General features: G+C 41.0%; 1 protein-coding gene across 4 annotated transcripts; it reads left to right on the top strand.

Annotated features, from left to right (window-relative positions):
- Window positions 1-29,427: 29,427 nt before the first annotated feature.
- On the top strand, window positions 29,428-106,289 carry pik3r1 (phosphoinositide-3-kinase, regulatory subunit 1 (alpha)). 4 transcript variants are annotated; one of them, XM_080189359.1, is made up of 16 exons: window positions 29,428-29,492; window positions 31,596-32,292; window positions 83,226-83,318; window positions 84,147-84,221; window positions 85,382-85,513; window positions 86,976-87,177; window positions 87,282-87,376; window positions 97,187-97,289; window positions 98,408-98,506; window positions 98,614-98,794; window positions 99,083-99,208; window positions 99,432-99,574; window positions 101,000-101,176; window positions 101,769-101,843; window positions 101,937-102,107; window positions 102,993-106,289. In XM_080189359.1, exons 2-16 carry the CDS (start codon window positions 31,962-31,964, stop codon window positions 103,180-103,182), a joined length of 2,193 nt encoding a protein of 730 aa, XP_080045485.1. In that variant the 5' UTR covers window positions 29,428-29,492; window positions 31,596-31,961; the 3' UTR covers window positions 103,183-106,289. The 4 variants fall into 4 exon arrangements, with proteins under 4 accessions (XP_080045485.1, XP_080045486.1, XP_080045488.1 ...); XM_080189360.1 differs by lacking the exons at window positions 29,428-29,492; window positions 31,596-32,292 and adding an exon at window positions 74,199-74,349; XM_080189362.1 differs by lacking the exons at window positions 29,428-29,492; window positions 31,596-32,292; window positions 83,226-83,318; ... (2 more) ...; window positions 86,976-87,177; window positions 87,282-87,376 and adding an exon at window positions 92,204-92,317.
- The last annotated feature ends 37,890 nt before the right edge of the window (window positions 106,290-144,179 follow it).

Here is a 144,179-nt window from a genome sequence, read left to right as displayed (position 1 = left end):
CATTGAATCAGGAGTTGGGCGTCTTATCAAAGTTGTACAAGACATTATTAGTAAGGCCACATTTGGAATACAGTGTTCTGTTCTGGACACCCTATTATAGAAAGGATATTCTTAAGTTAGAAAGGGTGCAGAAAATATTTACTAGGATGCTACCAGGACTTGATGGTTTGAGTTATAAGGAGAGGCTGGATAGACCGGGACTTTTTTCCCTGGTTCCTAAGGGGTGATCTCATAGGGGTACATAAAATAAAGAGGAGCATAGATAAGGTAGATAGTTAACATCTTTTCCCAAATGTAGGGGAGTCTAAAACTAGAAGGCATAGGTTTAAGTTGGGAGGGGAGAAATACAAAAGGCCCCAGAGGGGCAATTTCTTCACACAGAGGGTGGTGAGTGTCTGGAACAAGCTGCCAGAGGTAATAGTAGAGGTGGGTACAATCTTGTCTTTTAAAAAATATTTAGACAGTTACTTGAGTAAGATTGGCATAGAGGGCCAAATGCAAGCCATTGGGACTAGCTTAATGGTAAAAACTGGGTGGCATGGACAAGTTGGGCCAAAGGGCCTGTTTCCATGCTGTAAACCTCTATGACTCTATTACAGCCTCTCTAATAGAGAGAAGAAAAGTGCATCAGAAATCTCAGTTTTCCCCTTGGAAGAGCTAACAATTGAAACATGAAGTCACAAGGGATTGGAAAGGAGGATAAGTGACAGCAGAGTTTTGGCAAGGAGCTGGAAAAAATATTAGATGCAGGATTAGAAAGGCGGCAGGTAAAGCTTCATTTTCGTAATGGTGGGCCTGAAAATACGTCAAAGGTGGTTCCAGCAGTGATGCTGAAATTGTGCTTACCACTGTCCCACAAGCTAACCAGGCAAAGTATATTAAAGCCCTATGGGGGAACTTAATTTTATGGGACTGATGGACACTTGGACAACTATGGGTCCAATTCAAATGCCTATTTGTCCCACCGTGCCTGAAGCAGCCATATCCACCTGTTTCCTGGCATGAAGTCCATTCCTCAGTGACATGATTCACAAACTTCTTGCCAAGGCTGCCAAAACTGAGACTTATTCAAATAAAACTCCTCTCATCTTGCAGGGCCCAGCCCATTGCCCTGAGCTGGACTCCCCTACCCACAATTCCCCACCCTGAAATGGGACCATAATGAGACTGGCATAGCCTTGGTTAACTGGACATATTGGCCTTCGTCTAAATCAGAAGAACGTTATGTTTTAAAACATTGATGTTTGAATGTGTGGAATTCACTACCACAGAAAGTAGTTGAGGCCAAAACATTGCCTGATTTCAAGATGAAGTTAGATATAGCCCTTGGCGCTAAAGGGATCAATGAATATGGGAGTAAGCGGGGAGCAAGGTAATGAATTCGATGATCAGCCGTGATCGAAATTAATATTGGAGCAGGCTCGAAGGGCTGAATGGCCTCCTCCTGCTTCTAGTTTCTGTGACAGGCACCATTAAAATTGAACTTGCACCTTAACATTGTCTTCTTTGACTTGGGGTAAATTTTTACACTCCGCTGAAAAGCCTTAGGTGTTATTGTGCATCAAAGGTGCTTTATAAATCCAAGCTGTAATGAGTTGGTGTTGTTTTGTGATTTCACAGGACTTGCATCTGAGAAATTTGGCTAATGGAACTGCTCGACATTTTCAAAGGATATTTAAAAATTGAAAACAGAACAAACAAACGTGGAGACTTGGATTTTCTCAAGGAGTGAGAGCTTCTCCTTTGTTGTGAAAAATGGTGGAAGGGGCTGAAAATACAAAGTGCTGTCCCTGATCACAGCGCCTGCCATTTTCACAGGGTCAGCAATGGGGATGCTTCACATTTCACAAATGCACATTTTGCAGAGGCAACTGTCCATGGAAATCAGCAACTGCACCCACACATGTATAATTTTTTGACCTAGGTAAAACGTGGTATGCACAGTTAGACCTGGTAGGATCTTATCTGAACTTTGCAGAGTTTTTGAGAAGGTAGGGTACTCTTTTGGACTGTACGGTACCCATTTGGATTTGGCCATGGCACAACTTTGGGAGACGTAAGGTTCTCTTTAAGATTATTAAAAGTAGACATGAATGTGTTTAAGTGTACTTTTTGACAGAATATAACTGTTGAAATCATTAAAAAATGAACTGTCAAAGGAACCGTCAAAAGTATCTGTAAAGCACTTAAGGCATTTTAAATTCCTACTGTTAAAAAATATTTTTAAAGAAATGTCAAGTGTTAAAAAAAATTACTTCCTATTTCACTCCATCTGTTGACATAAGCTTGAAGGCTATTAGATGATGGATTTCACAACCTTCTAATATCACAGTAGGGTGCCTTCCATTTCACAGTTCAGGATTATACAGTAAATACCCCAAGATCAAACATCAAGATGAATACCTTTTGTGACTATTTGCCTTCAACTTTCAGTGCACTCTCCCCATTTCCCAGAAACACAGAGAATCTGTAGGACATACTTTGAAATGACCACAGAGAAGCAGATGGGATTGACCCTGATGTTTGCTGCTCTGATTTTTCTGCTTCACTCTGTGGGAAGTTCTTTGGCCATGTTTCAAGATTTCCGCATTGAAGTGCAATTAAAAGAAGCAATTCTGCAGGAAGAGGGATTGATCCACTGGCCTGAATCTTCCAAGTATTTGTGCTCTTTGAAGTGGATCTATGAGTTCCAATACATGTTTTTAAAAGGGAAGTTGCACTTGAGTCAAATGTTTGGTCATATAAGGGATTATGTAATTGAGGGAATGTAAACATATTGAATTTTCTTTCTATGAATGAGAGTCTTTTTTAAGATAAACTCTGCATTAGGCACTTAGGAATTTATATTACTTCATCTCAGCATGGGTCCTGAAATCTGCTTCTGGTGGTGACTGGGTAAGTTGACATGGTAGGTATGAAGGCAAAAGGTTGTGGATAGGCGATGTGGCTTGGCAGGATTTGGCACTAAGTTGGCATAGGGGCTACATAGAGCCAAGGGCTTGGTAGAGGGATGTTGGTTGGCATGAAGGGTTTGAAAGGCCATCAATTGTGGGTGGAGCAGCATGAGGTGGCATAGAGGGTATGAGGGGCAATGGAGAGCGGATAAAAGCATGAGAAGACATTTCTTGAGGTATGGGGAATGCACAATGAGGTGGGTGACAGGATGTGCAGGGTGAGGGCTACTTTTTGTTTCATTTTTTTTAAATTTCGGTGCAGTGATGGTGCACCAAGAAAACCCCAACCCACCTCCACTTACGGCAGCCATCATACTCGTCCTGGAGACATTCAGCCTGCCTCTCAGAGGGCCCCACCAGCACAGTATGAAAATTCCAACTTCCAGGTCACTTTATCTCCAGTCAGGCTTGCAGAGCCGGGGAACATCCCAACTCTGCACTCCTGTACTAGCAGGGAAAATTCAGACCAGCGGATCAATCCCTCTTCCTGCAGAATTGCTTCTTTTTAATTGCACTTCAATGCAGAAATCTTGAACCATGACCAAAGAACTTCGCGCAGAGTAAAGCAGAAAAATCAGAGCAGCAAACATCAGGGTCAATCCCATCTGCTTCTCTGTGGTCATTTCAAAGTATGTCCTACAGATGCTCTGTGTTTCTGGGAAATGGGGAGAGTGCACTGAAAGATGAAGGCAAATAGTCACAAAAAGGTATTCATCTTGATGTTTGATCTTGGGGTATTTACTGTATAATCCTGATCCAAATTCAATATATTCTTGAATTATTTACGCACTCTTGAACTGTGTACTGTCATTCTAGAATTAATTATAGTCTGCATATTTCCCAAAACTCATATCCTTCATACATGAATAGGATGCAAATAAAGGGATATGGTCCCCGGAAGAGTAAGGGGTTTCAGTTCAGTCGGACAGCATGGTCAGTGCAGGCTTGGAAGGTCAAAGGGCTATAATTTTCTTTGTTCTTTGTACTTGATTCTCCCCCCAAATTTCTTCTCTATTCTCCCGAAAGTATTGTAAATGATCATTGCTGGACTATAATTTCACCCAGCACCAGTCGATTTCCAACAATTACTAAGCACATGAGTCCTGGACAGCGAATTTCAGCAAGTTCTTTGACTGGGGCATGGGAACTCATGAATGCGACCCTATCCCTGTTAATGTTCGTTGCTGAGCAATTTCCAGCAGGGATCTTTGGAAATCAAGCCAGGCCAAGAATCCAGACTTATTTCTATACCACCACCATCACCCCTCCCCCAGACCCCTCAACCCCTAAGCCCCTCTCCTGGATACTCTGAGGCTTACTTTATGGGAAGTGTAGTTCTAGACGGGCTAAATATTCCAGACAATAAGATAATCATGTTCGGCACAGAGAGATTGGAGAGGCTCTGTGGTTGAAGCCACATTCAGTCTGTAAAATCAATTGGAGCCAGATGAAGAGAAATCTACTTCACAAATAAATAAGTTTCCAAATTCTGGGAACACAGCATCATGTTTAAGTTAATGCACCAAATGGCATCCATCCAGTGCCTTTTTATTTCTTCTTGAAATAGTTTTGTTTAAGTAGTGCCAATGGAAACAATTTTCCAAGCATCCACAGAAACTTTATGACCTTCATCCCTACTCCGTGCTTAATACTGTGAACTGTAATGGCTGCACAATTATAAAGCATTAAACAGGCATTCTATCTGGCCAAGTCTTTTTGAATTATATATGAGTTGGACTTTGAAATGATTACTAGTGACTTGTTCCAGGTTTCCAAGGCTTATTGACACTTCAGAGTATATTAATCATTAGAGGCTGAATTTTCCTGGACAAATCCAACTGAATTTGAATGGGGTAATGGTGGCAAAGGGGGAATATTGGGCAATGAATTTGTCCTCCATTTCTTGTCCCTGCAGTGACTGCTGCTGGAAGATTAGTTCAGCCCAAATGCTGAGGACCTGGTCAAATGGCTATCAGATATTGTGCAAATGAGTGAATCCCCTTTTACTTAAGATTTCAAATACCAGATAAGGATATCAGATGAAAACAGGTCTAGTATTCTGTCTAAGTGCTGCTCTCACTCATCTCAACAGCGTACCAGCCTTTTACTATCGAGTATGCTGTCTTGCTTTCTGTTTCTGTTTATTTTTTACTATCTGTGAATGCAAGGCTGATCTTTATAACGGAAGGCATGGTGTAATATCAGGATACATCCCAGACCACTTTGTCACTGTATGCCAGTATGATCACATTTAAAAAGGGAAGGGGTTGGAGCGATAGGCGTGAGAGAGGCAAGGGGAAAGGTCAAACTAACGCCAAAACAGAAATATTAGCCGCAGCTTTGAAAGAACTGTTGGGAGAATTTTGTTTTAACAAAAGGAACATAATGTTGACAGGTAGAGGTGCACATGTCCTTGTTTGAGTTCAAAGGTACTAACACATGCATTAATATTATTTCAGTTATGACATGATAAGAGAAAGCAGTGTGTCAAAGCAGACCTCAGCCTGTTTAGGATTAAATTTGAATCCACATCAGTTCACAGGAAACTACTGCCATGTGGACAGTATGGTAGCACACTGGTTAGCACTGCTGCCTCACATTACCAGGGACCTGGGTTCGATTCTGGCTTGGGTGACTGTCCGTGTGGAATTTGCACACCTTGTGTCTGTGCGGATTTCCTCCAGGTGTTCCAGTTTCTTCCCACGTGCTGGTTAGGTGCATTGGCCTAAACAGGTGCTGGAGTATGGTGACAAGGGGAATTTCACAGTAACTTCATTGCAGTGTTAATGTAAGCCTTACTTGTGACTAATAAACATACTTTAACTTTTAAAAACCATTCTAAAATTTGACAAAATTTTTTTTTGTTCATTCATGGGACATGGGCATTGTTGGCTGGCCAGCATTTATTGCCCATTCCTAGTTGCCCTTGGAGGGCAGTTGAGAGTCAACCACATTGCTATGGCTCTGGAGTAATATGTAGGCCAGACCAAGTAAGGACAGCAGATTTCCTTCCCTAAAGGAATTTAGTGAACCAGATGGGTTTTTCCTGACAATTGACAATGGTTTTATAGTCATCAGTAAACTCTTAATTCCAGATAATTTTTATTGAATTCAAATTGTACCATATGCTATGGCGGAATTTGAATCCAGGACCTCGAAACTTAGCTGAGTTTCTGGATCAATGTTCTAGCAATAATACCACTAGGTCATTGCCTCCCCATAGTAATGTATTAAAACTTGTAGCTCATACATCACAGTGCAAAGGTTAGGTGGAGCATGGGAGGTCTGACATACGGTCAGGGATCATGGAGGGAACACCAGCGGCATGAGTGGAGAGTGGGTGCCCCTTGGCGACAGCCCAACCATTCAGGAGAGAGGCTGGGATCAGGAAGAGATTTTGCAGTAGAACTGGGAGACACGGTTTCAAAGTAAGGCATCTCCCATTTAATGTGGAGATGAGGAGAAATTTCTTCTTTCAGAACATTTTGGAAATCTACCCCAGAGAGGAGTGGAAGGGGGTCATTAAATATGTTCAAGGTTCAATTACACAGAATTTTGATCTATGTGGGAGTCTAGGATAATGGGAGGCAGGCAGTAAGGTGATGTTAAGCTCACAATTAAATGATGAGCTCACAATTAACTGATGACCATCTTATTACTGGTAAACAGGTTCAGGGGCCCAAATGGCCTTTGCTGCTTCTTTTTCTTATATCCTAATGCTCTTAGGTTCAATTAATTAACCAAGAATGAATTACTTGTCTGTCTTCTGTTGATTGATGCATACCTGCATTGCTAGGATTCCACAAACATTTTAAATTCATCAGTAGGTTTCTATCACTAGAAAGGTGGTGACATAATAGGGGAGGTGATGGCATAGTGGTACAATCACTGGCTTAATAATCCAGGGACCAAGGTTCAAATCCCACCATGGCAGATGGTAAAATCTGAATTTGATAAAAATCTGGAACTTAAAAAAGTCTACTGATGACCATGTAACTATTATCAACTATTGTGAAAATCCATCTGGTTTACTCATGTCTCTTAGGGACATTACCTGATCTGGCCTATATGTGACTCCAGATCCACAGCAATGTGGTCTTAACTGCCACTCAGTTTGAGGGCAGTTATGACATCTCATTAAAGAATATTAGAAGATGACCCCTCAACAAGACTTTTTAATGTATTGTTGGTCCAGATTTCCAAATCACACTTAAGGGGCTTTTTTTTTAGTTTGATCCACCTATCATAGTACTTTCCTGGGACAGTGTTGTAGATATCCTGGTGGCATTACGTTTGGCACTGTTATTAGTCCTTTTAAACATAAATCTTAAAAGCGGAGAAAGAAATCAAGAAGCAAAATACCTAGCATTAAGCTTCTTAGATCAAATTGAATTTAATTGGAATTTGTCCCAGAACTGTTTTTTTTAAAGTTTATTTATTAGTGTCACAAGTAGGCTTACATTAACGTGGCAATGAAGTTACTAAGAAAATCCCCTAGCTGCCACACTCCGATACCTGTTTGGGTACTGAGGGAGAATTTAGCATGGCCAATGCATCTAACCAGCATGTCATTTCGACTGTGGGAAGAAACCGGAGCAACTGAAGGAAACCCGCACAGACATAGGGAGAACGTGCAAAAACTCCATACAGACGGAGAGCCAAGCCAGGAATCGAACCTGGGTCTCTGGCACTGTGATAATAACTGTGCCACCATGTTTGAAATTATTTCTGGAATGGGTCAGTTGTATAAATAAAAGTTCTTTCTTGTAGTGGGAGCAGCCAGCTGAGAACTACTGTATCAAAAATGTTTTTCAAGTATTACATTCCCACAACACAGGTAATAGAGTACCAGATGGTATTTTTAATTAAACACATTTTTTTTTTCAATTTTGGACAGTAACTAAGCTTGAGGCAGGGTTCCTTTCTGTGTATTTAATTACAATAATTAATTGAAATACAGCAGAGGCGGCCAGTGGGCAACGATTGCTTCACATAATAACCAAATGTTGTGAATTTGCCAATTAGGTAACAACAGCAGACTGCTTCCACTCTATTTTAGTGCCTGGAATGAGGCACCATTTTCAATACAGTACCCTCAGCTTTAATAGGGAGGTGGGAAGGATGCTGCAGAGGCCAAACATGCCTGAAGAATGCAGCAAGGCCAGGGACTCACAAGTCCTGCTGTCTCTACTTTCTCACAAGATTAAGGAAATTTGGCATGTCCGCTATGACTCTCACCAACCTTTACAGATGACCATTGAAAGCATTCTTCCTGGTTGTGTCACAGCTTGCTATGGCTCTTGCTCTGTCCAAGACTGCAAGAAACTACAAGGGTAGTGAATAAAGCCCAGTCCATCACTCAAACCAGCCTCCATCCATTGACACTGATTACACTTCCCGCTTCCTCGGAAATGCAGCCAGCATAATTAAAAACGCTATACGCTCCGGACATAATCTCTTCCACCTTCTTCTGTGGAGAAAAAGTTAAAAAAGTCTGAGGACATGTACCAACCAACTCAAGAATAGCTTCTTCCCTGCTGCCATTAGACTTTTGAATGGGCCTACCTTGCATTAAACTGATCTTTCTCTACACTCTAGCTAAGACTGTAACACTACATTCTGCACTCTCTCCCTTCCTTCTCTATGTATGGTATGTTGTATCTCTATAGCATATGAGAGACAATTCTTTTCACTGTATGCTAATACATGTGACAATAATAAATCAAATCAAATCAAATCAAACATAACAGTAGGATTTCATTATCATTACTTCAAAGGTGGCACAGTGGTTAGCACTGCTGCCTCCCAGCACCAGGAATCTGGGTTCAATTCTGGCCTCGGATCACTGTCCGTGTGGAGTTTGCACATTCTACCCGTGTCATAGAACATAGAACATAGAACACTACAGCACAAACAGGCCCTTCGGCCCACGAGTTGCGCCGATCACATCAACACCTACCAACCTACAGACCTATCTATAACCCTCAATCTCATTAAACCCCATATACTCATCCAGAAGTCTTTTAAAAGACCCCAGCGAGTTCGCCTCCACCACCACTGACGGCAGCCGATTCCATTCACTCACCACCCTCTGAGTGAAAAACTTACCCCTAACATCACTTCTGAACTTCCCTACTTGCACCTTAAATCTGTGTCCTCTCGTAGCAACCATTTCAACCCGGGGAAATAGCCTCTGAGAATCCACCCTATCTATTCCTCTCAACATTTTGTAAACTTCTATCAGGTCGCCTCTCAACCTTCGTCTCTCCAGGGAAAAGAGTCCCAGCTCCCTCAACCTAACTTCATAAGGCATGCCTCCCAGTCCAGGCAACATCCTTGTAAATCTCCTCTGTACCCTCTCAATAGCTTCTACATCTTTCCTATAGTGAGGCGACCAGAACTGCGCACAATACTCTAAATGAGGCCTGACAAGGGTCTTATAAAGTTGCAGCATTACCTCCCGACTCCTAAACTCAATCCCTCGATTAATGAAGGCCAGTACACCATACGCCTTCTTGACCACCTCCTCCACCTGCAAGGCCGATTTAAGAGTCCTGTGGACCCGGACCCCTAGATCCTTCTGCTCTTCAACACTACTCAGACTTCTGCCCTTGATAGTGTACTCGTTCATCCCGTTGGTTCTGCCAAAATGGACGACTACGCATTTATCCGCGTTGAAGTCCATCTGCCACTTCTCCGCCCAGTCCTGCATCCTATCTATGTCCTGCTGCAACTTTTGCCATCCTTCCAGACCATCCACAACACCACCGACCTTAGTGTCATCAGCGAACTTACTTACCCATCCCTCCACTTCCTCATCCAGGTCATTTATGAAAATGACAAACAACAAGGGTCCCAGAACAGATCCTTGAGGCACTCCCCTGGTGACTGACCTCCATTCAGAAAAAGCCCCATCCACAACCACTCTCTGCCTTCTGCAGGCAAGCCAATTCTGGATCCACAAGGCCAAAGGCCCTTGGATCCCATGCCCTCTCACCTTCTCAAGAAGTCTTGCATGGGGGACCTTATCAAACGCCTTGCTGAAGTCCATGTACACTACGTCCACGGCACTTCCTTCGTCAATGTGTTCAGTCACATTATCGAAGAACTCAACTAGGCTGTGTCCTCCCACAGTCCAAAGATTTGCATATTAGGTGGATAGGCCAATGCCAAATTCCAAGATATATAGGTTAGGGGGATTTACTGGGTTAATATGTGGGGTTGAAGTGGTGGAGGCTGCCTCGCTAAATATTTTTAAGAAGCGGGTTGATGGGTTTTTGATAAGAGAGGGGATTAAGGGTTATGGGGAGAGGGCGGGAAAGTGGAACTGAGCCACAACAGATCAGCCATGATCTTATTGAATGGCGGGGCAGGCTCGAAGGGCTAGATGGCCTACTCCTGCTCCTATTTCTTATGTTCTTATGTTCTTATGTTATAGGTAAGTCTGGATAAGAGACAGCGCAGACTTGATGGGCCAAATGGACATCTTCTGCACTGTAGGGATTCTATGATAATCAGCTTCCTGCCAATGTTAGTTATACAAGACCCATGTCATTGCTACCAGTGTAATGTTCTATGAGGAACAATGTGCCAAGGAAAGGGTACATAGAGGTAATTTGGATGTAGGAACAGAGGTATTAGGAGCAGAAATAGGCAAATTCAGCCCTTCAAGCCTGCTCCGCCATTCAAGCAAATCATGACCGATCTTTCCCTGGCCTCAAATCCACCTGTTCCCCATATCCCTTTATCGCTTTTTATTTGAAATCGACCACATTTACCATTCAGCAACCAACTACCCAATCTAACCAGGGCGCCCAATGTTGGAGTACATCTGTCTCTGCATCCTGAGCGGTTTCATTTTCAAAATAACGAAAGCTCCCAGTTTTGTTTTTGTAATGTTTGTCACGCTGGTGACTTAAGACTGACCAAAATGGAGCATTTAAACAAAAACTCATAATAAACTCCAGCATGTCACTGATAATTGGATGTTACAATAAGTTTGCATAATTCAGCGTATCATTCACAGCCACTTGCATCTTTCATGTAAGTGTCTCACTTCCCAGCCAGTCTCTCAAGTGCTGAAGCAAAAATTAATCCTTTATAAACAAATACTTCAAACAGCTGTCATGAACTGCACAAAGGGAGCAGAGACAGAGAGATAAAAGAGAATGTGATAGAGTGTGGTGTTGAGTGCTTTTTAAGAGGTTACTGTTATATTCTGCTTTAACAGAATGGAATCTGAACAGTGAGCAGTTCAGCAATGATTTCCCAGGTGATTTGTTTTTGTTGCCCTTTAGAATAAGTTGTCAACTCCATAATCTATGTAGACCTTTGTTACTAGATTACTTAGTTAATTGACAATGTAGGGTGGAATTTTCCCATCCTGTCCGCCAAGGGAATCGTTGCGGATGAGGGTACAGCGGGGGTGAGGTGGGGGGGGAAACCATCAAAGATCCTTAACCTTGGGCAGAATTTTCCTGTTTTGGGGAGGGTGCAGCTGGAACATCCCATCCATAAACTCAATCTATTAAACTGACTGGAAATTAGCAGTCCAGAAAAACCTGAATTAATATTTATATATATAATTATGGGTGTGTGTGCAGAGGAATATGTTTTGTGAAATAGTCTCATAAAAGAACAAATTAAAAATGTGAGGTTATGCGTTTGGGAAGCAAAAACAAGAAGGCAGATTATTACCTAAATGGCTGTAAATTGAAATCGGGGAGTGTGCAGCAGGACTTAGGTGTCCTTGTGTACCAAGACTTGTGTGTCCTTGTGCACCAAGACTTGTGTGTCCTTGTGCACCAAGACTTGTGTGTCCTTGTGCACCAATCACTGAAGGTAAGCATGCAGGTGGAGCAGGCAGTAAAGAAGGCAAGCGATATGTTGGCTTTCATTATGAGAGGTTTTGGGATGTGTTGTTGCAATTATATAGGGCCTTGGTGAGGCCACACCTAAAATATTGTGTGCAATTTTGGTCTCCTTTTCTTGAGGGAGTGCAACGCAGGTTTACCAGGTTGATTTTGGGGATGGGGAGAGATTGACTAGGTTAGAATTGTTTTCTCTGGAATTCAGATGAATGCGGGAGGACCTCATAGAGACTTGTAAAATTCTAACAGGTCTAGACAGGGTAGACGCAGGGAGGATGTTCCCAATGGTGGGGGAGTCCAGAATCAGGGGTCACAGTCTGTGGATTGAGGGTAGACCATTTAGGATGGAGATGAGGAGACATTTCTTCACCCAAAGAGTGGTGAGCCTGTGGAATTCATTACCACAGGAAGTAGTTGATGTCAAAACATTGAATGTATTCATGAGGCAGCTAGATATAGCATTTAGGGTGAATGGGATCAAAGGTTATGGGGAGAAAGCATGATGAGGCTACTGAGTTGGACGATCAGTCATGACCGTAATGAATGGCGGAGCAGGCTTGAAGCGTCAAATGGCCTCTCCCTGCTCCTATCTTCTATGTTCCTATGTTTTTAAATGAGAGACAGCTTGGTTAGTTATTCAAGACTCAAGTCATTGCTACCAGTGTATGGACTGACTGTGCCATTAACACTCATTGCACACCCTCAAATAATGTCACAGAAATCCATATGGATTTGAAGATGAGAAGGTTCCGTCTTGTATTGGAGAGCCGTGAGCTATTTGGAACATTCAGCTGTCTCCTTGTATTCTCAGCTCCCCATTTTAGCACCAAAACTTCTTAGCTATCAAAAGTGTCTTAACTCCCCCGCAAAGTAAGTTATAGCAAAAGCCATCTGCATCCACCTCTGTAACATCATTCGCCTCTGCCCCGCCTCAGTTTCTCAGTTGCTGAAACCCTTAATCATGCCTCTGTTATCTTTACGCTTAATTATTCCAATGTTCATCCAACTTGCACAGGCTTCCTTGTACCCTGTGAGGGCTGTAATTCACCAGCCATTCATGCCGGCTGGATTCTCCGGTCCCACGGCAGGGAACCCCTGCCCATGCGTTTCCTGCCTGCCTGGGGTGACATCAGTGGGAATTCCCAACAACAGTGGCGGGATCTCGCCACTAACAAACTACCTGCCACCTCCCACTGGTGGGAAACGCGCAGCTGGGAGGCCAGAGAATCTCACCCACACTCTTTCAAAACATTTGCTGGCTGTGCCCTAACTAAAAGCAGGTCCTGTCCACCAACCACTCCTGTGCTTGCTGACCTACATTGCCTATCAATTAGATAATGCCGCAATCTTAAAATTTTCATCCTTGTTATCATATCCTTCCTTATTATCACTCCATCACTTGTAATTGTGCTTTAGCAGCCTAAGCCCCAAATGCTGGAAGACCCTTCCTACATTTTCCTTTAATGTGCCCCGTGAAGCCACCTTGACCAAACTTTTTGTCACCTGTCCTCATATATCCTTTGTCTCTCTCAGTGTCAAATATTGCTTTATAATGTTCCCATAATGCTGCTTTATGTGCTTAACTGCAATAAGGGCACTCTTACAGCAGTTATCAATCTTTTCAAAGATCCCTCCATCTAATTTATAATGCCCATTATATGAAAGCTCTGTATGTAAAGACTGTTTTAATAAAACACACTTTGAAGCAACTCACAGTTATCAGTGTGGTAAGTATTCTTGCTTCTCACCACAGTCTGTCTATTCTTGGTGTGATGTTTAACAATGAAACTCATAAATCACTCTTCACTTCCAGAGGGATCTAGGCAAGCTTGTATTTTGAAACCCTTTTTTTCAAGTTCATATATTTTTTAGAACTCCCTTCTCTTGAACAAGTCTAAACTCCTGTGTTTAAGAGGGATAGGAGCCCCAGCTCTGGGCATTTATTTGTTCATAATTGCAACTGAGGATCCTCTAAAATGGCCAAAATGGGGTTGCCCATTGCTTTTTGGCCTAGCATTGGGACCACCACTGCTCCGACAAAATTCTACCCTGTAAATGAAAGTCTTCTTCTGGGGTTATGTAAATGCGAGTTGTTAGTTCAAACTTTCTAAGGAAATGACTCTCCCAATGGCTCAGTGAGCTTTTCAATTGAGCAGCTGAACCCTACAGACCCCAAGTTCAAGCTGCCGATCGGGACACAATCAAGTCACGTTCCCTGGAGGGATTCTATAAGTTGTCTCGGTGCTTGTGTTGGGGAAGTGAAAGTCAACTCGGGTTACATCTGTCACAAAACATTTTCACTTAGGATGAATTTATGATTGGGAAAGTAAACTGCTGAAACTCACTCTCAAGATTCACACATCGTTATTAGACGATGTACAACTGGGCAACTGTGTGATGTTAGTGTTCCTTTAAGAAAGCTTTTTTAAAAAAACATGATTCCTGCAGCTCACAATTTCAGTTGTTTCTTAGTTCACAGTTTCTATGCTGTCATTGTTGCTGGTTTGATTGGAAATGTCCTTTTATTCCTACTTAAGTGGCTTAAATGGGGTTGTTTGTGTTTACTCTGGGATTAGTTTTACGATCCTGCTTTGTTAGGAGGACAGTCATGTGTTTTTGGACAGTTTCCTTTCGGGGAGTTTAAGGTTTGAATTTGTGTTTGGCTGAAGTCAGTGTTGGGTTTTAATGGGGATAGCAAGCTGAACAGAAGTCTCTCTCTCTCTCTCTGTCTCCCTGTTTCATTTGGAAATTCTGCTGGTGATCTTAAAGCAAGGGTTTGCCTTCTTGAAGGAAAGAATCTGCTTTTAGTAGATTGCCTAAAGTCCCTGATGTTCTGGGAAGCTGTTCTGACTTCAACCTGTTCTGTTGAATCAAGACTGAAAGTTTACAATTCTCCAAACAAAGGACTCAATTTCCAGTATACGTGAGCATCAGTCACCATGTTAAACTTATGAAAAGTATCCTTTATCTATGGGAATGGGTTGATTGGAACATTGTGAAAATCTTTGTTAAGGGTTATACATTATCATGATTTTTTTTGTCTGTAATTGAGAAACGTTCTTGCTAATTTTCTTACCATACATATTAGTTATATTCTTAAGTAAACTTTGTTTAAAAGAAGCTCCCTAGTGGGTCACTTGAATCATACATGAAGTGAAACATATCATGCTTATCCTAGCCAAATTCAGGATGCAAAACTTATGATCCAGATGGGCTCCATAGAACGCTTCGCAGTTTGTGACCTGAACCATAACAACTGGTTCTCGTGGAAATGTTCCAGGAAAGAATTCAGAGGAGCTATAATGGGGAGAAAATTGGTGGCATGATCGCACTTGGCTGAGGTAAGTCTAGGAAGGGTTGACTATCCAAGTTCCTGCCATCTATAATCTGAGAGAGCCAGGAAAGGGAGAGAACTTGAAGGAAAAAGGTCAATGTGAAAAAAACTTTCACCGAGTTCAATAAGCTGCATGCAACCTGCTAAACCAATGCGGGACAATGATGTTGCTGTGATTTAAAAGTTTATTAAAAATTCAGCAAATATTTGCCTGCCTTGTGATTACAAATGAAACAAAAAAGTTGCCTTCAGGGCAAATTGAGTTTTGGAATGATAATACATGATAATGACAAGTTAGTTACTTAGTTTTAATTTTTAAACTTATGTGAAAGGTAAGGTTACAACAGGCAGAATGACAAATGATTCCAACAAAGGTAGGTATTGCTGACTGAATAGAAATCTGTTTCATAGTGCCAAACTAAAAAAGAAAATCATGTATAAGACCATTGTACCAAGTTAACACCTGAATATTTTAGAATCCTGGCCAATAATTGTTTGCAAATTAAAGTAAAAAAGTTTATTTATTAGTCACAAGTAAGGCTTACATTAACACCACAATGAAGTTACTATGAAATTACCCTATTCACCACACTCTGGGGACTGCAATGCACTCAACCAGCATGTCTTTCGGACTGTGGGAAGAAACCAGAGCACCTTGAGGAAAGCCACGCAGACATGGGGAGAATGTGCAAACTCTACACGGACAGTGACTCAAGCCAGGAATCAAACCTGGGTCCCTGGCATTGTGAGGCAGCAGTGCTAACCCCTGTGCCACTATGCTGCCTGAAATATTTTAAATATCAATCTTTTCCCTTGATATTGGTCAAGTATTGGAAATAACAAGTCATAAAATTGCTCCAGTTAGCCAAAGAATCACACCAGTTCAATACATAGAATTGTAATCATGGCTTGGTCTTTGTACTAAAATTTAAAAATTACTCTGCCTTTGTTAATCCAGTAAGTATAATATTAACAGAATACTTGATACTGTTTGTTTAAATACATTCATGGGATATGGGTGTCACTAGCTGGGTGATCAACAATGTTGCAATCAACAATGATTTAATGGTCATCATTCAACTTTAATTCTAGATTTCTTTTGTTAAATTCAAATTTTGCCATCTGCTGTGGTGGGATTTGGACCCAGATCTCCAGAGCTTTACTTTGGCCTCTGAATTATCAGTCCAGCTACGTTACCACTCTACCATCACCTCCTCCAATTAGTCTGCCAATTTGGATATGCGTATTTTGGTTGTGCCGGAGGCTCAGGTGCCTAAATAGTCAGTTCCAAATGCCCTCCAATAATGGGCCTCAGACTTCACTCCTATGAATCTGGTGAACCACACAGAACTGCTGCTGAAACATCCAACTGCTGCTTGTACAGCTGAGTGTGTGTACAGCAGGTGGTTGGACTGAAGAAATTGGTGCCCGGATTGGGAGAATCAGCACCGAGGAAGGGCATGGTGATCTTTTGATGTGGGATCTGATAGGAACTCTCCTGCTCTTCTCTGTATCACATTCAGATAAGTAATGGGGGCCTTCCTGCTAATTAGCATTCAGTTGTGCTGTGCAAACTCAGCATATGGCGTGTGAAACACTGCAACATTCAAAAATAGGAAATATTTAAGACATCCCAGACTGTAATTTTATTAGATTATGTGATCTTTGAACTGTGTTTTGATCAGTGCATCCACTTATCCAATGGTGGCATAGTAGTAATGTTACTGGAATAGTATTGCAGAGGCCCAGGCTAATGTCGATGTAGGTTCAAATCCCACCAGGCAGCTAGTGGAACTTGAGTTCAAATTAACAAAAATCTGGAATCGAACCTCCAGTGGGATACTGCAGTCGGTCATGCCAGCAAGATTCTCTGGTCCTGCCGCAAGTCTTTACCTGTAAAGACTCACATTCCAACCATTATCTTGTAAATTGAGTCTGTGTCTATGTATGCCCTATTTGTGAACCCAACTCTTCACTCACCTGAAGAAGCAGTGCTCTGAAATCTTGTGCTTCCAAATAAATCTGTTGGACTTTATCCTGGTGTTGTGAGACTTCTTACTGTGTCCACCCCAGTCCTACGCTGACATCTCCAATTTTGCTGTGCTGAACAGGGATTTGGCTGAGCACCAAGTTCTCTGTCCTCGCTGGCAGTAGTGGCAGGCAGAGTGAACGGCTAGAGAATTCGTGCTCTAGCCTCAGTGATGCTCTAGTCTCAAAACATGAAACTTTTACAACATCATTGTTGTAAAAACCCCCTCCTGATTCATTAATGTCCTTTAGGGAAGAAAATTTGCCATCTTTACCTGGCCTGGCCTACATGTGACACCAGAGCCACAGCAATGTGGTTGACCCATAACTGTCCTCTGATATAGCCTAGCAAGTCACTCAATTCAAGAGGGAATTGGGATGGGCAGCAAATGCCAGCATTGTCAGCAACACCCACATCCTATGAAAGAATAAAGAAAATTGCAGGTGACAAACTCCTATATGGAAATATGTATGTGTTCTCAGTCTGACATTTGTGGGCTGGTTTGCATCTGAAAATCAGGCTGCTTTGCTGAGCTATTAATTCCTGCTTTCCTTGTGACATTTATGCTGATTTGGAAATACAGTTTTCCTTGATTTATATCAACTGGTGCTAACTAGTTATGGCAGAACACAAAAAGTTTGTCAGTTGTACAAAAGCAAAATAGCTGCAGATTATGGAAATCTGAAATGAGGACAAACTGGAAAAACTCTGCAGGTCAGGCAGCATCTGTAGAGAGAAACAGTGGGTGAATAATCTTCAATCAGAACTCAGAATAATGAAGATTATGTAGTCGTTTGTGGTTTACTTTTCTTTATAAAGTCATAGAGATTTACAGCATGGATTCAGGCCCTTCAACCCAACTTGTCCATGCCGCCTGGTTTTTACCACTAAGCTAAGCCCATTTGGCCACATATCCCTCTATACCCATTTTACCCATGTAATTGTCTAAATGCTTTTTAAAAGACAAAATTGTACCCACCTTTACTTCTGCCTCTGGCAGCTCGTTCCGCTCTCAACCTTTGAGTGAAAAAATTGCTGCACCTCTGGACCCTTTTGTATCACTTTATACCTACGTCCTCTAGTTTCACACTCCCTTACCTTTGGGAAAATGTGTTATCTACCTTATCTTTGCCCCTCATTATTTTAGAGAACTCTCTAAGATCATCCCTAAACATTTAGCTGTATAGTTTTATTCTTTCATGTAATGTGGACATTGCTAGCAAGGTCAGCATTTATTGCTTATCACTAATTGCCCTTGAGATGGTGATGATGAGCCACTTTGTTAAACCACTGCAGTCCATCTGGTGTAGGTGCACCTACAGTGCTATTAACAAGAGATCTCCAAGGTTCTGACCCAGTGGCAGTAAAGGAGCATCAGTACAGTTGCAAGTCAGGATGGTCTATGTCTTAGAAGAGATTGTGGTGTTCCCATGCGTCTGCTGTTTATGACTGGGTGATCACTCACAGGTTTGGAAGATGGTGTTGAAGGAGCCTTGATGAAATACATCTTGCATGCAGTACGCACTGCTGCCACGCTGTTACAGTGGTGAAGGGAGTAAGGTGGTAGATGATGTGTCCATCAAGCTGCTTTGTCCTGCATTGTGTTAGGCTTATAGAGTGTTGTTGGAGTGGCATTCCTCCAGCCAAGTTGAACATATCCGATCACACTCCTGGCTTCTGACTTGTAGATGGTGGATAGTATTTGGGAAGTCAGAAGATGAATTAACTGCCATTAAATCAATTCAGTTGACCCCAATGCCCAGAGGAAAAACAAGGCTGATACCAAGAGTAACATCATAGATCATGAGCAAGATTAGAGAGATTTAGGGTGGAATTTTCTGGCTGTGCTTGCCACAGAATCAGAAACCTTGCCCAAGGTCAACAGATCTTTGCATGATCTGCTAAAATTCCCGTGGCGGCAGGACAGGAAAATTCTCCCCTTAAGCTATATGGTCCAGAAACAGTGGTTAAATCAGGAAATGTATTTATATGTTTATTAACAATCTTGAGTATGATATACATTTTTAGTCCATTAATGTTACATCAATACTTTATACTCAGCATTTATGTTGGAAACATTACATGGTGACATTTATAATCAGATAGTTACATGTAAATATTTAAGGAACTGCTGTAATTGGAAAAACATGGGTAAGCATCTTGCCATCCAGTTTATTGGTCAATGAAATCACTCAAAGTGCAGAATTGTCCACATACAGAATGTCTTTGCTTATTCGATGTTGATTTTTTTTAAACAATTTAAACATAAATAGGAAAAATTCTCTGCTTATCACCTGTGTTTTGTTAATAGTTACAAAATATAAGCATCCTAATTACTGACACATGCGAGGTAGAGACAGGGACAGAGAAGGAGAGAGACACATACACAGACATAGAAATCCATTTCCTGGAAACTGCCACAACAAACCAACATTAGAAAAATTGGAAAAACTTGGAAAAACTTGAATCAAACAGATTTGAAATGGTGACCACGATTCTCACATTGCGGCCCACAACTTTTCTGTTGGGTCACAGTGGGAGACTTGCATCTGTAGCCTTGAACAGGGATTTGCGCATGCACCAGGAATGCACGCGCATTTCCCAGAGCCGGAGAACAGTCGCCAGCCAGACCACGCTGGAAACTGATGGGAAGGCAAGTAATTAAATCTGTTTTTAATATATTTTAAATATGCATTTCAGGTCACAATCGAATCTCCCACACCGCCAGGAGTACTTCATTCTGACAGGGTTCAGACTTGCTCCTCATATTCAGAGAACTAGCAGGAGACCGGGCTGGAATGAAGGGGGAGCAATCGAGGCCCCCAGGGGGTTGGGCAGTGTGGGGATGCCCTCGAGGCATAGGCACCCTTACTGTGCCAACCTATGTCCCTGGCACTGCCCAAGGGGTAAAGTGCCCAAGCCTAGGGGGCACCTTGACACTGCCCACCAGGCATCAGGTAGTGCCAATAGGGCGAGGCCTAATGTGTGATTGGTGAGGGTGGGGGGTCCTGCTGCCACTTTGGGATGGTGGGAGGGCAGCGATTGGGCAGGTTGGGGAGGGGGAGTGGTCTGCTGGTGGGGGCTACCTCCGGAGGGGTCTGGCCCTGGAAGGGGTTGACTTGGGCGGGGGGGGGGGACTGCTGGGGTGAGGAGGGGGGTTAGGAGATCACCACTGCTGGGGGGTGGGGCCTGGCCATCAAGATACTTCGGGGCAGAGGGGTCAGGACTGGCCTGGGAATTGTTGTGGGGGCCGTGTTCACGCCGTGGGAGTGGCTGGAGGGGCAGCACTGTGGGGATCACAGGCTGGCCAGCAAACGGAAGGTTGACAGTTTGGGGCCACTGCACACGCGCAGAGCTCCAAAATTGTCAAACTCCAGCACAAATAGGCCCTACCCCATAGGTTTTTAATGAGATTCCCAATTGACAGCTCTTCAGTGCACAGAATGCAGAGATTCAGGTGACAAGATGAATTGTCAGAATGGGATTTAGAACAGTTTTCCCACCAATTCAGCACTTTTGGGAGAATCACCCTGTTAACTCTGTTTCTCTCTCCACAGATGCTGCAGACTTGCTGAGTTTTTCCAGCATTTTCTGTTTTTATTTCAGACTTCCAGTATCCGCAGTATTTTGCTTTTATTTTGGTACTTTCACAGACTTAATTGGAAGTTTAGATACTGATGCTGTTAGATCAGGGTTGTCCAACCACTTCCCATCTCTCACTGTTCTCCACTGCTGACAGACATACATACATCAAGCCAAACCCCACACTGAAGCAGCCAAGTCTTCACCAAATAAGGCTCCAGTGACGTAACTCCACTGCACCCCACAACTGGTGACAAACTAAAGGATCCCACCCATGTAATCAAAACCCAGTAGTCCCATTGCAGTGTCAGCAAACTCTAGGATTATCACCATTGACAATGCAGCAATCATACCAAAACACAGGACTTCCTCAGTACAGCCTCCTTCTTTAATCAATTCTACTATTAATTCAGAAACTCAGCTGATATTCTGGGTTCAAATCCCGCCATGGCAGATGGTGGAATTTGAGTTCAATAAAAAATATCTGATATTAAGAATCTACTGATGAACATGAAACCATTGTCGGGAAAGCCCCTCTGGTTCACTAATGTCTTTTACGGAAGGAAATCTGCCATCCTTACCTGGTCTGTCTGACATGTGACTCCAGAGTCACAGCAATGTGGTTAACTTTCAACTGCCCTCTAAAATGACCTAGCAATCCACTCAGTTCAGGGGTAACTAGGGATGGGCAATAAACGCTGGCCAGCCAGCGATGCCTATGTCCCATAAATGATTAAAGGATACAATTTGTAAAGATTGTGTACTATCTTGCAGTACATTCTGTTTTAAAACTGGTAAAAAAAATCAAAACTAAAAACACAGATGTTAGCACTGCTGTCTTACAGCACCAGGGACACGGGTTCAATTCCAGCCTTGGGTTAGAATTCTCCCTGTGTCTGCGCGGGTTTCCTCCAGGTGTTCTGATTTCCTCCCACAGTCCAATGGTGCGCAGGTTAAGTGGACTGGCCATGCTAACATGCTCCTTAGTGTCAGAGATTTAGCAGGATAAACACAGGGATAGGATGGGATTGTTATTGGTGCAGGCATAATGGGCTAAATGGCCTCCTGCACTATAGAGATTCTATTCTATTCAGAACAGAATATAAAATTCTTTATATTTGTAAAAAAAAATTATAGCTTTCGCAGAATAATTGAAAGTCATGGAATTCATTTCCCAAAGCATCAAAAACAAATCCCAGGCAACCACTTAACAGAAAATGGAATTTAACTAATACCATCACCACAATTAAGTTGTTTTTGATTTAATCCCCATGCATATTATAAACACCTCTATTGTTCTCAATCAGCATTTACTCCAATTTAGAATAAGCAATGCCATTGGAGATCTGCTAGGAATGAATTGAATGACATAGAATCCCTATAGTACAGGAGGCCATTTGGCCCATTGCATCTGTACCAACCAAAATCCCACCTAGGCCCTATTCCCACAACCCTCATTTATATTGCCAATCCCTCTAAATTAGGGTCTATCTGGCATGGCCAATCAAGCTAATTTGCACATCTTTGTATGTAAATACGTTAAACATAGTGTATTGCTTCAAAGTCCAGAGATAAAGTAAAACCATTGGTCATAACTGTGAATGAATGAGAATACATTTAGAACAGCTGTACTTTATGACAAACATTGAGAATGTTGCTAAGTGAGATGTTCATATGGCTGGGGAAGCAGTTATGGTTCAAAGTTGACGTTACTAATCCCTTCAATGGCCTCAGCTGATGCAGTGCTGATGATTGTGATGCCAACAGCATGGATATCTCAAGGCAGCAGTTCAGTGTGTGGTAAATGGTGGGACTTGGTTGGATGCAGTCACAACTTGAGCAGTTTTTTGTTCCACTTGTGAAGTAAGTGGTCACATCTTCCCTGGTCCATCCTCAAATGGTGGAAGATTATCCTGAGTTTCCATGCAAAATTGAAACCTGAGATTTCATCACTTGGATCAGCTACCAGGGGTGAAACATTCTGTTCCAGAGACTATGTCTGCTTGTGGGAGTGAAGGTCAGAGAATAGGGTGATTTTGTTTTTATTCTTTTGGGGGACATGGGCATCACTTGCCGGCCAACATTTATTGCCCATCCCTAGTTGCCCTAAGAGGGCACTTGAGCATCAACCATATTATTGTGGTTCTGGAGTCGCATGTAGGCTGGGTAAGGAATGCAGATTTCCTTCCCTAAAGGACGTTTGTGAACCAGATTGTTTTTTCTAACAATCAACAATGGTCATCAGTAGATTCTTAATTCCAGATATTTTTTATTACATTCAAATTCCACCATCTGCCGTGGTGGATTTGAATCCAGGTTTCCAGAGCATTAGCTGAGTTTCTGGATTAATAGTCTAGTGATAATACTAGACAATTAATCCACTGGTGACTATTAATGCACTGGCTATTGCCTCACCAACATGCTGAACATGTGAGATATTGTGCTGTTCAGCTTATTAAATATGCAGCGGGGAGGAGAATGTCAAATCTCATGGTAGGATGTATATGGAATGGCCCACCTCATCTGTGCACCATTTTAAACAGCCCCCAGGCAACTGTTCATTCTACCCCATATTCCCCAACTATGCCTCAATCTCATCCCTCCCGATTCCCAACCTTGGCACAGCAGGTATGACAGGCAGCGGATATCCCTTAGTGACGGTATGAAAGAAAGGCCAGAGTAGCAGCCACTGACCTGAAAGTGCAGGAAGATGTTCACCGTGCTAGATACACACCACTTCTGTCCATTCGTAAGACAGGACAGTTTAAATTCCTGTTGGCAGGGCACTAAATTTGGAGGGTGTGTTGGATTTTCCATGAACATTCTCAAGGCTAATTACTATAAATACTAGCCACTGACATATCCCAGGAATTAATTTTTTCAAAAATCATGAGATGCAGATGTGGTTCCCCACATAGATCCATGGGAAATTTGATGCACCTTTAAAGCTGCCATTAAAGTTAGGAGAACAAGGTTCCAAACAAATTTCCTGATTTTGGACCTCCCATCAAATCTCCCCCGTCCCAGACACTGAGATTCTGGCTGCTGGAGGACAATTTCAGCCCTGGCTGCATTTGGTGATGTCTGCAGTCAATCAGGAGCTGTGCCATCAAGAGCTGGGTCTGTTATCAGTATTTTGTATTTGTTCATTTGTTACTCATTCCTAATTGCCCTTGAATTGAGTGGCTCACGAGATCATTTCAGCGGGCATTTGAGAGTCAACTACATTATAGTGGATTTGGAGTCACATGTAGGCCAGAGAAGGGAAGGATAGCAGATATTCTTCCCTCGAGGGCATTTGTAAACCAGATGGGCTTTTGCAATAAACAACAAGGCTTCATGGTCATCATTAGACTTTTAATTCCAGGTTTGTTTCAAATTCAGATGTCAACATCTGCCATGATGCGATTCAAACCTGGTTCCCCAGAGCATCACCTTGGGTCTCTGGATTACTTGTCCAGTGACAATACCACTGCGTCACTGTGGAGTGTGCTGGGGCTGTGTGATTCTAGGTGGGTGTATGGGTTTTTCTTTTGAGGTCCTGTGTCAGTGGGAGCGTTCCATTAGTTGGCAATGGTGCTCTTTTGGAGAGGATGCTGGATAGCAGGAGGTTCTTTGTGAGCTAGCAAAGGAAGCCATTCCAACTTTAGAACATAAGAATGTAAGGACTTAAGAACTAGGAGCAGGAGTAGGCCATTTGGCCTCTTGAGCCTGCCCACCATTAATTAAGACCATGGCCAATCTTTTTGCGGACTCAGTTCCACTTACCCACCCACTCACCATTACCCTTGATTCCTTAGTTCAAAAATGTATCTATTCTTGCCTTAAAAATATTTAGTGAGGCAGCCTCAATTGCTTCTCTGGGCAGGTAATTCCACAAATTTATAATCCTTTGGGTGAAGATGTACCTAAGTTCAGTCTTAAATTTGCTCCTCCTTATTTTGACGCCATGCCCTCTAGTTCTAGTTTCACCTTCTAGTGGGAGAAACTTCCCTGTTTCTACCTTATCGATTCCCTTCAGAATCTTATGTGTTTCTATAAGATCTCCTCTCATTCTTCTGAATTTCAATGTGTATAGTCCCAGTAACTTGTCTCAATGTCCCGGACGTAATCTTCATGACTTCCCAGATCTGGGTGTCTACCACATTTGTATGGCGGCTCCTGAGTAGGTTTGATCTGTTGGGTAGATCAGGGTGAGTGAAGCAATGTGATAGTCTGTGGTTTCACTGCCCCAGTTGAGACCCGTCAGTTTCTGGAATTTGGCAGCAACCTTCATGCGGTCCACTTGTTAAAGCAAGTGTTCTCATTGGAAAATCTGTAAATTAATGCAGTCAAAGAGCAACCGAACCCTAGCCAAACAGTTAAAAAAAACAATTTGGCTAAGTAATTGAACCAAAAGATGCAGATTGCTTAAAGTGCAAATTATTTGCCATGGTAGAAAAATGAATGTAAGCAAGTAATTGTATTTAAACGGTGGCTTATTACTTCCTCAGGATGTCTCACAGTCAATTGTTTACTTTTGAAGGGCAGTCATTATTGTTAAGTAAATCATTTACATACAAAATGTCCCTCGGGCAGCGAATGAATGAATCACCAGATATTCTATTTCTGGTGGAATCGGTTCATGGAAAAATGTTGATCAGGGCTCTAAGAGACCATTTTGCAGGAGTGGTGCTGGATGTATGAACATCCATTGAAGTTAGCAGAGACGGCCCTGGAATGTAACACACAAATGAGCTTTGATGAGCCTGATGGAGTGATCTCAGTGTTAATTTTTTTCTGCAGTTAATACATCTTGTGTGCTGTATGTACCCAATAAATAGAAATAAAGACAATTTTATGCACTTTGAAATGCAGTTGCTCAGAAAAAACATTATGAATTGACTGGAAAAAGAATGTCTGGAGTTGAATCCTAGAAGCTCACTTCTTCTAGTCCAATATTAGAATTTTAAACAGCGGGCAGTATGGGTATGAAGTGAACTGAGTGACAGGAAACAGAAGATTAACGTTTATTTACTAGTGTCACAAGTAAGCTTACTTACACTGCAATGAAGTTACTGTGAAAGTTCCCTAGTCACCAGACTCTGGCACCTATTCAGGAAAACTGAGAGAGAATGTAGCATGGCCAATAAACCTAACCTTTCAGATTATGGAAGCACCTGGAGGAAAACGCAGACACAGAATGTTCAAACTCCGCATAGGCAGTGAAGCAAGCCGAGAATTGAATCCAGGTCCCTGGCACTGTGAGGTAGCAGTGCTAGCCACTGTGTCACCGTGCCATCAGAAAGTAATGGCAAATGGTTGTCTTTCAAACTGGGGAAAGATACATAATGGGGCTCTTTGGGGTCGATACTAGGACTATTGCTTTTCCTGATTTATATTAAAGGTGGACTTAGGTGGACAAGGCACAAAATCAAAATTTGTAGATAACTCAGAACTTAGAAGTACTGTGAACTGCAAGGAGGATAATGATAGACTTCAAGAGGACATAGGCTGATAGAAACATAGAAACTAGAAGTAGGAGTAGGCCATTCAGCCCTTTGAGCCTGCTCTGCCATTCTTTTTGATCGTGGCTGATCATCGAATTCAATATCCTGATTCCCCCCTCCTTCCTCTCATATCCCTTGATCCATTTAGCCCCAAGAGATAAATCTAAGTTCTTCCTGGAATCAGACATTTTTGGCCTCAACTACATTCTGTGGTAGTGAATTCCACATATTCACCACCCTCTGGGTGAAGAAATTTCTCCTCACCTCAGTTCTAAAAGGTTTACTCCTTATCCTTAAACTATGAGCCTTTATTCTGGACTCCCCCACCATTGGGAACATTCTTTTGAATCTACCCTGCCTAACCCTGTTAGAATTTTGTAATTTTCTTTGCGATCTCCTCTCAGTTTTCCAAACTCCAGTGAATATAATCCTAAATGACTTAGTCTCTCTTCATATGACAGACCTGCTATTCCAGGAATCAGCCTGGTAATTCCCTCTACAGTAACGGCATGCTTTCTCAGATAAGGACAACAAAACTGCACAAATAGGGCCTCACCAATGCCCTATACAATTGCGGCAAAACATCCTTATCCCAATACTCAAATCCTCTCGCTATGAAGGCTTACCATTTGCCTTCTTTATTGCCTGCTCTACCTGTGCACTTACGTTCAACAATTGATGCAGGAGGACTCCATGGTCTCGTTGGTTAGCCACCTCTCAATTTACTCCTGTTCAAGTAATAATTGGTCTTCCTAATATTGCTACCAATATGGATAACCTCCCATTGATGGAATAGACTGACATATAGCAGATGAAATTTTATGGAGACATGTAAATTGACAACCTTTAGTGGGAAGAATAGGAAAAAACAGTAGGAAAAGAAAGATACAATTATACAGGGTGTGTGGGAGCAGCAGGTGTTAGGATATATGTGCACAAATCATTGAAATTATCAGGACAGGTGAAGAAAGTAACTCATAAAGGTTACGAGATCCTGGGCTTTCTAAATGGAGTATAAAGCAAATTAAAGTGAACCTCGATTAAACACTGATTTGGTTTTCAACTGGTTTATTGTATCAATTCTGGAGACCACACTTTAGGAAGATGTGAAATCAGAAGAGAGGGTGCAGAGAATATTTACAGGCAGGATTCCAGAGATTAGGGGCTTCTATTACTTGGGTAGATAGATAAATCTGGGCTTGTTTTCCTTTGAGAAAATAATTTTAAAAGGAGATTTGATAGAGATGTTCAAAATCATGACTGGATCAGACAGATTAGATTGAGAAAATTTGTTCCTCTTTTGTGGAAACATTGGGAACCAGATTTAAAATGATTGACAAGAGAAGCAGAGGCTACATGAAGTTTTTTTTTAAAAGAGTGGCTAGAATCTGAAAAGCACTGTGTGAAAGAGTGATGAAGGGCAGCACCGTGGCTAGGACCACTGCCTCACAGTACCAGGGACCAAAGTTTAATTCCCAGCTTGGGTCACTGTCTGCGCAGAGTCTGCACGTTCTCCCCATGTCTCCGTGGGTTTCCTCCAGGTGCTCTGGTTTCCTCCCAAAGACGTGCTGGTTAGGTGGATTGGCCATGCTAAATTCTCCCTCCTTTTACGCCGGAGTGTGGCAACTAGGGGGACTTTCACAGTAACTTCATTGTAGTGTTAATGTAAGACTACTTGTGACACTAATAAATAAACTTAGGAATTTGGATAATTATCTGAAGAGGAAAGAATTACAAGAGAATGAGACTTACTTAGTTGAGTTGCTCTTGCAGAAAACTGCCATAGGCATGACAGAACAAATTTCATCCAGAGGCCATTCTATGATCCTACTGTGGAAGATTTGCAAACCAATGGCCAGCAATTGAAGCCAAATGGCAAAAGAACCAAAGGCAACATGGGGAGAATCCTTATTATGCAGCAACTAATTCGGACCTGCAGAATGCTAGGCCTGGGAGTGTGGTGGAGGTTTAATGGCAACTTTCCAAGGGAACTAGATAAGTACTTGAACAGGAAATTTGATTTATTATTGTTACATGTATTGAGATAGTGAAAAGTATTGTTTCTTGTGTGAAAGGACAAAGCATACCATTCATAGAATACATAGGGAAGAAAGGAAGGAGAGGGTACAGAAAGGCTATGGGGAGAGGGCAGTGGAGTGGGACTCACTTCAGGTGGCTGGGACTGATGAAGGAACAACGTGTTTGCTACAAATAAACTTGTTGGACTTTAAGCTGGTGTTGTGAGATTTCTTCCTGCTACAGAGGGCCAGTATAACTACAAGTGGCTGGACAGTCTTATTCTGTGGTTCAATCGTCCTGGCAAGTCAATCCATAAAAGCTTCCATTCTGCTTTACACTTGAAAAAAAAATTTCCTCAAAGCACAAGGCTTCCCTTAACATTCTTTCAGAACTACTCCTGGGGCTGGCACCTTCTTTTTGAAATGTTTTGGAACGTTCTGCCACCATAAAGGCACTGTAGAAATCTCTAATGTGGTTGCCAAAGGGCAGACCCACAGAGCTTGAGAGCTCTCCACCAAACTGAAAGAGGCCCCTAAAGAAATCAGCGGGGGGGGGGGGGGGGGAAGGGAGGGAGGTTGGAGAAATTAAAATTAATTAAATTAAAATTATAATGACTGGCACAATACAAATATGTTTGGTTGATATTGCAGTGACTGCGTTTGGAAGTGTGTGTTTGTGGGGTTTAAGGGGTAGGGGGTGAAGTAATGCGTTCTTCCATGTTGAGAGTGGTGAGCGGCCGCTTCTGGCTTGGTGCTGAGGCGCCTGTTTGTGATCAGAATTCCCCACTCACCTGACGAAGGGGCAGCCAGCGCCCCGAGAGCTAGTGGCGTTTGCTACCAAATAAACCTGTCGGGACTTTAACCTGGTATTGTGAGCCCTCTCACAGTATTTACCCCTCTCCAACGCCGGCATCTCCACATCACGGCGCTGTGAGAAAGGGAGGAGCGGAGGGGGTGATTGACAGGCCGCCATGGCGACGGACGGGACCAATGGGCAGGCGGCAGAGGCGGAAGGGGAGGCGTGTCCCTGGGAACAATACTGGATCTTGAGGCTGGGGTGGAACGGCAGGAGGCCATTCGCCAGTGTGGAGCCGAGGGCGCGAGGAGCAGCGGGGGAGGGGGCGGTTAAGTGGAGCCGAGGAGTCGGGGGAGGGGGGCGCCTGGCGCGAGAGGGGGAGGGAAGCGCGAGCTGCTATCTTGGCCGCGTGAACATCAGGTAAACGGGCGGTTGGTTCAGATGAAACGGGGCCGCGGAGCCGGGGACGGGGGGGGTGTTTAGACAGTGCGGCTCGAGCCGATCGCTCACGGATAGCAGGGATCGGAGCAGCTCATTCACAGAGCACCCCCCCCCCCCCCCCGCTTCCTTCAACTCTTCCCATCCCCCCCCTGCCGCTTCCTTCAACTCTTCCCATTCCCCCGCCCGCTCGCTTCCTTCAACTGTTCCTATTCCCCCACCCGCCGTCCGCGAGTTCCAAGCGCGGCCTGGACCCGCACCCTGTCTTCTCTTGTCAGACCCCGGCCTGTGTCTGAAAGGGCTGAGCTAGGCTTTCTGGAGCTGCTTCTCACAGTCAGTATGTCGGGGGGGGGGCAACTTCTTAATTTTTTTTCGCTGGGGGGCGGTGGGGAGAAGGTTAGTCATTAACATTCCTGGGCATTCAAAGCGAGCAGAAAGTTATACATTTAATAAAATGTTGTGAGGTGCGCAGTGTTTCCCCCCGGTTTATTGTCCAGCATTGAGGGAGAGAAAACCGGCCTGGAACCAGCGTTTGCTTCAATGCACATTCTGATGGGGCGGTCGTGTTGCATTGCATAAAGATTTGCTATTTTGGGGAAAGATTTATAACGGAAAAGGAAAACCCGAAAGCCTTTCCGCGAACATAAGCTGACCACGTATTGACATTAATGCAGTCCATATGGATTGTTATGCGGCGCTTCAATTTACTGTACGTTTTTGACCTGAAAGCCGCTTTATTTGCTTTATTTTTTAACGAATTTGTATTTTTCCCAAGTAATATGTATGGACGCAATGTAGTGTCCACCCAGGGATTTTTTTCATTGGTGGTGATCGTTATGTTTTGGGCATGAAGACTGGAATTTGAAATTTCCTTTTTTAAAAAAAACTTAATATACCCAGTTCCAGTTAATTGACTTTGGGTTTTGCACTGCTGCTTCATCGCCCTTTTTACACTCCATTGTAAAATGATCAAACTCCATTTTGCTATTTTGAAATTGTTGATTTTTTTATTTTATGAAAAATTATTTTTCGGGGGGCTGGGTGGGGGGGAAGAACTTTTGGCCAGATTTGATGAGTTCTCCCTGAGAAATGTATAATGTACAGAATTTTTAAACTTCAGTTTGAGAGTAATCAAATCCACATGCTGTAGTGTTCTGGGAGACATTTGCTTTTCTTGCTAAACATCCATTTCCAGATTGCAGTTGTTCTCAATTCATTTCAAAAGGATTTCACAGTGGTAACACTTATTTTCATTGCAAAATAGATATTCTCACCAGTTTATCGTTCACCTCAGTAAACAAAGATCAGTAGTTTGAATTTGATTGCATCGTTCTGATCTGACAATGGTGGATTATTAATCCTAGGACACCTCCAGCTCCCATCTATCGTGCTGTATTGGATTCGCATTATTCTTTCAGTTTAATGCATAGATTGTCACAACTAAGTCATTCCTTTCGCTCGCAGGCTGACCTTGTTCTCGTTTGTTTCCTGTTTGCATGAACGATCACACTGTGCTATTCTGCCAAAGTGGCACTTCTTTTAAACTTGGTGTTTTTCAAGGTAGTGTCAAATTTCTGTCTGGCAAGTCAAGAGGTGTGCACAATTCCCATCTAACTGCTTTTTCCTAGGATTTTTAAATTCAGTGTATCAAAAAGTGCACTTTCTATGTGGAGTAATAATGTTCCTTGCAGAACAATAGTTTGGGGACAGATTTGCCACCAAGATTTTACACAATGTCTTAAAAATATAATCTTTAGAATTACTTCAGACTTGGTGGTAACATGAGGCCAATGCCAAGTAATTTTGCAATGGTTTCAGCTGGTTCCTGTTGCAGTCTATTAACACTTGCCTTTTTTCTGCATGCCAGTTTGTTCCCTTTTTTTGTTTAGCCGGTCAAGCTTGGAAGTGCCACTTGTATAAAGCAAGACCTTCATACTAAACTGGTTTCTGAGGTTGAGTTGTAATGTTTCTGATACATATACATGTGGACATGGGGCATGCAAGTAAGTTGTTGTCAGATTGTTTTGTCAGAAATGTTGATTTTGCATTGCATTTTTTAAAAATACAACTTTCTCTCTCATTTAGGTTGAGACTGCTCACAGGCTAATGTAGTTTGCTGTTGATTGATGGATATTTTTTGGCCGAAGCACCAGAAAGATACGACAAGTTACTCAGCTGTGGAATCTTGCTTTTTTAGAATGTGCTGACGCAATCAAGAAGAAATCAGGAGTACTTTTTTTCTTATTTCTGAAGTGACATTGCATATTTTGAAGGAAATGGTACACAATTTTTCAGATGTTCTTTGACTAAGCAAGCACTGTCCAAAATTAGCAATATCAGCTTTATCGTGCAAAAAGTTCATCTGAAGTTTTAAAAATTTCTTGCCTGCTGAGTGGCTAAAAGACAAAAGTTTTTCTACTTGTATGTTTTACATCCATAACAACAGAGAAAATGAGTGCTGATGGATATCAGTATAGAGCTCTATATGAGTACAAAAAGGAACGAGAAGAAGACATTGATTTGCATGCTGGTGATATACTGATTGTCACTAAGAATACCTTGTTAGCCATGGGTTTCAGCGAGGGAGATGAGGCAAGACCAGATGAGATTGGCTGGCTCACTGGCTTAAATGAAACAACACAGGAAAGTGGAGATTTCCCAGGAACGTATGTCGAGTTTCATGGTTTCAGGAAAATTTCACCACCAACACCCAAGCCTAGACCTCCGAGACCACTGCCTGTGGCGCCAAATCCATCAAGACCAGAAGATTCTGACCAGCAAGGTCAGTCCTTTCAGTTACACATCCAGGAATAATGAAGGAACTGGGTGGTATAGTGTGTATCAGTTAAGAACAATGATTTTAGAAGTAACTATTGCTTAGTTTCTTGTACTTACCAAATTTTTAAAAAACCTGGAGAAATAGAAATTGATTACTTGGGTTATTAGAGTTATAAAAGCTGGCTGGTTCATATATATCTTGAACGCTATTTCTGCTTGCAGAATATTTGTACATTAATCTCTAGCACGTGGAAAATGCTCATTGTTGCTATTTTAGGTCTGTGGACTGGGGAAAAGAAACAGTTAACGGAATATTGCTTGTGTAGATTTATTTTTCAATATTCTTTGCTCCTCCTCCCCTGAAGGTGGTGAGTTTTGGTTATGGTGCAGTTACGTAAGTATCAATAGGTTTCTTTGACCCAACTCAAGTTTCATAATCATGGGTTCCATATGTGAATTTTAGCTTTCTTGACAGCCATGCATGTGAGGTGGATCTCACTCAGAACTGGAGCACGTTCATTGACTTTTTTTCTTTTTCCATCCATCTCGTATCAATCATATAGTAAAATCAATTTAGTGCAATGGTTGAGATCAGCTAACTAAGTCATTGACTAGGTTCACTTACTACACATACAGAATTGATGAATATATTTCCATACAGTAGGCATTTGTGTAAATGAAGTGAATTGCAGTAGCAAAAAACTACTGTTTAAAAAAAAAAGTTATTACATCTGGCGCTCGCTCCCTTCTCTCAATTCTCCAAATTGAGAGAAATTTGGATTTTCTCTCAATTTTTTGTTGTGTTTTGACTTTTTGCTTGCAATAGAAGATGACCGCTTCTTCAATTGCAATAGCCATTGTGTGTCCTGAAGTTATGATATGCTATGTAGTTGCAGTTTTGTTAATTATTCCTAGTCTCTCCAAAAAAACAGTAAATTCATTAACACAGTTTTTTAAGATGCTAAGACAGAAGAATACAAAGATACAAATTGTATTCAGAACAGCTATTCAATTTCATTATATAGAAACAGGCCATTTGGCCCAGCCAGTCCATGGTGGCATTTATGCTCCATTTGAGCCTCCTCCCATCTTTCCTCATTGGGTGGCATGGCCAGGGACCCACGTTCAATTCCCAGCTTGGGTCACTGCTTGTGTGGAGTTTGCACGTGTCCTCGTGGTGCTCTGGTTTCCTCCCACGTTCTGAAAGACATGTTGGTCAGGTGCATTGACCCGAACAGATGCTGGACTGTGGGGACTAGGGAATTTCACAATAACTTCATTGCATTGTTAATGTAATCACAGTGTAGTCACAAGTCTTACTTGTGACTAATAAACTTCAGAATAAATTATCTTTAAATCCACCATCATAATCTATTCCCATCTCCCTCATCCTTGACTAGCTACCCCTTAAACACACTTGCTTAAGCCTTTCCCTGTCATTAGCAAATTCCATTTTCTTGCTACTGTATGACTGAAAAACTGTCTGAATTTTCTTTTGCATTTCACTCTGACTATTTTATTTTGATGACTTCTAGCTGTGCTCCTCCCCACAAGAGAAAATATTCTCTCTCTCTACTCAAACAGCTGTAAAACTATGACAGGTTTGACAATCAGGTTATCATCTTTATGTAATATAGTGACCAGAACTGCACACAGTACTGTCTTAATTCCAGTGTAACCAAGGTTTGATGAAGATTTACACAAATGCCTATTGTATGGAATTATATTCCTCAATTCTGTATGTGTAGTAAGTGAACCTAGTCAATGACTTAGCTGATTTCAACCATTGCACTAATTGATTTTACTTCCCTACCTTGCTTTAATTGTGAAGTTTGAAAGGAATTGGCTTTGAAATGTTTGAAGTTTTAGCAAATGTCCAAATTTATCTTGGACTGCCAGAGTTATTAATTGTTGTTATCTCATTTCAGTGAGTCATTTTGAGTATTTGACTTTTGACATGGCCATAACACTGCGTCTGGGCCAAATGTTAACATTTGATCTCCTAGTTAACCCAACTCTGGCACTCGGCATTAAGATTACTGTGTGGATGTGGATTCAATGAAATTGAGCATTAGGATGGTAGAGGCTCAAGGGAAAGCTGTTGAAAGTCAAACTGATTGCAGTCTGCCAGTTAATTAGGAATAAAAACGTCAACTTATAAATATGGTGCCTTTAACGTAATGAATTGTCCCAAGGCACTTCACGGGGCATCATGAAATAAACATGACACTGAGCTATTAGTAATGAGGTCAGGTGACCAAACATTGGTCGAACAAGTAGGTTTTAAGGAGTGCCTTCAAGGAGCATAGAGAGATGTATAAATGCAGGGAGAGTATTCCAGAGCTTGGAGACTATGCAATTAAAATTGGGATGGTCAAGAGGCCAGAATTTGGGTGTAGCTTCCCCAAGGGTTGTAGCACTGGAAGAGATTAGAGGGAGGAGCAAAATCATGTTGGGGATTTGAAGACACTGTTTTAAGAATTTTAAAATCGACATCAAGCAAAGCTTTGGATGATCTCCATTTTACAGAAAGTGAAATGCGGAAGACTAGCCGAGAGCACATAGGAGTAGTCCAGTCTAGGGGTAACAAAGACATGGATGTGGGCTTCTGAATGAGTTGGAATGGACAAAATCAGTGGTGTCATGTGGGTGGAAACAGGTGGTCACAGTAATGTGCAAATCTGAGGTTGAAAGCTTATCTCAAGATCAACTGTGACACCAAACTTATGAACAAACTTTCTTCTTCTTAGAATATTGCAAGTGAGAGAAATGGCATTGGTAGCTAGGGAATGGAGTTTGGAGCCAGGACCAGAAACAGTGTATTCAATCTTCCCAATATTTAGATGAAGCATAATATATTGTTCCAATGTGATAATTGAGAGTCTCTCTACATTACTATTTGGTTTGAACTGTGCTTCCCTGTTGCTATTAAACATAAGACGTGTTTATCAGTTTTAATTTGATTAATCAGTTTTATTCCTACAGTTTAAAATTCTAGCCTTGGTTCTGCACTACTGAAGAGTGTTTCAAATCTGGGCTAGTCTTCTAGAATCAGTGTCTCCTAATAGCTGAGCATTCCTTTGGGATTTTGCAATTCTATCCCATTCTGCAATCTCATTTGCACAGACTACTTTATAAACGATGAATTGGTGAGAAAGAGTATGTTGAGGATAGGCATTAGAAAGGGAAAAATAATCTGTTCCTATAATGAATGCACTGCTTATGGGGATGGGTGGAAGTTATCTACATTGATAAAAATGTTTTCCAGTCTTCTCCCTGCAACTTGGATCTAGTGTTTTTGTTAACTTCTCTTTGTGACATGGCTCTTGAGATTGAGATTTTAGTTTATTGCAATAAAATGCATCCCTGCATGATCCATGACTTTGCAAAGTTCTGAAGCTAAGGTTAGAGAGTGTTGTTCAAAATGAGAGTTTCCTAATGAGTAGGATGTGCCTTGGGTTTGATATGTTATTATCTAACTGTTAAGCTGTAATATGCAGCCAAGCTGGAATATTTGGCAAAGCAGTTGAATTTTTAGTTTTGCTATGACAGGAAAAACTGCGTGCATTGCACTTCAATTACAGAAGTGCTCTCTTATTTAAATAAAACTCGATCTTGATCCTTGAAATTTTGGGGCATTTATCTTACAGCACATCTTGTTTAAACATGCATCAGCTTGGTTCTTGAGATCTAAGTTTTGGGCTAAAGGTGTCCTACATCCATGATCCCCAAGTATATTTGTATTTTTGACTTTCTTTCCTCTTTCCCCTGTGTTTCTATCCTAATATGAAGTCACTGTGCTAGTTTATAAATGGAACATATATTTTGGGTACATTTCATGGATTTTCCTCATCTTTCTGATTAGTATTGGCTAACTTTTTCTCCTGTTCTTATCTGTAATTTTTTATGGGGCTTGCAAATGGGCAAGTAAATAGCTGGCTCCTAGATTGTGAGCAAGGGCTGGAAAGACTGTTGGTGAGAGAACCAAGGGACGAATGATGCATAGTGAGAGGGGTAGCAAACAAAGGGAGTTTGGGAGGAAAATGTCAATTGGGAGGGTTGGAAAGTGGTAAAAAGAATGGACCAAAGGATTGGGAGAGTGACAAGTGGAATGTCAATTGGAAGTTGAGCAATATTGCCATTTGGTTCAAGGTGACCAATACATTTTTTTTAATGTAGTAGTCATAGGTCAGGAATGTGCCACATCTTTGCTTTCTTAGAGGTAAGCAATTTTTTTTCATGTAGTACACCCCCTTTTTAAAAAGCTGTAGCTGTACAAAATGAAGAATGAGGTCATATTTTACAATTGTGTGCATTTATATAGCATCTTTCCCATATAATATGTCCTCGGGCATTTTGCCGGAACATATAAGGCTAAAGTTTGTGCTAAGCCATGTAAGGCAATATTAGGAAAAATAGCCAGAAGCTTGGTCTCAGGTAGGTTTTAGAACGAGGCTTATTGGTGTGAAGAGATTTAGGGAAGGAAATTACAAAATTTTAGGACTTTTACAGCTGAATTCATGGCCATCAATGGTAGAGCAGTAAAATTGGGGATGCTCAAAAGCCAGAAATACAAGATATGGGCTGGAGGAGGGTGAGGTCACGGAGGGATTTGAAAACAATGAAAATTTTAAAATGGAGATATGTGACCAGGAGCTGTTGAAGGCCAGTAAGTACAAGAGTAATGGATGAATGTGTCTTAGTCCAAGTTAAAACACCAGCAGAATTTTGAATAAGTTCAACTTTACAGTGGATGGAATCTAGAAGACTGATGAGGAGTGTGTTGGTAACAACGGCAAGGTTGACAGTTCCACCAGCAGATGAGCTGAGGCAGGGAAGCAGCTGGGTGGTGTTAGAGGTGGGTATAAGTGGTCTGTGTGATAGAGACCTCATCTTGGGGGAAGTACAACTCCAATGTTATGACCAGTTTGGTTTGGATTCAGTGGAGTGGCCAGAGTACAGAATTGGCAGTAAATACCAAAGACAATGGCTTTAACCTTTCCAATATTTTTTGGAGGAAATACTTGCTTATCCATTTCTGGATGTTGGACAAGTAGCCTTGAGAAGTGGTGGTGAGGTGTCATCAGTACACAGGCGAAAACCAACTTTTTTGAATGACATCAGTGGGGAGCAGATAGGTGAAATTTACAGTAATTTTTCCCCTTGCTGGTTGTACCCAGTTTGGGGTAAGGAACATGAAAATTTGATTTATTATTGTCACATGTATTAATGCACAGTGAAAAGTATTGTTTCTTGCACGCTATACAGACAAAACACACCATTCACAGAGAAAGAAACAAGAGTGTGTAGAATGTAGGGTTACAGTCACAGCTAGGGTGTAGAGAAAGATCAACTTAATGCAAGATAAGTCTAGTCAAAAGTCTGACAGCAGCAGCGAAAAAGCTGTTCTTGAGTTGGTTGATATGTGACCTCAGACTTTTGTATCTTCTTCCTGAAGGAAGAAGTGAAAGAGAGAATGTGCAAGATGTGTGGCATCCTTAATTGTGCTGGCTGCTTTGCTGAGGCAGCGAGAAGTGTAAACAGAGTCAGTGGATGGGAGGCTGGTTTGCATGATGAATTGGGCTACATTCACAACCTTTTGTAGTTCCTTGTGGTCTTTGATAGAGCAGGAACCGTACCAAGCTGTGATACAACCAGAAACAATGCTTTCTACGGTGCATCTGTAAAAGTTGGTGAAAGCCACAGCTGACATGCCAAATATCCTTAGTCTTCTGAGAAAGTAGAGATGTTGGTGGGCTTTCTTAACTATAGTGTTGGCATGGGGGAGCCAGGACAATTTGTTGGTGATCTGGACACCTAAAAACTTGAAGCTCTCAACCCTTTCTACATTGTCCCCATTGATGTAGACAGGAACACATTCTCCTTTACGCTTCCAGAAGTCTATGACAACCTCCTTTGTTTTGTTGACATTGAGGGAGAAATTATTGTTACTGCACCGTTCAACAGATTAATGTTTTAAAGTTAATTTTTTTGGTACTTTTATTCCAACCAAAAAACCCAATTCAAATTAAATCCAATTCATGATCCCATGTGAAAAATGAACAAGATCCAAACTGAGACATTGCACCTCATCCTTGGCTTAATCTCTTGCTTCATCTAAGCCAAAAGGCCACGATAGCTTTGAAAAAAAATTGCATCAGGCCCGGTTTAACTTTATTGGCTATTCTGATCCTTTACTCCACCCTAACCTAAACAAACCATCATCACAGAGGTCCGTACTCCCGACGTGCAATGGGCTAGCCTCGTCACAGTTTCCGCTCTGTCAGGTTGCTTCCAAGAAATCCTTCTCCCCTCAGGTGATCAGTGGCAATTACATGCCTTAAAATTAGTCATCACTGGTTAAAGGTAGCAAAGAGCTAGAATTCCTTCAAACAAGGCTGGATTTAACCACAACATTAGAATATTGGATCTCTATAACTGAAATACGTTTTCTTCCAAAAACCAGTTTGGCCTGTCTCGATCAAATTGTCTGCAAGGGATAATGATTATGACATGACTTCCTGCAGGCTTGGGTTGCTATTTTGAATAGATTAACCCTTCAATTGCATGAACAACCTGTGTATTGGAGTCAGGTGACCAAGTAAAATAAGATGTTTTTATGTTTGAATGGTAGTAATTAGCCCCTAGGTTTGTACAGTTCAGTTATTTAATTACCTTCTAATTTCAATAGTCAAAATGCTAGAAAGCCAATAATTGCTGGAGTAACTTACATATTCCTTTCAAATGAACAATGTTACAGAAATGTTCTTGCAAGTCATAGTATGGTTGCCCAGAAATACCATTAATTGTGGCAAATCCAAATTATCTGTCTTTGAAGACCATTTGGTTTTTATTCCCTACTTTAACCCATCTTGCAAGGGATTTGCTACTTATAAAATCTTGAGCTAACTGTTTTGAATTGCCAAGTGTCTGTATACTAATAGTTTCTTTCCATAAGATGCTTCCTTACCTGCTGAAACATGCTGGCTATTCAAAATGAATATCGGTAATGGAGTTGCCCTGATATAAATTAGCCAGAAGAGGTATGGCAGATAAAGAATCATTGGCTACTTATGGCTTCCAATTGGCCCAAGGGCATCTAACCTCCTGATGACCTCCTCATTGCAAGTATAATTGCAGAGGGATGCGAGGATGAGTGGTATGATGGCAGGCATGGCGCTTACTGAATTTTATGTAACCCCTGCTGACAGCATAAAATCCAAACCTATGTGTCTAAACATGTTGGAGACAAGCTGTCTAAAATTGTCTTTGGATAATTTCAAATAGTCAGTGGGAAGTAATTTTGCTCGTATTTAAGAGATCTAATAGACTTAACTTGGGGTCTTTAACAATTCTACATTTTTCATTTCTGTCTTCAGAAAGAAACTGCAGTGTTTGGTTTGCTGCTTTTTATTGCCTTACTAGCTTCTTGTAGCATTTAGCAACCTGTATCTACACTCTGAGATCTTTTTATTCTTGACTCTAATATTTGTTACTTATTTTCCAAGAAATAATGTGGCGTCCTTGTACTTCGTACCAAAATATACTACCTCACACTTAAGCTCTTTTCCCAATACCATGCAATGTCGTCTTGTATTTTATTGCAGTCCTCCCGTATTAATTACACCCTAATTTACTATTGTTGTCTTATTTTGGAATTGGAAATATGATCCTAAAATCTAAACCGTTTTTGTAACTGGTGGGCCCAGCATGAATCTTTGAATAGCATTTGCCAAAAAATCTGCGAAGTATATTCTAATGCCATTGAGGAAAACCTGATGCAATCAGAATTGCATGTACAGATTAAGTTGCCACCAATCAATTTGTCTTTCTCTGTTGCACTTTGAGGGGTTTGTATCCTTTACCAATGGCGTACTTATCTAGCTCTACCTTTAGGTGACACAAAAATTTGTTTTCAGTGGTAATAAAATGATATTCCTCCAATTTGAGAAAGTTCATGAAGTGGTATGCTGCTTTTTGACTGACTGATTTCATGTTCTTTGTCTAAAGAATTAGTGCCTGGAAACAAAATTCTTCAGTGAGCAGCTTCAGGCATGGACAAGTTAAGTCTCCCCAGATACGATAGCAATGCTGCCATATAAACACTGTAGCTATCATTTAGTGGTAAATTAGTCTATACATGCAATTCTAAATTGTTATTCTTTCCAATAGTATTTGCATATAGAATGCTGTTTAATTTGTATTTGAAATGGTGGTATGTCTGCTATAGTAACCACTTTAGTTTGAGAGACTACTAAGATTGTTTTTGGGTTTAATGAAATCTAAGATTCCTATAGTGGTTCAGTTCAAATGTTACTAAGATGCTGCTGTTTCATGCCTATTGTTTCACACTGCTTAAAGTATATTAATCACCTTTATTTTTGTAAATAGAATGCTGAAAGTTGGCTGCAACTGCAAGTTTCACTTATTGCCATAAATCCTTGTGTTGTGGATTAGATTTATGAAAGAAGGAAATGATTTGTCTTCTGCGCATTACATTATTGCATGCATAAGGGTTGCTAATCCCCTTTGCATGCGACTTTGTTTGAGTTGTTTATTTTGAATAAAACTCAAAAGAATTCTGTAACTTTGGGAGGTGGTGACGTAGTGGTAATGTCACTGCACTAGTAATCTAGGCTTGGAACACCAATTCAAATCCAATCATGAAATTTCAATTTAAATAATATCCAGAAGTCTAAGTAATGGTGACAGTGAAACTATCATTGATTTTTATTAAAAACACAACTGTTCATTAATATCCCTTTTTAGAGAAGAAAATCTGCCATCCTTGTCTGGGCTGGCCTACATGTTATCCAATAATGTAGTTGACAAGTACTACTCAGTTCACTAGCAGTTAAGAATGGGCAACAAATGCCAATGATGCCCACATCGAAAGAACAATAACAAAAATCCACTCTAGACTTTGCAATAAACTCTGCAGCACTTTTATAGACATGTCTTGAATTCAGTGCTTGGACATATGTTACATTGAGAGCATAATTCATTCGTAACAAAGTCTGGCAAATCAAAATCATCTGTTGTGAATACCAGCCAATCTACTGTATAATTTTCTGTTCAGTTATTTTTAATGTAAAACAGTGATCTGGCCTTGAACACTTGCGTGACCTTTGATGTCTGAAACAATTGAAACGTGTGAAAATGGGTCTTGTAGAGCAGTTGGTATTGTAAACTAAAGATATTGGATAGTTACTGAATGTAATTGGGACCCAAATTCTGGGTGATTATAACTATATGCAGTACTTTAGCTGTGGTCTATCTTTTACGAATCCTAACATAATTTCATTGCTTTTGTATGCTGTGTCTTGGCTAATAAAACAAAATATCCCCAATGCCAACTTAATCACTGTACCTATCTGTTTACAGGGATCTGTAAGCCTACACTTCAAGGTTCCTTTGTTCCTTCATGCTTCTCAATATCCTACCATTTATCATGTATTCCTTTGCTCTGTTGCTCTTCCAAAATGCATTACCTTGGATTTTTCTAGATTAAATTCCATTTGTCATTTTTCTGCTTGCCTGACCAAGCCATTGATATATTCCTGAATTAGAATGTGATTACTGTTGTGGGGGCACCAAGATTTATATGAATGTTGCTAAGATGGATTGGATAAGCGCACTGTTTCCTTTGGAAAAAGGGAGGCTGAGGGGATATTAAATTGAGGGACCAGACAAGAGTTTTTAGGGAGAACTAGTGTCCTTTTTAGCAGAGAGGCTAACAACCCGGAAGCATAGATTTCAACTAATTGGCAAAAGAACGAGAGGGAAGGAGAACTTCCTGATGACCGTTTCCTGTACCATCTGCAGACCTCTCATTCACACCTCCTATGTTATTATGATTGCCATAGAAACCAATTTAAAATTCCTCAGCCACAAACAAATGCGCAAGATTTCAAGTTTTAAGACTCTTGCTGTAACAAATTAAAATCAGTGCAGAGTAACCATTAATAAGCAACTACCATTGCAAACTACAGAAAAGCTATTTCCACATTAAACTCACCTGAATATCATGGTCTCAGCAGATATGTAGTTTTGTAGATTTAGTCTCAAATTCCCTGCAGCTTTTCAGTAGATTTCCTGCTTCTTGCCACACCCGAGGTGAGACTTCCAGTATTCTATGAAAGCCTCTACATTCCGCCTTTTGTCTGCAAGTGACTTGGGGTGGCATGGTGGCACAGTGGTTAGCACTGCTGCTTCACAGTGCCAGGGACCTGGGTTCTATTCTGGCCTTGGGTGACTGTCAGTGTGGATTTTGCACTTTCTCCCCATTTCTGCTTGGCTTTCTTTTGGGTGCTTTGCTTTCCTCCCAGAGTTCATAGATTTGCAGATTAGGTGGACTGGCTATGCTGAATTGCCAGTTAGTGTCTTGAGATGTGTAAGTTAGGGAAATTAATAGGGTAAATGTTGAGTTACAGTGACAGGGCCTGAGTAAAATGCTATTTTGGGGGGGTCAGTGCAGATCCAATGGGCCAAGTGACCAGCTGTACTATAAGGACTCTATGATTCTCTTTTCTCTCCAGTTTTTTAAAAATATAGGATGTTGCAATGAGGAAATCGTGAGATGCTTTTGGACTTTTTAAACAAAGAAAATTATTGCACAGGTACAAGCCCTTTTGGCCCTCCAAGCCTGCACTGACCATGCTGCCCAAATGATCTAAAACCCCCTACCCTTCCAGGGACCGTATTCTCTATTCCCATCCCATTCATGTATTTGTCAAGACTCCCCTCAGTATCCATTTCCACTAGTTTCCCTGGCAGCGAGTTCCAAGCACCTACTACTAAGTTGAATCATATTCCAACCTGTATTTACTTTGTGATTTCGACATAAGTGGACCCGGAACAGACTCAGCATTGCTCTAATGCTTACTCTTCCAATATTAACAATTCTTCTTTATATTGCCCTATTGCCTATTTAGTCCTATGGAAACTACAGTCAGTATTCTTTTCAAAAAATGAAAAACAAAATATGTAATGAAAGGCAGCAATTGGAGTTCAGGGTTTTTGTAGGTAACTTTCTGAACTATTTAAACTTTACTGTTGTAGCATATTACCTTCAGAGTTCTTGAATGCATTTAAAATACTGTAGCCTTGTGTGGGTGGTGGTATGAAACCTGTGCCAAGCGATCACAGTAGGAAAAAAAATCTTCGCACTTAAAATAAATATAAAAAGAAAATTTGGTTACTGTAGGGTGTGAAGTTGAACTTGTTTTCCATATTGTCACATCCATTCCCTGTGTATGTGGAGAGGAACTTCCTTTCGGAAAACTAACTTCAGCGTCTAATCCTGTAACTTAGTTCTGTTTTAGACAGTAACCCTTGTTGGTGCAAATTGTCTGACTTCCATTCAGTATGGGAGGGAAAAAGGACTGGAGGTACAAATGTTTGTGCCCACTAAGAAGTCTTGCAACACCGGGTTAAACGCCAACAGATTTATTTGGTATTGCAAGCTTTTGGAGCACTGCTCCTTCATTAATTGTTTGGGCCAAAAGCTTGTGGGTATAAAATAGCTCCACCTCCAGTATTTGTCATAGACTTTTGTTGCCTTACTTGAAACTTACTAAATGTGCTATAAATGTTTATATTGCTGTTTGCTTGAATAACTGCAGTACTTTCTCTGAGATGAATCTTTAGTAAATATGAGATTGGCTATTCTGTATGAACTGTGAATGATTCCTCTTGGCTTGTTGATTTTTATCAGTATTGTATGTGGTGCTCTCTACTCATGTACATAAGACTGCCCTGGCCAAAACTACAAAGCTGTGTACTTCGGTGGGGTGGAAGTTCTTAAGTTCCTTAATCATGTAGCTCAGATACAAAATATACTTCGTGAACTTTGTTCTTTCCCCGGATCCTCTGAGTGAGTTACTTCAGCTGTTGGTTATAAATTTATCTCACTGCTAATGTTTTACTAATTTGTTTTAGAATAAATGGATAAATGCTAACTTCATTTGTACGTTGACAAAGCTTTTTGTTTTGCGCTTTATCAGGACAGACACAAGAATACCAAATTTCAAAGAGATCAATAATTGCATGAGAAACGAATGCTGATTGGTTGGCAAGCAAACTCTGGTTGCAGCATTGCCCAAGTAATGCAGCATTGCCCAAGTAATGCACCATGGAATGGTTGACCGCATACTTTTGTTTAATTGCTATGGGCGCAATGCCTGGACATGTTCTTTCTGGGCAGTACTTGCTGAATAATCCAGAATGTACTAAGAAATACACTAACAACCAATAAGATTGTCTGTCAGGCGTGCATTGTATTGTATTCAACTTGACCTAATCGTAATTAAATTCACTTTTAGTTTACTGTACAGTATTACGTCATTCTTCCCATGTGATTGACTGAAGCTTGGCTGTAACCAATCCTTAGGAGTTTTAAAAAAAAATCACTTTCTCAATCCTACAAGAACATTGTCAAGTTTAAAACCATTAAACAATTTGAAGTTTGATGTCAATGTAGGAAAAATCAAACTTTATTAGAAAGCATAATTTTACAGTTAAATTTAATTTTCTATCTCCGCCACCTAATGGATACTTATGTAAAATAGAGTTTTCTTAGTGAAGGAAGTGAAGGATAATTGCGCTTTCAATTTAATCAATCCAAGGATTTTGTTCTACAGCCGGACTTGTCAGTGGCTCCTGCTTTCATACATTGTGTTGGCATCCTCCTTCGGTACTCTGTGGTCTGAGTACAATATTTACCTGATATCTACCTCCAGTTATGAGAAGTTTCTGCAAAGCAAAATATGTTAAGTGAGTGGTCAAAAGTTTGGCAAATGGTGCAAAATGTGAGATTGTCCATTTTGGGGGGAAAAATAGAAAAGGCCAAATATTATTTAAATGGAGCAAGACTATAGAATATTGCAGTACACAGCTGTGTCCTTGTACGTGAATCACAAAAGATTAGCATGCAGGTGCAACAAGTAGCAGGAGGCAAATGGAATGTAACCCCTACCGTTTGGCCTGGGCTTGCAAAATCCTACTAACTGTCCTTAGACGATTCACACCTCTTTAACCTGTGATTAGCCCTCTCTCCACTCGCACTGCCTGTACCAGCAAAAACTTGATTACCTGTAAAGAGTTGCATTCCAACCATTCTTCATATTCCAATCTGTAATTATCTTGCAAAAATGTCTTTGCCTATATATGCCGTGTTTGTGAACCTACCTTTCCACTCACCTGATGAAGGGACAGTACTCTGAAAGCTTGTGATTCCAAATAAACCTGTTGGATTTTGAGACTTGTGCCCACCCAAATCCAACACTGGCATCTCCACATCATGGCCACATACAAGGGTATAAGAGTATAAAAGTACGGAACATTTGCAACAACCAGATAGAGCATTGGTAAAACTGCACCTTTTGGTCCCTTTAATTGGGGATATATTTGCATTGGAAGCATTTCAAGAAAGGTTCACTCAGTTGATTCCTGGGATGAAGGTGTCACGTTGAGGAAAAGTTGAGCAATTTAGACTCATTGGAGTTTAGAAGCATGAGATGGGATCTTTTTCAATCGAATAAGATTCATAGGCATGACAGGGTGGATGCTGAGACAATGTTGCCTCTTAGCGAGCTATCTTAGATCTGGTGTTATGTAATGAGGCAGGTAGAATTAAGGACCTTGTTGTGAGGGATCCTCTTGGGAAGAGTGATCATTGTATGATGGAGTTTTTGATGCAGATGGAGGATGAGAAAGTAGGATCCCGGACCTGTGTCCTTTGTTTGAACAGAGGGGAGTACAATAGGATGAGAGAGGAATTGGCGAATGTAGATTGGGGGTGCAGATTGGGAGGTAGGTCTGCTGAGGAACAGTGGAGGATCTTTAAGGAGATCTTTCTTGGTGCTCAGCAGAAATTTATTCCGATGGTAAAGAAGGATCGTAGGAGAAGAGATAATCAGCCGTGGATAACGAAGGAGATAAAGGAGAGTATTAAATTAAAAGCTGATGCGTTTAGAGTGGCTAAAAGTAGTGGGCGAGAAGAGGATTGGGAGAGGTTTAAATATCAACAAAGAATGTCAAAGAAGTTGATAAAGGAAGGATAGACTATGAATCTAGGCTAGCGCTAAATATAAAAAAGGATAGTAAGAGTTTTTATAAATACATAAAAAGGAGGAGGCTGGTTAGGGTGAATGTTGGACCCTTAGAGAATGAGAGGGGGGATTTAGTGGTGGGGGATGAGGAAATGGCTGAGGCCTTGAATAAGTTTTTTGCTTTGGCCTTCACGGAGGAGGACGCGAATAGTTTGCCAGGTGTTAACGGTGGAAAGATGGTATGAGTGGAGGGCCTGAATGAGATCATTGTTACTAGAGAGGTAGTGCTCGACAGACTAGTGGGACTGATGGTGGACAAATCCCCAGGACCGGATGGAATGCATCCCGGGGTTCTAAAGGAAATGGCGGAGGTGATAGTGGATGCCTTAGTGATTGTTTTCCAAACCTCGCCGGATTCCGGGGAAGTGCTGGAAGATTGGAAAACGGCTAATGTTACGCCGCTGTTTAAAAAGGGTAGCAGGCAAAAGGCAGGGAATTATAGGCCGGTTAATTTAATGTCTGTTGTAGGAAAAATGCTTGAATCTGTCATCAAAGAGGAAATAGCGAGGCATCTTGAGAAGAATTGTTTGATAGAGCAGACGCAGCACGGATTCGTTAAGGGGAAGTTGTGTCTGACGAATTTATTGGAATTCTATGAGGATGTGTCTAGTGCGGTGGATGGAGGGGAACCGGTGGATGTGGTGTTTCTCGCTTTTCAGAAGGCGTTTGATAAGGTGCCGCACAAAAGTTGTTACAGAAGGTTAGGGGGCATGGAGTTGGGGGTAAGGTGTTAGCGTGGATAGGGGATTGGCTGTCAAATAGGAGGCAGAGAGTGGGTGTCAGTGGGTGCTATTCGGATTGGCAGTTGGTGACTAGTGAAGTTCCCCAGGGATCAGGTATTTACCATTTATATAGATGATCTGGAGGAGGGAGCCGAGAGTAAGGTGTCGAAATTTGCTGGTGACACAAAGATAAGTGGAACAGCAAATTGTGCGGAGGGTGTAGAAAGTCTGCAGAGGGATCTAGATAGGCTGAGCGAGTGGGCGAGGACCTGGCAGATGGAATACAATGTTGGCAAGTGTGAGGTTATCCACTTCGGTAGGAATAATAGTAGGAAGGACTACTACTTGGCGAAAAGCTGCAGCACGCTACAGTGCAGAGGGACCTGGGGGTCCTTGTGCATGAGTCGCAAAAACCCGGCCTACAGGCACAGCAGGTGGTCAGGAGGCAAATGGGATGCTGGCCTTCATAGCGAGGGAGATTGAATATAAAAGTAGGGAGGTCTTGCTGCAACTGTACAGGGCACTGGTGAGGCCGTAGCTGGAGTACTGTGTGCAGTTTTGGTCGCCGCACTTGCGCAAGGATATTTTGTCCTTGGAGGGAGTGCAGAGGAGGTTCACTAGGCTGATACCAGAGTTGAGGGGGTTGAGCTATGAGGAGAGGCTGAATAGACTGAGCTTGTACTCGTTAGAGTTTAGAAGGATGAGGGGGGATCTTATTGAGACGTTTAAGATGATGAAAGGGATGGATAGGGTAGAGGTGGAGAGGTTCTTCCTGCTCAAAGGACAGCAGGACTAGAGGGCACAGCCTGAAGATGGGGGGTGGGGGGGGGGGGGGGACAGTTTAGAACAGAGTTGAGGAGGAACTTCTTCACTCAAAGGGTGGCGAATCTCTGGAATTCTCTGCCCGTTGAAGTGGTGGAGGCTACCTTGCTAAATATATTTAAGACACGGGTAGATAGGTTTTTGGTAGGCAAGGGGATTAAGGGTTATAGGGAGAAAGCGGGAAAGTGGAACTGACCCACTTCAGATCAGCCATGGTCTTATTGAATGGCGGGGCAGGCTCGAAGGGCTAGATGGCCTACTCCTCCTACTTCTTATGTTGTTATGCTCTTAATGGGAGAGTCTACAGTTTAGAATTAAAGGTCCTTCATTTAAGATGTAGATGAGGAGGAATTTCTTCTGAGCTTGTTAATATTTGGAATTCTCACCCCCAGAGAACATTTGAAGCTGGATCATAGAACATAGAAAAACTACAGCACAAACAGGACATTTGGCCCACAAGCTGAGCCAATCATATCCCTACCTACTAGGCTTACCTATAACCCTCAATCCTATTAAGTCCCACGTACTCATCCAGAAGTCTCTTAAAGGACCCTATCAAATTTGCCCCCACCACCACCAGCAGTCGATTCCACTCACCCACCACCCTCTGAGTGAAAAACTTACCCCTGACATCTCCTCTGTACTTACTCCCCAGCACCTTAAACCTGTGTCCTCTTGTAGCAACCATTTCAGCCCTGGGAAAAAGCCTACGGAGAATCCACCCGATCTATACCTCTCAACATCTTATACGCTACCTCTCATTGAACATAGTCAAGGCTGAGTTAGACAGATTCTTGATTCTAAGAGGATACATGGGTTTTGGAGAGGGGTTGGCAGAAATTGGGAGTTAAGGCCACAATCAGGTCAGATATGATCTTATTCACTGGTGAGGCAGGCTCATTGAGCCAAATGCCTGCCTCCATTTCTTTAATCTTATTATGATCTGGTAAGATAGAATTTTTATTTATTAAATCCCTTTAAGCCCACTACCTAGGTATTCCCATGTGGCAATATAACTGAAAATCTTGAAGTCAACTGAGGATCATTTATTGCTTATGAATGTCTGACCGATGTCCAGGTTATTAAAGTTGGAAAAGAACAGGAAATGACTAGTATTTTCATTAATACTTTGGACACTTTGAAAACTGACATTTTGAGTGTGATGGACTGAGATAGATTTAAGATTTTATTGAATAAAATTGTAAAATATAACGTTGATTTGAGAAATCCAATAAAACAGTAAGAAAATGTGATTTGATGATTTGGGAAAATTTCCATTGAAACATGTCAAATGCCTATAAAAGTTTATCTTACAGTAGAGAAAATATGCCTTCCGTGCAGTTGAATCCACATTTCTGAAAACTCCCATCTAATGACTTTTTGTTCATTTTCTTTGAAAGGGTGCAGAATCGGCAATCATCAAGCTAGGCTCATGTTGAAATCCAAACTCTCCTCTTAACATTCAGTGATATTGCTAAATCATACATTCTTTAAGTGGCGTATAAATGTTAAAATAATAGGCAATTGTTGGCCTTAATAGGGGATGGTACCGTTACAGTACAGGACCATTGAGTTAGAGGACAGACCCATTTGAGGTGGCATACTGATATACAGTGAAGAATCCGCAACATTTTCTCTAGATCCCATGAGGCCTCATGGCATCAGATCAGACATGGGCAAGGAAGTTTCCTGCTGATTACCCCCATTGCCCACCTGACCTTTCCCATATGCCTACATGTTGGAGGAAGCTCTAATGGTAGCAGAGGCATAGTACGTACTACAGGTGGGGAAATTCAATGTTCTTCAAGAGTAGCTCCTTTTATGTTTTGATGGTGACTAATGGGTCACCACATGAAGAACACAGTAGGCAGCCCCTGCATCTTTTGCTATACTGGGGGTTGCTTTCTCTTGGCCTGAATTGAGTGCCCCTAAATTCATAAGTAGGGTAATGCTGAGCTTCAGATTCGTTTATGGTAACTGGGTAGGCTTTTTTTTGGCTGGTTTTCACCTTGTGACAAGTAAAATATTTGGAACTTTTGTTAAATGTGCTTAATTTTTTTGGTAATATTGGATATAATTGGCAAATAGATGTCCACCAAGCCTGGTTTATTAGAGATTTTATACTAGGTTATGTATGACTGCAGCATCACATTATAGCCATTTTCCCAAATGGCTACAAATTCACGGCAGAATTAATGTTGCGGTGAGCTGTTGATATATATTTTACACTAAAAGTTTGCAGTGGTATTCTCCTCCCTATAAATGATAGGTTTTTTTAGTTACTAACCTATCATACTAGTTTTGCTTTGATGGGAAGCATGACCAGACATGGCTTAGGTATTTTGTTTGAGCTTTATTTGGCATGAATGATCTTGAGCAAAATGTCCATTGTTTATAGTGCAGTCATGTGGAGCTGCAGTCTGGTTAGATGCAAGATATAAAATCATGTCTCCACAAGCTTGTGTTTGACAATTTATTCCAAAGTTAGGCTTTCTGGGATTGTTCTATAACGTAAATAATGGGTGGAAATCTGAAAGATAATACAGTTAGAGACATGCATAAGATCATCTGTTTCACTGATGGTCAAACAATCCCTGAAAATTAGAAAAATGAAAGAATGTGGTCAAGCATTACTCTGGGGGTTACATATATAGTTTGTTAAAACAGAACAAACTATTTTCATTATTTAAAGCACAGGAGTTAATTGAGTAACCATGGCAATTAAATTTAAGCAAATAGAAAATATTTCAAAACATCAGATACACAGATTGCTGAAAGTAGCAATGCAGATAGAGAAGGTCGTCAAAAAGGCATATGGCATGCTTGCCTTCATTGGCCGGGGCACTGAGTTTAAAAATTGGCAGTTTAGTAGAACCTTAGGCTGTGTTTGGAATATAGTGTTCAATTCTGGTCGCCACACTACCAGAAGGATGTGGAGGCTTTGAAGAGGGTACAGAAAAATTTACCAGGATGTTGCCTGGTATGGAGGGCAATACCTATGAAGAGAGGTTGGTTCGTTCTCACTGGAACGATGGAGGTTGAGGGGTGACCTGATAGAAGTCTACAAGATTGAGAGGCATGGACAGAGTGGATAGTCAAAGTTTTTTCCCAGGATAGAAGAGTCAGTTACTAGGGGGCACAGGTTTAAGGTGTGAGGAGCAGAGTTTGAAGGAGATGTACGAGGCAGATTTTTTTTTTACACACATGGGTGCCTGGAACTAGCTGCGGGAGAGGTAATGGAAGCAGATATGGTTTTTAAGGAGCGTCTTGACAAATACATGAACAGGGTGGGAGTGGAGATATATGGTCCCCAGAAGGGTAGGGGTTTTGGTTAAGTCAGGCAACATGATTGGTGCAGGCTTGGAGGGCCGAAAGGTCTGTTTCTATGTTGTAATTTTTTCTTTGTAGTTGTTAAAACTTGTGCATCCTAGGGTATAACATATTTGTCCTCATCACAGAAATTGCTAAATGTTGATTCGTTTAGGTTACTTTTCACGTTTTAACGTACAAGAACATAAGATCAGAAGGAAATATGATGTAGATTTTATAGTGTATATATTCAGACACCAACATCGGATATATAGGCATGCACAGAATAAAACCATAGTTTTCATAAAGGATTAAATAATCTATAGTCTCATTAATCAGCCAGCTTTTTAAAGGTACTATTCTGGTGAAGGGTCATCCAGACTCAACATTAGCCATGTTCTTCTCTTCCACAGATGCTGTCAGACCCACTGAGATTTTCAGCATTTTCTGTTTTTGTTTGGTATTTGTACTTGTCTACTTTCTGGAAGAAAAAGTACTTCTAAGATCTGCTCATGTTTGAATCATCACTCCAATTCATTTATGACACTAAGTTAAATTAATTTGCTTTTTTTCTGCATTTATGTATGCTTTACAGGCATTTTAACCATATGAACAACATTTTCTATATAATTTTCTTTCCATGTAATTTGTCACTTTGTTACATATCTGACCTACCCATCAATTGCTGAAAGAACAATTGAGTGCTAGTAATAATGCAAATTATATAGCCATTATAGAATAGAGGCCACCAGGTATAACTGTTGCTTCTGATTTGCTTCTCCCCTCCTCCTCTGAAACCGCAGAAGTCTACATTTGACTTGGATGATAAACTCAGCAGAGCATGAACTCAACTTGTGTTGACTCCTGCAATATGATGATTGTGTTCAGTAATGTTGCAGCCTTTGCTTTGCTAATAAAACTGTAGCTCCCCATTTGAGTATGTTCTGATAACTTGGTCTATGATTAAGAAAGCATTTTGTGTAAAGTTGACAGGCTAGCACAATTTAGACTATTTTCTAATAAATAAAATCTGTGATTAAGTCATTCTTTAGAACAACAGGTATGTAAAAACAAAACCTAATTTTTGTTTTAGTTTGGTTTTTTTGCTTATCAACCAATCCTTGATCAGTTATAAAACTGAATATGATCTTTATTCTGATCATATTCAAAATAAGCACTCACTACTTTAGCTCAGAAATCCACCCCTGTCTTAATCTCATAGGATTGCATTCTGTTGCAGCAATGCAAATTCTTCCATGCCCATTTCCATGCCAGTTCTCCCTGTGGAAGTGTTATTTGGCACTAAACTGCAGTCAATTTTATACAGGATTCTTCAACAAAGTAACATGTTGGGTGAGACCAGAAGATTGGACAGCCCTGTTTCCTCTTTTGCACACTTATAAAATATGCAATTTATACAATTTACCATTGTTTGACTGGACTGCGAGGTTTAATATTGAATGTATAGATTTGCAAGTGCTGGTGAGTGTCTCAAGTGCTCCACTGTGTGGAGTTTACTTGCCTTGATGAATTTGAATTGTGGTGTTGTTACACTGCATGTTTATAGTTTGAGATAATGCAGTTTGTCAGCTCTTCATGCCATGATCAGCATCTGGCATACTTTTGTATAATGATACTAGCTGTAAAAGTGGAATGCCATTTGTGCGAGATTTTCGGTAACCGCCAATACTGATTTTTTTAAAAAAAAAATTGCACACTGTTCAAATTTAATTCATCCCGTTATTGTTTTGACTTGTTTCCAAATGAAAATAATTGTTGTTCCGTGTACTATAAAAGTATGCATATTAACATGAATGGCAGAATTCTGCCCTGTACTTGTACTGCAACAATTACAGAACACTTTTAAATTGTTTACACTATGCTGAATGTAATTGAGGTCATCTGATCTAATTAGGATTGTAACAATGTTACATTAATGTTTAATTGTATGCATTTATTAATTAATAATACTGTCATGAAAGTAGGACAAGTGAGTTTTTTAAATAGGCAATTTTATGTGCACTTTGGCAAATTTGAAGTGGGGTGGAAAGAAACAGACCCAAAAAATCATGGCAATAGCTTAGAAATTATACCTTGTTTCATGCAATCTGTAATTATGCCTTCACGTCTCATATGGGACTGGTAACAATGTAACACATCCTACTGATGGTGAATCTTTGATTTTTTTGGGGGGAAGACTGTTTCTATAGGAGACAACTGAGCTCAATTTTAATGACAACTTATAGTACAAAGCAGTTTAGTTTAAGTCAGCTGCTTCCAACTGTGCAAATTATGTATTCTGTTGAAAAGTCTGGACCCAAGTTTGGTCTCCTTAGGAAAGTGTATAATCACTGATCCAATTTTGAAGGAGGCAGTTTCCCTTGAGGGTTAATGGCATAATTTATTGACGCCTAAATTGTGGTTAAAGCTGACCCTTGTGTGTCTGTATTGTAATGTAAGAACTGGGAGCAGGAGAGGGCAATACTCACCCCTTAAGCCTGCTCTGCCATTCAATCATGGCTGATCTCATCACAGCCTCATCTACACCTTCCTGCCTGCCCATATCTTTCATTCTGCCATTAATGAAAAACCTAACAATCTCCTCAAATTTGTTTAGTATTCTAAACAATGTGTCCACTGTAATCTGGGTAGAGAATTCCATAGGTTTGTGACCCTTTGAGTGAAGTCATTCCTCCTCATTTCTGTTTTAAATCTGCCACCCCATAGCCTAAAACTATGGTTTCTAGTTTTAGAACGCCCAGCAAGGGGAAGTATCTGCTCCAGGTCTACCATGTCAACCCTCTTTAACATCTTATACCTCAATTAGATCTCCTCTCATTCTTTTAAACTCCAGTGAGCATAGGCCTAAACTGCTTAATCTCTCTCCATAAGACAAGTCTGTCATCTCAGGAATCAATGTAGTGAACCTTCTTGGAACTGCCTCTAATGCATTTACGTCCTTCCTGAAGTAAGGGGACAAAGCTATGTGCAGTACTCCAGATGGTGTTATGTAATGAGGCGGGTAGAATTAGGGACCTTGCGGTGAAGGATCCTCTTGGGGAGAGTGATCATTGTATGGTGGAGTTTCTGGTGCAGATGGAGGAGGAGAAAGTGGGTTCCCGGACGCGCGTCCTTTGTTTGAACAGAGGGCAGTACGGTAGGATGAGAGAAGAATTGGCGAATGTTGACTGGGGGAGCGCGTTGGAAGGTAGGTCTGCTGAGGAGCAGTGGAGAATCTTTGAGGAGATCTTTCTTGGCGCTCAGCGGAAATTTATTCCGATGGTCAAAAAGGACAGTAGGAGGAGAGGTAATAAGCCGTGGATAATGAAGGAGGTGAAGGAAAGTGTTAAACTAAAAGCGGAGGTGTTTATAGTAGCTAAGAGTAGTGGGCGAGGTTTAAATGTCAACAAAGATTGACAAAGAAGTTGATAAAGAAGGGTAGGAGAAACTATGAAGCTGGGCTAGCGCTTAATATAAAAAAGGATAGCAAGAGTTCTTATAAATATATAAAAAGGAAGAGGCTGGCTAGGGTGAACATTGGACCCTTAGAGGATGAGAAGGGGGATTTAGTGGTAGGGGATGGGGAAATGGCTGAAGTCTTGAATAACTTTTTTGTTTCTGTCTTCACGGAGGAGGACGTGAATAATTTGCCGGGTGTTAGAGATGGAAAGGTGGTAGGACTGGAGGGTCTTAATGACATTACTGTTACGAGAGAGGCAGTGCTCGACAGACTGGAGGGGCTGATTGTGGACAAGTCGCCAGGACCGGATGGAATGCATCCGAGGGTTCTGAAAGAAATGGCGGAGGTGATAGTGGATGCCTTGGTGGTTATTTTCCAGACGTCGCTGGATTCTGGGGAAGTGCCGGAAGATTGGAAAACGGCTGATGTTAACGCCGTTGTTTAAGAAGGGTGCCAGGCAAAAGGCAGGGAATTATAGGCCGGTTAGTTTAACGTCTGTTGTAGGTAAAATGTTAGAATCCGTCATCAAGGAGGAAATAGCGGGGCATCTTGAGAGGAATTGCTTGATAGAGCAGACGCAGCACGGTTTCATTAAAGGGAAGTCGTGTCTGACAAATTTACTGGAGTTCTATGAGGATGTGTCTAGGGCGGTGGATAGAGGAGAGCCGGTGGATGTGGTCTTTCTGGATTTTCAGAAGGCGTTTGACAAGGTACCTCAAGAGGTTATTGCAGAAGGTCAGGGGACATGGAGTTGGGGGTAGGGTGTTAGCGTGGATAGAGGATTGGTTGTCAAATAGGAGGCAGAGAGTGGGGGTCAATGGGTGCTATTCGGATTGGCAGATGGTGACTAATGGAGTGCCCCAGGGGTCGGTGCTGGGGCCTCAGCTATTTACCATTTATATAGATGATCTGGAGGAGGGAACCGAGTGTAGGGTGTCGAAATTTGCTGATGACACCAAGATTGGTGGAATGGCAAATTGTGCGGAGGGTGTGGAGAGTCTACAGAAGGATCTAGATAGGCTGGGCGAATGGACCAGGAAATGGCAAATGGAATTTAATGTTGGCAAGTGCGAGGTGGTCCACTTTGGTAGGAAGGATTATTACTTACGTGGCGAAAAACTGCAGCAGGCGACGGTGCAGAGGGACCTTGGGGTCCTTGTGCATGAGTCGCAAAAACCCAGCTTGCAGGTGCAGCAGGTGGTCAGGAAGGCGAATGGGATGCTGGCCTTCATAGCAAGGGGGATTGAATATAAAAGTAGGGAGGTCTTGCTGCGGCTGTAAAGGGCATTGGTGAGGCTGCAGCTGGAGTACTGTGTGCAGTTTTGGGCGCCGTACTTACGCAAGGATATTTTGGCCTTGGAGGGAGTGCAGAGGAGGTTTACTAGGCTGATACCGGCGTTGAGGGGGTTGAGCTATGAGGAGAGGCTGAATAAACTAGGCTTGTACTCGTTAGAGTTTGGAAGAATGAGGGGAGATCTCATTGAGACATATAAGATGATGAATGGGATGGATAGGATAGAGGTGGAGAGACTCTTCCCGCTCAGAAAGGACAGTAGGACTAGGGGGCACAGCCTCAAGATAAAGGGGGGTGCGGTTTAGAACGGAGTTGAGGCGGAACTTCTTCACTCAAAGGGTAGTGAATCTCTGGAATTATCTGCCCGTTGAAGTGGTGGAGGCTACCTCGCTAAATATTTTTAAGACGCGGGTTGATGGGTTTTTGATAAGAGAGGGGATTAAGGGTTATGGGGAGAGGGCGGGAATGTGGAACTGAGCCACGACAGATCAGCCATGATCTTATTGAATGGCGGGGCAGGCTTGAAGGGCTAGATGGCCTACTCCTGCTCCTATTTCTTATGTTCTTATGAGGTCTCACTAATGCCCTATACAATTGCAATAGCAGTTCCCTACTTTTATGCTCTATTCCATGAGCAATGAATACCAAATTTCTACTTGCCTTCCTTATTACCTGCATACTAACTTTGTGATTCATACATGAGGACACCCAGATCCCCCTGCACCAAAGCATTTTGAAGTAAAATTGCCTTTTTATTTCTTTAGACAATGGAAATAAATCAATCCTATGAAAAGTGAAATATTAAAAGATTCCAGTGTGGCATGATACATATTTGTATATAATTATTTTCATTAACAAATAATTAAAAGGAAAGTCATCCATGTTTTGGGAGAAAGGGAATCCAAAAATGAGAAAACTGTATCACAGTTTCTCTTTTGTCTATAGTCTCTTTGACCCAAAGTTTACAGTTGTAATGATGGCAAAACCACCAGCACACTCCATCACTACTGTAAAACTGATAGTAACTTTTAGTGTCTGTACATACACAATTAAATGCAAAAATTTGTAATTGCTGTCAGTATAGCTTGCTACTCCACAGGATGCGCAACTTCAGTCTTCACTGAAACACAATCTGTGAATTGGCATGTACTTTTTTCGTTCATGGGATTACTGGCAAGGACAGCATTCATTGCCTATTCCTTATTGTCCATATGAAGGTGGTGATGTGTGGCGGCGGCGACACCTCCCCCCCCCCCCCCCCCCCCCCCAAACGACCGCAATCCATGTAGTGAAGCTGCATCCACAGTGTTGTTAAGAAGGGAGTTCCAGGATTTTGACCCAGCAACAATGAAGGAATGGTGTTATAATTATGAGTCACGGAGTCAGGTATATGAGACTTGGAAGGAAACTTTCAGGTGGTGATCCCGATGAACTAGCTGCCCTTGTCCAAGGTGGTAGAGGTTACAGGTTTGGAAGGTGCTTATAAATCAACACTTTTGACACTAGACCGTGGGGTTTTCATGGTGTAAATATTTAATTTTGATTTCTGTAAAAGTGCCGTCCATTACATTGCTGCTAAGTCTTCCATGTGTATAATGAACTGACACTGCATGTATTATTGCTATAAATAAGTCTAGGTCTGTTTGGTTTTCCTTTGCAGGTTGAATAATGAATCCTAATTTATCAAATGGACATTTGTGTTACTTAAATATTACCACATTTTATTTCTGAGCTTCCTTTCCCTTGTGTGCGAGGGACATAAAGTCCAAGGGAAGTTTGAAGGAGAAGGCTAATACTTGATGTTCTTCCAGACTAGATCATATTTCTTAACTTGAGAATAGCTGAATTTCAGTGGAAAATTCAGGAAATTCTGTTACTTTTGCAGAATTGACAAAGCATTGGTAACCTTGTGAAAAAAACATTAGTTCAACCCCAGTTCGAGTTCAGAAAGGACCTGAAGAATGTACATAAGAAATATATATTTTGTTCTAGGAATATTGGATTATAGTTGCATAGAAATATGGAGAGGGTGGCATTCTCCTTGGAATAGAGAAGGCTAAGGGGAAATTTAACAGAAGGAAAATAAACAGTACATTTGTATAGTGCCTTTAACATAAAATGGCCAGAATCAGTGTTTATAAACAAACTTTGAAACTGAGCCACAAAGAAATATTAGGGCAGATATCCAAAAACACAATCTAAAAACTGGGTTTAAAGGAGTTCCATCCTGAGAGAGAAAATACAGATAGAAAAATGGACAGGGTTAGGGAAGGAATTTTAGAACTTGGGCTTTTGACAGCTGAAGGCAAGGCCACCACTGGGTGACAGATTTAGATTGGGGTGTAGAGGAGGCCAGTTGGAGGAGTTTACATTTCTTAGGGTTGTGGAACTGAAAGATTACATAGTTGTGGAAGGCCATAGAGGGATTTGAAATCAAAGATGAAAATTTTAAAATCAGAGCAATGTTTAACTGGACTATTTTGGTCAGCGAACAGAGATGGCAGATTAAAAAAATTTGCTGTGGGTTAGGGCATAAGCACCAGAGTTTTGCATGATTTCAAACCCACAAGGGCAAAACATGGAGGGCCAATCAGGAGTGCACAAGAATTGAAGTCTAGAGGTAACACGTGCGGATGAGCGGAGGCAGGGATGTCTGGTGATGTTATAGAGGTGAAAATAGACAGTCTTGATTGGTGATGGTGCAAATGTGTGGTTGGAAACTTGCAGACCAGCAGTGTGCACAATCTGGTTCAGCGACAGGTGGGTCCCAAGGGGAGAAGTTTAGTTGATATCTGACGACTGGAGTTTGCTACAGGAACCAAAGGCAATGACTTCAGTCTTCCCGATATCTTATTGGAAGAAATTCCTGCTCACCCAGTGCTGGACAGTCAGTCAGCTAATTTCAACGCTTGGAGTCATAAGAGTTGGTGAGGCATAGATTGCATGTCATCGAAGTTAAGCGTGGAAGGCAGTTGATGGGTTTTTGATAGGAGAGGGGATTAAGGGTTATGGGGAGAGGGCGGGAAAGTGGAACTGAGCCACGACAGATCAGCCATGATCTTATTGAATGGCGGGGCAGGCTCGAAGGGCTGGATGGCCTACTCCTGCTCCTATTTCTTATGTTCTTATGTTCTTAAGGCAGAAGAAAGTCATTGCATGTGATTTTCTAGCTCCAGTTAGATAAGTATTTAACTGGGGGGTTCCAACACGTAGCTGGGATGGTGGATGGAGAGACAGTATGGTCAATCGTGTCAAAGGCTATAGGCAGGTTGAGAAGTATAAAAAAAGAGTAGCTTACCCTATTATTGTCAGTCATATAACTTTAAGAGCCATTTGATAAGGGCCACCAACTGAGTTGTCAATGTTGTGCTTCTATTCCATAAAGTTGAATTATTTACAATAATTCAAAAGTCCAATACCATGATACCCTTGCAAGAAGTTCATCAATGTACTTGGTAAAATATTGTGTAAGATATATTTGGAAAAAATACAGAGGTCATACAGGTAACAGTAATTGCAGTTTTAATATATTAAATACTCATTTTTTTTCTTCGATTTTAGTGACTGATTTGGGACAGAGGAAGTTGTTGGCTAAAATGGAGAAATACTTGGTGCCAGCTAATGGCTCTGGAAATAAAATAAAGCAAACTGGCATGCAGCCATTAAATAAGATGCTGTCGCCCATTCCCTGCTTACTGCAAGGAATTTCTGAAATGTGTATTGCAGTTGTATTTAGGAATGAGAAGTTTCATTTATACTGTGGGCAGTTTGCGCACTATAATTTGATTTTTGCCTGCTGGAATTTTAAATACTCCCTTTGTTAATCCTCAATATTTTTGTGCATCATTAATGAAAATCTAGCTAACTTGAAGGATTTGATTTCCATATTAACAGTTCACATGGTACTCAGTGGGCTTTTGCCAGCTTTCGAACGTGGCCTTTTGACCTTTTGTACCATACTTCTTGTGGAAGGCAGTTGGAATGCAGCGACACAATGTATTTGTTCCCATTTTTATGTAACTAATTTTATAAACATTTACTCAAATGGTTCATATGTTAAGTAAAAGTTAAATAATTTTTTAAGTCAGATGAGAGTTTAATTCATCATGAAGTAAATTCATTTCCAATATCTGTGCCCCTTCTAGTGCCCACATACTCCCCCACACCCCTCTCTGGCACACACACACTTGCTTTTGCCCCTCTCTGGCATGCTCACCTGCACCTCATTGGTGCACAAGCTCCCTCACCCCTCCCTGGGGCGTACACTTTTGCCTGCACTCCTCTTGGCAAACACAACCACAGCCACCACCAGCACCAGACAAGCGCTCTGGACTGCAGCCAGGTAAGGATAGCAGATTTCCTTCCCTGATGGCATTGATGACCATGATGAGTTTTTACAATAAACAACAAATCATCACTGCTTTTGTGATCATCATTAGATTTTTAATTTAGCTTTTTATTGAATTTGAATTTCACCATCAGCTGTGGGGAGATTTGATTCTGCGACCCCAGAGCATTGTAAGAAGTCTCACAACACCAGAGTGCTGGTGTTGTGAGACTTCTTCCTGTGTTTACCCCAGTCCAACGCCAGCATCTCCACATTATGACCCCAGAGTATTACCATATTTCTCTGGATTACTAGTTCAGTACACCACTGCTTCCCCTTGATACCATTTCTAGACTCATTTAGGAAAACACTTCTTTTCACAAATATGACTTTTTCATCACGTAAGAAATGTGTATCTGAAATATAACTGCTGTCAAGTTTGCTCATAAACTAGCAATTTAAACTACTGATTTTTAAAATTTTTAGTTTACCAAGTTAGGGTTTCAAAGTTAATTTGGAAGCTTTTTAGGCTGCATTTTTCTAGTATGTGCGTGCAAGTTTGCACATGTGTGTTTCATTATTTGCTTGCTAGAGGAGCCTTTTGTTTAAATTGGCAAAGTTAGTGTGTGGAAGCATAGTTCATCTTCTGGCAGGATAAAGTGAATGCCAGGGAAAAAGGGCCATGTGCACCAGAGAGGAAATTCTGGTTATTTTTGTTTGAAAAGATCTTGCATCTCATAAGATACGAACACTCTTTGATTATTTTATCCCAAGTATGATCAGAAACTAGCAAATGTGTATGCTTAGTGATGTGCAGTATTTTTATTCTTGAGCATTTGGATTTATGCATTTGCTTTCTTTTATGTTGTAAATCTTGTGAATAAAATTGCCAGCATTTTAAATTATGAAGTATTCCTTCTTTGGACTTGAAGCATTGTCTTTCGTGTACTTTTACCTGGAACTTTTAAGTGTGGACTTAGCTGTTAGAACTTAATAAGAACTGTGTCTCCTCCACATTTAATGTTGTGGGGCTCTGGTTGTGTTCTTTTCACCAGTATGAAGAATATTTGTTTGCATGTCCCATTTTCAAAACTACACTTTTAAATACAAATAGTTTATCAGTTATTTAAGGATTTGGTTTAAAATATTTAATCTGTGTGGAGTTTGCACATTCTTCTTGTGTCTGCGAGGGTTTCCTTCAGGTGCTCTGGTTTCCTTCCCACAGTCCAAAGATGTGCAGGTTAGGTTGATTGGCCGTGCTAAAATTACCCCTTAGTATACTGAGATGTGTAGGTTAGAAGGATTAGCGGATAAATATGTAGGAATATCGGGGTAGGGCCTGGGTGGGATTGTGGTTGGTACAGACTCGATGGGCCAAATGGCCTCTCTCTGCACTGTAGGGTTTCTATGTTTCTATTTCTATGAACTATATAAGTGTAAAAATCTTGAGTCTGCATGTTCTCCCCATGTCTGTGTGGGTTTCCTCCCACAGTCTGAAAGACGTGCTGTTTATGTGCATTGGCCGTGCTAAATTCTCCTTCTGTGTACCCAAATGGGCGCCAGTGTGTGGTGACTAGGGGATTTTCACCGTAACTTCATTGCAGTGTTAATGTAAGCCTACTTGTGACACTAATTAATAATTAAGATAAGCACCTGAAGAGACCATTTATAGGGCTCTTGGAACAAATGGCTGACCTCTGTGCTGTAACCATTTTATTATTTTCACCTCTGTAGGTACTTTTTCAGCATTTCTTTCTCAATCAAGATGTTCTCCTGAAGCTTTTGTATGCTGTCCTCAATAAACAAGATAACATATGGCATGCTTGCCTTCATCAGAAGGGGAATTGAGTATAAAAGTTGGCAAATTATTTTACATTTGTATAAAACATTGGTTAAGCCACATTTCTGGCCACCACACTATCAGAAGGACATGGAGCTTTGGAGAGACTGCAGAAAAGGTTTAACAGAATGTTGCCATGGTATGGAGGGTATTAGCTATGAGGAGAAAGTGAAAAAACTGAGATTGTTCTCCCTAAAAAGACTGAGGCTGAGGGGGGACCTGATAAACTTTATAAAATTGAGTTATAAATAAGATGAACAGTTGGAAGCTTTTTCCCAGGGCAGAAATGACAATTAAAAAGGGGCACAAGTTCAAGATAGAGGGAAAAGTTCAGTGGAGATGTGCAGGAGAAGGGGCTGTGGTTGAGGCAGTTACGTAGTCACATTTAAGACTTATCTTGACAGACGTGAACAAACGGGGAATAGAGGGGTTCAAGCAGTTGGTTTAGATAGGTAAACGTGATCGGCGCAGGCTTGGAGGGCAGAAGGGCCTGTTCCTGTGCTGTACTGTTCTTTGAGTGTTTCCTGGTGTTCCTCAGTAACGGATGCATGCTTATCTGCCTTGTCTTAATTTATTTTGCTAACTATCAGTTAATCAGAAGCACTTGCCTCTTTTTGAGTAAGGCTAGCCTGTCAACTCTGAATCAAGCTTCGTGCACCATTTTGGACTCAGTTCTTTAAAAGGCCACATTTTGGATGTCTGGCAATTTAGAGATCACCTAGACACTGAGTGATATTCTGCCTGCTGTCTTTTTAATATTTGTTACATGAATGGTCCTCTTTTGCTTTAGATATCATACTTAATTAGCACAACTATGCGTTTGGGCACTCTGACCAGAATCTTGTGGTGTTTCTTGCAGAAAATATTTTTTTATTAAATCCAGTATATTTTTTCTGATTGGCTTGAAAGTGGAGCAATAAGAAACAGATGATGATCATTATAATTTGCCTCCCTGACATATTAGCTAGGCAAATCTCTCCAATTTAAAGTGGGGGAAGGACTTAAAGGCAAACATGGAAACATTGGAGGAATTTCCACTATCGCAAGACTTTCAGCTGTATTTACTATGATCTGTGATGAGCATGTCATCAGAAGATTATAAATACTGTAGTTTAGAATGTACTCATTGTTTCAAACTCCTGCAGTGGTAACAATTCATAACTCTGCAGGCAACTTTGACATTTTTCTACTATAATGTAAATATTTCTGCAGTATTTACTCACACCCAGAGCTTCAAGACTGGAAATTAGCCTTGTTTTCCTTTACAAGACATGAACAGCACTCTTGTGTCTTGGTGCCAAAAGAGAAAATGTTGGAAAATCTCAGCAGGTCTGGCAGCATCTGTAAGGAGGAAAAAAGAGCTGATGTTTCGAGTCAAGATGACTCTGTCAGAGGTCCTTGTCAGAGAAGAGCAGTACTTCAGGTAGGCATTCCTGGAGGAGGAGTGGCAGTGAGTTAAACACTGGATAAAAGCAAAGTTTTGGCAAAGGGTCATGTGGACTCAACATTAGCTCTTTCTTCTTCTTACAGATGCTACCAGACCTGCTGAGATTTTCCAGCATTTTCTCTTTTGGTTTCAGATTTCCCCATGCGCAGTAATTTGCTTGTGTCTTGGTGACCTGACTTGGACAGTGTATTCAAGGTGTAGTCTGACTGGAGCATTATACATTTTAATGACAGCATTTCTGCTTTGTATTGTGCTGTAAAACATTTTGATCAAATTCCTATTGGCTTTTTTATGATTATTGATTAGTTACTTATTTTATCCATGTTCAATATGAACATTATTTTGCTGTTTTCAAGTGTCCATGACTCTTGTGATATCGCGTCACGAATTTTCCAAGTGTGTGTATGTATACCAAGGGATTTATTTATTTTGATCCCTCTTTAGATACGAGGATTCATTTGAAATTAAAGTAATTAATTTTGCTTGTCAGCCTTGGGGAAAGCATATTCATGTGATTACTAATGTGCAGATATTTGGAATATATGGTATCTTGCGCTCATCCCCACTTCAGCTCTTTTGTATCTGATTGTTACCTCATATCTCAATGTGTTGTGATAAAAATTAATGGAAAGAAATGATTTAATGTTTATAGCTATAGTTCTTTTCTTTGGTCCCCTCTTAGCCCTATCTAAGCTCCTTTTTTTGCCACGCTTGCGCTTGCTCTTTTGTTTATCTGACTGAATATCATCCCCTTGCAGAAGATTATTCTCCCATCTTTAATTTTCAGTATGTTTAGCACATTGGAGCACACCTGTTTAGCTTGAGCTTGCAATTTTAAGTAATTCCATATCCTATATGCTCAACATTTCATAGCATCTCTGTTCCTGGTAGTACCACTCTTCAATGATTCCTGATGATTAACACTTACAGTATGCTAGTCATTTAATGAACTTGTGGGATGTGGAATTATATGCAATGTGTAGGACGTGTCCTTGATAATGTTCTTGCATCTGAACTTGAGTTTGTGCCATACATTCACAGGCCAAAAGTCTTTCCTTTAGTGTGTTTGAGTAAATGTATTTCACATCTCTTCACGTCTGCCCTACCACATTTCATAGCCTCTGCCTGTATTTTACTTTCAGCTGCTTCCTTTTTCAATTTGTTTTACTGAGATGGCTGAAATTTTCACAGTTGGTTCCTTGGGTGCTTTGGATTTATTTCAACCTATCTACTTTTTTTTAAATCTCCAAGTTTTGGATCCTCTTAGTACTAGGTAAATCTTTGAGGGCCTAGGTAAACAGATCTCACCCAGTTAATTTTATTTTATGCTTTTTTTTTAGCTGCAGCTAAACTTCTGCTGGTGATGAGTTGCTCCTTCCATTTAAACTAACCATTTTACTTGGGTCATTTCATGTAGATGATCGTTGTAATTTTTATAAATACTGTGACTTGTGTTTAACTCCTTGATGGACATTGCCTGAATCTAGATCCATGTAGCCTTAGATTACAGTATTTGTTTAATTTGTATGGACCAAGTCTCCATTGCCACGAGTACCTATCCCCAAATGGCCCATATTTGTGATACTCAGGAGAAATCCCAACTTGCAGCCAAGCATAATCCACTGAAGAGGGAGGAAAACTGGAGGATGAGTCAACCTAGGTTGTTCATGCACACCACCTAACAATTGGATCAGTGCACCATATTTATTTGGAAGATTGGTTACATGACCTAGGAAACTCAGGGGAAAAGAATAGGGAAACATCCCTCAGTTTTTAATGTAATTCTCAGGTTTGTAGGTGGCAAGCTCCCAGTTGTAGCTTGCAGTGAAAATTTGTGTAGCTTTATCTGTTTTTCTACTCTTCCCCCATAAAATGGAATGGGGCATCAGGCCAACACAATAAAACACGAGGCTTCAAGTTGTCCTATTTTGATGTTAGCTTGATCTATGATTGCAGCAAATCTGCTTAAAAATAGCATGGAATATATTCTGAGGATTTTAGTTGCAGTAGCAGGTAGAGTGAAACGTAATCAGAAGACTTGCTTCGTGTGTTTAAATATCAGTATCCACAGGGTCTCCAACAAAAGAGACACAGAATTTTCTCAAAAGTGAGAAGGACCAGAAGACCAACATACCCGTTTTCATTTTTCTTAGTCTGAGCTCGTTTGAGGAACTACTGGACTTGGTCTTTAATACCTCCATCACAACTGCATCATTTGCTGTGGAAATTTAATACAGGAAATGATTACTGCAAACGTACCAAGGGTTTAAGCTGAAATACCTGCAGCCAAGTTTAGAAATTATTTCAGCAAATGCTACCAGCAACAGAATTTTTTCTTCCTCTTCCTTGAGATGAGTGGTGTTCATATTCATTGCCCAACCAGACTTGCCCTTGAGAAGGTGATTGTGACCTACCTTGAATCACTGAAGTTTGCAAAATGAAGGTTTGGTGTTATTAGGGAGCTTCAAGAAGCTTGGGGTATGATATTTGTGAATCTGACAATGTGGTTTTCTTTCTTTTAAAATATGGTATTGTGTATATTTTGTTTCCTCCTTTGCATATTGAGAGTTTCTATTATGGAGGAAACTTCATTTTTGTTGAGAAGATAGAAATATAAGATTAGTCTGGAAACCCAATTCCTACACGTTAGTTTTCATTTATTAACAATGACAGTAATTCCAATGAGCCCAAGAAAGTGTTTTTTAATGAAAAAGTATATTTGGCACCCAGAAGCCATAATTAATTTTGCTATTGTAGAAGAAAAAAATCGATTGCAACACCTCAACGTGTTTTCTTGAATTAACTTCAGCAGCATTGATCCTATGGAGAACGCTTGTGGAAGAAATCCAGGAAAGCTGGTTGACAGAGGTTGCAGAGGTGGGTGTGACTCATCCTGTAACCTTGTGCATTTTAATGTTGTCACCAGTCATCCTTTGAAATTCAATGACTGCAGTTTTTTTTAAACCTTCTATCATCAAAATTGATCACAGGCACTTTGCAGTTGTAACATACTAATGTATTTAGAATGCTTGACCTGGCAAAAGTGGCGTTAAAATCAGTCATTTAAGTTTGTGGGATGCCGATGTTTACCGAAGCCTTGGTCTGACTGTCACTTAGCCAGCATTTAAACTTGTATTAAGTCAAATTCTGTCAGTACCAAAATGTTTGTCTGTTCCTTGGAGCCTGCAATTAGTTTAAGCACGCTCACGGGGTGACATGGTGGCACAGTGGCTAGCACTGCTGCCTCACAGAGCCAGGGTTCGATTCCCAGCTTGGGTCACTGTGTGGAGTTTACATGTTCTGCCCCCTGTCTGCGTGGGTTTCTTCCGGGTGCTCTGGTTTCCTCCCACAGTGCAAAGACGTGTGGCCATGCTAAATTGCCCCTTAGTGTCAGGCAGGTTAGTGCATGGTGTTAAAGGGATATGGCCTGGATGGGATTGTGGTCAGTGCATGTATGATTCTAAAATGAATCTGATGGAGTACGACAATCATTTCATGAGGACTTTAAAGTAACCTCACAGAATTTGCTTTCAAATTTAAAGAGTTCAGCAATTTGGCCTAAAGCAATGAACTGTTAAACTATATAATGGGGGTAGGGTAGTAAGTCAGAGGTTTACAGCATGGAAACAGCCCTTCGGCCTAACCCATCCACACGCCAGAGAAAAAAGTCCCAGTCTATCCAACCTCTCCTTATAATTCAAACTATCAAGTCCCGGTAGCATCCTAGTAAATTTGAATTCTGAAAAGATTATGAGCTATTGATGCTAAATTGCAGCAAAAAGGCTGTGTTTTTCCCCTTCTGTGGGCCATCTATAATTAGTTGGTACAAAAATGAGTTAACTCTATAAATGTATAAATTTTTATTCTTTATATTCCACTTTTATATTAAGTGCTATTTTGTTTTGCTGTTTTTCATCTCCTTTTCCTGTTTAATAACTAACAGGCTGATTGCAGCAGTTGATGCTTGCCAAGTGTTTATAAAAAAAAAAGAAAAAGCACAATAATACCAGAATTTGAATTGAAAAAAGATAAGTTTATATTTAGATGGACTTTTTGTTTAATTTGCTGACAGATATTTGTGTATTTCTAGCATTTTCTTTTAAGTTAAAGATTTGTATTTGCTGTGTTTTTGTCTGCTCTGGCCAAATGGAGCTGTGTGGAAGCTGACTACTGCATAAAGTTCTTGGTTTATACAGTGCCATCTAGTAGTAAGAAAACAATACTGCAAAAATATAATTAAACTTCTTGCCCTTTTATAATTTCAGTGGAGGTTAATCATCTATTAGTTAAACTCAAAAAAAAGGCCAGTGTTTTCTGGGTAATTTGTGCCAAATTAATTTGAAGGGTTTAAATGGTGCAGCAGCAAGGGCAGGTGTTCAAATTTCTTGCTTCAGGTAAGAGTAAAAATTACAGCGTTTATATTTTTATGTTTTCAAACTTGCAGGCAAGTCACACAAGCCATAAATAGATGCTACATAATTCTTAAGGCTACCTTTTAGAGACTGATTGTTTTTTGGACACATTGAAAGAGGTAAGACCATATGGCAGAATAAGAAAGCAAAAGAAGGTTTAGACATAGGAAATAATGCAGAAACAAACACTGTGGTTGCTGGAAACTCAAAATAAAACACAAGTGCTGGAGATAAGCTATCAACTGATAGTCACTACAAACCCTCTCAACACCCACAGCTATTTTAGCTACACTTCCTTACACCCTGCTTCCTGTAAGGACTCTTTCTTTCTGTTCTCCTAGTTTCTTCTCTGAAGCATCGGTTCTGAAGATGCAACCCTCAGCATCGCATATTCCTTTTTCCGCAAGCAGATTCTCGTCCAGAGTGGTTAACTGGGCCTTCCACTATATCTGTATCATAAAATCATCGAAACATAATTAGGAATAGGAGCAGGCCATTTGGCCCTTCAGCCTGCTCCACTATTCATTTTGATCATAGCTGATCATCACATTCAATATCCTGATCCCACCTTCCCCCATTTCCCTTGATCATAGAAACACGGTTTCCCATTTCCTCATACTCACCTTCCACCCATCAATCCTGTATTCAACACACCATCCTCTGCCATTTTTGCCAGCTTCAGTCACTACAAAACACACTTCACCTGCCCTCCTCTTTCAGCTTCCCAAAAGGATCAGTTTCTCTGTAACATCCTGGTCAACTCCTGGCATGGTAGCTCAGTGGTTAGCACTACTGCTTTACAGCACCAGGGACCCAGGTTCGATTCCCAGCTTGGGTCACTGTCTGTGTAGAGTTTGCATGTTCACCCTGTGTCTATGTGGGTTTCCTCCAGATGTTCCAGTTTCCTCCAATACTCTGAAAGATGTGCTGGTTAGGTGCATTGACCCAAACAGGTGCTGGACTGTGGCGATCAGGGAAATTTCATAGTAACTTCATTGCAGTGTTAATGTAAGCCTTACTTGTGACTAATAAATAAAATTTAGTCACCTCAACACTGCCTCCCTTCCCTATGCTACCTTTTATGTGCAAGCACAGGAGATGCAACACCTGCCCTTCACCTCCCTGCCTCCTCACCATCCGTAGCCACAAACGCTGTCCAAGTGAAACAGCAATTCGCTTGTACATATTACAATTTAATGTACCATATTTGGTCTCCTACCTTGAAGAGAAATGTAGACTGGGTGATTGCTTTGCAGGATACCTCTGTTCAGCCTACAAGCACAATCCAGAGCTTCCTGTTACTTGTCATTTTAATTCTTCTACCTGACCTTTCTGCCCATGGCTTGCTACAATGTTCCAGTGTAGTTCAATGCAAGCTTGGGGAAGAGCACCTTTCATCTCCACATTCTATAACCTCAGGACTACATATTGAGTCGAACAACTTTAGGTCATTATCCTGCTTCTCTTTTTTCACTGGGACAATTCTTTATTCCTTCATGCAGAATTCAGATAGCTGCTAAATAGGCATTCACAGCTCATCTGGACACACACATTGTCCCTTTACTATACCTGTTATCACTTTTGACTTTCTCATCATGAAATATGTTGTTGGTTGAAAAGAAAATTCATTTTAATTTTATCTTCCGTACTGCTGCAAAGTCCTTAACCTGAAATGTTAACTTTGATTCTCACCACGGATGTTGCCTGACCTACTGAGTATTTCCAGCATTTGTTTCTATTCTATAGGAAACAATGTTGTACAGGCTTGGAGATTGAAGGTAACCAAATTAAACACTTGAAGGAGTATTTTGCTCCTTCAATATTGGAGTAATATTGGAAGGGGCGAGGAAATTAAAGCAGATTTGAGAAAGTACCAACAATGATCCTGAAAAATTGTTTATGCAACTTTGTTCAAAGTGCGTGGAATATTAAGATGCTTTTAAGGGATCAGTTGAAATATTTTGAGAATCAGGAAATGGTCATTGCATTAAATCTATTCTTCTTGTCATTCCTCGTAATGAAAACTCGGAGAAAATTCCCTATCCAGTCAAAGTTCATGAACGCTAGAGTGGAAAAGCATGTATTATGAAGAAACACCATTTACTATCTTATCAGTTATGTGGGCCAAATGAATTAGCTTTGAGAAAATGGACAAGGCTGTAATTACTTTTACGGAAGTTTCAATAGGATTGGAATATAAAGGTGAATGTTACTCTAATTATTCAAAAGATGATGTGGGCTGGTTAATCTTCACTGGCAATGGGGAAATACTCAGGCATTTTACAGTATCACAGTGTTTAAGGGCACATTAGAATTAAATAGAAATTACATTAAAGAATTGCTTCAAAAAGCATCTTATAGTTAGAATTCTATAGTTATCAGAAACACAAGTGGATGTTTAAAATTAAGTTTTTGAATTGCAGTTTGTTTCTGGCGGTCGTCTTCTTGCAATAGCTGAGGAAACTTGAAACTTGAATCATGATCAGTAAGCAAAAAAAACTCAAATGATGGAAGCTGATCGACGAGCTGATAGGGACTGATTGAAATGCAGCCTGTGCAAATAAAGTATTTTTCCTTATCTTCTAACGCAGTTGCCGTAATTCATGATTGTGTTCTACAATTCATTTAGTAAATGAAAGGGTACTAGAAGCTCAACAAGTAAGATTGTCTGTGAGGACAATGAATGCAAAGGATCACTCATTGTGAGATTCACTTTATGCAGTTGTATCAGATCTGTAGTACAGAAACAGGCTGTTCAGCCCAACTAGTCAATTCCACTGTTTATGCTCCGTACAAGCCTCCTCCCATTTTTCTTCTAACCCTAATAGCATAACCATCTACTTTTCTCCCAATTGAGCAGAGCTATATTAAGTTAAATGCATCCATACAATTTGCTGCAACTACTTGTGGCTGAGCAGTCCACGCATTTGTCATTCTGGATATAGAAGTCTTTCTGAATATCTCATTTGATTTATTGATTGGCAAACTTGTATTTGATCTCTAGTTTTTATCTGGCCCACAAATGGAAACATTTTCACTTCTCTATCCTACAAATCCTTTCATTTTCTGAAAGATCACTTATTGGATCACTCTTCTTACTATAGACTATTCTATTGTCTTTCCTGATGATTATAACTTTTCAATCCTAGTATCATCCCAGTCAATCATTTTCACATTTTTCTCTGGGGCCTCTGCATCATTTTTCTAATATGAAAATCCAAACAATGCACTGTGTTTAGGATGGTTTAACCAACCTGTAATTCAAATTTAACAATTTCACTCCTTTTCAATTTTATCTCTCTAGAAAAAGAGCACCATTGTTTCTCTTTTTATTAAAATAGTCTTAATTGATTGGCTCACTGATACTCAGTAAAAAAGACTGTATGTGCAAGAGTCGGACAGTGACAGGGATGAGTAACTCATCTCCTAACCTAGCGTGTTTTATATGTATAGCTCGCAAACGGCAATACCTTTCACTGTATCCCAGTATATGTGACAATGAATCAATTCAATCAAAGTGTATCATTACAAGCTGCAGGTTGGGACTGTGATGAAACATATCCTCTATTTGCCTGGATGAATATGGTTCCATTAATACTCAAGGTTGGCATCATCCAGGATGAAGCAGCCTGCTTGCTTAGTATCCCATCCACCAATGTGAATATTCACTCCCTCCACCATTGATTCACAGTGAGGTGCACACAGCAAGTCGAGTCTCCATCAATAACATCTTCCAAACCCATCACCTAGATGAACAAGAGCAGCAGATACATGGGAACTATCTGCAAAAGGAGCAAAAAATCAAAAGCACAGATGTATTGAGTGAAAGATTTGGTTGGGTCCTGCAAATTCTGTGTAATGTAAGGATTTAAAATTGTTAAACCTATGCAAGCTGACATACACAAAGCACTTCATACGCCTCAGTTTTTTTCTGTTGGAGGTAACTCGGGCAGCTTTTCAGAGAATCCCTACAGTGCCGAAAGAGGCCGTTTGACCCATCAGTTCTGAACTGACACTCTCTTAGGGATGACACCTGGGCAAACTACCTCACACTCCCGAACACCAAATTCAGTGAAATCATCAAAAACCAGGTTATTTTTGAGGAATTTGTAGTTCAAGGGGCTACAAAATGAAACTGGCTGTTGAAGACCTAATTCTTTCATACTGATGAACCTTTGGCCTGCAATAGGGAACAGCAGTAACTACTAATAGACCTCACAAAAACCATCTGTCATTATTTATAGCTTACTTTTCTTAGTATATATGCTATGGAAATTAGATGGATTACTAGGAGCTCAAAATAATTCAGTGTGATTCACAGTTCATTAACCCATAAAACCCCATAATCTCCATTTCACTTTTTAGGAAAAAAATCCCATTTAGATTAACTTCCAAGTTTGTGGCTTTGCAGATTTTGGGAGCCCTACCCTCTCTGGTATAACTTTGATCCTTAAAACAATTCCTTCATCTAATGTTGGATTTTAGTCAAGGAGGTAAAGTTTGAACAATCTACATAATGTAGAAATACCAAATTCTGCAAACCTGTAATTATTTGTCTATGTTTTGTGACCTGTTAGTTTCCCCCTTTAGGTGAGCGATGAGATTTTTTTTTCTTTTAGATTTTGGCTTAACTATTACAATATAAAAGGTAAGTTGAACAATTGGAATAGGATGTCTGCACTTTAATTAGTTTCTTGCATGTTTTTGTGCCAACATCTATGGCTGTTTTGAAGATTGCCTCATATGAGAAGTCTGGGAAAGTAGCTGTTCTATTTAATAGGATTTTCTAACTATTTAAAAGTGCTTCATATTGGGTGCAATTTCCAATTCTGTTTCTGAAATCTGAGAACGAGGGGTTAGTTTCTTTCAGTCTCACTTGCATTGTTTGATTTGCTCTTTTTGTTCCCAAAAATTCTAACTTGTGAGTAATGAAAGAAGCCTAGAATTCTACATGGGAATTTACATTTAAGGGCTATTCAAGTTATAGCATCACTGAAGAAATATAAAATTACAGTTACAGACAAAAGGCTTGTGTGTAGTGTGAATGTTGGTCTCTCAGGGTATGTTCAGATGTGCTGCAGCCTGTCGAGCATTAATGTTAAATATACAGCTTTAATGGTTGTATCTCCTGCCTGACTCAGTAGAATAGTTGGGTGGGTAATGGCAAGGTCAAATAAAAAGCAGTTTGTACCCTTCTAGACTTGCCACACAGTTGCTGAATTTATTCAGAAATCTCCTGACTTATTTATCTTGTATCTGACCTAAGTTAACAAGATTAATTGCTATTTTATTTCTCCATGTCTTCTAGCACCATGACAATAATTAGCTTTTTGTTTTGAGTCACAGGAATCCCTTAAAAGTGGAAAGTGGAACTGAGCAGCGACAGATCAGCCATGATCTTATTGAATGGCGGGGCAGGCTCGAAGGGCTAGATGGCCTACTCCTGCTCCTATTTCTTATGTTCTTAAAGCTGCCTATACCTCAGTCTTTCAAAACAATGCTGGAATCTTGCCTTTCTAGAAAATGCTTAAACTGATTGGCAAGTATATTTTGAATAATTGGAAGAACTATATTGAAATATGGTTGATAGAATAATGTTGCACCTTGCATACGGGAGCTCAGTAAGTACAAGCTGAGGTATATCTGTTGTAGTCTGAATCCAACTTCATAAATTAAACATACATTGTACAATTTTATTCAGTCAACTCAGAATTAGTGTAATATTGTGGATTTATGTTTTAGTTACTAATTCTATTGCAAGAAAAGGATTACCAAAAGCTGCCATCTGAGAATGCCGTTTGAAACTCTAGATGATTTGGAAACTATTACTGTATCTGAGTGGTGTCATGCAAGGCAGTATTGCCTGTTTCTGCTTCGGTTAAAGATTGTTGCCAGGAACTGTAGATAGGAAGATTTTCTTGGGATGGATTTGTATGATTGGTTGTTGCTCAGCCTAGTAAAAAATAGAACGTATGGAACCTGACCGTAGTGATGTGTCATCAGAAATCTAGCACTGACCTGACATCAAATCCATAGCAAACCTTCTGATCAAGAGTACAGACAGTTGAATGGTTTTATAAGTATGTGCACTATGTTTAGTAGGACTACCAATTCCTTTCCAAAATAAATGCAAGTGTTTTGAAATCTTGCAGCCAGTCAGTTCTGTCTGACTTCAACAAAGATGATGACTTTAAGTGAGAAGTTGATTGAAAACAGCAGTAAAGGAATCTACAAAGTTACGCAGATCCTGAAGGACAAGCTTGTTTTGCATTATTCTTGTGCTTCATTGCTATATTCACGAAAGCAACCTCTTCATTGTAAGCAAAATATAGTAACAGTAGTTATCTGGATTTGACTGTTTAAATTGTTCATAATTTATAAATATTTGTCTGAGTTATGCTGTCAAGTGGTTTTGATTATTTGTCAAAATCATGAAAGTGGAAATAATATTACAACAGAATACTTGTGTTTTTCCAACAGGGCTCAAGAGTTTGAAGTTGCCAGAATAGTTTAATGTAGCATGCAAGCCTTGTTTTTGGCTAAATAATTTTCTGCTTCCATACTGAAGCTGGTAACTGAAAAGGTCTCTGTGGAATTAGGGAAAAGTTTGGGGGCTAATATTTTTTGAAGTCATACTTAGCTGAAAATAGTTGTTGTGAATGACTTCCTTGTAATGGTCTGCTGGTCATCAAAGCTGTGAATGTAATTATTCTGATTCTGTTACTAATTTATTAATCATCTGAATGAAGTCACCGCGACCAGTTGCAATTTTTATTCCTTGTAAGTGTTGACAGGGCAGTTTACAAAAGTGGGAAATGCCTTTTCAAGCTGCAACATCCCACAATTATTTAGTTTGAGAAGCACTGCTGAAAGGTTTTGCAGCTTTTTTGTATATAAAGTATTGATTGATTTACCATGGTAGTGCTAATGGACAAAGGTTATATGGGCAGTCCTTGTGTTTTTTGCTCTTTATATGGGTCTCTAACTATACAGTGGCTTTCTTCGTCTATTTCACTCTTTTCACGAGTGTTCCACGTGCATGCATTTTAAGTTGCAAGACTGTGGAGTTTGTGCGTTCTACCTGTGTCTTCCATGTGTTCTGGTTTCCTCCCATACTCCAAAAAAATGTGTGTGTTAGGTTGATTGGCCATGCTAAATTGCCCTTTAATGTCAGGGGGATTAGCAGGGTAAATACACGGGGTTATGGATAGTACCTAGATGAAATTGTCAGTGCAGGCTTGATGGGCTGAATGGCTGCATTCTTCACTGTAGGAATTCTGTGCTTCTATGATTGAGACCGTAAGACCAAAATCTTGCTAATGAATATGGAGCAGAGAGAAAAGATATTTGCCTGAATCAGGCAAATATGGGAAAAGTTTATTGAGATAGAATAAGGCCATGAGAAGAATTTGCTAAGTAGAACTTTTCATCAGTTAGCTGCAATCTTTTAGGGACAAATAATTGGATACGATCAAATTTAAATGCTGTCATACTTGTCCTCTATGCTTAGTATCATTGGGTGAAAGAGGGAACTTTTTGACATCTTTTATTCCTGCCAGTGTTTGAGATTTGTTGATAGCCATGACTGGGTGAGAAAAACCTTTTAGTAACTGTGTTTATGTTATCAGGTTAGAACCTAAACATTAATTTAAAATGTTGAAATGTGAAATCATTAAATGATTAAATAAATGGAAAAATTTTCTCTACTACAGTAGATGAAAGCCTGAAATAATTGTGTGCACAAATTAGTTTAGGGCCAGTTGGTTATACTGTCACAGTCAAGTAGTAAATGAGTTGCTGTGTGCACAGTCTGTGAAGAATTAATATATTGTATAAGCATCCCATGCTAGTTCTTTTTGACATTTAAATCTATTCAAAGCTGTGGTATTGGAGGGATCTGAATTTAAAAATGTTAGCTAGGGTCTGGAACAGAGTAGGGTGCACAATCCTTTAGCTTCAGTTGCTATCGCAATCAAAAAGTGAAAGACATTCTGCCAGCATTAGCAAGAGTTCCTAGCAAGCATTAGTGCCCAGCATCTAAATTATTTAAGCAATTAGGATGGCTGGTGTGGGAATATAGAAATGCCAGACTGGTGCATTCGAGGTCGGTGTTGGATATGATATGTTGCTCTTCCTGGATAGGAAACCATGAGATCTTATACATCCACCTGGACAGGCAGGTTTAATGTTTTACCCAAAGGTCACTTCCTTAGTGCTTCAGTGAAATGTCCAGAAAGTATATACCCAAAACGTGGAATGAACTTGAACCCTTCTATTTGAGCAGAATACATCAAAGGCACTGCTTGCATATGTTTTTTCAATGCAGTGGTGGGGAAGCCCTTTCAGGAATCCAGTCACCATAAGTAAACAATTTGGGGCAGCTTTTAAGTTGTTTGAGCACTTTGTGCTTTAACTAATGAAGAAAATGCTTAAATACTTGAAGCTTGTTCACTCTGATCTCTGAGAAAATGGCTTTTATGTTGTTGTGTTGGAAATGATGCTTGCTTGGAGAGCCGGTACTGACGCAGTAGGCTAAATAGTCACCTGCACTGTAACAATTCTATGAATGGTTTTGGGGCAAGGAGCAGGAAGGGCCACACCTGGAAGAGGAGACATGAAGTAAAGTTAGCTTGGAGAATTGCTGTCTTAGTTACCAACTGTGTAACCAGAGCAAGGAAAGCCTGTTTGGGGTTAAATACGATTGACATAACAAATGGGAATGGTGGCAAAGACTGGAGAATAATTTCTTCTCTGCTGCCATCAGATTTTTGAATGGACCTATCTCGTACTAAGTTCATCTTTTTCTACACCCTAGCTATGACTGTAACACTACATTCTGTACTCTCCTTTCCTTCTCTATGAATGGTATGCCTTGTCTGTGTAGTACGCAAAAAATAATACTTTTCACTGTAAACTAATACATGTGACAAATCAAAATTTAACATTTGTAGGAATTGTGCAAATATTTTAATGTTATGTAGACGCATAAGTAACTTGAAAACAGGACAAGGAAGTACACAAAATAAGGTGTTTGGCTTATTAGGTGTGGGAGAGCAAAGCTTGATCAGTTTAAACACTGGAATATTATGTAACTTAGTATCATACCATGTTGTATAATGTTCTGATGAAGCATCTGTTACTTAAAGGCACTAGATTCATATAGGTTGTTGGAATTCAACGTGATGAGATGTAGAAAGAAAATCCCAATGAGCTTGCAATCAGTCCGATGCACACTATCTTTTATAGTACATGTTACTTCCTTCATAGCAGTATTTTTATTTGGCATTCTATGTGTTGAGAAGTAGGTTTGAGCAGTAATCACCATGATGGAATTACTTACCTGCATCAAATCTTCATCAGTTCGATCAATATTGTTGCATTTTTTTGATCCTGTAACTTTAGTGGGATGTTCTCAACTTAAATTTATGTTAATTTTTTTTTTAAAGCTTGTTTAGTTTTGTGCGAGTGGATGCAAATTACAATACAAATACAATATATTACGGTTGCAATACAATAGAACTATTTTAGATCTCCATATTTGAAGCAAGGGGTTAAATACATTGTAATTGAAGTTTGTTTCAAAGTTGTACTTTTTATAAAAATAAACATGAATTTTGAAAGGAAGTATTGCACATTGCAGCGGTCGGATTAACTGGGATATCCTGGTATTACTGTAGTTAAATTGATTAGAAGCAGCACCTGCTCAGATGAATATTAATGTATGGAACACCATTTCTGTGTGGTTGCAACATGATAGTATTGTACCATTTGATTTTTAAATTGGTTGCCAAACATAAGCAAAAAAAAACTTTATTGTTTGTTTGTGAAGTAGTAGTTTTATATGAGGCTCCTATTTTCTCTGAATTGGCATATGTATGTAAACAATGAGATGGGGATTGAAGTTCTGCTATATTTTCCAAAGATTGTTTCAATGACACACAATTCTGTATAGGGGGTTGCCCTGGGAATCCCCAAAGTTCACTCTGAATCCTGGGCATCAGCTCAAACATGGGCAAAGAAACTTGATTACCACCTAGTGTGTCTCTGCAGTTCTTGATTCTATGTTAGTGTGTCGCATACCACTTGGAGGAAGCATTGAGGGTGACGAGCAAACAGAATATTCATTGGGGGCCTCCAATGTCCATCACCAAGGTTGCCTTTGTGATGACTGACTACTGACCAAACTGGCCAAGTCTTAAACAGCGTGACTGCTAGACTGGGTCTTTAGGAGGTAGTGATGGAACAAAGAAATGGGAAAAACATAGTTGACTATATCCTCACCAATCACAGACACATCTAAACATGTCAGTATTAGTAAAAGTGACCACCTCACAGTCCTTGTGAAGATAAATTCCATCTTCACATTGAGAATACTCTCCATTATGTTGTGTGGCACGGCTACCATACTAAATGGGATAGATTTCAAATAGAACTAGAGGCACTGTGGGATACCTACAGCAGGAGAATTGTACTCAATCACAATCTGTAACTTTATGGCCAAACATTACTCCTGCCCTCCTCCCTTTGCCGTTACCATCAAATTGGGGATCAGTCCTGGCTCAATAAAGAGTGAAGGACAGCATGTCGGGAGCAATACCAAGCATATCTAAAACCGTCAACCTGGTGAAGCGCTCGCACGTGACTTCTCACCTGCTAAGCATCAGAAGCAACGTGCAGTAGACAGAGCTAAGTGATCCCACAGCCAATGGATCAGATCTAAGTTTTGCGCTTCTGCATATCCAGTTGTGAATGGTGGTGGCCAACTAAACACCAAACTAAAGGAAAAGGCCTCAACACATCAGTGCAAAAGAAATAAATGAGGCATTTGCAGTCATTATCAGCCAGAACTGCTCAGTGAATAATCCATTCATGGCCTTCTGAGATTCCTAGCATCTCAGATGCCTGTCTTTAGCCAATTCAATTCACTCCACTTTATTTCAAGCAATAGCTGAAAGCACAGGATACTGCAAAGGCCACTGGTCCTGACAATTTCAAGTTTATTGGTTATAAGTAAGGCTTGCATTAACACTGCAACGCGTTGCTATGAAATTCCCCTAGTTGCCATAGCTTGGTGCCTGTTCAGGTCAATGCACTTAACCAGCATGTCTTTCAGAATGTGGGAGGAAACCAGAGCACCCAGGGGAAACCCGTGCAGACTCCACGCACGGTGACCCAAGCCAGGAATCGAACCCAGGTCCCTTGTGCTGCGAAGCAGCAGTGCTTGCTACTGTGCCACCCCAATGATACTGAAAACCTGTTCTCCAGTACTAGCCATCCCTTAACCAAGCTGTTTCAGTACAGCTATAACATTGACACCTACCTGGCAACATGAAAACTTGGCTAGCTATGTTCTGAACTTACACAAGCAGGACAAGTATAATGTGGCCCATTACTACCCCATAGGTTTACTCTTGATCACCAGCAAAGTGATAGTAATGTCAATGACCCATTCTATCAAATGGTACTTAATCAGCAACAACCTGCTCATTAGCACTCAGTTTGGGTTGTGCCAGGGTGTCTCGATTCCTAACTTCGTTACAGTCTTGGTCCAAACATGGACAAAAGAACTGGACTCGGTGAAACGAGAATGACCGCCCTTAACATCAAGGCAGTATTTGACTGAGATGGCATTTAGGGGCCTTGCAAAACTGGAGTCAATGGGACTGTAGTGTTGGAGTTCTCCACTGGTTGGAATCATACCTGACACAAAGGAATGACAGTGGTTATTAGAGGTCAACCGTCTCAATCCTGAGACATCTCTACAGGAATTCCTCAGTAGTGTCCTAGGCCCAGACATCTCCAGCTGCTTCACCAATGACCTTCCCTGTACCCTTAATGTCAGAACTGGGGTTGTTCACTGAACAATATCCAGCACCAATCGAGATTAGTCAGGTACCGAAGCAGTCTGTCTCAATGTGCAACAAGACCTGGGCAGTATTCAGGTTTGGGCTGATAAGTGGTGAGTAACATTTGTGCCACAAGTTCTGGGAAATGACCATTTCCAACAAGAGAGAACCTAACCGTGACCCCTCAACATTCAGTGGTAACATTCATTGCTGATTCTCCCTCCGTCAACAAGCTGGGGATTACTACTGAACTGGGATAACCATATAAATACTGTGGCTGAAAGTTAAGTGGTAACTCATCACCTGACTCTCAATACAAGGCACAAGACAGGAGTGCAATGGAACACACTCCAGTTGTCTGGATGAGTGCAGCAACACCACTCAAGACAGGATAGCCCATCTCCACTTATACAATTCACTTCCTCCATCACTGACACACAGTGGTAACAGTGTATACAAGATGCACTGCAGCAATTCACCAGGGCTCCTTTGACCACACCATCCAATCCTGTGACTTCTACCACCTAGAAGGACAAGGGCAGCACATGTATGGGAGTACCGCTACCTGGAAGTTCCCCTCCGAGCCACACATCATTCTGACTTGGTAGCGTAATGCCATTCACTCTCAGTCAGTGGGTCAAAATCCTGGAACTCCATTCTAACATCATTGTGAGTACACCTGCACCCCATGGGCTGCAGCAGTTTAAGCAAATGGCTCACCACACCTTGAAAATGCTTTAATATATAAGCTCAACACCACTATTCAAAGCAGAAAATAGAGTTTGTTGTCTTCATTTCTTGCTAATGCTTCTTTCTTAGTTTCTATTGCTTTCAAGTTTATTTATTTTATTTATTAGTGTCAGAAGTAGGTTTACATTAGCACTGCAATGAAATTATCTAAATGTTTGGATTGTGGAAATTATTTTTGTTCTGCCATTTCAAGCGTAAGCAATTTCTTACATATGATGCCTATTTATCCTCAATTTCCTGTTAATCAATTGTCGTCAGCAACAACTTGTGTTTATTTAATGTTTTTCAAGTATTAAAATATCCCAAGCTGATTCACTGGAATATAATTGACATTCGTCACTAAGCCAAAGAAGGAGACGTGAACTGCAATGTTGACTTGAAGTGAAACCACATTTTCATCATTCTGCAGTTTTGCTTTAAATACCCTCTGTCATGGTGTCAGGTTCTAAAACAAAACAAAATGCGTTCTTTAAATACAGAAAATGGTTAATGGGCATGTAGGTGGAGAGGATGGACGTAACCTTTTAATCAAACAGTTTGGAACGAAATACAGTGCCCATGTTCAACTGTTAAAATCAAATGGATTGTTGCATTCAAGAGATGGAATAAAGTTCAAAATGGATGGCATTCCATCTAGGCAGTATTTTTTTCAGAATGATTTGTGCTTTTTGAATTTGAAGGACTTAGAAAGCAGGAAACCTTGCACTTCCCAGAACTGGAAAGGAAATTTATTGAAAAACCGTAACGTCCACAGTGCTTTCGCCACCTTTCACCCCTTGCCCTGCTGTTTTGAAGATTAGGTGGAAATAACTGAAATGGTGGAGAATTTCCTTTTTTGATAGTGGTCTTCGTAATTTCTTGTTTCCCACAAGCATTTCCAATTTAACTTTAAAAATGTTTAAATGTATTTTTGAAAATTATTGTTTGTAAACTTTGGTTAACCCTGAATGCAGCAGATAATACAAAGTGAGATCCTATTAAGTATGGGGCATGACACTATCACGTTCTTCTGCTTTTTGGAGGAAAAGTTTATTTGCTTTGGACTATGTATTTAAGCAAGGCATCAAAGTTTCAGTTTTGACAAAGGGTCATTGGACTCAATGTCAGCTCTTTTCTCTCCTTACGGATGCTGCCAGATCTGCTGAGATTTTCCAGCACCTTCTCTTTTGGCTTCAGATTCCAGCATCCGCAGTAGCTTGCTTTTATGCCTTCAGTCCATGTTCTAGGACTTAGAGTTGGTACAGTAATGAAGAGATTTTCTTGGGATAATTTACTTTTGAAGAGTTAAAGGTTCAAATGCAGTATCAAAATTATAGCCTACTAAATTGTATTATGCCTTTATGAAATTTTAGGGACTAAAGTTGAAACTCGATGTGTTTTGACAGCACCACAGGCTGCAGAGTCAGAGAAACCCATGGCAGTGTGCATGGTTTTTATTTAATAACTTTACACTGAAGGTGATGAACATGTGGAATAAACTGCCTGGGAATGGGTGAAAAAAGTTAAAGGAGCATTGCGTGGTCATGTGAAGAGTTAAACAAGTATGGATTTTGGGACCTGCTACATGGACTACACAACTTCTTGTTCTGTATTTGTTTCTATATGCAGAACTATGGCTATGAATTCTGTTAGCTTCAGAACATAATTATCTGAAATTTGGCTTCCTTTTAACACTGTTCAAAATGACAGTTAAAATAGAAATTGGAGAATTTTCAAAGTATCTGTTTTGCTTAATGCAGTGTTATAGCATTGCTTTGAGAGCAGGAGTACGACAGCAGCACCCTCACTTGGTGACAGTAGAGCAACACAGTTTAACAGTCATGGCAGATTTAGAAAATTGCTTAGACTGAAATGCAAAGGAGAAATCAAGTAAAACTTTTGAATGGGTTTTTATTCCTCCTTCCCTCCCTTTCGCCCCCTCTCAATTTCAGTTCCCTCTCCCTCCCTCCTTCCCACACACAATTTCAGACCCTATCCAAGTTATGTATTTGAAATTCCTTTTGTATTTGAAAGGTGGATTTGGTCTAGAAACCAGTATCTAACTGCTCTCCCTTGGTAATCTATGGTGTCGTACCTGTGCAGCAGACAGTTCTCTGGAACTACATTCATTACGTCTATTAGCTTTGCAATAATATTTTAAGCTCAAGAAAACAGATGCCAATAAAATTGCTCATCTTCTAACTATAGTTTTTGTAAGAGTGTGAAGTTTGTTTGACTGCAAGTATCGACTTTTTTTTTAAAACCTTGTTAAGTTACAAGCTGGGGGTTATTTAAAGTAGAAATTGGGAGGAGTGAGCAGCTCAACAAATCAGAATAGCCTTTGAAGGTCTTTGATATATATGGTAATAAATTACTTCAAGTCCCATATCTTTTAAAACTAAGTCAAACATTAAGCCAGAAAGTTTCTCGTGATGTTCTAGTAATAAAGGTAGCTTGTGAGTACAATCTGTATGTGAGTGCCAGATTTGTAGAGGGGATATGTCTGCAATATTGACAGAGTCAATAAGAACATTTATTTAGGATTTAAAATTTAAACAGTTGTGCATTTATTTTTAGCTTGTTAGAACATTAACTCATGTTTTTTTTTACCTCTGCAGCTTCTGTTCTACCAGATTTAACAGAGCAATTCTCACCCCCAGACATTGCACCAACAGTCCTAGTGAAGTTGGTAGAAGCAATTGAAAAAACAGGTAAGGTGAATCATCTGAATTTATAATGTTTCCAAGTGGTACTTTTAGCTCTGTGTTCAAATGAAAATTTATTTTAAAAAGATTGTCAAAGCAATCCTAAACATCGATGAAATTCTCTTCTAACTATAGTTGTTGTAAGAGTGTGAATTTTGTTTGACTGCAAGTATTGATCGTAATTCAGGCCTGGAGACCGATAAATGTGAATTTCTACTAAAATAATTTGGTCAAATAGGTATTCTGAAATGCAAACATTGAATAGTTATCCATTACGCAACCGATGTGGAATTAATGTCTCAAATAGCAAATGTTTCTGGTATGGTTCTTTTGGTTCTCTTATTCTAGTTTCAAATATTCGTATGTGTGGATTAGAATTGTCAATGCAAGAGTTATTGGCAACATGAAAAACAATTGAGATTCTGTCTCTACCAACTTTTACCAAGCAAGCTAGCGCATGTTAAAAAGGTTTTCTAGATTTAAACATTAAACTGCAGTAACTTTGAAACTGCACAGGTTTAATTCTAAGCTGCCCACATTTTAGCTGTATCCATTTTATAATGCTGTTTCTTTTTCAAGTTAATCTTCATGATATTACAATCAGAATATCATTTCTCCTGAAAGAACTAAAAAGTATAGCGGTTACTGTATCTTGAACTTAACTGCATTTACCTAGTAATGCTCCAAAAAGGTGTTTGATAGTTTCCAAGTTCAGTAAATATTGTACCTGATCAGCTTGTCTACACTGCATCTTCGTAGTTCCTAATTTTGTTCTGGTATGATTTTGGAACTTGTAGTTCACTGAATGAAAGAATTTTAATTTCTATTTTACAGGGATAGAGTGTGCCAATTTATACCGAACATCTGGTTCATGTGGTGGTGCTGAATTAAAACAGCTGTTGGATTATGGTAAATATACACTGCATTTAGATACTTTTCCAAGTTGCTTGGTACAATGTATACATGGAGTTATTATTTTCTTTTTGTGATTTTAAGTGTATTGCCAGTTTAATGAACTATTACTCTCTTTCCATGTTTATACATCTCCCCTCATTACAGTATTTTTTGTGAATGGGGGAAGGGGTTTGTTGTTGTCAATTTTCAGGTTGTAAATTCCTGGCTTTTGCACAGACTCAGTGTATAGTTTTTGAAACAAGTTGTTTGAGGTAGGTAGCATTGGGTTTGTTTTCAGTAGAGAAATGCTTTGTGTGAATGCTACATCACCACTAGGGGGCTTCTTAATGCTGCATATTGTGATATTACACAAATTGGCATTGGTGTCTAAAGAGTCGTCTAATCTTTTTCACAGCTAATGTACCTAGTAGGAAATGAGATTAAAATTGTTGCTACGTATTCTGCTCTAATTTTTTTGCATCCTATTTTAGTTCTGCCCAGTATTTTGTAAATGGGTTTGTTACTTATGAATGAACTGTACATTTGCACTGTATGGTGTGCATTTGTACATTCCACTACAAGGCAAAGGTAGTTGATTTGTTTTTTAGAAATTCCATCTATATTCAAAGCTTGATGGAAGAAATCTAAATGCAGCTCGTTTTTCAACTGCTAATTTACAGATGCTTTCTGGTTTTGAGTTGGAATGACCAATCTGTAATGATGTAGACATTGGTAAATCAGTCTGCAGACAATATTACTTTCACAATTTTATTTGATTCTTTCTTCTTTTAAAGACTACAGAAGTGTGCTTCCTAGGGAAATGAAATCTCTGGCTGTTTTTCTTCCCAGCTTATAAGCAGAGTAGTATTAATGGCCATATTAGTACTGTTCTGGCTCAGATTGGTAATGGGTGAGAGACTGAACCTGGGTGCCAAACCATTGGGGAACCCTGGTGTGTTTTTATTATTGTTGAGATATGAATCATTGAGTTGTACTGAAAATCTGTCTTGACACTAAGCTCTTCTGCAGGTATATCTCATAACAATGCAGCTGCTTTTTGTAAACAGATTTCTGCATACTTGTAACTCTGTGCCTTTGTAAAGATCAGAATGCAGTAAAGCTCAACAGTTTGTTTTGAAAATATATCTAGTCAGGTGCATTTCTCAATTTACTAGATGCAACTTCAGTGGACATTGAGCAGTTTGATCTGCAGTCACTGGCTGATGCGTTAAGGCAATACCTCCAGGAACTACCAAATCCTGTCATTCCAGCATCGATCTACAGTGATATGGTTTATATAGCTCAAGGTAAGGAAGAGAGAATTTCATTTTGTATAGCACCTTTCACACCACATAACATAACTGATGAAATACTTTGTATGTAAAGTTTGTTGTAATGTAGGGAATCAAAGAAGCCAACTTGTTTGGCAAGGTCCCACAGACAGTAACAAAATAAGTGACGAATGAAATTCTTGTGCTTTTAGTTGAGAGATAAATGTTTCACTGTCATCTGAGATTATGTATTCAGGTTTTGGAATTAGCCTTGAGCCCATGACCACCTGATTCAGAGGCGAGACTACTATCCATGAGCTTGCTAAGTAGACAATCTTAGATTGTTTATAAAAGAAAAAGGTTGTAACGTTTGTATATTTTCGACCAACTGCAATGCCCAGGTTCTTAGAATGTTCATGTAATTCTAGTAATAATTCTCAAATTTTTTATTTTTTAAAAATATTATTTCATGTAGTTGACATTTAATTTGATCCTGGTACAGATTCTGCAAAGTAAGACTCAAAACTTCAAGCCAGATAAAACATTAGGCAGTTTCAGCTAACAAATGCTGGAGTGTGTGTAAAAAAAAAACTACTAGAACATTCAAGTAAAAGGACACTGAAAGAAGTGCCAGTATTTTGTTTACTGGTGGATTGATTGGACCTTTTGAAGTTCAGTTAGTTTTTCTTGTGTTCCCTGTTCTCTTGCACATCACCACACCCTGCTTAGTCCATCATCTCAAACAATTTGCTTCATATCTGCTTTGAATGTTTGCTATCCTCTGCTAAATGTTTTAGTTTAAGTATTGAGATAGTCCAAGTGACATCATACATTGTGGTTAGAATCTGTAATTCCTGCTTTGTTTTGAACTCGACTCTCTCTTTGAAAAAAACTTCAAGTTAAAATCATTAAGCGTGCAAATTGGGGTAAATGTTATATTCTACGATGATGGTGGGTTGTGTGCAGATGTCACAATTGCATTTGTTAACAAACAACAATTCTCAGTTAGCCATGTAAACCTCTGACATGATCTTGATGTGGCACACAAAGTACTAAGACGTAACCACCATTTGCAGTATGTGGTTTGTACATTTTGGGTGTGATTAACAAGGCTTGTTGCACTGTCTACAGGGCTATTAATCTGCACAAAGTATTAACCTTTTATATGAATGCATTATGCAGACAAAGGATGTGGTGGTTGTTCTTATCTGCTTTATCTATAAATTGCCCAATCATCTGCATCACTAGAAGCAGCAGACCTATGGTATAGCATATGCTATGTATTTGTGGTCTACATCACAATGCGTACAGTTTTCCACTAGCTGTCCACGATAGCTTTTTGAGGGTTTTCTTATACCGGACACAAATTGCTAACTGTCAGTAGTCTAAATGTTACTTTAAAAAAAGCATGTTGAGCTGCACTGGATTTTGATCAGGAGTGCTGAACGTTGGTGGTTCTGTTTTTGACAGCCATGATTTTTAATTTCTTCAAATGCAGAGGTACTCAACACAGAGGAGTGTGCACAGTTGCTAAGGAGAGCTATCCGGTCCCATAATGTGCCTCACCAGTATTGGCTTACACTTCATTATTTGATCAAGCATTTCTGCAAACTTTGCCAAAGCTCTGGGAAGAACAGCCTGAGTGCAAGAACGTTGGCGGAAATCTTCAGTCCTTTGCTTTTCAGACAACAAGCAGCAAGGTATGTATGCAACCCGAAAGTGCACACTCACGCACGTGAAAATTTACATTATTTGCATTGTTTGACTTTAAAATTTGGATTAATTTTAACTTTTGGTTATCTAGCTCTGATACAAATCCTGAATACCACGTTAAAATTATAGAAGTACTTATAGCCAGTGAATGCCAAGAAACACAAACTACACAAGCACCAGCACCAGGTAAGATCAGATCTAGCTATACATCTAAGCTAAACGTTAAAAATAACTTGCAGCTTGTGTAGGAATGAGTAGTTTTCTGACTCTAGGCAGAATTACTTTATATTCATGCATTTAATTCTTCACCAAAGGCCAGATCAGGTTTTTAAGTAACTTTTCAAATGCGTCCTTGAATAAAGGCTTGAATGTGAATGTGATCAGTATGACTCATCTAAGATTAGGTCTCTTCCTAGCTGTCCCATTTAGATTCAAGCTTCTAAGTAGCAAGTCTGGCAGAACTTATTTGCTCCTCCTTTTTTTTTGCTAACTTGTTCTTCAGTTATGGGATTATCTAACAAAGTTAAAATTTCAGAAAACTGCATGCATAGTATGGAACATTGCATTCCTAAGTCTGTTTAAATTCTTGAAGATGCAAAAGCCCCGAAATATAATGCTATTTTGTTATAAATGTGATCAATATTTTTAACCTGTAGTGATAAGGGAAAAATGATCTCATGACTTCCGTTAGGAGACTTTTGTCAGGGTTTTTTTTTAATTAACTGGTTGCTGAACTCTAATTTCAGTCATGTAGCCTAGTCCTTTCCAACTTGTCTCTAATGGACAATCCTTAACTGCACTTTACCATTATTTTCTGCCCCTCTTTTTTGTTTGGAGGGGTGGAAGGGGAGAAGCCTTTGACCTCAGTTGTTCAGTTTTGGATGGGGAATAAAGTTTTGCATCTTAATCCAAATTCAAACTCATGGAGTCATGAGATTTACCCCAGAGTTCAGCTGCTTTGATCTGGGGGTGGGTGGAAAGACATTAATGAATTTGATCTTCTTGTCGAGGCCAGGGCCACAGACTTATAGATATGCTGAGAAATAACCACCTCGCATAACTGATCTATAAGCGAATCCAGGATTATGTGGAGTAGGCAGAGAAATGGATTTATGGCCATGACCTTATTGAATGGTGGACAGGCTTGAAAGGCCAAACACTGTACTGTCGCTTCTATTTCTTATGTTCTTGTGTCTCTGCGTTCTTATTCCTCTGCATTTTCAAGATCAATCAGTGCATGGAAGTTTATTACTAAATGATTTTGGGTGTTACAAGTTTATTTGAATATAGGTGTGATCATGTTGAAGTAGTTCTGGATGGATGTGCTATGGTGGGCTGAATGTCATCTTTAATATCATCTTCAATTATTCCAAATCCTTGTTGAAGGAATTAAATTGTATATCAAAGGTTGGATAGCAAACACTGTTGTTTTAGGGTTCCTACTTTGACTGTGCTGTTGTGGGAAGCTGCCTCCTACAGGTGGGAGCCACACACTTACGATGACGTGAAAATGCCAGATTAAGAACATTCCTCGGATAGCTGTTGTACTGCTCAGGCTGTGTTTAAAAAGTGGCTTCCTATTAGACTGGAATTATAATTTTGCGTGGTGCAAAGTACAAATAATGTGAATTACCTACTCTTGTATTAGTACACTTGCCTTTACTGTCACTGTTGCATTTGTGCATATTTGAAATCATCTTGCATTGATGCACAAGTGGTGGTGTAATGACAGTGTTAAATTTTCATTTGAGTTTACGGTATTTTAATCAATATCATCTTCTTAGACTACACTATAAAATCTAGTTTGAGAAATGGTATAATACAACATTGAATTTAATGCTGCTAATATTTTGGATAGAGGTTTTACATTGAGACGCTTTCAGAGAATATGCTAGAATAGTGGTAATGTTACTAGTGATCAGAGGTTCTGGAAAATAATTCAAGGTGAGTCCAAATGGACACATGGTAGTTTCACGGAAAAGGCCTGGAAATAAAAAGCCATCAGTAAAGATGACCGTGACCTGTTGGATTGTTGTGGAAACCTGCTTGCTTTACCTGGCACATGTGTAACTCCAGCCCCACATGCAACATATTTGACTCTTAATGGCCCTCCATGTCCTAGCAAGCCAGTCAGTTGTATCACAACTTTCTCTAGACGGCCAAAGATGGGCAGTAAATGCAGTGATTGTTATTTTAATTCATATGTTGAGAAGCAGTACTGTATTCTTTTCCAGTATTGGCATTGTTTCTGCATTAAGAAGTCCTATGTCAGGCATCACATGAATTGATGTATAGTTAAAGTGTTGGATGGGAAATCCCAGCTAAGTGGAGAGAAAAGATGATTTTCTAGAGTTAAATCCAGTAGTAAGTTGGCTGGTCAGAATGATGCCCAAGCAGAGATGTATTTCTCACGCCAAAAACAGATGAAGAGGAATATCTTCAGCTAGCGAGCACTGAATCTGTCAAACTCTCTGCCGCAGAAGGCTGTGGAGGCCAGGTCTTTGGGTGTCTTTTAAGACAGGTTCTTGATAAGGCGATCGGGGTAATGGGGAAAAGGCAGGAGGCTGAGAAAATATCAGCCGTTATTGAATGGCAATGCAGACTCGATGGGCCGAGTGGCCTAATTCTCCTCCTATGTCTTAAGGCCTTATGGTCTCTTAAGCAGTTAATTATTTTCAGTGCTGATTCTCATCAGCCTGTTGCGAAGGTCAATAGTTGGTCTCAATAAGACATAGCCCTTTAAGCAATTTCATCTATCAATCTTGTTACCCCAGGCAGTGTGTTCAGTATTGATAACATATTTGATCATTAGTATTCAAATTTCATTTATTCATTGTTGCGTGATTCTGTTGTACTTGGCTGTAATGCACTTCAGAAATAATCCTTTAGCTGTAAAACACTTGGAGTACTTTGGATGTAGTTCATTTGTAAATAAATTTTATTTTGTGGAATAATAGCCTGTAACTTTAGCTTTAAACTACTTGACAAAACTAGAGCAAAAATAAGTACTGTAGATGTTGCAAACCAGAAATGAAAATGGGAACTGCGGTCAGGCAATATTTATGGGCACAAACCAAAGCTTGAACCTTATTGTGTTTTACATGAAGTTTTATATTTATCCTGAAGAGGGCTCTGAATATTAAAACAGAAAAATGTGCTGACTTTGAGACAATGTGTATCTGTAGTTTTTTTTGTCCTTTGGATTTTTCTTGTCACTCATGAAGGTACTGATTTCTATTGGCTACAATTTCACGAACAGCCTATTGGAAATCTTGCCCATTCAGCCATTTTTTTCTGTCGGATCCCAGACAGGGGCCAGAAACAGCTATTGAACTTTAAAGGGCATCGTGTTCACATGTGAAATTTCTCAACAAACGTTAATGGTACGAAATGATCAGGAACTTTTGTTGTAGTAAGATGTACATGTCACTCAGGTTTTCATTTTCAACAAAGTAATGAAGTGATTGTAATGTCTTCAGGACTTTGATACAAGTCAGAGGTCAGATTGCTGTCTGAGCCATGCAAGCCACCACCATCTGTGATAACTGACTCTAAACTACTCCAGTTTAGGGGAGAGATTTGCTAGAGTTCCTGACTGTTATACAGTGATACTCCTTTTGGGAGTATATGTCCATTTGGACACTAAGCAAGGACATGATCAGGCTAGCAAGTATGACTGGAGAGCCTGCTGACACACACCATGAAGTCTGAACTGATGAATGATAATTTTGGCAAGTTATTAAAGATGGTCCACAGAATTTCAATAAGGAAGCTTGCAAGAGAAAGAAAATAGTTTAAACATGGATAGATTTCTTGGGTGGAACCTGTATTTTTACAGGTGGGGATGCAGAGAGTTTTTAACTCATTGCATTGAAATGTCTCAAAGCCATTTATACTGAATGAATAATTTCAGAATGTGCACAACTGAAATTTGTTCCTAGCCCTTTAAACATGAATATCTTTGATGTTTATTTCATTCACTATTTTGGATTCTACTTATATTCCTTCAACCCCTTCCCCAGATATAGATATATTTATATTGTTTTGATTGGTACATCATAATACCTACTTGAATTCTGAGGAAATGGATTTATCTTTTGCAGCCATTTTAATTTATACAAAAATTATTTTCTAATTATCGTCAGCCAGCCTGAGAGATTCAGTTTAATTCTCCATGCAAATTGAGTCCTTGCTGAACTTTCCCGAGACCCTGGAATTGAAACTGTTGCTGGTTGGGAGTAAAATGCTCAGGCTTTTTGTTTTTTGTCTTTGATATAGATAAGTTTTGTACTAAAACTACAATTTAAAAAAAAGACTTCCTAGTTGGCAAGCTAAAGTGCTTAGATTTGTTTAATTTCTTGATTGGCAAGTATTCTTCAAGTCTCTGCATTTTGGGTTGCCTGCCACGTGGGCATTTTTATTATTGAAATACACTGAGACTGAAATATGAGCTGTCTAATGTAATGCAGAGTCGTCTTTGTTCTGCACCTGTAGTCTGACCTGAGGGGATAGATGGAGTCAGGTTCTGAGTTGGATTGCTAGTGGAGGAAAGCAGTTCAAGGAAGGCTTTGATTCTATTTTCGCTGAACCAGCTTAGCTGCTTCCTGCATTTGGCAGCTTGAAGTAGTTTGCTCTCCATAATGTTAAGTTCAAATACAGAGAATATTATATAGTGTGTCTCCAACAGACATCGACATTTTCTGAATTAGAAATTCCCCCTTAAGTACAAGTTGGATTTTTATCAATGAGATTTAGCCACATTTCCAATCTAGTCTTCTGTGCCTCTTCTCTCCACACGCCACTATCCCACCCCCACTAGATAGAAATCCCTAACTCAGCAAATATTTGAGCTTGCCTGGGTTAATGTTTAAAGAGAGATCTTTATCATTAGTTAAATGCAGACCACTGACTGTGCTGCAAGTACAGAACTTGGGTTCATTTTTAATTATTAACTTTGTGCTCTGCAAAGGTATCTGCACACTCGTTTCAAAGAGTTCATTTATTAGTCGCATGCGTTTCATGACTTGCTAATCTCAAGAACCCAATGTTCAGATACAGGCCCTCATGTATTCGACGTTGAAAGTGTGGTACTTCTGCGGCACTAAACTGTACCTTGAAACCACATGGGTAAGGCAGTAGGCAATTCAGCTTAGTTGTTTTTTCAAGCTGTTCAGGGCTACGTAGTTACCCAAGCTAATGTGAGCTATCTGCTCAAGAATATGATCGTGCTACCTAATGAAGCAGAAAAGCCATATTGATGCATAATACAAGATGTAAGCTTACCTACGAATGTGTATTTCTTTAAAAATCTTATTTGTAGATTCACCTCCAGAATTACAGTATGATTTTTCAATGAAATGTGATTTTTTTTTTTCTTTGTCCCCTGAACCCCATCCTCAGTGACTAGCCTTCCAATATATCTGGCATTTGGCCAGATCATGCAGAGCAGTGGAAAATCACCTGTCCGTCACTTGTTCTGTCTGTGCTAGCTTAGCATATGCTGTCGCAGCAAGCTAGACTGGTTTGAGTTGAGTATTAACCTGATTGTATAAGTGAGAGAATCCAGGGTTTGGGATCCTTTGTTAAAGCCCTAAAGGCATAAAAAATTGCTACCCTGGTTGTGGAACTTCAGTTTGATTCTAGTTTTAAAACTATATTTTTTCACTTGCATAACTTAAAAAGTAAGGAGATTTTATTCTGTACCATCGTATTTTATCACACTGTGCCTTTCCAAATTAGTTTATTACAGTTCAGTTTAAATGTAGGCTTTTCAAACTTGAAATGCTTAAATAAATTTTAAAATCAGTAGTGTTTGTATGAAGCTTGCAGAAAAGCAGCAACTGCTTCATTATATATTTAGTGGAAAAACCTTTTTTCAATTTTGTGTATTGTACGAACAGCAGTAGATCGCCTCCTTTTTCTCCCATTGGAGTTGTCCTCCAAATTTAGTTTATTTTTATTCGTTTGAGATGTGGGTGTCACTGCCAGGGCATTCCTAATTGCTCTTGAAACTGGTGGTTTGCCACCTTTTTAAAGTTTTAAAGTTTATTTATTAGTGTCACAAGTAGGCTTACATTCATTCTGCAATTAAGTCACTGTGAAAATCTCCTACGTGCCACACTCTGGTGCCTATTTGGGTACACTGAGGGAGAATTTAACATGGCCAGTGCACCTAACCAGCATGTCTTTTGGTCAGTGGGAGGAAACTGGAGCACCCAGAGGAAACCCACACAGAGAGACAAGGAAAATATGCAGACACCTCAGTGGGCCAGGCCAGAAATTGAACCTGGGTCCTTTGGTGCTGTGAGCCACCAGTGCTAAGCACTGCCACTATGCCCACCTTCTTGAACCACTGCAATCTGTGATGCAGGAATACCCTATGGTGCAGGTACACCCATCATGTGCGTATTATTATTCAGTTTACTGTTGCAAATAGACAGGTGATTAGTGACAGAAATGTTTTTAAATTTGAAAATGTGTAAAAGATTCTTTGAGGAAAAGCATTTTCTTGCTTTAAATAACATGTCATCATTGTGTGGTTGGCTTTTGTTTGGGCTTTGTGTGGAATCTCTTAAGCATATTGGGCTGTTGTAAAGTGCCTGTTAACCTTTGAGATACAAAATAGCAGTAGTAAAGTGAAAGTCTCTGATCCAGTTTCTGAGTTGAGTTAAATAGAGGAATGTGCAGCTTATTGTTCACACTTCACGTTAGTTTGGACCTTCTATGATTTTTGTAAACTTATTTTAATAAGAGAAAGTGGATGTTTCAACCCACTCAATGCTAATTTTTATTCCAAGAGCATAGCTCTACATACGTGCAAGCAACTTTTGTAAAGAACTTTCTACTGGTTGGAAAAGTGTCCTTTGTTCTTCCAGCTGGGCATCACATTGTATTTAGATATCTGTTTCACCTGTATCGGTGAGATATTGGTAGCATTAAAATGCTGTGAATGTGTATTTAAAAACGTTGGTTAAATCCTTATTTGTTTAACTGGAATTTATATTTCAACTCTCTTTAAAACAATGCGTGGATATAATTAAATGTGTTGTAATTTTGTTCATGTTAGACATGTCATCAAGGATTCAAATAGGCCTGAAATAGTGTGAATGTTTCTAAATGTTAAAACTTCTTGTAATGGACTAGCCGTGTGTAGTGCTAGATGCATTGGGGAGCCTACGTGCTGCAGTTAAGCTTTTGTCAGGTTGCCAGAAGTGGGATGTACCAAGCTGGAAGCACTAGATATGAAATAGAAAATTATCAGTTAACTTACTCTGCAGGATTTTAGTCTGTTATCTGTTTTCGTTTTAATTTTTTTTCCCACATACTGAATTTTGGAACTGATACATAAATTGATACTGAAAGCCAGTGGATATAGGAAATGAGCAGGAGTGGTCTGGTGACATTATCTTGATTGGATTGGCTGTAGTGTATGATGTAAGAGGTTATAGTGCAGCCCTTCATAGGTTTTAAAATGAATTCCAAGACACCATTATAAAAAGACTGCATTTCTTCTTATGATTGACCCTGAACAGCAATGTTTGAATCTTGATGTGCAACACAATTTGGAATATGGAAGAACTAGAATTAGACTATCGTAGAACAGAAATTCACTGTGCCACAGATTTGATGTTTTACATAGAAATGGATCCACCAGGTAATTCTATAGTAAAACCAAAACAGCACTGGTTTTAATGTAGGTGTTTGTGTGTGTAACCTGACAATAACGGAACTGTCTCTTTTTAAAGTGATTATTGAAGGTTAGAGTTGTTAAACGTTTACATTTTCAGACTACACAAAGCACAGTTATTGTTGATGATGAATGTTCCTCCACCCCCACCCTTTGTACTGGATACGATAACTTCAGAGCTGTGGGGTACTTCAGTCATGGCTTATAACTCCATTTAACAGTAAATGGGACTAGTCGTTTTTTATTCTTGTCAGGCAATGCTGGATAATGAAGGAAATGTGCAACAAAACCAAAATCTTATCTATATAGTGAAGTATTTGATATTTTTATCTTGCTATGGGGTTAGTAGTAAGCTGCTGGTACATCACTGCATTTTCCTGAAACTGAATTGACAACATTGCATTTTTCAAGAATTTATATAATGAGTCAACGGTTATTAGTCCCTAGTATTGACTCTAATGACGCTTCTGGGAATGCACAGAAAAATTGTATTTTTTATTTGATAAATCATCATAAAGATATTTTATTGAGACAAGTGGAAGATTCAATTGATGCTATTAAAACAATATACATACATCTGCTGTTCACTTATGCTGTGAAATTGCAGTTTGTTTGCAGAAAAAATCAATTTTAAGAGCAAAGTTGTTTAATCCTGAATTACTTGTGCAGTACCAGGAAGCATTTCTATATATTTCTGGAGCTACATTGAAATGTTAAACTCGAATACTTAATTACGCCATCTGCTTTTAGTTTTGGTTGTACTTGATTAATACTAATAAAAAGAACCTTGGTTAAATGTTTAGCTTTATTACAAATTCTTGCATCTAAAATTGTTGAAATTTAATGGAAATAGTTTTATACAAACTTGCAGGTGATTTTTGTAGATGCACGTTCAACAGAATTCGCTGAAATCACCTTCACTTTTTAAATGTGCATTTTTAATAACCAGTTTTGTGGTTGGCGTGAAATACGTCCCAGTGATCATACTTAAGCTTCAGATAAAATCCTATAAAGAACTGGGCTATGCTTAGTAATGTGTCTATATTAATGACTAATCTTTGAAGGCTTAATGTCCACTGAAGCTGAAAAAATCCTGCGGTATTGTTTTTATTGGCTGTAGGGTCTGTTTCTGTATGCCTCATTTAAACAGCTTTTTGAGCAAGGTTTCAGTGCAGTGCCTTAACTCTTTCATTGTCATTTTCACCCCCACAACTAAGGTGCTTAAATGATTCTTAAATATATTTTGAAGTAGTTTTTTGGAAATTATATCCATAAATTTGAAATTATGAAGCCAATTTTTGAAGATAAATGAGAATATTTGAAAAATGTTGAGAATTTCTGATTTTAATATATCCATTGTATATCTGTCAAACACATTATAGTTTGCTTTTGACTAAAGCAATGAATTGAATACCTAATTAGCAATTTTTACCATTGACCTTATTTCCTGCTGATCATCTAATACCAGTTAAGGTGGTTATGTTAAAGTGTGCTTTTTTTGTTTGAGCAAAACCCTTCAATCTAGGTATCTCTGTATTTCGATACTTATTTCTTTTTAATTAGCTGCTTCTGGTTTGACCCAGTTTGTGCATCACTTAAAAATGTCTTTAGATTGGTACTATCGCACTTCATCTCTCAAAATTATCCATGATATTTCAGTATTAATCTAGCTTGGTGGTTAGATTGCAATTAGGCATTCATTGATGATTACCAACTGACAGCATCATACATTTTGAAAATATATTAATGTCAGGAGTTGCAGTATTTTGGTCTGCTGTCATCGATGTTCTGAGTTTTTGGATAGCAAAAGCATCCTTCGGACTGAAGGACTTGAGGATAGGGGAGAATGTGGGGGAGCGGAATGGTTGACATCATTGCAGATAGATTATATCTCCATATTGTATAAAAGATGTATTTTCTTGAATGCTTATAGAAAGAATATGTTCCACTACTGCATTTTAAGTTAGCTGACTGAATCCAGAATACCAGATTTCTAGTTTGCTGCTAAAATATGCAGTTTTGTACTGTTAATGTAACACATTTCATTATAAAGAAGTTGAACATAACCTGATTTTTAATTAGAGCCAACTGTAATGCACTAAAATCTTTTAACGACTGCATGTGCAATTAGATTTTTGAGTGCAGTGAGTTGAAGGTATGTACGTTCTTTGTGGCTCCCTGGTGGATGATGAAACTTCTAATTCCCAGTACATTTTTCACATGATGTCATTGGAGCATTATAAAGCAGATTTATACAGGGAAAAAAATGAAAATGTTTTCTGAAATTGTGTTCTTTATAATCTCTGCAGCTTTGCCTCCAAAACCACCAAAACCCACACCTGTAACTAATAACGGGATAAACAGTAACATGTCTCTGCAGGATGCTGAATGGTACTGGGGAGACATTTCAAGGTAAGTCTGTAACTTCGATATAGTTCCATTCTGGTTTAGGAATATAGAGAATACAGTAAGCACGACAGTTCATTATATCAAGTTAACTGGTTTGCATCTGTTCCAAACCACATGCCAGTCCAACGCCAGCATCTCCACATCCAAGCCTAACTATCAGAGTTGCAATGCAGAAAATGATTTAACATAAAGTCTGATGATAGCAAACCAGAAAGTACTGGAGTGATATACATATCAGAAAGAACTGACGGGGCTGGATGCTGTTTTCTCTTGGAAAAATAGAGAAGAGAGATGACCTGATAGATCAGTATAAGATAGTCTCTGAGAAATCCATAAGGAATTCAGAGGACGACTCTTTCAAAAGAAAGTGGCAAAATTGTGGAACTCAGTACCACACGATGTGCTTGAGCAAATATTTGATGCATTTTAAAGTGAAGCTCGGCATGCACATAAGGGAGAAGAGAATAGAGGGTCAATTTAAATGAGGAAAGATGGGTTAACGCTCAAGTGGAGCATAAATGTTAGCATGGGTTGGGTGGATCAAATGGCCTGTTTCTGTGCTGAAATTCCATGTAATATTTGTAATACAAAGCTGGTAGTTTGCAGTTATGAATGGAATTTTCTTGGAATGTGGATTGATTGAGAATGTGTTCCCAAGGAAAGGATGAGTACCTACCATAGTGTGGCTGGGGGCGGGGGGGTGACATTTAATTCCCAAAATACCAACTTTGCATTTTGCCTCCCCCCACCCCCAACCGCCACCAAAAAAGATTTATGTAAAGGTATTTTCCCTGCTTGATAAATTCATAGCCAGTATCTTGCTAGATTCACTTGGCTAGATGGCAAGCATGTGGATCAGATTAACGGTAAGAGCATGGGATATAATCGCTGTTCCAGCTGAGGTAGACTCGGCAGGCCTCCTTGCCCTATCTGTAGTTTATTTTTTAAAAAATGGCATTTTGCCATTATGCGGCAAATAATGGCCAAGGACCTGCCTTCAGGCAGAGAACTCCAGAAGGTGGTGATCTTGCTGGGTACTACTTCATGCAGAATTTAGAACTGTGCAGAATGGTTGTCTAATTGAACTATTTTCCTATCTTTTCTTCTCCCCGTACCCGCAGAGAGGAGGTCAATGAAAAACTGCGAGACACTGCTGATGGTACCTTTTTAGTCCGTGATGCTTCTACAAAAATGCATGGCGACTATACTCTTACCCTGAGGTAAATTTTCTGGACATTTGCTATGAACTATTTGTCCTTTTGCAGAATCTTGAAAAATATTATGTTAATATTTGTCACCTAAAACTTAAAAATGTGATTGTTTTCAGGAAAGGCGGCAACAATAAATTAATCAAAATTTTTCATCGAGATGGCAAATATGGCTTTTCAGACCCATTGACTTTCAATTCAGTTGTAGAACTTATAAATCACTATCGTCATGAATCGTTGGCACAGTACAACCCTAAACTAGATGTTAAATTGCTGTACCCGGTCTCCAAGTTTCAACAGGTATGTTCTGTTCTGGCATTTTTGGTCCAATTAATGGAAGAATCAGTTTTGTCATTAGCTTTGTGTATTGTTGAAGAGTGAGTCCTGGAGACAATAATACTTTAAAAGACATTGTATTCTTTTAAATTAGAACCAACTTGTTGCCCATATTTAAGTTACAAAGGAAACCTAATTGTATAATATTCAATGCTAACATAATGCTATTTGAGATCAGAGTTTTTAGGCTCGACCAGATGTTTAATTGTTGCCAATAATTTTGTATCACATTTCCTGCATTTTATTTTTCAGGATCAGGTAGTGAAAGAGGACAACATTGATGCAGTGGGCAAGAAATTGCATGAGTATCACACTCAGTACCAGGAAAAGAGTAGAGAATATGACAGGCTTTATGAAGAATGTACAAGAACATCTCAAGTGAGTTTTTTGCCACTAAACTAGTTGCTTCTATTAAAATTTAGTCTTTTTTTCCTTCAAATTCTGAGTGACATCTCAGTGAAATATTTGAATGGATGGTTGTGTTTCTTGTTTGAATTCAGAATTATTCTCACTGAAATCCGATCCGTTTTATCAATAAAATAAAACATTCTTCACTTTACCAAAATCATCATGTTTGCTGATTTGTTTTGTTTTCAATTAGGAAATTCAAATGAAAAGGACTGCTATTGAAGCATTTAATGAAACAATCAAAATATTTGAAGAGCAGTGTCAAACACAGGAAAGGTACAGCAAGGAGTATATTGAAAAATTCAGGCGAGAAGGAAATGAAAAAGAGATCCAGAGGTTTGTAATTTTTTGAGGTTTAGTCTTGGTTTGGTAAATGGATTTTAAGAAATCTGTTTTTGGTAAGTGATGTGTCAATATGTTTTACAGCCAGTGAGGTACTTCAGAAGTGTAGTCCTTGTCATAGGAAACAGCACAGAAATGGGCCATATGGTCCAACTTTCCATCCTGACATTTGTTTCATTTGAGCTCCCTCCTTTCATTATTCATCTAATTTTATCATACAGGCCTCCTCTCCAGTTCATTACTACTTCCCATCCCCTCTCATATTCCTCCATTTCCTTCTCCCTCATATACATTGAACGTCTTCTTAAATAGATCAGTGATCTGATTCACCCACTCCATCTGGCAGTGAATTACATATTTGCATTATTGTGTAAATTCCTCACAAATTCTTCCTTTGATTCATTGGTAGTTATCTTATGTTTATGCTGCTTTGTTCTAGACTTGTCCACAATTCACTCTATGAAACCTCTTTGTTACTTCCTAAGTCATCTTTTCCAGAGAAGAGCACTAGGCCCCAGTCTGAACGTTGCATTCTCAAAATTACAAAGGTGCTAATAGAAATCTTCCTGCACTTCTGCAATGCTTCGTTATCTTTCTATAGCATGGAGCCAGAACTACATTCAGTGCTTCAAATGTTGTCTAACCAGGTGCTGACAACGGATGTATGTTGCACCCAATGCGTAGCACTGTCTACTCCTTTAGAATTAGATACTTGTTAGCTAAACATGACCCATGTAGAAATCTGTATTGACTTTTTTTTTTGTTATCTGATCTTTTAGCAAATATTCTGGTATCCTACTGTTAAACTAATTGGTCTATATTAGTTTCCTGGATTATTCATCAACAATTTTTTGACGATAGAAAATATGTATCTATATGCCAATCCTCTCCTCACCTTCTGTTTTCTTACTGGGAAACTCTGCAATCTCTTCCCTAGTTCTTGAGTAACCATAGGTACATCTTTCTGGATGGAGGATTTTGCCCTCTAGTTTTGCTCATTTCTCTTGACTATCTTTCTATCACTAATATTCCTCTTGTAGTTGCCATCCTCCTTTATTAGATTCTTAAATGAAAACTGAACCAAAATATTTGTTCAATATCCATAACCATTTCAGTATAAGCTCCTGTACTTGTCTTTTAGTGTTCTACCCTATCTTCATTGTGTTTTTGTTCTAGCTGTTCATATTCACTTGATATGCCGCCTTGGTCTTTTTGTTTGGATTTACCTTTAATAGATCTCTTCAAGGCTAGTTTCCTTATACCTTCTAAAACATAACAAAAAAATATGGTGAAGGGGCAATTTTTTTTTGTAGGTAATCAAGGTTGTATAGTCACTGGATTGGTTGTTTGCAGTTTAATGCTGATGTGTGTAGTTTCATTCAAATTCGGCGTTGCTCATGTTTTGCTATTTTTCTCTAGAATTATGGTAAATTACGAAAAGCTGAAGTCCCGCATCAGTGAAATTGTTGACAGCAAACGGAGATTAGAAGAAGACTTGAAGAAACAAGCAGCTGATTATCGGGAAATTGACAAAAGGATGAACAGCATTAAACCCGACCTGATTCAATTAAGAAAGACAAGAGACCAGTATCTTACGTAAGCAAAGTATTTATTATTTAAACCTTCAAGTGCTGGAAACGCGCAGCAGTTCAGGCAGCATCTGTTGAGGGAGAAACAGTTAGCAGACACATTCTGCTCCCATCTCCACTGTTGCCTGAGATATTAAGTATTTCCAGCCTTTTTGGTTTTGATTTCAGATTTGGAGAATTTCACTTTTTTATATCGGTATCAGTGGTGGTCAAAAAAGGCACAGGTGCTTTATAAATAGAGCAGTTGAGAATAAGGTTCTTACTCGATGCTTAGGTCAAAACCTTAGCATCAACTTTCAAACTCTTTATGGCTCAATTGCATCATTTGTAATTGGGTTACAAATAAAATGCATCACTGCAGCATACCGAAAAGGGAAAAGAACAAAAAGTTAACTCAATTCTTGGAGTCTGTATATATATTTTGTTGAATGTAGTAATGGAAGTATCTACAGTCATGGCTAATTTGAGTAAAGGAACATGGTATGGAAAGTCTGAAAGGAATATTCAAAGCAGCATTCTAAGTACCAGAAAATACCCTTAAGTTCAATAACACTCACCCCCCCCTCCCCACAATAATACAATTTATTTTGTTTTTGAAGGTGGTTGACACAGAAGGGTGTTCGACAAAAGAAGATCAACGAGTGGCTTGGTATCAAAAATGAAAATGCTGAAGAGTAAGTCACTTCAATTTCATATCTCTAAAAGCGTACACACACTTTCAGGTGTTTTGTTGCTCTTTATAATTGAAAATATTATATTTCTTTTAGCCAATACTCTATGGTAGATGATGATGAAGATCTGCCTCATCATGATGAACGAACGTGGAATGTAGGGAATATTAACAGGACTCGGGCAGAGAGTCTGCTGAGGGGAAAGCGGGATGGAACATTCCTAGTCCGAGAGAGCAGCAAGCCAGGCTGTTATGCTTGCTCTGTTGTGTATGTATATTCATCATTTGAAGCAGATATGTTAGAAATTGAAAGCAAAAAGCTTGCATATATAGTGATTTAACATCCTACTAAGCCTATAACAAAGTGCTTCTCATGCATGTGAATTATGAGTAGGCCCTTAGAAACTGTTGTTAGAAGTGAACATGCAGCCATTTTTCAGACAGCAGGATTACCTAAACATCTTTTTGGCGTTGGATGACATGGAACCTCAATTCAACACTCAAGGCTGACCTCCAATAGTGTGGCATTCTTTCAGTATTGCATTGGAGTGCCAGCCATGTTATACCCTGAAGTGTGGCTGAACCGACAATTTTGTGATTTAGAGAAAAAATGCTACCAACAGCTGGCGACAGCTGGAATGTTACCACTGTTCCTGCTAGTGGGATTTTTCTATCCTGCTGCAGTGAACGGAGATGTGGCTGAGCACCCATGCATGGCACAAATAGCCAATAAGATCGCGCTTTGAATATCCCTTTCAACCAATAATTTGACTAGATCCCTTGTGACAATTTCTGATATTGTCTTTGTCCCCATATTTTCATCCTTTCTCATCGTCATCTCTGCCCGATTTTTCTCATCTCCGTACCAATGTAATGTATATAAACCTGTGGACTGACGTTCAGGCAGTCTTTTCAACCCAGATCAAATGTTGCACCCTTTCTCATAGCAATATCACTGTTTTGTTAGAGCATATTTTTCATCCCTTAGTACAAAGCAAAATACTGCAATGGTCTGCAATGTTGCTAAAGCTGAAATGTGTAGTGTTCTATCAGAAATAAAATAGGAAGTTTTTTCCTAAGAAAGCTCTTAAAGTTTGCTTGTTGTTATTTCTAATGCATTTCAGTGTTAGTAATGTCTGTTTCCTTTTTGTAGGGTCGATGGTGATGTGAAACACTGTGTCATAAATAAAACCCCCACAGGATATGGATTTGCAGAGCCATACAATTTGTACAACTCACTTAGAGAACTGGTGCTACATTATCAGCACACATCGCTTGTACAGCATAATGACTCCCTCAATGTCACACTAGCCTATCCAGTATATGCTAATCAGAGAAGATGAGAGCTGAACATCTTGATTTTTGACTGTCGGACATGAGGTCATTGAAAATGGCTCTTTACTCCTTTACTCTGATTCAGTTTGACTCCTGTTCAGAAGACAGAGTGCAAAGTTGACTTCAGATTTAACTGGGAAAGGCAACCGTGTGGAGCTGTGAATGTAAATTCCTAAAGTGCTTTTTTAAGAAAGCACAAGCTAATTGAGGACTGCTAAACTATCCCCTTTTTGGGGATGTCGGGGCCTATTTTTATTGGTGCTTGTTTACATTCTTCAAAATGATTTACCAGCTGGAATGTCGGATGCTGCAAATCCATGGATATAAAAAAAACTGAAGAACGGACTTGAAATGTCAATTTTATCCAGTGGTGATGTGTGTTTCTTTGATCCTGACTGAGGGAATATATCAGAATGGAACGACCTGTTTGAAAAACAAATGGGGACTTTATCATGTGTAGCAAACTGGCACTTTGAAAATCTGTACCAGAATTAAGACGAAAGGGAATGCTTTGTTTGGTAGGGGGAGGAAATGGACGCTTAGAACAAACAAAGTGCCAGATTGGTAGAATTCAGGCTATGTAAGCCTGCTTTATAAACTGTTTAAAACCTGAAGGAAAAGACTTCAACAAAAAGTGGCACACAGTATATAAAATCATTGTAAATAATACGTGTACGGATTATGTCACTCTGGGAGAGTCGATCAAGTAAAATGGTATCAACCTAACCATACCAGATTTTGCATTCTGTGTTTTCCTATTTTAAAGCTGATGTGTTTTTTCAGACATTGCTATGCAGGGCTGCATATTGCATATCATATTGCATATTTTCAGAAAAAAATACCCACAATATAAGCTTTGTTTTGTTGCCTTTAAGTGTTGTTAGTTGTTATAATAATCTTCTGTTGAGTGTTTTCAAAACACAAAGCGTGCCTGTGAATGCAACTTCTAAAGTTGGGAGGGAAGGGAGAAGATACTGATGCATCTGAAGCTTTATTAATGCTATCTTGTGTAGCATATTTGGCTATGTTAAGCCAAGAATGGAGGAAAAAAACTTCAAACTTGCTTCAGATATTCTTCATTAAATGGCAATGATTTTTGTCATCCAGTTCAAAAATATATTTTAACCATGTTGCTTTTAGCCAATGCAACAATTTTTATCATGATGTATCCAGAAAACACTAAAGAAAATCTTCTTTTAAATAAATCAGACTTCCATTGTCAGGGCATAAGTTAACATTTTTAATGTATGTTACACTTTACTGCAACAGCTTGAAAACTGGAGCTCCCCATCTCCCTCAGATTGTATCCTTCCGAAAAAAAATTCAGGCTTTTAAAACCTAAGCTTTGTATTAGCTAATTGCTATTTCTTAATTTTCCTCGTCTTTCTTTTCAACGTTACCATTGTCCTGTACCGATGGGCCATTTAACTTTGTACCTCAATTGTAAAAAAATAGGCTTGTAATGGATGTAATTGCAACCCTGCAACAGAGCATCTAGTGGCCATGCTAGTGGAAAAAAAACATACTTGATATCAAAATCCTTTTATCCTCCAAAGCTCATTGCATTGCTTTACTTCCGTTTTATTGTTTCACACAATGCAAAAGCTGAAGTGTTTTCTAACTTGGTGTACATTTTGAGACTCCTGAAAAGAAGTCAAAATACCCCACCTGTTGTGCTAAGATTTTCAGCTGAAAAATGTAGCATAAAGTGGATAAAATTTGCCAGCTTTCTGGATCAGTTGGCCATGGGTTCAAAACCTTGGATTGTCAATTGTGTAACTCTGCTACTATTTACTCGTGGGTTTTTTTGCTATTCATGTCTGACCAGCTAGAGGGTACCTCATTTCACTTCACCTCCACAGTGAAGATGTGAAATACTAGTAAGCCAGTTGCCCACCTACAAGCACACTTTGGACCATCTAGCTGCAGGGTAATATTGGCTGCTGTTATGAAATTAGGTCATGATAACCTTGCTGCTAACTCACTGAAGGAGAATCAGTGGGAATTGGTAGATAGTGCAGGAACCTTTTTACGAGTGGGGGGGAGCAGAAGGGATTAATGGTAATAGGAGAAACAAAACTAGTTTTAAAACAATTATCTTGGAGCTGATCTTTCGTGAGGCTAAAATAAAGTACTGTACCATGAACTATGTAGCTACTAATGAAATCTGCGCATTGCATTACTTAAAAATATGGCATCCATAACTATGCAACTTCAGTTGTTACAGAGAACATGAGCCCAACTATGCTAAAAGACAATCAAGTAAATTTTAATATTTGTTTTAATTGTTCTACAGATCCAACAATTATGCAAATGGTGTTCAAAGATGATTCATTAATAATGAAAAATAATGAGGATTTGCTTACTATGTGCACAAGTTCTAGTTCAATTTACAAGTACAATGCATATCCTCTATGCAAAAAAATTCCACCTATTGTCAGCACGCTCAGAAATATAATTGTTTACTTAAGTACATGATACATAATGAAGCTATTAAATGTGAAGTATTAGACTTTCAATGAAAGACAAACTAGAGTTTGGGGTAATACCTTTTACTGTCCTATTGTGCACACCACTAATCCTACTGCACTTTTTGCAAACACTTCTAACTCCAGAATGCTTTAGCATTTGGTATTGTGAAACAATTTTGATACAGGAGGTCGCAGCAGGATAATTGTAGTTCCACTAGCACGCTTTATTTAAGCTCTTCCAAAGGTACCATGAGCTTTATAAATTTAATTCAACTGTTAAATGTTTGGATGTTGAGAACTGGTTATGCACAGAAATTTTCTTCTGTACCGAAACATTTGTTTCTATGTCTCTTGTGTATGTTCTGTATTTAGCTGTGTTTTTGAAGAAGCTTTGCTCCTTTAATGTGTGTAATGCTTCTTTGTTTTAATGGTACTACTGCTGTTGTGCTTTTTTTAAAAATGCATTGTGTGCCATTTTTGTTCAGTGTTGCATTTCTATGGAAGTTCCTTTTTTGTGGGCTATTCATATGGGTTTTCATGTGGAGATGCATATCTTAACAAGACTGATCTGAAAAGATATTAATCTTGTAATTATTCATGAGCCATTTCATTTCTTGAAGTAATAAATGTAGTTGCAGAATTTATGCTGATGTTGGGTGTTTTAAAAACTCCACCACCCTATACCAAATCTCCATTCTACAGGTTGCTGAGCTTGGCATTCACCAGAGTGACTGTACCTTGAGTGCTGGTTGGGCTAAATTCACTAAGGGGAAAAGGGTGAAACTCTTGGTTGTCCTCACACGGGACAACATTCAGTTTGATTTTCTTCTATTTGACCCGTTACTTCCAAAAGATACAAATACAACTTAAACACATTAGCCCTACTGTACACATTCACAGGTAAAGTCATTCATATTGTATGATTCATCACCATGAGACTGCAGTTGCTGCCCAATATGCTGCTATTTTTCAATCCTTAGAAATTCAAAAACTCCATTAGTTGAATAATGTTTGTAAAGTAGTCGAGATTGCTTTGTTTAAAAAGCCTATTGCTTATTTTATTTTCTTTGAATATTGAGAGGATAGCAGGACAAGATGTAGCTTGTCTGAGAAGGCAGCACCATTACTGTTGAGTACAACCTCTTTAAAAATTATGCTTAAGCTCTAGGTTTGATATAGTTGTCTTGTTTGAAGTTGCTATAATCCATGTATTTGGCTATCATAAGGAATAAAGTTTTATTTGGAAAACAAAATGTGTGTGGAACTGAAGAGGAAAAATCTGAAAGCAAAGTTACCTGGAATTTCTACCACAGCCACTGTGGACTGCTGCTGTTTTTTATGTAACCACAGTGCATGATTCTTACAGAATGTAGTAATGAGCTGTATAGTTATTTTAAGCAGCCATGAATAAGGGAAGTGTACAGTTGCCATGGATATTGACATGCAGAATCTATTAGATGCAGAAATCCTTGGTAACGGTGCACACGAATGCATAAATGGCATTACAGCTTAAAAAAAAAAGTCCCCTTTTTAAAAAGGCTCTATTTTTGGGGGCTGCCCTAACCATAAAATTACCATTTATTTCATTTCAGACCATGTTTGAAGTTTAACGAACATCTCCTTTCCCAATTTTATTTTTCCACAGGATGTAGGTATTGCTGACATCTCAGCACTTTTTGCCCATCCTTAATTATCGTCGAAGCACACTACCTTAAACTGCTGCAGTCCATGTAGTGAATGTACATGAGTGCTATTAGGGAGTTACAGGATTTTGGTGTAGCAACAATGAAGGAACAGTTTTGTGTTCTCCAACTCAGTTGAGTGAGTGATTTGGTGATAGTGTGCGTGTGTGCTGTCCTTGCCATTCAGGGTGGAAGAGCTTAAGAGCTTGAAAAGGCCATGATGGGTTATTGCAATGCATCTTGTACGTTCTGTCCACTGCAACCAAAGTGTCCAAATGGTGGCAAGAGTGAATGTGAGCTGCTTTGTCCTAGATGGTGTTGCCCTGGATGAATGTGTTCAGTGTTGTGGCACTGCACTCATAAGTGCATTATCCATCACACTCCTGATTAGCTGCTTCCTTGTAGATGGTGCAGGGTCTTTGAGATTTAGGAGATTAGTTGCTCTCTGTGGAAAACCCAACCTCTGACCTATCATTGCCATCTCCAGTTCACTTAGCTGTCACTACCATGTGTAGTGACTGGCTGCTGTGATGGCAGGAATCTTGGTTTTAAGCTTCGATGGATTGTCTGCTGTGCACTGTCATTTGAGTATGGGAATATTAATGGAGTGTCTTGTTACTTGTCCATCGACATTGGTGAACGGATATGGCAGGACTTCAGAGCTTTGATCTGTTAAGTGTGGAATCACTTGCTTTTATCTATAACATGCAGCTTTCACTGTTTATCATGCATCTAGTCCTGTGCTGTTGCTTCATCAGGTTGGCACCTCATTTTCAGACATACCTACTGTTGCTCCTGGCATGCTCCCCTACATGACTTATTGAATCAAGATTTCTCCCTGGCTTGATGTAATGGTAGTGTGAGGTATATGCCAGGCTATCAGGTTAAAGTAAAATACAATTCTGCTACTAGTGATGACCTACACCTTCAGGGTGGCACAGTGATTAGCATACTGTTGTCTCACATTGCCAGGGACTGGGTTTGATTCCTGGGTTGGGTCAGTGCACTTGGAGTTTGTGTGTTCTCCCCATGTCTATGTGGGTTTCCTCCCACAGTCCTATGTGCAGGTTAGGTTGATTGGCCATGCTAAATTGCCCCTTAGTATCAGGGGACTAGCTCAGGTAAATGGGGATCGGGCCTGGGTAGGATTGTGGTCGGTGCAGACTTGATGGGCTGAATGGCCTCCTGCTTTGTAGGATTCTATGATTCTGATTCATACCCAGTTTTGAACTGCTAGATATGTTCTGAATCTGCCCCTTTTTAACAAGGTGCTAATTTCACTCAAAAGGGAGAGTGACCTCAGTGTGAAGACAGGGATTTCATCTCCAAGGTGTGTGCAGTGGTCACTCTTGGCGAATCTGTCATGCTTAGATACATCTGTAAGGGATAGATTGTTGAGGATGAAGTCAGGTTTTCTCTTATTTCTTCTCACCAACTGTCACAAACCCACTTTTACAGCAATGTCCTTCAGCGTTCAACCAATAATGGTGCTGCTGAACCACGTTTGGTCAGATGTGTCTCTACCCTCTGCCTCTTGCAAATGGTGTTTGACGTGGAAGAGCAGTGACTCATCAGCTGATGGAGGGCAGTAAATGATCAACTTTCCTTGCCCACATCTGACCTGATGCCATGAGCTTTCTTAAGATCCAAAGTCTCACTCTCCTGACCTGTGTACCATGGTGCTACCACCTTTGGATATGTCCTGCTGGTGAGACAGGACAGATGTAGGCATAGTGATGAAGCGGTTTGGAATTGTGAAGAATGTAATATTACTACTTAACTAAGCTAATTTTGTCAAATCTTTAACGTTATTGATCAAGACTTTGCATTGGTTGACTGAGTTGGGTGGTTTTTTTTTGCTGTGTTTGGTGTCTTAGTTAATGCTGGATGGTCTGTCCAGTTTTTTTTTATGGTTTATTGTAAAGAATTGGCAATACTGAGTCTCTTGCCATCTCAACTTTGCCCCTGACATGCAGTCTGATGCTCAGGTTAAATCACCACCATTTAGCACTCCCCTTCAAAGGAGAGAGCAGCCTATGATCATCTGGTACTATGGTGACTTTTACATTCTGGGAAATCATCATTAGGTAATTAGTTTGAACTGCTATTATAATATACATTCCACCTTGGAAACCTTTAACCTGTTTGACAGTTCTGGAAGTCTGCACATGTGTAGTGGCCCTGATCTGACAGACTCCCCATTTGCTGGCCAGCCCAGGATGTCCCCTGCCCCGCAGCCCTATTGTGGTGTCCACAGCAATTCCCAGGCCAACCATCACCTCCCTCCTCAGCAGTGGCCACCCCCCTCACCCTGGCTGGCCCGCCCGCCTCAGTCGCTACCCTCCCTCCATCCCAGACTGATTCTGTCTGCAGAGTGACAGCAGGACTCTCCCACCCCCACTAATCGCCCCCAAGCCCTGCCCACAATAGGCCCCACCCACTGGGCATGAGCAGTTGTGCCTTGGCAATACCAAAGTGGCAAGATGGGCATTGCAAGGTGCCCATGCCCCCTTACCCAGTGGGGAACTCCAATTGTTCCTCTCCCCTTCATTCTAGCAGGGTCTCCTGCTAGTTCCTCAAATGTGAGGAGCTAGTCTGAATCCTGCCGCAATGAAGTATTCTTGGCGGGGTGGGAGATTCAGTCGGGACCAGAAAGATCCCGATGAACTATGGACGAAAAGGGATTGGTTTAGGTTAGTGGGTCATTGTTTTTTAACTGGTCCGCACAACATCGTGGGCCGAAGGGCCTGTTCTGCGCTGTAGTGTTCTATGTTCTATGAACTAAAACGTACTTAAAACAGGACTAGAGGGCACAGCCTCAAGATAAGGGGGGACAGTTTAGAATGGAGTTGAGGAGGAACTTCTTCACTTAAAGGGTGGTGAATCTCTGGAATTCTCCGCCCGTTGAAGTGGTGGAGGCTACCTCGCTGAATATATTTAAGTCACAAGTAGATAGTAGATAAGTCACAAGTAGACAAGTAGCAGACGCAGCACGGTTTCATTAAAGGGAAGTCGTGTCTGACAAATTTACTGGAGTTCTATGAGGATGTGTCTAGGGCAGGGATAGAGGAGAGCCGGTGGATGTGGTCTTTCTGGATTTTCAGAAGGCGTTTGACAAAGTACCTCACGAGGTTATTGCAGAAGGTCGAGGGACATGGAGTTGGGGGTAGGGTGTTGGCATGGATAGAGGATTGGTTGTCAAATAGGAGGCAGAGAGTGGGGGTCAACGGGTGCTATTCGGATTGGCGGATGGTGACTAATGGAGTGCCCCAGGGGTCGGTGCTGGGGCCTCAGCTTTTTACCATTTATATAGATGATCTGGAGGAGGGAACCGAGTGTAGGGTGTCGAAATTTGCTGATGACACTAAGATTGGGGGAACGGCAAATTGTGCGGAGGGTGTGGAGAGTCTGCCGAAGGATCTAGATAGGCTGGACGAATGGGCCAGGAAATGGCAAATGGAATTTAATGTTGGCAAGTGCGAGGTGGTCCACTTTGGTAGGAAGAATGGTAGGAAGGACTATTACTTACGTGGCGAAAAACTGCAGCAGGCGACGGTGCAGAGGGACCTTGGGGTCCTTGTGCATGAGTCGCAAAAACCCAGCTTGCAGGTGCAGCAGGTGGTCAGGAAGGCAAATGGGATGCTGGCCTTCATAGCGAGGGGGATTGAATATAAAAGTAGGGAGGTCTTGCTGCAGCTGTATAGGGCATTGGTGAGGCCGCAGCTGGAGTACTGTGTGCAGTTTTGGGTGCCGCACCTGCGCAAAGATATTTTGGCCTTGGAGGGAGTGCAGAGGAGGTTTACTAGGCTGATACCAGAGTTGAGGGGGTTGAGCCACGAGGAGAGGCTGAATAAATTAGGCTTGTACTCGTTAGAGTTTAGAAGAATGAGGGGAGATCTCATTGAGACGTATAAGATGATGAATGGGATGGATAGGATAGAGGTGGAGAGACTCTTCCCGCTCAAAAAAGACAGTAGGACTAGGGGGCACAGCCTCAAGATAAAGGGGGGGTGGTTTAGAACGGCGTTGAGGAGGAACTTCTTCACTCAAAGGGTGGTGAATCTCTGGAATTCTCTGCCCGTTGAAGTGGTGGAGGCTGTTTCGCTAAATATTTTTAAGAAGCGGGTTGATGGGTTTTTGATAAGAGAGGGGATTAAGGGTTATGGGGAGAGGGTGGGAAAATGGAACTGAGCCACGACAGATCAGCCATGATCTTATTGAATGGCGGGGCAGGCTTGAAGGGCTAGATGGCCTACTCCTGCTCCTATTTCTTATGTTCTTATATCTTTCTGATAGACAAGGGAATTAAGGGTTATGGGGAGAAAGCAGGAAAGTGGAAATGTTCCACTTCAGATCAGCCATGATCTTATTGAATGGCGGGGCAGTCTCGATGGGCTAGATGGCCTACTCCTGCTCCTATTTCTTATGTTCTTAAAACATATTAATCGCTGAATTCCTACCGTTTTCCAGCGTGGTCTGACTGGTGACTGTTCACCAGCTTTGGGAGATGTGCATGCATTCCTGGCCCATGCGCAAATCCCTGTTCAAGGCTGACGACACACATCTCCCACCGCAACCCAACAGAAAAGTTGAGGGTCGCGATGGGAGAATCACAGCCAATGTTCTCAATAGTAGGGGAGTCCAGAACTAGGGGTTATAATTTGAAGATAAATCTTCTAGAACTGAGGTGAGGAGACATTTCTTCACCTAGAGGGTGATGAATGTGTGGAATTCACTACTACAAAGTAGTTGAGGCCAAAAGTCTGATTTCAAGATTAAATTAGATACAGCTCTTGGGACCACAGGGATACTGGGGGGTTGGGGGAGGTGGAGGAGGGATCAGGGAAAAGAATTTGATGATTAAAATGAATGGTGGAGCAGGCTTGAGTGGCCTACTCCTGCTTCTAGTTTCGATGTTTAACATCAGTTGTCAGGAACTTACTGAAATCTACCATTTGCTGTAGTTTTGCCAATTTGCTTGCATACGTTGTGTGGAGAAGGTTATGAATGGAGATCCACTAAATGAATTGGTAAAATTACAGCAGATGAAGTTCAATGTGGGGGAAATGAAAGACAGCTGGAATATTTTCTTGGTGGGAAACTAGGAGTGATAGAATATAGAACATTATAGCGCAGTACAGGCCCTTCGGCCCCCGATGTTGCGCTGACCAGTGGATATCTAAATGGGTGTCTATAGAAACAAATTACTAAAAGCTAGTTCGCGTAACCCAATTAATTTATCTAAGGGAAGACGATGGCCTGGTAGTATTATCACTAGACTTAATCCAGAAACTCAGTTCATGTTCTGGAGACCAAGACGCCACGGCAGATGATAGATGTTGAATTCATTAAAAAAACCTGGAATTAAAAATCTACTGATGAGCATGAAACGATTGTCAGAAAAACCCATCTGCTTCACTACCGCTTTTTCAGGAAGGAAATCTGCCATCCTTGCCTGGTTTGCCCTACATGTAGAGTCCAGAGCCATAACTCTGGACAATAAATACTGGGCCTAGCAAGCAACACCCATGTCCCACAAATGAATTAAAAAAATAGGAATTTGAGACAATGAAATTAACACTGCAGTTATACAAAGCCTTGGTCACGCTCCATCTGGAGTAGACTTCAGATTTGGGCACCAAAATGGTGCCGATCCACCAGAATTGTATTCTGATTTCAACTTGAATAGTTTGCATAAGCTTGGCTTGAGTTAAGAGAGTAAGGGGGAATATGATCAAAGTGTTTGAAGTGATTAAGTAATTCAATAGAGTAGAGAACAAAAATTATTTCTGGTGGAAGCAATCCAGAACAAGAGGAAATAAAGTTTGAGCTAAGTAATTATAGGAATGAAAACTGGCAACATTTTTCCAGTTTTCCATTGCTGAGTAAAACCTTTTCTCCCAACATGTTGTGGTTGCTTGTCACTTGATGTTTTCAAAGATTTATAGCATCAAGAGCTACAAAATAAAGCTGGCGAACTGACAAAGTTATGAAGCCACAATCTGATTGATTGATGGAGCAGTCTCTTAAGGATAGGATTTTCCAATCTTGCTCAGCCCAAAATCAGAAAATCGTGCCCGAGGTCAATGGACCTTTCCATGGTTCGCCCCCTCACTTGCTCCAATTCCTGTGGCACAAGGAACAGTGCAATTTGCCCCTAAGGGTTTGTTTCTATGTTTCTAAAGAGGGCAACGCTGCAGTATTTTACCTATTTTGTTCCTCTTTGAGCAATTCATAGAATCCTACAGTTCAGAAAGAGGCCATTCAGCCCATCAAGTCTGCACCGACCACAATTCCAACCAAGCCCCATCTGCACAACCCCATGTATTTACCCTAAACAGTCCCGCTAACATTAAGGGGAAATGCAGCATAGCCAATCAACCTAACCTGCACATCTTTAGACTGTGGGAGGAAACTGGAGCACCTGGAGGACACACACGCAGACACAGGGAGAAAGTGCAGACTCCACATAGACTGACCCAAGGCAGGAACCGAAATGGGTTCCTGGTGCTATAAGGCAGCGGTGTTTGCCATTGTGCCGCCCTTTTTAATTCAAGAAGCGTTCAGGTTTTTGAAGATAACATATGTGCAAAGCTTAACCTAATTACCATATGACAGCTTTCAAAGAATCTGAACAAAGTAAGTTGAGAAACGGCAGATGGATTTTAATGTAGTTATAAATGCAAGGTGATACATTTCACTTTTGTTCCAGTATGCATATACACAGTGTGTATATCAACAATGGAAAAAGGGAAATCATTCACTCTGCCAAAGCTGTTCTATTACTGCATCAAATCCAATGCTAGCTTGTGTCTTGGGGGCATTTTTAAAGTAATTTTTAGTTTAAGCAAACACGATTTGTTGGTCAGGCTGCATTTAGTGGCCACCAAAACGTATAAAATTCTAACAGGATTAGACACGGTAGATTCAGAAAGAATGTTCCTAATGGTGGGGCAGTCCAGAACTTAGGTGTCATAGTTTGAGGATAAGGGATAAACCTTTTAGAATTGAGAAGAGGAGAAATTTCTTCACCCAGAGTGTGGTGAATCTGTGGAATTCATGGCCACAAAGCTGAGGCCAAAATATGTGAGAGCAGCGCAATGGGCTGGGAGAATCACCCCAATTGTATTTTAATGTTCTGTTTAAGTTGCAGGATTGTGCGGACATGCAGCAGACCAGAGCTTATTGCACAGGAGAAACGAATGCATACATGTGCAGCTGCATAACAATCTCCAAGAGAAAATAGAGGGAACATAGGGATGATTTTGGGACTCTGTCTCTGCTGCAGATAACCACCCTAATCAAAGTTCTAATGACGTCTTCTGCTCCTCTGCTGCACTCCTGCCCTAGGCCCACACACAGGAGCCTGGTCTCTGGTTCTATTGGATTCCCTTGCCACAGGGCCTTGCTCAGCCAAGTCCATGTGGTAGCTGTGTGCAGTAGCCACCCACATTGAAAAACCAAGCACCTGCATCTTCCACACTTCAAAATGAAGCACTTGTTCAGCTCCGTGGGGGGCTGGTGGGGGGGTAGGGCACATCATCCGCACGCCTGACATGAGACTCCCAATGTATGCGCTGTACTTGAAGATGAGACATGACAAGCAAGCCCCAAGGGGCAGAGGAAACGCTCAAAGCACACCTGGGAATCCAAGACCGGCCAGAGGAAAAGTATCGGGGCAGAAGCTGAACACCTCGAGGTTCATTTCCAAGAGCAAGCTGAAGCTAAACGTCGAAGGCCAACTTGGGCTCCCCACCCTGCCCTTCCTCCAGCCACCATCTGCCCCACCTATGACAGAGACTGTAGGTCACAACTCCTCCATCACCTAAGAACTCATTTTTAGTGCAGAGGCAAGACATCACTGACTTGGAGGGATTGCACTCCTGTATCCATACCATCATCTTCCTATAGTGAATCTCCAGGGTCTGGTTTTTATTTGTAATTTTTATTGTCTGGCTCCATTCCTACCTCTCATAGTATCCAGAACCTCCTGCAATGACTCCTATGCCTTATTCCATCACATCAAGTTTCCCAGGAATTTATCCCTCCAACCCTCCCATTTCTGTCCCATGTTCTTTCTCACAGTGACAGGTCCCAAAGTGGGTACCGCATGTATGGTGTACAGCTCTACCTCTCATTACTTCCATTGCTGTCAAATTGCTTGTCCAGCATGTATTGCTGAATGAGTGTGATTGCTTCCAATTAAACATTGGGAAGACTGAAGCCGCTGTGATCCACACCCAGCACAAATCCCGTTCCCTATCTGCTGATTTCAAACCCCCTGTCTATCTCAGTCTGAGTCAGATTGTTCGCAAACTTTGTGTCCTATTTTATTCTGAGCTGAACTTCCAACCCTGGATACTCAGTCATATAAATCGCCTCTGTAGCGTCACTCATCTCCACCCTCCCCACCCCCCAACCCAGCCCATCTGCTCGGAAATTCTAAACTCCCATCCTTTTGAGAGTTGGCTACAGAAAAAAGTGGATATTGGTTTTGATTTCTAGAATCCCTTAGATTTTAGAACAGTTACCCATAACCCTGATTAATTAAGAAAGGAGGAAGAGAGAAGTGTTATAGTCCATTGGCCACCTTGTTGCCCACTCACTTAATCTGTCCATATCTCTTTGCAGCCTCCTTCTGTCCTCCTTACAGCTTACATTTCCATCTAACTCGACAAACCAGTATACATCGCTCTCAGTCTCTTCTTCTAAGTCATCATATCACAATGGTTAGCGCTGCTGCCTCACAGGGCCAGGGACCTCAGTTCAATTCCCAGCTTGGGTCACTGTCTGTGTGGAATGTGTGCATTCTCCCTGTATCTGAGTGGGTTTCCTCTGATTTCTTCCCACAGTCCAAAAGATGTGTTGATTAGGTGCATTGGCCATGCTGAATTCTCCCTCAGTGTACCCGAACAGGCGCCGGAGTGTGACAATTAAGGGATTTTCACAGTAACTTCATTGCAGTGTTAATGGAAGCCTACTTGTGACACTAATGAATAAATTTAAGAGAAACGTAATTTAAACATGAGCTGTCCAACTGAAATTCTGTTCCGTTGAATGGAGCTGAACAGTGCACCATAAAAAGCATTCCTTCTGGTTGCATCACAGCTTGGTATGGCTCTTGCTCTGTCTGCAAGGAACTACAAAAAGTCATGAATGTATCCCAATCCATCATGCAAACCAGCCTCCCATCCATTGACTCTGTCTACACTTCCCGCTGCCTCAGCAAAGCAGCCAACATAACTAAGGACCTCAACACCCCATGGGTTTCCCATGGTAGACTCATGAAGAAAGTAAGGAGGTGTGGGACAGAAGGAAATTTTGGCCGATTGGATAAGTAACTGGCTGTCTCATAAAAGACAGAGGATGGTGGTAGAGAGAAAATTTTCAGATTGGAGGCCAGTTGCCAGCAATGTACTGCAGGGAAGGTGTTGGGTCTTCTGCTATTTGTGATTTTTATCAATGACTTGGAAGAGAGTGCTAAAGGGTGGGTTAGTAAACTTGCTGATGACACCAAGATTGGTGGAGTAGTGGATGAGGTGAAGGGTTCTTGTAGGCTGCAAAGAGATATTGATAGGATGCAGAGCTGGGCTGAAAAGTGGCAGATGGAGTTTAACCCTGATAAGTGCGAGGTGATTCATTTTGGTAGGACAAACTTGAATGCAGATTACAGGATCAATGGCAGGGCTCTGAGAAATGTGGAAGAGCAGAGAGATCTTGGGGTTCATATCCACAGATCTCTGAAGGTTGCCACTCAAGTGGAAATAGCTGTGAAGAAGGCTTATAGTGTGTTAGTGTTTATTAACAGGGGGTTTGAGTTTAAGAGCCGTGGGGTTACGCTGCAACTATACCGGACCTCAGTGAGACCACATTTGGAATATTGTATTCAGTTCTGGTCACCTCACTATAAGAAGGATGTGGAAGCATTGGAGAGAGTGCAGAGGAGATTTACCAGAATGCTGCCTGGTTTGGAGGGTAGGTCTTATGAGGAAAGGATGAGGGAGCTGGGGATTTTCTCTTTGGAGCAGAGGAGGATGAGAAGTGATTTAATCGAGATTTATAAGCTAATGAGGTGGATAGATAGAGTGGATGTGCAGAGATTATTTCCTCGGTGTATGTAGCTGTTACTAGGGGGCATAACTATAAGGTTCATGGTGGGAGATATAGGATGTCCGAGGTAGATTCTTTACTCAGAGTGTGGTTGGGGTGTGGAATGCACTGTCTGCTGTGATAGTGGAGTCGGACACTTCAGGAACTTTCAAGTGGTTATCGGATAGGCACATGGAGCACACCAGAATGATAGGGAGTGGGATAGCTTGATCTTGGGTTGGGACATAGCTCAGCACAACATCGAGGGCTAAAGGGCCTGTACTGTGCTGTATTGTTCTATGTTCTATATTCTACACCCTAGACATTCTCCCTTCTTCCGTCGGGAAAAAGATACAAAGTCTGAGGTCATGTATGAACCGACTCAAGAACAGCTTCTGCCCTGCTGCCATCAGACTTTTGAATGGGCCTACCTCGCATTAAGTTGATCTTTCTCTACACCCTAGCTATAACTGCAACACAACATTCTGCACTCTCTCCTTTCCTTCTCTATGTACGGTATGCTTTGTCTGTATAGCGCGCAAGAAGCAATACTTTTCACTGTATACCAATATTTGTGACAATAATAAATCAAATCAAAGGATTTGTAATGGGGACCGGGGGCAATCCAAGCTTTTTGTCATCGTTTTTGACCCTTGTGTTTCTTTGCGAAAGAGTGAAATAAAACTGTGAACTCAGCACTAAGAACTTTGCATAAGCCACTCATTCACTGTCAAGCTACCCCAACCGCATCACGTAGCCCAACTCTTCATTGCTCGGCTGTCCCTTTGGTTATGCTGAGTGTACCTAAAACTCAGTTAGCTAATTGAGCAGAAGCAACAAGTGTTGCCTGGAGCATTTTAAAAAACAAATTGCAGATGGACTGGTCAAGCTGCATTCTTTGTGCAGCATTAACATGCTTAGTGATTTTGCTAATGCACTTGTATCCTTCTCCTTCAGCCACCAAATATATTACCCAGACTTTGAATCCAGCAACTGTTTAGTAACCCTTAGTACCGGCTTCATCTGAGCAGCTCAATTATCCATACCTGACAAATGCTAAACCACTTTTATCACCTTCCTTAGTACTTGCGGCTGCCATCCATTGCTAACCATGATGTGGAGATGCCGGCGTTGGACTAGGATAAACACAGTAAGAAGTCTCACAACACCAGGCTAAAGTCCAGTAGGTTTATTTGGTAGCAAAGTAATTTTGCTACCAAATAAACCGGTTGGCCTTTAACCTGGTATTGTGAGGCTTCTTATTCCATTGCTAGACCAGATCATTTTGATTTAAGTTCTTTCATGGGATGTGAGTGGCTCTGGCAAGGGCAGCATTTTCTTGCTCATCCCTCTTGGTGATTATAATTGCCCTGAGAACATAAGAACTAGGAGCAGGAGTACGTCATCTGGTCCCATTCCTGCTGCGCCATTCAATAAGATCATGGCTGATCTTTCCGTGGACTCAATTTCACTCACCCGCCCGCTCACCACAACCTTTAATTCCTTTACTTTTCAAAAATCTATCTATCCTTGCCTTAAAAATATTCAATGAGTTAGCCTCAACTGCTTCTCTGGGCAGGGAATTCCACAGATTCACAGCCCTTTGGGTGAAGAAGTTCCTCCTCAACTCAGTCCGAAATTTGCTCCTCCTTATTTTGAGGCCATGCCCTCTAGTTCTAGTTTCACCCGCCAGTGGAAACAATTCCCTGCTTCTATCTTATCTATTCCCTTCATAATCTTATATGTTTCTATAAGATCTCCCCTCATTCTTCTGAATTCCAATGAGTATAGCCCCTGTGTCTCTCCTCATAAGCCAACCCTCCCAACTCTGGAATCAACCTAGTGAATCTCCTCTGCACCCCTTCCAGTGCCATTATATCCTTTCTCAAGAAGGTGGTGGGGAACTGTTGCCTTGAAGTCCAGCTATAGTCCATCCCAGTGACCATGTCTGCAGTAAGTGCAGGTTGCTGGAGGAGCTCCAGCTCAGGGTAAATGAGCTGGCCTCTGAGCTACAGACACTGAGGCTCATCAAGGGGAGAGAGGGTGCCATTGTCAATGGGGTGCAAGTGACATCCACCCCCCCTAGACTGGCTAACTCTAAGGGTCAGGGACAAGAGGGGGCTACTGGGAAGAGGAAGGGGGGTGAGGAGCGGAGGCCTCAGCCTCTTAATCTGCATAACAGGTTTGAGGTTCTTGCTTCCAAGTTGGACAAGAACGAGGCAGGTGAGGTTGGTGAGCAAACTGCACACGGTACAGTGCTGCAGCAGGACATAGGCAAAGAGAAGGGGAAAAGGAACGTAGCAGTGATTGGGGATAGTGGGGTGAAGGGTATTGACACTGTCCTTTGTCGCAATGACAAAGTGCACAGAAGGGTGTGTTGTCTGCCTGGTGCTCGGGTCCGGGATGTCGCAGCTGGGCTGCAGAGGAACCTGGAGTGGGAGGGTGAGAATCCGGTCGTTGTGGTACATGTGGGTGCCGGCGACGTAAGCAAAATGCTGACTGAGGATCTGGGGAGGGAGTATGAAAAGCTTGGAATGAAATTAAAAAGTAGAACCGACAAGGTGGTTATCTCTGGGCTACTGCCTGAACCGTGTGCAGATGGGCGTAGGGTTGACAGGATTAAGGAAGTGAATGGGTGGCTCAGGGATTGGTGTGGGAGGAATGGGTTTGAATTTATGGGGCATTGGCACCAGTATTGGGGTAGGTGGGACCTGTTCGGGAGGGATGGGGTTGGTCTGAACCGTGCTGGGACCAGAGTGCTGGCGAATCGAGTAAAGAGGACTGTAGACAGGGCTTTAAACTAATTGGGGGGGGGGGGGGGGGGGGGGGGGGGTGTGAGGGTAGGTGACCTTACGAGGTCTAAAGTTAAGGAGAGTGTACATGTAAGGGAAGAGGCCGAGGATGTCCCAATAATAGAGGGAGTAGGGGGCGTGAGTATAGTTGGTGGCGTTGCGGCAAATAGGGTCCAGGTGAAGGCTGGGATGAAAGCACTTTATCTGAATGCACGAAGCATTCGGAATAAAGTGGATGAGCTGATGGCGCAGATCGACACAAATGGATACGATCTGGTGGCCATTACAGAGACGTGGCTGCAAGGTGACAGGGACTGGGAGCTGAATGTACAGGGCTATCAAGTGTTTAGGAAGGATAGGCAGGAGGGAAAAGGGGGGGCGTAGCTCTGCTGATTAAGGATAGCATCACGGTGGTAGCAAGGGATGATATTGGAGCCAAGGAGCAGAGGGTGGAATCGTTGTGGGTGGAGATTAGGAACAGCAAAGGGAGGAAGACGCTGGTGGGTGTCGTCTATAGGCCCCCGAATAATGATCTGGAGATGGGGCGGGCTGTTAACGCGCAAATAAGTGCGGCGTGCAGGAATGGGACGGCCGTAGTTATGGGGGATTTCAATCTGCATATTGATTGGTCGACCCATGTTGGACGTGGGGGGCTCGAGGAAGAGTTCTTGGAATGCTGCCGGGATAGTTTCCTCGAACAGTGTGTGTTGGAGCCGACGAGGGAGCGAGCTATCTTGGATCTGGTGCTATGTAATGAAGCGGGTAGAATTAGGGACCTTGTGGTGAAGGATCCTCTTGGGGAGAGTGATCATTGTATGGTGGAGTTTCTGGTGCAGATGGAGGAGGAGAAAGTAGGTTCCCGGACACGCGTCCTTTGTTTGAATAGAGGGAAATACGGTAGGATGAGAGAAGAATTGGCGAATGTGGACTGGGAGAGCGCGTTGGAGGGAGAGTCTGTTGAGGAGCAGTGGAGGATCTTTAAGGAGATCTTTCTTGGCGCTCAACAGAAATTTATTCCGATGGTCAAAAAGGATAGTAGGAGGAGAGGTAATAAGCCGTGGATAACAAAGGAGGTGAAGGAAAGTGTTAAACTAAAAGCGGAGGAATTTAGAGTAGCTAAGAGTAGTGGGCGAGAAGGATTGGGAGAGGTTTAAATGTCAACAAAGATTGACAAAGAAGTTGATAAGGAAGGGTAGGAGAAACTATGAAGCTGGGCTAGCGCTTAATATAAAAAAGGATAGCAAGAGTTTTTATAAATATATAAAAAGGAAGAGGCTGGCTAGGGTGAATGTTGGTCCTTTAGAGGATGAGAAAGGGGACCTAGTGGTAGGGGATGGGGATATGGCTAAGGTATTGAATAACTTTTTTGTTTCTGTCTTCACGGAGGAGGACGTGAATAATTTGCCGGGTGTTAGCGATGGAAAGGTGGTAGGACTGGAGGGTCTTAATGACATTACTGTTACTAGAAAGGCGGTGCTCGACAGACTGGAGGGGCTGATTGTGGACAAGTCCCCAGGACCGGATGGAATGCATCCGAGGGTTCTGAAAGAAATGGCGGAGGTGATAGTGGATGCCTTGGTGGTTATTTTCCAAACGTCGCTGGATTCCGGGGAAGTGCCGGATGATTGGAAAACAGCTAATGTTACGCCGTTGTTTAAGAAGGGTGCCAGGCAAAAGGCGGGGAATTATAGGCCGGTTAGTTTAACGTCTGTGGTAGGTAAAATGTTAGAATCTGTCATTAAGGAGGAAATTGCAAAGCATCTTGAAGGGAATTGCTTGATAGAGCAGACGCAGCACGGTTTCATTAAAGGGAAGTCGTGTCTGACAAATTTACTGGAGTTCTATGAGGATGTGTCTAGGGCGGTGGATAGAGGAGAGCCGGTGGATGTGGTCTTTCTAGATTTTCAGAAGGCGTTTGACAAAGTGCCTCACAAGAGGTTATTGCAGAAGGTTGAGGGACATGGAGTTGGGGGTAGGGTGTTAGCGTGGATAGAGGATTGGTTGTCAAATAGGAGGCAGAGAGTGGGGTCAACGGGTGCTATTCGGATTGGCGGATGGTGACTAGTGGAGTGCCCCAGGGGTCGGTGCTGGGGCCTCAGCTTTTTACCATTTATATAGATGATCTGGAGGAGGGAACCGAGTGTAGAGTGTCGAAATTTGCTGATGACACCAAGATTGGGGGAATGGCAAATTGTGCGGAGGGTGTTGAGAGTCTGCAGAAGGATCTAGATAGGCTGGGCGAATGGGCCAGGAAATGGCAAATGGAATTTAATGTTGGCAAGTGTGAGGTGGTCCACTTTGGTAGGAAAAATGGTAGGAAGGACTATTACTTACGAGGTGAAAAACTGCAGCAGGCGACAGTGCAGAGGGACCTCGGGGTCCTTGTGCATGAGTCGCAAAAACCCAGCTTGCAGGTGCAGCAGGTGGTCAGGAAGGCGAATGGGATGCTGGCCTTCATAGCGAGGGGGATTGAATATAAAAGTAGGGAGGTCTTGCTGCAGCTGTATAGGGCATTGGTGAGGCCGCAACTGGAGTACTGTGTGCATTTTTGGGCGCCACACCTGCGCAAAGATATTTTGGCCTTGGAGGGAGTGCAGAGGAGGTTTACTAGGCTGATACCGGAGTTGACGGGGTTGAGCTATGAGGAGAGGCTGAATAAACTGGGCTTGTACTCGTTAGAGTTTAGAAGAATGAGAGGAGATCTCATTGAGACGTATAAGATGATGAATGGGATGGATAGGATAGAGGTGGAAAGACTCTTACCGCTCAAAAACGACAATAGGACTAGGGGGCACAGCCTCAAGATAAAAGGGGGGTGGTTTAGAACGGAGTTGAGGAGGAACTTCTTCACTCAAAGGGTGGTGAATCTCTGGAATTCTCTGCCCGTTGAAGTGGTGGAGGCTGCCTCGCTAAATATTTTTAAGACGCGGGTTGATGGGTTTTTGATAGGAGAGGGGATTAAGGGTTATGGGGAGAGGGCGGGAAAGTGGAACTGAGCCACGACAGATCAGCCATGATCTTATTGAATGGCGGGGCAGGCTCGAAGGGCTGGATGGCCTACTCCTGCTCCTATTTCTTATGTCCTTATGTTCTTATGTTCAACAATCATCAGCATCAACACCCATTCTCCATAGCAAAACAACACATTGTTTTAAATTATTTTTTCAGAGATGTGGGTGTCCCTAGCTAGGCCCAGCAATTATTGCCCAACCCCAGTTGCCCTTGGGAAGTCAGGGGTGGGCTGCCTTCTTGATCCACTGTAGTCTCTGTGGAAGGTACACCTACAGTGCTGTTAGGGCGGAATTTCCAGGATTTTGACCCAGTGACAGTGAAGGAATAGTGAAATATTTCACAGTCAGGATGCGGGATGGCTTGGAGAGGAACCTACGTGTTCCCGTGCATCTGCTGCCCTTCCAGAAGCTCAAAGTCAGCGGTTTGTCTCAGGATCCTGTGGTGAGTTGCTGCAGAGCATCTTGGTACTCAGTGCTGCCATTGGTATTGGAGCGAGTCGATGTTGAAGGCGATGGATGGGGTACTAGTCAATTGGGTTGTTTTGACCTGGATGATGTTGAACATCTTGAGCATTGTTGGAACTGCGCTCATCCAAGCAAGTGGAGATTATGTCAGCACACTCCTGACTCGTGCCTTAGAAAAAATGGACATTTTTGGGGAGTCAGGAGGACAGTTACTCCCCACAGAATTACCAGCCTCTAACCTGGTCTGTAGTCACAGTATTTATATCACTGGTCCAGTTTAGGTTCTGGTCATTAGTAATCCCCAGCCTTGATTAACTTTTACCCTCATAGAATCCCTACAGTGCAGAAGAGGCTATTCAGCCCAACAAACTTGCACCGACCGCAATCCCACACAGGCCCTACCCCCCATAACCCCATGCATTTACACTAGCTAGTCCCCCTGACACTAAGGGGTAATTTAGTATGGCCAATCCACCTAATCTGTACATTTTTGGAATGTGGGAGCACCAGGGGAAATACGTGCAGACATGGAGAGAACATGCAAACTCTGCACCAACAGTCACTGGAATTGAACCTGGGTCCCTGGCACTATGAGGCAGCAGCGCTAACCACTGTGGCACTGTGCTTCCAGGAACCAAAGGATAATTGTTGGTAATAGTACATCCTTTTTGAGTCCTTTGGACATTCCTCCAATTATTACTTTTTTGCCATTAAGCTTGTCAAGGATTTGTCTGGAGGTTTATATACTGAACGCAACATATTTCCCCCATTTCTGCAATAGTTTTTCAATTTTTTTTAGTGGTACGCTGTATCTGAAACTACAGCTGAGCAAGGGTAGCACAGTGGTCATGTTGATGGACTGCTAATCCAGAGTCCCATGGGCAACAGTGTGGCACAGTGGTTGAGGCTTGGTTGGGACAGTAAGCGGCACAGTAGCACAGTGGTTAGTACTGCGGCCTCACAGCGCCAGGGACCTGGGTTTGATTGGTCACTGTCTTGTGGAGTTTGCATGTTCTCCCCGTGTCTGTGTGGGTTTCTTCCAGGTGCTCTGGTTTCTTCCCACACTCCAAAGATGTGCAGGTCAGGCTGATTGACTTTGCTAAATTGCCCCTTAGTGCCAGGGGTTATGGGGATAGAGGCTGGGTGGGATTGTTGGCGGTGCAGGCTCAATGGATTAAATGGCTTTCTTCTGCACTGTAGAGATTCTATGATTAATGATCTGTGGAACCTGTGCTTAAATCCCACCACAGCAACTGGGGAATTTAATTTCAGTTTATGAAATAAATGTGTAACGTTTGTAACGATGACAGTGAAACTGTTGGATTGTTATGTAACCCATTCAATTTACTCATGTCCATTTGGGAAGGAAATCTGACATCCTTACCTGGTCTGGCCTACATGTAACTTCGGGCCAACGACAGTAACTACCCTCTGAAATGTACTGTCAAGCCACTCAGTTGTCAAGAGGGTGGCTCACCTTCTCAAGGGAAATTAAGAATGGACAATAAATGCTGACATTGCCAGAGACATACAAGCTCCATAAATGAATAAAAATTCTCATGACTAGGCAATTTACCTGCTAACTAAAGTTAAAGGATTTCTGCATGCAAATATGAAATGTCTTCCTAATTTCCGATTATTTTAATTGAATTTTGGTCTGTCAGAGTCCGGCACAGGGGAAATTAGGTTCATCTGAAATTAAAATCCAAATTGCATTCTGTGCAAATCATCTCGAAGCTAGCCAGCGAAAGAGAATTCAAAGGATTCAATGGTGCTTGTGCAGGTAAAGGCGCTTTGTCAAGAGTTTACTAATCAACTCAACCATTGAGACAGAATCATAGAAAACTGACAGTGCAGAAGGAGGCTATTCAGCCAATCGAGTTTGCACTAACAGCAATCCCACTTGGGCCTTCTCCCTATAGCCCCCACCTATTTACCCACTTATCTCTCTAAGCTATGCTTCCTGGGACACTGAGGGGCAATTTAGCATGGCCAATACATTCAATCTGTACATCTTTGGAGTGTGGGAGGAAACCGGATAAACCCAGGCAGACATAGGGAGAACACGCAAACTCCACACAGACAGTGACCCAAGCACAGGAATCAAACCCAGGTCCCTGGAGTCGTGAGGCAGCAGTGCTAACTACCGTGTGACTAACATAACTGGGAGTAAAAACTCTTTTAATAACTGTGTGCTTCAGTAAATGCAATGAATTGTTGAGAAATGCAGGATATGTAAAATTGCACGTTAATAAATAATCCTGGTATCCAAATAGGATTGTCAATACAATGATGTCATCTTGTTCTGGCTAATTGCACTTTGCAAGCTTCTCATTCTTTACAACTGTGGGATTTTGCCTCGATGGGTAGATCGCATGATGTGGGTGTGCAAAAATGTGATTTTTGGAAATAAGGAGGGTAGACTTTGAATCTGATAGCCGGGCAGTGCAGATAGAATTGGCCTGCCTTTCCCCAAACTCCAGGTTTTGCCTGGTACAGCAGGAAAATCAGTTCCGCAGACATCATGTCGTCTGCCTAATTATCACCACTAATAGTCTCCAGATAATGCAGAAGATTGACCATTGCAGTGACTCAACTGCATGACTGAGTGAGTGACACAAATAGCTGTGTAATATAACCTCTGTGCTTCAGCTTTTATCTGAAGCCCCTTAAAGTGAATCTTCAGTGATAATGGATGATTTAGATGGATTTCTGCAGTGCCTGGGTTATTGCTATATGGCATTAATAGTTCTTAAGCTTGCAGAATTTTGATTGATTGATATAATCTGCAGAAACTATTTCAAGGCACAGATTTATTATTATTAAGCCTATAAAAATTATTCAAAGACCAATGAAAGCCAGTGATTTGTGGTGTGATGTAATTATTTTAGAAGTTAAGATAAAAATCATTTAATGAAGTGAAACAACAAATGGAGTTGAATTCCCTTCTTCGTTAGTGTTTTAAAGATACTTGGGGCCATGAGTGTATATTTCTAAAATAATTGAACTGATCTGGTGTTTAGTCTCCCATTGGACTGTTATTTGGATTTTTCCAGAGATTAAGCGCGCTCCAAAATGCAGAATGCAAAAATGAATGAGAAGCTTGATATTTAAATCGGTGTGTGCCACTTCCAGCTTCACTCTTTATGTAACCAATGATCTGGTAATCCCCACAACCCCATAGGCTGTCACTCCAGTGTTGAGAGAATGCCAGACTTTTGAAGGCCAAGTGTGGAATTTTCCTCTCCCGCCCACCTCTGAGGAATCATAGTGGACAGGGGCACACAATGCAAAGGTCAACAATGCAAAGGACAATGCAAAGAGCTTTTGGCCTTGGGGGCGAGCACGGCTGGAAAATCCCACCCCATGTTAAAATCTGAGGTTAAAACTGGATTGAGGTCTATAAGCTCATCCAACAACATTGGAGGCAGAGCAGCAAGTGTCCTGGCACCTTGACCAGCATTTATCCAAAGAGGCATTTGTACTACTGAACTTGAGGATTGATAAAAAAAGAGACATGCTGTCAAAGCTTTTCGCCTTGCACTCATCAGGACAATTCACAAGAATAGAAATATAAAGGGAACGACAATTTATGCTGCTTGAGAAGAGTGTGCCGATTGGTTGGCAAGTAGGCGTTGATTGGTAGAGGTGTTGCTATGGAGAACATACCAATTAATTGATGACTGACAGTTAACTGCCAAGCTTTGTTTAAATTCAAACTGGGCAAGCTGACTATGATTAATCAAGGCATTGCCCTAAGGAATGAACCAGAGAATAGCTGCCACCTATTCATTGTGGGCCGAAGGGCCTGTTCCGCGCTGTAATGTTCTATTCTGTTTAGTTGAAAAAGCTGCAATATGTGGACCAGCTGCTTCTGTCTGCAAAGCATGTGCGTTAACGTAAATAGCTTCTAACGTATGTTAGTGAGCCCTGTATTGTGAGCCTGATAATGTTAAATTGATTTTGCTTTAATTCTTATCACATTCATGTTTGTTCAGCAAGTGTTGTCCAACCACGGAATTACATCTAATGTTGGACACTGCATTTTGAATTTTGCAAGCATGGGCTGGTTGGAGCAGCTTGTTGCTAAGGGACAAACCATCAGTCTACATACCTAACATCACACCAGCACTGAAATTCCTCTACCACGCCACTCATTTGTGTGAAAAGCAAAACGCCTTTTTGGCTTGACAGTAGCATCCAGTTAGTGAAAAATACCCGACTCATGTTGCTATCATATAGCAGCAGAGTGAGACAACTAGCTTCACCTGTTAGAATAAAGAACAAAGAAAAGTACAGCACAGGAACAGGCCCTTCGTCCCTCTAAGCCTGTGCTGATTACGATGCCCTAACTAAACTAAAAAGAACCTTCTACCCTTACTCGGGTCTGTATCCCTCTATTCCCTCCCTATTCATGTAATCATCCAGATACCCTGGAAATGTTGCTAATGTGTCTGCTTCCACCACCTACTCTGGCTGCCATTACAGGCACCCACTACTCTCCACATAAAAAACACATCTCCCATAAACTTTCTGCACACCTCTGCACATCTCCCTTAAACTTTCCCCCTCTCACCTTGAACCTGTGCTCCCCTTGTAATTGACACTTCCACCCTTGGAAAAAGCCTCTGATTATCCACTCTGTCTATGCCTCTCATAATTTTATCAAAATCTATCAGCTCTCCCCTCAGCATCCGTCTCTCCAATGAAAACAATCCTAATTTATTCAACCTCTCCTCATAGCCAACACCCTTGAGACCAGGCAACATCCTGGTGAACCTTCTTTGCACTGTCTCCAAAGCTTATAGTTCTGGTGGGGTGGTGACCTGACTCAAACTTTCAACAAAACTCAACATTCATCTCTTAACCGACATCACTGAAACAGTCATAAGGTCTGATAGCGGAGTGGTTAATTTATTGAATTAGTAATCCAGAGCTCCGGACTAATGAGCTGGAAAGACGAGTTCACAACCCATCACCGCACTCAAAGAGTTTCATTTCAATTAAATAAGTCTGGTGTTAAAAGCTACGATCAGTAATGGTGAGGATCAACCCAACAGACTGTCATTAAAAACACTCTTTAGGGATGGAAATCTGCGGTTCCCTACCTGATTCAGTCTGTATGCAACACCGCAGCAATGCGGTTGATTCTTAACCATCTACTGATATGGCCTAGCAAAGCCATTCAGCCTAACACCATCTTCTCAAGGACAATTGTGAAAAATGTTGTCATTGCCAGCGAAGTTGATATCTATGAATGATGAATAAAAAGGAAATAAATCTGGTCTTTTCTCATGTTGTGATGTGGGATTGGGCACACATTATTAGGACAGTGACTACACATTAGAAGCAATCCCCAGCCTGTGAAGCTCTAAGGAATCGTTTGGTCATGTTATATATAGGCAAATTCCTTCCTTCTTATTTCTTTGCATGTGGAAGTCAACTTTGCTTAACCCTTTCTAGAATCAGAGAAGCTTGGGAATTGGCCACATCAAAAATTTTTGAGTTAGGAAAGAATCTGGTTAAACGTTTGATAGCAGAATAGAAGAGATATTGTGGGATAGGGGCTGGAATTCTCCGGCCATTCACTCCCTGCTGCCACTGCCAGCGAGAATGGAGAACTTGGGGCTCAGCTAAATCTCCATGCACTGCAGTGGAACCGGAGAATCCCAGCTGCGGGCAAGATTGAAGGATCCAGTCCATGATGTTTGTTAGAGGCTGGGAATGACCAGGAGGAGCCCCTGTTCTTTTCTGGCCCTGTATGTACCTATATCCCTGATGTGTTTTTATGTGTAAAGGATCTGAACTGATCGCTGGGAAAGGCAGTCTCACCCAATCAATGCAAAATATTTTTGAATCTTTACATATCCAATCGACCTTGATCATCCAGATTATGATAGCTGGAGGGAAGGCAACTAAAAAGTAGACATGAAATTAAAACCAAAATAGGGACAAGAACTGACGGAATAGAAGATTGTGAGTAAGAAGCAAGAGGACAAACAGAATTACATGTTCTATAAATAAGATTGTGTTTCATTTTAACAATTTAATGTTACTGCAGTAACAAAAACCCTGCAAAATGAGTTTATTAGTATTGTTTCAGCATTGCGTCAGTATTGGTTGGCATGTGACACAGTGATTAGCACTGCTGTCTCACAGTGCCAGGGACCTGGGTTCGATTCCCACTTGGCTCACTGTCTGAGGAGTCTGCACATTCTCCCAGTGTCTGTGTGGCCTTCTTCTGGGTGTTAGACATTACTGCAGGAGTTCCACAGAGTCGTATCCCAGGCACAACAACTTCAGCTGCTTCATCAATGACCGTTTCTCCAAAATAAAGTCAGAGGTGGGGATGTTCGCTGATCATTACACAATGTTCAATATCATTCACAACTCCATCAATACTGAAGCATTCCGTATTCACATGCAGCAAGAACTGGACAGCATTCAGGTTTGGGTCTCGTTGCAAATAACATTTGTGCTACACAAGTGCGAGGCAATGACCATCTCCAACAAGGGAGAATCTAACCATTTCCCCTTGACATTCAATGGCATTACCATCGCTGTGTCCCCCACATCAATAACCTGAATGTTACCATTGACCAGAACTTTAACTGCACCAGCAATATAAATACTGTGGTGACAAAAGCGGGGAGAGGCTGGGAATTCCACTCGATTAGCTAATTTCCTGATTCCCCAAAACCTGTCCACCACCTTGGGCAGCAAAAACATAAGAACATCACCATCTGCAATTAAGCTCCCCTCTTGAGTCACACACAGTCCTGGTTTGGAACTATGTCGCCATTCTTTCACTGTTGCTGGGACTCCTGGAACTCCTTTCCTTATGAGGGTGCCTACACCACATGGACTGCAACAGTTTAAGTAGGTGCCTATCACCACCTTCTCATTCCATCCCAAGAACAATTTTTTAAAAAAATGTCACCTGGTATAGGTAGGATGCACCCTAAAATACTGAGGGAAGGAAGGGTTGTAATTGCAGTGACTCTGGGCACAGTCTATCAGGCCTTTTTTGAATACAGGGTGGGTGCCCGAGATTTTCATGTTATAGCCCTGTAGTGAATGCAGAGAAAACTCTTGGTCATCCACTGTAGCTGCAATGGCCCCTCCTCACCACTAGGATCATGCAACAGCAGCTGACAGAATGGGGGCAACAGCATGCAACCTTCCCCCATTATAATCCAATTCATTCCTGTCATCTTAGCTTTAAAAATGTCTGACATTTGGAAGCACTTGGAGCTTGTACATAAAGAACAAAACAAAGAACAAAGAAAATTACAGCACAGGAACAGGCCCTTCAGCTCTTCAAGCCTGCAGCGAGCATGCTGCCTGACTGAACTAGAACACCCTACCCTTTTGGAAACCATATCCCTCTATTCCTATCCTGTTCATGTATATGTCAAGACACCCCTTAAAAGGCACTATCGTATTTGCTTCCATTACCTCCCCCAGCAGCGAGTTCCAGGCACCCACCACCCTCTGTGTAAAAAAATCTGCCTTGTACATCTCTTTTAAACCTTGCCTCTCGCACCTTAAACCTGTGCCCCCTAGTAATTGACTCTTCCACCCTGGGAAAAAGCTTCTGACTATCTACTCTGTCCATGCCTCTCATAATCTTGTAGGCTTAGGTCGCCTCTCAATCTCCGTTGTTCCAATGAGAACAAACTAAGTTTCTCCAATCTCTCCTCATAGCTAATGCCCTCCACACCAGCAACATCCTGGTAAATCTTTTCTGTGCCCTCTCCAAAGCCTCCTCATCCTTCTGGTAGTGTGGCAACAGAATTGAAACTATATTCTAAGTATGGCCTAACTAAGGTTCTGTAAAGCTCAACATGACTTGCCAATTTTTAAACTCAATGCCCCAGCCGATGAAAGAAAGCATGCCGTATATCTTCTTGACTACCTTTTCCACCTGCATTGCCCTTTCAGTGACTTGTGTACCTGTACATCCAGATCCCTTTGCCTATCAATACTCTTAAGGGTTCTGCCAATTACTGTGTATTTCCTATCTTTAGACCTTCCAAAATGCATTACCTCACATTTGTCCGGATTAAACTCCATCTGCCATCTCTCCGCCCAAGTCTCCAACCGATCTATATCCTGCTGCATCCTTTGATGGTCCTCATCACTTGGACAACAAGGTGTCCACTGCACTGTTGGAAAATGGGCAGAGGGTGAAACTGCAGCTGAACATCAGTGATGGAGAAACATTCAGAGACAATAATCCGGGCCAAAGTTAACTGGCATTTGGAAAATTATTCTTGTAAATCAGCATAGATTTGTTAAAGGCAAACAGGTCAGAACTTTACGTTTTTCCCAGAGGCTTTTGACGCCATTTTGGTTTTTCCACAGGTTAGTTTAGTCTTCCCTATTTGTTTGTCAGGAGTTGGGAACCAAATTTTCAACGTCTCACAGGACATCCCTCACACAGCTATCCATTCTGGCCTGCACACCCTGATTGTATTTCTTGTTTGTGCAAATGGTTGACCGCCCAAATTTGTGACAACATTCAACGTTACTACCTCAGGCCTGCAGCCCGTTCAACACTACTCAGCACTATGACCTCTGACCCTATACTTAGCTGCAGTATTCTGGGAACTTTCCTCCAGTGACCTTCCTCTCTGGTAACTGAGCCATACATTGAATTTTAATACGGCAAGAATCTTTATAATCACATTTTTAAAGCCACTTTGAAAAGTAGAAAGTTGATAAGGCTGACAAATATCAAATCTGGATACTGACATGCCCACTCCTCATTACCCTATTTATCTGGTAGTGTTTCACCGTCTATTGACTGCCCTCAGTAATTCGCTGGCACCCACTGTGCTGGCATGTACACAATGGGCAGAATGGTCTTAAATTTTTGATGACTTCCATGATTGCTATGGGCACTGATTTCTTGGTGTTCTCCTTGTTGCTTTGCCTCACTGAAGGGCTTCTGCTCTGTTAACTTGATTGCTTCGTTGTTCCATGAATGTGTAACTTGTCCAGTGCCCAGCGCTCTGTTAAATTATTAATTCCTTGCTCTACCCGTTGCTTCATTAACATATGAATTTGTTGTTGTTTGCACTCTTCCATTCTCTCACTGGTGCCTGCTGCATCATTAGTTCATTGATTTCTTGCTCTGCTGATTGTACATTAATCTATTGAACTATTGGTTGCCCACCGCTGTATGAATTTATTATTTCAATGCTGTCCACTTTTCCATTGAGCTCACTGGAGCTGATTGTTATATTCATTTATCAGCTACTGATGCTTGCTGCTCCATTATTTCTTTTTAATTTTCTTTTGCGCTTGCTGGAATATCAATTTATATATATACTGATGCCAACTGCTCTATTAATGCATTGATCATTCGTGCCCATTCATCCCTTAATTTATTAATCCAATAGTGCCTGTTTAGCTGTGCTACAATGTCTATCAGAATCCTTTCTTATTGCCAGAATATCATTACACATGCAGTTTGTGTTACTTCCCATGGTTTAAATATATTGCTGATTCCAAAATCTAACGTCATTTTTTTGTTCTAAATTTAATTCCTCTGGTTCATTTTGTCATTTTTAACCTCCATTATATCGGAGTAGGAGCTTCAATTGTCTACTGTTTAGCGCTGTGTTGTCATCACATTATTAGACCATAATACCATAGGAAATAGGAACAGGATTTGGCCTTTTGGCCCATCAAGTTTGTTCTACTGTTTAAAGGATGTGGCCAATTTGATTGTGGACTTAACCTCACTTTCCTGACTGTTCCTCTTGGGTGGCACGGTGGTTAGCACTGCTGCTTCACAGCACCAGGGACCTGGGTTTGATTCCTGGCTTGGGTCACTGTCTGTGCAGAGTTTGCATGTTCTCCTTGTGTCTGCATGGGTTTCCTCCGGTACTCTGGATTCCTCCCACAGTCTGAAAGACATGCTGGTGAGGTGCATTGGCCATGCTAAATTCTCCCTCAATGTACCCTAAGAGGTGCTGGAGTGTGGCGGCTAGGGAATTTTCACCATAACTTCATTGCAGTGTTAATGTAAGTCTACTTGTGACACTAATAAATAAACTTTTTTAAACTAACTCTTGAGTATTGATCTGTCTAACTCAGCCCTGAATATATCCATTGTCCCAACTTCCGCTCTTTCTGTGATAGAGAGTTCAAAAGACTAATGATTCTTTGGGTACATCGAGATAAAAAAGTCTGGGATTCCATTGTAAAAAGAAGGAGCAGCTATCTGAGAAGGGGATCTGATTTTGGGATGGTCTAGTTGTATTGCCACCACACTTTGGGATCCAGGTTCGAGTCCCACCATGGCAGATTGTGAAATTTGCATTGTTACAATTCCAACCGATGTTACTACTAGGCAGTCCCAGAGTGGAACCTATAGAAATTGGTGAGAGTCATAGTGGGCATTCCAAATTTCCCTAGTGTTCTGAGAAAGTAGAGGCATTGATAAGCTTTCTTAACTATGGAGTTGGCATGGAAGGGCCAGAACAGGTCATTGGTGATCTGGACACGTAGAAACTTGAAGCTCTCGGAGATCGCCATTTCGTCCCCAATGATGTAGACAGGGGCATGTCCTCCACTACTTTTCCTGCATGAGGAAGCTAAGGATATGTTTAACATTGCCTAATTAGATACAGACAGTAAACCCAGAATGGTCAACTGGAAACAAAAGAGAAAAAACGCTGGACAATCTCAGCAGGTCTGGCAGCATCTGTAAGGAGAGAAAAGAGCTGACATTTTGAGTCCAGATGGCCCTTTGTCAAAACTAAAAGGCATAGACAGTGACCTGGAAGTGGCCTGAAAGAAGCATAGATGGTGACCTAGAATTTATTGTCAAAATAATGGCCAGGATAAAGATGCATTCTCTTAGTCATGTACACATGGCATGGCAACTTCCAGCAAGGGAAGATGTACAGTTAAACTCAAAGTGTTGCTGTCTAAGATTTGTTTTAGTTGAAGTAGGCCATTCAGCCCATCGAGTCTGCTCCACCATTCAATGAGATCATGGCTGATCTGATAAAATAATCCTCAACTCCACTTTCCTGCCTTATCCCCATAACACTTGATTGCCTTACTGATTAAACATCTATCTTGATCATGAACATACTTAAGGAGACAGCCTCCACAGCTCTCTGCAGTAAAGAATTCCACAAATTCACCACCCTCTGGGAGAGGAAATTCCTCCTCATCTCTGTTATAAATAGGTGATCCCTTATTCTGAGACTTTGGTCCTAGACTCTCCCACAAGAGTAAAATTCTGTCAGCATCTACCCTCTCAAGCCCCCTGAGAATCCTATTCTCAATAAGGTGAGCTTTCATTCTTCTAAACCCCAATGAATACAGACCCAACCTACTCAACCTCTCCTCAAGAGAAAATCCCTCTGTACCCAGGATCAACCTAATGAACCTTCTCTGGCCTGCCTCCAATGCAGGTACATCTTTCCTTAGATAAGGGGAACAAAACTGTTCACAGTATTCCGGGTGTGGCCTAACTAGTGCCTTGTACAGTTTTAACCAGACTTCCCTATTTTTATACTCCATTTCCTTTGATATAAAGGCCAACAAATCATTTGCCTTCCCCATTACCCACTGGACATGTACCGCTGCCATGAAAATGGCACTTTGGCTCTCTACCGAATGAACTAAATTCACTAGTAGCGTAAAATTGCAGTACTCTGTGGTAGATACAAATTAAACTCATCACAAAAAGTTGGCAAGTAATTTTAAGTCAAAGTGCTTTTTGTAATGATGAGATTAATTACTGCCAGTTAACCTATCTAGTACTGAAAGTTAACTATCATTTCTTCAGCATTTAATTGTTTGTTAGAGATTTTAAAATAAATGTTGAATTTTAAATTCTAGATGTTTTGAACATTTCCTTCCTATCACTTTTCTTCTGTCCAGCTTAATTGATTTCCACTACATGTCTCTTTTTCTTTGTTTCTATAAATGATTTGGCATAGATTTCACTCTATACTAGCTTTTGTTTCAAAATCTTTCGATTTAATTAGCTAAGGAGATACATGGTTGCTTGCTTTGCTCACTCAGGTAGCAGATGCCCAGTTTCCTTTGATCAGCATTAACACTTCCAGCAATTTGCCGTTCAAACAATTTAAAACCTAAACATGCAATGGCAAGTCTGTCTGATGGCAAATGCTGTAGCTAGATGTCTTTCGACAGCAAATTATGGCTCAAATTATGTTCAAGTGGGAGCTGGACATGGCCCTTGCAGCTAAAGTGATCAAGGGCATGGAGAGTGAGCGGGAGTGGGAGACTGAAAGTGCATGATCATATTGGATGGCTATGCAGGCTCGAAGGCCAGGTGGCCTTATTCCTGCACCTATTTTCTATGTGTCTATCAATATACAGCGGCACGTTAGCACAGTGGTGGGGGTGGCATGGTGGCACAGTGATTAGCACTGCTGCTTCACAGCATCAGGGACCCATGTTCTATTCCTGGCTTGGGTCACTGTCTATAACATTTGTTAAGGTGCCTCACAAAAGGTTGCTGCAAAAGGTTAGGGTGCATGGAGTTGGGGGTAAGGTGTTAGCATGGATAGAGGATTGGTTGTCTAACGGGAAGCAGAGAGTTGGAATCAATGGGTGCTATTCTGGTTGGCAGTTGGTGACTAGTGGAGTGCGACAGGGATCGGTGCTGGGGCCTCAACTGTTTACCATTTACATAGATGATCTGGAAGAGGGGGCTGAGTGTAGGGTAATGAAATTTGCTGATGACATGAAGATGAGTGGAAAAGCGAATTATGTGGAAGGCACGGAAAGTCTGCAGAGAGATCTGGATAGGCTGAGTGAGTGGGCGAGGACCTGGCAGATGAAGTATAATGTTAGCAAATGTGAGGTTATCTACTCTGGTAGAAATAATAGTAGGAAGGATTATTATTTAAAGGGTGAAAAGCTGCAGCATGCTATGGTGCAGAGGGACCTGGGGGTCCTCGTGCACGAATCGCAAAAGCCCAGTCTGCAGGTGCAGCAGGTGATCAAGAAGGTGAATGGAACGTTGGCCTTTATAGCGAGGGGGATAGAATATAAAAGTAGGGAGGTCTTGCTGCGACTGTACAGGGCACTGGTGAGGCCACAGTTGGAGTACAGTGTGCAGTTTTGGTCACTGCATTTGCGGAAGGATATATTGGCCTCGGAGGGAGTGCAGAGAAGGTTCACCAGGCTGATACCGGAGATGAGGGGGTTAGCCTATGAAGAGAGATTGAATAGACTGGGCCTGTACTCGTTAGAGTTTAGAAGGATGAGGGGGGATCTTATAGAGACGTATAAGATAATGAAGGGTCTAGATAGGATAGAGGTAGAGAGATTCTCCTGCTTAGAAAGGATAGCAGAACTAGAGGGCACAGCCTCAAAATAAGTGGGGGGGGGAGCAGTTTAGATCAGAGTTGAGGAAGAACTTCTTCACTCAAAGGGTGGTGAGTCTCTGGAATTCTCTGCCCATTGAAGTGGTGGAGGCTACCTCACTGAATATATTTAAGTCACGGGTAGGTAGATTTCTGATAGACAAGGGAATTAAGGGTTATGGAGAGAAAGTGGGAAAGTGGAACTGATCCACTTCAGATCAGCCATGATCTTATTGAATGGCGGGGCAGGCTCGAAGGGCTAGATGGCCTACTCCTGCTCCTATTTCTTATGTTCTTATGTTCTATGTGGAGATTGCCAGTTCTCCCCCTGTCTGTGTGGGTTTCCTCCGGTTTCCTCCCACAGTCTGAAAGACATGCTGGTTAGGTGCATGGACCTGAACAGGCACTGGAGTGTAGCAAATTTCACAGTAACTTCATTGCGGTGTTAATGTAAACCTTACTTGTGACTAATAAATAAACTTTACTTTCATTTTTAGATATAGCCGCTAATTGAAGAATATAGTCTCAATAACTGTGCAGAGAAGGCTGAGGACAGATATTCTGCTACGTGGTGACAGATTAACTGTCTGAATGAGTTGCCAGAAAGTTTGGTGAGGCAAGCTGTACTTAATTAGTAAAATAAAATCATTTGAGAAGAAATCAAATTGGCCAAATATTTCTCCATCCAAATCTACCTTGTTAACTGGCATCAGGATAGAATCAGCCTGCAATCGCTTCCAGACATATGGGAAATTCTAGTCTGCAAATAGGCAGTTGTGTAATGGATTTGCTAATATTCTATGATAATACTGTAGTAAGAGATTACATTATCCTGTCTATTATTGAACAGTTATCAGATCCTTCTTCAGTGTGTTTGAAAACCCCAAGCGTCACAGTATACACATAGACATTAGGAACAAAGGGTTTGATTTGACATATCTAAAGATGACTAAACCTCAAGATCATTGTGGTTTAGACAGTAAACAAAACAATTATGTGAAAAGATTTTGAAATGGGGATAATTAGATGCTGCTGCAGAGAATATGTAATTTTTTTACATTTTTGAATACAAGTTTCACCTGATGCATGTAAACCTAGTTTGGAACATTTGAAATTGTAGATCTTTAGATGAGGGCATACCAGACACAGACCTAACTTCTTTACAATAAATAGTACAATAAATGTGTTTGATCTTTGAGAAGAGAACTGTCAAATAAATGACAGATGAAAAGAGGCACAGGCTAGTTGATTATTGTTGCGAGTTTTACTAGGTACTGCATTCAGGAATGTGTTGTCACACAGATTTCAAACGACTTAAATAAACTTGATGAAATTATGCCCAACTATCCTTTTGGTAAATGGGTGCTAAAGGAGGAGTGAGGATGGTTAAGGGCCTAAAAGGGAACTTACTCATGAAGACAAGTTACTGAATGAATACCTTGCACCTATCTTGGCCAACGAAGAAGGATGAAAACGAAGATTGGTAATCTCTGGAATTCTCTGCCCGTTGAAGTGGTGGAGGCTGCCTCGCTAAATATTTTTAAGAAGCGGGTTGATGGGTTCTTGATAAGAGAGGGGATTAAGGGTTATGGGGAGAGGGCGGGAAAGTGGAACTGAGCCACAACAGATCAGCCATGATCTTATTGAATGGCGGGGCAGGCTCGAAGGGCTAGATGGCCTACTCCTGCTCCTATTTCTTATGTTCTTATGTTCTTATGTTCTTAATGTAATTAATAGTGAGGTCTTGGGATGCAGGAAGATACAGACAGATTGCCAGATGGATAGATCAGTGGCAGAAGGAGTTTAGCCCCATAGAATGTGAGATGATGAGCTCAAAGCAAGGGAGTACTCAATGTATGGCAGGATATTAGAAAGCTCAAAGGTATCTGAAGGAGGCAGGATAGGTGAATAGGGTAGTCAAGAAGGCACTTCCCTTTAATAGATGCGTCATAAGAAAATCTTTGGTTAGGCCACAGCTGGAGTAGTGTGTGCATTTCTGCTCACCTCACTATAGCAAGGGTGTGATTGCACTGGAGAGGGTGCAGAGGAGATTCCCCGGGATATTGCCTGGATCGGAGCATTTGAGCTATAAGGAGAGATTGGATAGTCTCAGGTTGTTTTCTTGTGAGCAGAGAAGGTTGAGATGAGACCTATCTGAGGTCTATAAGATTATGAGGGGTACAGACAGGGAGGATAGGAAGCAGCTGTCCTCCTTAGTTGGGGGGCGGGGGGCGGAGGTCAATAACGAGGGGGCATAATTTTAAGGTGAGGGGCAGGAGCTTCAGAGGGGATTTGAGGAAAATGTTTTTCACCCAGAGGATGATGGGAGTCTGGAATGTGCTGCCTGGAAGGGTAGTAGGGGTGAGAAAGCGTACAACCTTTAAAAAGTACATGAGTGAGTACTTGAAATGTCAGAACATTCAAGGCTATGGGCCAAGCGCTGGCAAGTGGGATTAGTATAGATTTAGTGTAGCTATGTCAATGCAGACTCAATGGGCTAAAGGTCTTCTTCTGTAGAGTCATGACTCTAGGACTTTATGTATGGGAAATTTTCAGTGGCCTTGCTCATGCTAAAGGAAACATCCATGATCATTTGCATTTTTATAGCACCTTTAATGGAGTAAACCATCCCAAGGTGCTTCTCAGGGTTAGCAAACACAATGTGACACCGAGGCACATGAGGGAATGTTAAGGGAAATGATGAAAGGCCTGATCAGAGAGTCATGGCTTAAGGAGGGAATTCCAGAACTTAGGACCTCAGCACCTGAAGTTACAGCTGCCATTGGTGACTGGATTTATTCAGGGATGTACAAGAGGCCACAGAGCATGGAAGAATTTTGGGGCTGGCTATGGAGACAGGGAGGGCTAAGGCCACAGAAGAATTGTAAAGACAGAATGAGAAGTTTAAAGTCAAGGTGTTGCTTAGCCAGGTGCCAATGTGGGTCAACTAGCAAGCAAAAAGATTTCCATAAAGTTTTGAAGCAATGTGTTTCAGCCTGGATTTATTTCGATAGAATCATAGAATCCCTGCAGTGCAGAAAGAGGCCATTGAGCCTGTACCCAGGCCCTATCCCCATAACCCCATATATTTACTCTTCTAATCCCCCTAACACCGACGGAGAATTTACCATGGCCAATCCAACTTGCACATCTTAGGACTGTGGGAGGAAACCCATTCAGACAGTAGGAGAATGTGCAAACTCCACAAGTTACCCAAGCCCGGAATTGAACCCAGGTCCCTGACGCTATGAGGTTATTGGACTTCTTGACAGCAAAGAGGTATCTTAATAAATAGCATAAGAGGCCAGTGAGCAAAACAGGGGCCTTGCCTCTTGTAATCTTAGCTCAAAAGGGCACTTTTAACTTTGCATTTGATTTTCCACATCTACCTAGGCTGGGATTTTCCAGCCCTACTGCAGTGAGTTTTCCAGTGGTGGACGCAGCTCACCATTGGCTGCCAGTGGGATCTTCCAGTTCCACCAAAGTCAATGGCCATTTTCATTGCTAACCAGCTGCGTTGCTGGGGAACCCAACACAAGGGGTGATTTATGGCAGGACTGGAAGATCCTGCCAGCAGGAAGGGCTGGAAAATCCCGCCTCAGGTGGAACAGTTTCAGAAGGGAAACGAGCAATTGTTTGAAGCTTCCCTAACAGAATTGCAGGTAGACTTTATGCTTTAATTCAGAATAAGATGCAAATGCATCTGTTGTTTTCCAGTCCTGGTTTTATAGAGAATGAGAAGCCTTGTACCCCCCCCCCCCAGCATTGGACAGGTCTTCAGTTGAAGTAAATTGACTACAAGGAAAATGTGATTCTTCAACATCCTGACAATCAGAGTTACTACATTTTTATCATTACCTCTTGGATTTCAAGTTACTGATTTACATGAATGCCCATCATGTTTTTCCCAATCTTTTTGCCATCCTTTCCAGGTATCCTGAGCATCCAAACACTCTTGAAATGATATAGAAACTAAGTAGAAAACTGAACACTTACGATTGAAGAGGTGGCAAGGTGGTTAGCGCTGCTGCCTTACAGTGCCAGGGGCCCGGGTTCAATTACAGCCTCGGGTCACTGTCTGCGTGGAGTTTGCGCATTCTTCCCATGTCTACATGGGTTTCTTCCAGGTGCTCCAGTTTCTGCCCACAGTCCAAAGATGTGCAGGTTAGATTGAATGGCCGTGAAAAATTGCCTCTTAGTGTCAGGGTGATTAGCAGGGTAAGAATGTGGGGTTACAGGGATGAGGCCTGGATGGGATTGCTGGCAGTGCAGGCTCGATGGGCCAAATGGCCTCCTTCTGCACTGTTGGGATTCTAAACCTGATGCCTTGTAGAGGAGGTCTGGGTGGTAAAAATCCCAGACAGCGTTATTGACTTGGGCTCCTCAACACTGAAGATAACAAACAATTTGTCATTGCAATTCTATACATAGCTACCAGTGGTGCTCTGACTGCTGTTTGTCTTTCACTTGGGGAAATAAACCATTTTTTTTTGGCAGAAGAAAATGTCATTAGGAAAAGCATATCTTTTGATTACAACAACTGTGACTTTGATAAAGTGACTTTGATAAAGAGTAGGAACGGAGTGGAACCCAACACAGGTTTGTGTGGGTAGCAAGATAAGGAAGCGAATATCAATTTATCACTGACCAGTGTTTACTTCCTGTGAGGAAGTCACAAATTCAATTCTGTAGCTGACTGCAGATAGTCCACACATTGGTGACCTTCAGAGTAAAGTTACGCACTCTGCACTACAATCTACCTTCAATTTTCTGGAACCTCCAAGAGTCCTTGCTGGCCATTAAGAAAACCAGAAAATAAAGTGTAAAACATCTTTGGAGGCAGAATCCCTTCACCAAAATCCCTTTATTTATAACTTTAATGGCAGTACACAGAGTGCCAGCAGTTAGCAGTCTATCTCAGGGAGTGTCAGAGGAACTGACACACCTGATTAGTACAAGGCAATGACTCCCAGACTGGGTCATCAATTGGATCCTTAATCAGGGACATCTTTTATTGCGGATCCTTCATCAGGGAGCTCATACTCCAATAGGCCAACCTCAATGGCCAAATTGAAGTCATTACACAAAGTGGGCCTCACGGTGACAGACCTGTTTTGAAACTAATCTGACAACAACTTCTAGGTTGAATGTCTCCATAAATTGCTGGGACAGTGACTGTGGTTGGTGCTGTGTTTGACTGTGACGTTTTTTGATGTTTATCGATTTACCCTTAGATAGAACAACAGGAAGTGTGAGGGACAGTTGGAATGCAAGTTACTTGAATTTTCATATCCACGAGGTGTAAGCTGTCCTGAATGTCACCTTCTACATTTGAAAGATACTTAAGTTTTCTTGCGCCTGATCTGGATTTATTCGAAACTCAATGGAACTTTTTGGCACTAAGCTCAGGGTTACCTTTCAGCTAATACTGTATATCTTGAGGAATACCCTAAGGCCTCTTGTTGGACACAAATTTAATTATCTTCCACCGGCTTGTCTGAGAACTGTGTTGTTTGCGGTTTGTACGCTGCTGAGCTTTCAGTGACACTGCCCGATGGGAGATATGTCAGAGTGATTGACAGTCAGCAAGCACGTTAGCCACACTCACCAAAATGCTGTCAGCAGTATTATCACGTGGCAATGACTACACAGAACTGTCTCCACACCATCCGGGTCAACTGAAAGCCAAATGCAGAGCTGTGCCATCTGCTGAAAGCATGCCTGCTGCTACCACACAGTATAGGCTTGGCACAACAAGTGACAGGTACTGTTCACCTATAACCTGAAGCATTCCTTTTTTTTAATTCACTCATGGGACATGGCCATCGCTGGCTGGCCAGCATTTATTCCCCATCCCTAGTTGCCCTCGGCAGGCAGTTGAGAGCCGACCACGTTGATGTGGGTCTGGAGTCACATGTAGGCCAGGCCTGGTAAGGATGGCAGATTTCCTTCCCGAAAGGAGCATTAGTGGACCAGACGGGCTTTTCCGACAATGGTTATATGGTCGTCAATAGATGCTGAGTTCCAGATTTTTTTTATTGAATTCAAATTCCACCATCTGCCGTGGCAGGATTCGAACCCGGGTCCCCAGAACATTAGCTGAGTTTCCGGCTTCATAGTCTAGTGATAATATCACTAGGCCATCACCTCCCCTGAGGTACCATGTATACCATATGTATGCTAGCATATTAACTTATTGAGATGTAGAGTGGCATGCAGGAACTGCCCAGTTTGAAATTGTGTTATGTTACACCACCACTATTTCAGCAGCCATTAAATGCTGGGACATCTTTCCTGCTCGCTAGCAGACCCCTGAGTTTTCTTTCTGTGCCACTTTTGCTGGTCACTTTTTAAAATTCTTTTCGTTTAACCTTGGCAGAGATTTGCAGTGGGTTGAAATAACTTGTGAGCATCTCCAATAATTCTAAGAATTTCTGGTCTCCTAAGCTGCAATTTTGCTTTCGAATTTCAATTACATGCAATTTTCCACTCCACATCATGAACTGATAAAGTTATCTGAAAAATAAGCACATAGGAAGTTTGAGTAGAAGCAAAAGGAGTCAATAGTAAAACTGTAACAATGATTGATACAGTTGCATGTAGACTATCATATCCAATTTTAGGCTACTTTCAAAAGCTTTTAAACATCTGACGGGGCACAGGACTGATTGACTAAGAATGATACTTGGGTTGAGAAGCTTTATCTATGCAGAATGATTATAGAAACTGGGACTTCCTTTAACTAAAACAGAGAAAGAGGAGACCTAATAGAGTCATAGATGTTTACAGCAGGGAAACAGACCCTTCGGCCCAACTTGTCCATGCTGCCCCTTTCCTTAACCCCTAAGCTAGTTCCAATTGCCCGTATTTGGCCAATATCCCTCTATGCCCATCTTACCCATGTAACTGTCTAAATGCATTTTAAAATTGTACCTGCCTCTACTATTACCTCTGGCAGCTTGTTCCAGACACTCACCACCCTCTTTGTGAAAAAATTGTCCCTCTGGACTCTTTTGTATCTCTCCCCTCTCATCTTAAACCTACGCCCTTTAGTTTTAGACTCTCCTACACTTGGGGAAAGATTTGACTATCTAGCTGATCTATGCCCCTCATTATTTTATAGACCTC

This window comes from Carcharhinus amblyrhynchos, chromosome 5 (assembly GCF_965287045.1).
Source record: "Carcharhinus amblyrhynchos chromosome 5, sCarAmb.v2.hapA, whole genome shotgun sequence".
Taxonomy (NCBI): domain Eukaryota; kingdom Metazoa; phylum Chordata; class Chondrichthyes; order Carcharhiniformes; family Carcharhinidae; genus Carcharhinus; species Carcharhinus amblyrhynchos.
The sequence above is the reverse complement of the archived record's forward strand: the minus strand, read 5'-3'. Positions and strand labels throughout refer to the sequence as shown.

What these genes read in the sequence shown, in the direction of transcription:
- pik3r1 (XM_080189359.1), top strand. Translation starts at nt 31,962, where the DNA reads ATGAGTGCTGATGGATATCAGTATAGAGCTCTATATGAGTACAAAAAG. An exon ending in TACTGGGGAGACATTTCAAG is followed by an intron (nt 97,290 to 98,407) that starts GTAAGTCTGTAA and finishes CCGTACCCGCAG; the next exon opens with AGAGGAGGTCAATGAAAAAC. An exon ending in CGGTCTCCAAGTTTCAACAG is followed by an intron (nt 98,795 to 99,082) that starts GTATGTTCTGTT and finishes TTTATTTTTCAG; the next exon opens with GATCAGGTAGTGAAAGAGGA.